Below are 104,878 nucleotides of genomic sequence, written 5' to 3'. Positions count from 1 at the left end.
CATAGTCTAGTTCTTTATTATTGAACTTAAAACCCATGAGCATTTAATACATTTTTTATCATAGATGTATAGGTGTGGCTACATTCATGCAACATGTCTCTAGATTTATAATCTATTTAATGAGAGATGGAAAGGGAAAGAGAGATGGGGGAGTAAAGAGAAGAGAGAGGATATCAGAGAGGGAGAGGTAGGAAAAATGATGAGGGAGAAAGGGAAAGAGAGAAGGAAGGGAAGAGAAAGAGGCAGAGGAGAGAAAGCTTTATTAAGGAAGGAAGAGGTATGTTGGTCTTAGGTGGGACATTCAGCAGTTAATACTGTCCACAGAATAAAAAGCAGACTGAAGGCACACAGCTGGATGAAGATGAAGAGATGTGGTAGTTGTCTGAGGATGTACTGTATTGACAGCCTCTATGGTATTTTTTATTATTAGATTTTTTATACAGTACATTTTGACCATATTTTTCTCTTTCCTCAATTGCTCCCAAATCTTCCCCATGTCCCTCTCCATGCAACATTAGGTTCTTTTTCTATCTCTCTTTTAAAAACAAACAAAAAAGAATCACACATTTAAAAAAATCACATACACAAAAATAGAAACAAAAAAATGCAGAGGCAAAAAATGAACAACCAAAAAAAAAATACCCAAGAAAAATGCCCAAATAAAAATGAGACAGAGATCTCTTTATGTTGTCCAGCTACTCCTGGATGCAGGACCTGACATGTAATGTGATTAATAGACTCCTATGGCATTCCATTGGAGAGAACTGACTTTTCCTTTACCGGTGGATGTCAACTGCAAAAGCCTCTTGGTTATAGGTAGGAGTTCACATCCATTTCTCCCTCTCAGTACTGGGACCCCATTTGTTTTGAACCTGTATGGGTCTTGTGTGTGCCTTATATTCTTAATATAAAATATATATTTTTAATATAAGCTTTGCCTAAACTTAAATCTTGCTTTCTAACTGTCACTCAAGTAGAAGGCATAATAAATAATAGAGACTAAAGTATTAACCTCTGTATAATTATATTAGGACAAAAATGAAAGCCATGATTTGAGTGGTGGAAAGAAAACCCAGCTCATTTGGACACGAAATACAGCTGAGTTCTACTTGGAGATAAGAGATCAGTACCAGAACCTCCCACTGTTATTAAATATTGCTGGGCGATGGTGGCGCACGCCTTTAATCCCAGCACTCAAGAGGCAGAGGCAGGCGGATCTCTGTGAGTTCGAGACCAGCCTGGTCTACAGAGAGAGTTCCAGGACAGGCTCCAAAGCCACAGAGAAACCCTGTCTCGAAAAACCAAAAAATAAAAAATAAAAAAAAATATTGAGGTAATTGTTCCTTTACCCACTTGTGAAATTTCATCAAGGAGCTGGTTGCCCTTCAGCACTTTGAAGAAGTCAATCCTGCATATAAATCTCAGCCATTCAAGAAACCAAGTTTGGTTTGAAGTATGCAATTGTTGTTAAGATGATTTTCACAAAAGCTAAGCATTCTCAAAATAAAGGAGGAAGAAAAGAAAGCTTTATGCCGTGAAATTTAAATCCAGGATTGAGAAATCACTGTGGGACACTGTCAGCTGATGCTGAACCACAAAATTTCCTCTGCAGTGGGGCCCAAAGTGAAGTAGGCTGGACCTTCTGCAGGAGGAAATAGTCTAAAGCCTGCCAAGTCTGGATCTCAAGCCTTGAGTCACATTGAATAGAGTGTTTGTTCTCAGTGCACAGCCATCTGTGACTTAAACAATTTCCGCCTTTCTGTTAGTATGTCTCCACTCACAGATAACGTATTTTCACAATTATTTTTCTCTTCCCTAGAAACTGCTCCTTGTGCAGATGCTAACCGTGGTGTGCCTTAGTTTCCTGTACCTACCTTCTGTATCCTTACTGAGAAGCACAGAATGTCTTGATCAGCTCTCTGACTCATCCATTTCCAGTTTTCCCTGATCAGGCTTGAGCTCAAACCGTGGCCTTCGTCATTCCCAAGCATTAATAAAGGTATCTAGCTTTGCCAAAAATGCTGAAAGAAACCAGTCATGGCCTTGAATCAAATTCCTTAAAGCATCTTGTAAACCCCATTGCTGAAGACAGAACCAAGTAGGGCAACCCCCTCCTCCCACTATTACCAGAAGGGTATGTAAATCCCCTTAGTCAATGCTCTGACTTGATCTTTGTGGAATCAGTGCATCTTCCTCTGACATCCCAACAAGCATCATTCTGCCACTTTTGGAGCAATTAATGTGGGTTTAACGGGGTGAAACACTAGATACTTTCTACATATCAATTTCATCTTTCCTTTGGACCATGAATGAACAGAACAAATTGCCCACTCATCTTCTGTCCTTTGGGAATTAAGAAATAGGTTTCGAGATTTACCTTTATTTAACCTATCATATGCAAATTGGGCTTCGGAGAGCTAATTTCCCCTGGATAACTACTCAGAGGGAAAGAAGCAGGTCAGCACAGATCAAGAATACCTATGGTAGGCAGAGAGAGGTCCAGAAACACTAGCCTTCGTGGTTTCTTATTCCCAGGTTGAAATCTCCTGCCTAGGCTTGGCTTGCTGTGACACATTCCATAACTATATACAATTTCCTTCAAGTACACTATACTTTCTGGTACTTGAAGCCAAAGAAAGTCAACTTCTTTTCTACCAAGAATATTAAATAATGAGAATAGATTGGTCAGAAGTACCTCAAGATACTGATGATTTTAAAGAGAAATCCCTGGGTGGCTCCTCAAAGTACTCATTCCTTGGGAGAGGATGGGGGTTAGTAAGAACAGAACCTGTGTGTTCAACTTCAGGGTGTGCTCTGTTTTCCTGCAAGATTTGGAGGGGCCCAGTTTTTCTCAATTTAATTTTATATTTATTACTTCAAATTTTATGGATAGAAACAATGGATTTGATCACACTCAGTTCCTCAACAGCTCCCAAACACATAGCTCTATTTTAAGTCCTGCCTTTTTAACCTACTTAGTCTTGTTAATGCTGCTCATAAGTAGAAGGATGTGGTATCATCCCCTGGAGCATGCGTAACCTACAATGAACTATATGCTAAAGAAAAGTCTATATACTATATACTAAAGAAAAATCACTCCTGCCCTGACAGTAGATACAGTGACCTCCAAATTAAACAATGTATAAGTATCTTGACCCCCCCGACAAAGTTTGTCCTCAGGGTTTGGGACATCATTTAGGGGTTGATTATAATTGGTATAAAGTTGGGGATTGGGGGAAATTTTATAGGCTCAGTGATGTTTTTTAAAAAGGGGGGAAATTGAATGGGATAATAGAATGGTATGAGCTTACTCACACTAATAATAATAGTAACAGAGTGAGTACTTGTGAGTTATTATTTATAGACAATCACATTGCTATAGATTCTTGTATATTGATACAAAGTTAAATAATATTGGATATTGTATACATGCATGCTTCTACCTCTGTATAAAACATTTTTTATATATTGATATATATTTACCATATTGCAATGTACATTTCTACCTCTGATCAAGATACTTATACATTGTTTACATTTGGAGGTCATTGTCCTCATTTATTGCACAGTTGTTTATTGTCTTAGTCTTTAAGTTATATAGGTATTAAGAATTATAGATCAATCGTCATCTATGTTTTTCATACTTATAGTTAGACTAATCAGGTTCTTTAATTACATAGAGAATATAGTCTGCATAGATAGATAATCTTCAATTACCTCAAAGAGCTGTAGGAAATGGCATTTAAAGAACTTAGAGTTCTGTTGAAGTGAGACCCAATTGTTTCTGGCAGCACCGATCTATTCCTGAGAGAATGTTGAGCACTGAAGACACTCCACCTGGAGCTTGTTGTCTTTGGACAAAGAAATGACCTGCATCAACCACTGACAAGATACATAGTATCCAGAAATGAAAAATCAGGACTGTCAAATCTTGGCAGGACAGGAAAGACAGTTATGAAAAGTTTCTCGCTCTTGAAAATAGTCTGTCAGTTATTTTAGGCCTTAGCCAAAGTTGGTTGCTTCAAATTTGCAAATGAGACTTTGGGTGATTGCCCAGGTAGACAGTTGTCTCTGTCATTTGTTACACATTTTGGAAGTTGCTTGATTGCACTTCCTGCTTACTCAAGTAATATAATTTTCCTTCTCAGATCTTCAATGGGGTTGAAGATTAGATTGCCGTTGTTACCTTCCTCATGATTTAGCCAATCTTATTTCCAATGCAAGATTTAGACTTCTTGAAATAGAATGTTTATTAAAACCTTTGTTATGTGTTCCTTGCTTAATCTTGTTTATATTGTTTGTAATTTTATACTTGGTATCTGTACCTATTGTATATAGTTGTATTGGGTTTGGATCAATCTTGTTTAGACAAAAGGGGGAGGTGAAGGGGAAGCTTTGTTAACCAATCACCTTTAAGAAGTAGAACCTAGGAATCTGAATGCAACCTGGAGGGTAGTAGTTCCTTTGTCTCCATTGCCTGCCTGCAGCAAGCAAGGAAGGCCCTTTGTTTGCGAGCTACCCAAGCAGCATGGAGATCCGATCTGGGCACCAGGAGAGCCATCAATGGGGAGTGCCATCACTGAGAAGGTACATCAGTGGGCAAGGAGACCTGATCCTGTAAAAGAAGATCCATAGGGGAGCATTCGGAGGAAGAGATGGGCAGGCGCCAATGCAAGAATTCACCCAACAATCTGAAAAACAACATGAAACCACCAGAACCCAGCGACCTCACATCAGGATGACATGAACACCTTAATCAAGAAGAAGTAGAAAAAATAGACTTTATGAAAGTGATAGAGGCCCTTAAACAGCATGTAAAAAAATGCCCTTATAGAAATGGATGAGAAGTATAACAGAAAGTTTGAAGAATTGAAAAAACCAGTGAATGATACCCTAGGAAACCAAAGAAAAACAAGCCGATAATGGAAACAGTTCAAGACTTGAAAACTGAAATGGAGGCAAAGAAGAAAACACAAACAGAGGGCCAGCTGGACATGGAAAATCTAGGTAAACAAATAGAGACTATAGAAACAAGCATAACCAGCAGAATACAAGAGATAGAAGAAAGAATCTCAGATTCTGAAGATAACATAGAGAAAATAAACGCACTGATCAAAGAAAACAGCAAGTCCAACAAACTCTCATCACAAACATTCAGGAAATATGGGACACAGTAAAAATACCAAACCTAAGAATAATTGGAGTAGAAGAAGGGGAAGAAGTGCAGCTCAATGGTCCAGAAAATATATTTAATAAAATTATACAAGAAAACTTTTCCAACCTAAAGAAAGATGTACCTATGAAGGTTCAAGAAGCATACAGAACATCGAATAGGCTGGATCAAAAAATAAAAAACATCCCCTCACCATATAATAATCAAAACACAAAGCATACAGAATAAAGAAAGAATATTAAGAGCCGCAAAGGAAAAAGGCCAAGTTACTTATAAAGGTAAACGTATCAGATTTACACCTGACTTCTCTATGGAAACCATGAAAGCCAGAAGGTCCTGGATAGATGTACTGCAAAAAGAAAGAGACCATGGATACAAGCCCAGACTACTATACCCAGCCAAGCTTTCATTCACTATAAATGGAGAAAATAAAATTTTCCAGGATAAAAACAAATTTAAACAATACGTAGCCACAAATCCAGCCTTACAGAAAGGAATAGAAGGAAAATCACTAACCAAGGAGTCCAACAATGACCACAATAACTCAAACATCTAGAGACCCTTCACCAACACAACGCAAAGAAGGGAAACACACAAACTCTACTACTAAAAAAGTGACCGGAGTTAACAACCACTGGTCATTAATATCACTTAATGTCAATGGGCTCAACTCACCTATAAAAAGGCACAGGCTAACAGATTGGATACGAAAACAGGATCCAACATTCTGCTGTTTACAAGAAACACACCTCAACGACAAAGACAGGCACCTGCTCAGAGTAAAGGGCTGGGAAAAGGCTTATCAAGCAAATGGACCTAAAAACAAGCAGGTGTGGCCATACTAATTTCTAACAAAGTTGACTTCAAACTTAAATCAATGAGAAGAGATGGATAGAAACATTTTATACTCATAACAAGAACAATTCATCAGGATGAAGTCTCATTCCTGAATATCTATGCCCCTAATATAAAAGCCCCCACTTACGTAAAAGAAACATTACTAAAACTCAAGGCAGCCATCAAACCGCACACACTAATAGTAGGATATTTCAACACTCCTCTCTCACCAATGGACAGGTCAATCAGACAGAAACCTAACAGAGAAATTAGAGAATTAATGGAGGTAATGAATCAATTGGACTTAACAGACATCTATAGAACATTCCACCCAAATAGGAAAGAATATACCTTATTCTCTGCAGCTCATGGAACCTTCTCAAAAATTGACCACATACTCGGTAACAAAGCAAACTTACACAGTTACAAAAAAATATTAGTAAACACCTGTGTCTTATCAGATCACCATGGATTAAAGTTAGAATTCAACAACAAGGCTACCCCTAGAAAGCCTACAAACTCATGGAAACTGAACAGTCAACTTCTGAACCATACCTGGATTAAGGAAGAAATAAAGAAAGAAATTAAAGTCTTCCTTGAATTCAATGAAAATAAAGAAACAACCTACTCAAACTTATGGGACACTATGAAAGCAGTCCTAAGAGGAAAGTTCATAACACTAAGTGCCCACTTAAAGAAAACAGAAAAAGCACACATTGGAGACTTAACAGCCCACCTGAAACCTCTAGGAAAAAAAAAGAAGCAGACTCACCTAGGAGGAGTAGAAGACTGGAAATAATCAAACTGAGGGCGGAAATCAACAAAATAGAAACACAGAATACAATCCAAAGAATCAATGAAACAAAAAGCTGGTTCCTGGAGAAAATCAACAAGATTGATAAACCCCTATCCAAACTAATCAAACAGCAAAGAGAGAATACGCAAATTAATAAGATCAGAAATGAAAAGGGGGACGTAACCACAGACACAGAGGAAATTCAGAGAATCATTAGATCTTACTACAAAAGCCTGTATGCCACAAAACTGGAAAATGTAAAAGAAATGGACACTTTTTAAGATAAATACCATATACCAAAGTTTAACCAGGACCAGGTGAACAATCTAAATAGACCTGTTAGTCGCGAAGAATTAGAAGCTGTTATCAAAAACCTCCCTACCAAAAAAAGCCCAGGACCAGATGATTTCAATGCGGAATTCTACCAGAACTTCTAAGAAGACCTAATACCTATACTCCTTAACGTATTTCACAATATAGAAACAGAAGAGTCATTGCCAAATGCCTTTTATGAAGCTACAGTTACTCTGACACCAAAACCACACAAAGACTCAACCAGGAAAGAAAATTACAGGCCAATTTCACTCATGAACATCGACGCAAAAATCCTCAACAAAATACTAGCAAACCGAATCCAAGAACACATTAGAAAAATTATCCATTACGATCAAGTAGGCTTCATCCCAGAGATGCAGGGCTGGTTCAACATATGAAAATCTATCAACGTAATCCATCATATAAATAAACTGAAAGAAAAAAACCATATGATCATTTCATTAGATGCTGAAAAAGCATATGACAAAGTTCAACATCCCTTTATGATAAAAGTATTGGAGAGATTAGGGATACAAGTGTCATACCTAAATATAATAAAAGCTATACACAGCAAGCTGACAGCTAACATCAAATTAAATGGAGCGAAACTCAAAGCCATCCCACTTAACTCAGGAACACGACAAGGCTGTCCACTCTCGCCATACCTCTTCAATACAGTGCTTGAAGTTCTAGCAATAGCAATAAGACAACATAATGATATCAAGGGGATTCGAATTGGAAAGGAAGAAGTGAAAGTTTTGTTCTTTGCAGATGATATAATAGTGTACATAAATGACCCCCAAAACTCCACCAAAGAACTTTTACAGCTGATAAACAGCCTTAGTAATGTGGCAGGATACAAGATCAACTCCAAAAAATCAGTCGCCCTCTTATACACAAAGGATATGGAAGCAGAGAGGGAAATCAGAGAAGCTTCACCTTTCACGATAGCCACAAACAGCATAAAATATCTTGGGGTAACTCTAACTAAGGAAGAGAAAGATCTATTTGACAAGAACTTTAAGGCAGTGAAGAAAGAAATTGAAGAGGATACCAGAAAATGGAAGGACCTCCCTTGCTCTCAGATTGGGAGGATCAACATAGGAAAATGGCAATTCTACCAAAGGCAATTTATAGATTCAATGCAATCCCCATCAAAATCCCATCAAAATTCTTCACAGATATTGAGAGGACAGTAATCAACTTTATATGGAAAAACAAAAAAACCCAGGATAGCCAAAACAATCCTATACAATAAAGGATCTGCTGGAGGCATTACCATCCCTGACTTCAAACTCTATTACAGAGCTACAGTAATGAAAACAGTGTGGTACTGGCATAAAAATAGAGAAGTAGACCAATGGAATCGTATAGAAGACCCGGATTTGAACCCACAATCCTATGAACACCTCATTTTCGATAAAGGAGCTAAAAGTATACAATGGAAGAAAGAAAGCATCTTCAACAAATGGTGCTGGCACAACCGGATGTCAACCTGTAGAAGAATGAAAATAGACCCATATCTATCACCATGCACAAAACTCAAGTCCAAATGGATTAAAGACCTCAATATCAGTCCAAACACACTGAACCTGATAGAAGAGAAAGTGGGAAGTACCCTACAACAGATGGGCACAGGAGATCGCTTCCTATGTATAACCCCAGAAGCACAGACATTAAGGGCAACATTGAATAAATGGGACCTACTAAAACTGAGAAGCTTCTGTAAAGCAAAGGACACTGTCACTAAGACAAAAAGGCATCCTACTGACTGGGAGAAGATCTTCACCAACTCCGCAACAGACAAAGGTCTGATCTCCAAAATATATAGAGAACTCAAGAAACTAGACTTTAAAATGCTAATTAACCCAATTAAAAAATGGGGCACTGAACTGAACAGAGAATTCTCAACAGAAGAAGTTCAAATGGCCAAAAGACACTTAAGGTCATGCTCAACCTCCTTAGCAATCAGGGAAATGCAAATCAAAACAACTTTGAGATATCATCTTACACCTGTCAGAAATGGCTAAAATCAAAAACACCAATGATAGCCTTTGCTGGAGAGGCTGTGGAGGAAGGGGTACCCTCATCCATTGCTGGTGGGAATGCAATCTTGTGCAACCACTTTGGAAATCTGTGTTTCTATTTCCCAGGAAATTCGGGATCAACCTACCCCTGGACCCAGCAATACCATTCCTGGGAATATACCCAAGAGATGCCCTATCATATGACAAAAGCATTTGTTCAGCTATGTTCATAGCTGTATTATTTGTAATAGCCAGAACCTGAAAACAACCTAGATGCCCTTCAATGGAAGAATGGATGAAGAAAGTGTGGAATATATACACATTAGAGTACTATGCTGCAGTAAAAAACAATGACTTCTCGAATTTTGCACGCAAATGGATGGAAATAGAAAACACTATCCTGAGTGAGGTATCCCAGACCCAAAAAGATGAACATGGGTTGTACTCACTCATAATTGGTTTCTAGCCATAAATAAGGGTCATGGAGTCTACAATTGGTGACCCTAAAGAAGCTAAGTAAGAAGGTGAACCCAAGGAAAAACATATAGTTATCCTCTTGACTATGGGAAGTAGACAAAATTGCCGGGGAGAAAACTGGGATCTTGGGGGTGGGGTGGGATGGGGGTTAGGGGAGATTGGGAGAGAAAAGTGAGAAGGGGAGGATGGGGGGAACTTAGGGAAACAGGATGATTGGGATAAAGGAAGGTTGGATAGGAGAGCAGGGAAGCACAATTCTTAGTTAAGGAAGTCACCTTAGGTTTGGCAAGAGACTTGAACCTAGAGTGGCTCCCAGTAGCTCAAAGCAATGTCCCCAGTTAGTTCCTTGGGCAGCTGAGGATAGGGAACCTGAAATGACCCTATCCTATAACAATACTGACGAATACCTTGCATATCACCATAGAACCTTCATCTGGTGATGGATGGAGATAGAGACAGAGGCCCACACTCGAGCACCGGACTGAGCTCCCAAGGTCCCAATGAGGAGTGGAAGGAGGGAGAAGATGAGCAAGGAAGTCAAGATCACGAGGGGCGCACCCACCCACTGAGACAGTGGGACCGATCTACTGGGAGCTCACCAAGGCCAGCAGGACTGTGACTGAAAAAGCACGGGATAAACCTGGACTCTCTGAGCATGGCGAAAAAATGAGGGCTGATGAGAAGCCAAGGACAATGGCTCGGGGTTTTGATCCTACTACATGTTATGGCTTTGTGGGAGCCTAGCCAGTTTGGATGTTCACCTTCCTAGACATGGACGGAGGGAGGAGGATCTTGGACTTTCCACAGGGCAGCACCCTGACTGCTCTTTGGACTGGAGAGGGAGGGGGAGAGGAGTGGGGGAAGGGGGAGAAGGGTGGGAGGAGGGGGAGGGAAATGGGAGGCTGGGGGGAGGTGGAAACTTTTTTTCTTTTTTTTTTTCCTTTTCTCAATAAAAAAAAACATGGATATAAAAAGAAGAAGAAGAAGAAGAAGAAGAAGAAGAAGAAGAAGAAGAAGAAGAAGAAGAAGAAGAAGAACCTAGTTAAGGCGTGGCAACTTGGAGCCCAGGAAGAAAAACTGGGATGGACCAGTTGTTTTCTCTCTCTGAGTGATTCCTGCAGAACACAGCAGAACTTGGACTTCCCATTCATATGGCGTGAATTTCCCCTAATAAAAAGTAAAAATATAATTGTTTATCTTTAACCTAGCCTGCTTATTTCCAGAATCTAGTTAACTTGTACATATTTCCTGTGCTATACTAACCTCCCCTATATACACACACACACACACACACACACACACACACGCAGAGGCACACACTTGCCCCTTGCTAGGTTTCTGACTTCTAAAAGTCGATACGTGGCTACTAATTTACAAAATACCTATAAGTCAAGAAGCTGTCATGTGCCTCACAGAGGCAGAAATAGCACAGTGAAAGGGACTGGTCAGTGTATGCTCTTTTCAAATCATGTTTTTTTGATTGTCGCTATTGTTCAGTCAAGTATTCATTAAAATAATATGTTACCAATGTGGTTAAAAATATGTAACAATTGTCTTTTCTGATTTCTTTACCAAAGGATAGGTCTTAACCTTCATTGTCAGTAAGTGTAATAGGCTCTGAGCCACTGGATGGTGATTTCAACCCCCCAAAGTAGCATGGATGGCGAAGCTAAGTTGACTTCTCCAAAGTAGTAACAAAGCTGGACATATAATCTGTAAGTATTATCTTAATTATTTGAGAAGGAAAAGCTGTAGATGATGTAAGTCCTATAGGAATTCCATTGTACTGGCTGAGGAAAATATTATTCTTTCTTTTCTATGCAATAGTTCACATTTATTATAGGCACAGATTTGTTTTCATGAAGAAAGTTTCTCTAGGAACATGTGTTAAATAAAGCCAACCTGTAAGGTTTGCCCATATTTGCAACTTTTAAGTTTGAGGAGGGCTAAAAATAAAAAACTTCTAAATTACACATTACATTTGAGCATAATTATCAATTATACATTTCCCCCACTCTATACAATGCTTTTTTGAAATTCTAAAGTGTCATCTGCAAGAGCTGTTGGTTTAATTACAGCTTCAGAGAAACAACAAAAATGTTTTGTTTTTAAAATACACAATCTGTTGTCAGCATTGTTATGGACAATAACAATAGCACAAATTATTCTTTCAATTACATCATGTTCAGGGCCAAGAAGGAGCAGCAAATATCATCTAAAATAAGCTAAAAAATAATAAATAAACCATCTTTTCCCTAGACATTGGACCTGAGATTGCACAGGACCGTGATCCACAGGAGAGAAAAAAAGAAGTATGTGATTCTTGTAATTGCCCTGGTTTATATCCTAGGTAAAGTTTTACAGAACTCAAGAAGAAAAAATCCAACCTGGAAGCTCCTAGAGCCAACAGGTAGGTGGCTGGAGATCCGAAGCAGTCTGGAGTTCACATGACTACACACTAGACAGAAAGAGTTAGGAAGGGCAATCTGCCAAGGCACACTCCTCCCATCCTCAGCTACATGCGCATCAGCTCACGTGTATGAGGAAACCCCAGATGGCCTTCCAAGGAAGCAACCAAAATAGTCAGAGGATAGTAATCAATTACTACCTATGATAAGTCTATTTCAATCCATAATTTTAAAGGGCTATTTAAAGTTGTACTTTAGTAAGCTTCTCTAATAGAATGGAAGAGAAAATATAAGCAATTTTATTCTGTAGACTTTATTACGTAACATCCCTTCACCAGGTGCTATGTTTTACTTAAACACTGGTTTAATTGGAAAAACTTGAAATTGAATTTATAAATATTTCTAAAATGGAGGTCGCCATCCTGACTGAAAACTTTAAGGTCTGTTGAGGAGTAAAGAGAATTTTCTTGGACTGAGAGTAAAGTAGACTGTAGATTAAATGCCAGGCCAAAGAAAAAGCAAGAGCCCTGAGTGAGAGATGGGAGGGGGGTGCATTGAGAGAGATGGGGGGAAGGAGGCAGACAGAAAAGAGAGAGAGATACACACGTTCACTACAACAGACATGCCATTTGTAGACAAAATCATCCAACATGGAGAGGCTGTAGAATGTCAGTCATTTGTTCATAATAACCTTCTCATTTCAGATTTCTGCATTAGGGTTTACATAACGACGTAACTCCTATTATGTGTTCCTTCCAAACTTGACACAAATTTTAAATATACACTAATTACTCAGAAAGAGCCTAATGGCACCTTTACAGAGACGATCTATTGATTAATCTCCTGTTCCTGATTCAGTTTCCTTGATAGCTATCTTCTAAAATGTTTTCAATGACCTCCAGATTGAACAAAATTCTCTTTGGACAAGAAGGCTAGTTATTGTATCATGAACAGAGTTAGGTGTTTAGGGGTGTTTGTTTGTTTCTTTGTTGTTCATCTGAACAATAGAGAAGACTTAGCTATTATTGCAGTATTTCATAATTTAAGAACATCAGAATAAATTATTAGTTGCCAGATTCTTTACATAAAATTTCTTCAGAGCTAGTACTTTAATATAAAGGTAAGGTTCATTTTCCCACTTCAAATCAGTTAAATATTTAGAGCAGATAAATTAACTATCTATGATCTTTTAAAATATTATTTTTTTAAATATTGTGCTCATGCTTAATATATATTTTCATTGTCTTCATGTATTTACAAATGGAGCTCTGAAAATGATCTTTTTATTTGCAATTTGAAACAGGAAAAACAGAATGCTGACTTGGGAAGATTTAGCGTACTGTTTCCAGCTACAGCATACCTAGTTTTTCAACCTGTCCATTGCCTCACTGAGTTTCTCTAAGCACTTGGATGCTCCTGCTGGTCACAAAATAATAATAGATAAGATGAACACAGAGTTTGGATTCAAACTCAGAATTACTAGATTTGAACCATAGCTTTACCTATTCTATTGAAGTGATTTCAGGCAAGTAGCAAAACTTCTCTGAATCTTAATTTCTTCAGAAATAATTCAGAGAAAATAGTATGATGAAATAACTGAGGGAATTAAATAGAATAATTTCATCCTAACTAGTCTAAACTAGATCTTTATTATGTCAAAAAGCTATTTGAACATGTGATATTTGTATATTATATTAAAAATTTTTTGGAACATAACATTTTTGCCCACTAGTTTGCATAATCTACTATATTAACTTCAATACAACAAAATTCAAACCCAACATTTCTCTTACAGCACTAAGGGCTGATAATGGCCAGACGCACATATAAGAGATGATCCATATCTTGTCCATTTGGGGCCAGCTAAGTGATTGATGGCCCTTAAAGAGGAGCTAATGTATTCGTTTCCTTTTCTGCTGCCAAAGGAAGTTAAGGAAGAGTTTATTTCAGCTTGCAGTTCCAGACGGATCAGAGTCTGGGATAGTGGAATAAGGGGCATGGCAACAGGAGGTCATGGTGACAGGAACAGAAGAAAGCTGAGAACTCAAAGAACATTCAGCATCAAGCAGAGAGAATGAATTGTATCTCCAGTGACACTCACCTCCAACCAAGCCAAACCTCCTAACCCAGTGGTTCTCACTCTTCCTAATGCCTTCCTCGTGGTACGATGACCCCTAACCATTAAATTATTTTCATTGCCACTTCATAGCTGTGATTTTGCTACCATTATGAACTGTAACATAAATAAATATCTCATATTCAGGCTATCTGATATGTGAGCCCTGCAAAAGAGTCAGTCAAACCTAAAAGGGTCACAACCCACGGACTGAGAACCAGTGTAAACTTTCTCAAACACCAACAACATCTGGGCACCAAGCATTTCCGTGTTTCAGCCCATGAGGGACATTGTCACTCAAACCATTCTGCTTATTGTATAGAGGATGGTGAGTATGCAATAAGCCAAGGGAAATGCCATGACCTTGAAAGCCTGCTCAGATGTGATGGTCAGAATACCCCGACCAGGCACAATATTCATTCCTCATTCCACAAAGTGAGCCTAAGAACAGGGAATATTTGTTTAACGGGGGCATAGTTTGACATACTACGGAAAGGCAAAGACACTGTCTTATTTTTTTCACCTCAGTGTCCCCATCCTAAATTAGCATAAATTAAACGTTTAAAGGCTGTTTTCTCAGAAGAGTCATGATCTCCTGACCCACGGGTAAATAGACAACCACTGCAGCAGAGGCATTAGAATTCATTCCATCCTTCCCAACAACTTCTTTAAACCTGAAATCTGAGACTTAAGATTTTATGTGGTCTGTGGCTGTACACTACCCAAACACAACCAATTCCATCTGGTCTCAGGAGATTCCGTAACGAATGCAAGGTTTTAGCTAGTGTCATGACAGACTGTGGTGGTGACTGGGTATCAGGTAGCATGACTTCAACCTCTACTCCTACCACCAGTACTCCCAGCTTGGGAAACGGGTGGAAGCAAAAACAATCCATTCTGTAATGCATAGCTATCTAAGCTTAACAACGCCTGGTTTCACTAACCTAAACCCACTCCCTCATTCCTATGCACTATGGATAATCATTCCTTGGTTAAAATCTGCTGTTAATAAGATGAGAATGACATGACTCCCTGCACAGATAGAGTTGGGTAAGTGTAACTTTCATCACCACTTAAAGAACCAAGGGCATCATGGTAAAATCCTATTGCTGAAGACATCACACATTTTTTTAAAGATTTATTTATTTATTATGTATACAACATTCTGCCTCGATGTATGCCCGCACTCCAGAGGAGGGCGCCAGATCTCAGTACAGATGGTTGTAAGCTACCATGTGGTTGCTGGGAATTGAACTCAGGACTTCTGGAAGAGCAACCAGTGCTCTTAACCTTTGAGCCATCTCTCCAGCCCCACACATTTTTTTTTTTTGGTCATAGAACTTGAAGCAATCAAGCTGGTACTGACTTGTACTCTTCATCCTTGATTTCATGGTGTTAGAGGGACCATGTGGGTTGCTTGGAGAGAAAAATCATCCATATACGTATCCAGCTGTAAACCTTGCAAGCTATAGTAACAACCGGCTAAGCAAGACATGTCCATTAATGGAACACTACAGCCATGCTAAAAGAGCAACCGCTTTCAGGCTGAATTTGAGGCCTACTCCAAGGTAGTGAGTACATGCCTGGTATGTAAACCTGACCACAAATCCTGGGCTAGGAGTAGAGGTGGGGAGTTATAGGCCCTAAAAGAGAACCTACGACTCTTGTTTTGCTGACTGGATAAAGTATTGAATTGCCCTCTAAATGCATTATCTCTATACATACAGATCAGGTCCATTCTCAGCACTCATCAGAGAAGATTCTGTTTGCGGTGGACAACAGTTATCTCAAAGATTCACAATTGTTCCAAGTGCAGAGAATGCAAGCGATTATGGAATTTTTGAGCCACACCCCTCCCCTCAAGACTCATGGAAGACCATAGGAGGAGGAGCCAGAAACAGAAGAGGACAGCTACGAAGCAATGCCTTCCGGACATGAGAGAGAGCCCCGGCATTCATCAGCTCACAACAGCCACGGCTTCCTGAAAAAGACTCGCACAAAACCAAGTCTTGCATAATATCAACAATCCTATATGGATGAAGGAAATACCCATGAGTCCCCATCATAGCCAAGGAGCTATCTGCAGCTGCTGGCTTGGAGGGAGAGAAAGTCAATTTTCTTCAAGAGTGTGACCCCATGGTAGGTTGCCAGTGCTCTACAATCACTTAGTAGCTCTATACCCAGGCACATCTGGGCAACATAATTGTAATCCCTGGGCCGTAAAAAACAAATACGACATAACTTGGGAAGGCAATGTGGGGTTGTGTGGGAAAAGTTGGAGGATGACAGTGGACGGGGTGGGTGTGAGCTAAATATATTATACACATGTGTGAGATTAACAAAAAAATTAAAAAACAAGCCCACACCAACATTTCTGTTTACTATATTAATATGTAATATGCTGGTCTTTCTTTGATTATTTCTTCTTAGAAATACATTGTTTAAAAGCTGTTACCCAGAAGGCAAGAAGGACATGACTGTGATTTTCTTAGCAGTCCTCTTGTGTGTTCATCACACTATCAGCTGAATTTCAGGCCAGGCTATTTGTGTAGAAACCAAATTAACTGGGATATACAATATGCATGGCTTTTATTCTATCTGAGTTCTAGCTCTCAAACAAAATATACTTTTTCTTTACATGCGAAAACCTCAGGCCATTAGCCGTGAATTAAACAGAAGGTATGATAGATTGCGTGCTGAAGACAGCGGGGCTGGGATAAGCAGCAAATCTGGCTAATCCCCAATGCTAGCATCTCATATGCTTGGCTGGAAGGGATGGCAGAGAGGTTATGGATGATGGTGGCTTCTCCTCTGGTCCTCAATATCTGATGTTTCTAATGCAAAGTGATTTATTATAGCTTGGAAAAGCAGAAGTTGGATAGTCTCTATGCATCTGTTTTATACATAACAGGAAATACAACAGGCTCGGTCTGCTATCTCCACTGCTTTCAAAAATCTGATTTTGATAATTATTTTAGAGTTGAAAAAATAGAACTAAATATTGTTGCGTTTTTTTTTCAAATCTTCAATTTCCTCCTTTAGAAAAGAAGAATCAATCTAAATCCGATCCACAGCCCAGGCAGCCTAGTGTTTTATTTGGCTTCTAAACATAAACGAAGTAACAAGGTTATTTGCAATTGATTTAAATAAAATTAGAAGATACCATCTCATCAGCATCAAATCCTTGGCTGATATCTGTCACTTCTGCATGGACTTACACTTTTGAGTCTGGTTTTTGTTGTTTTATGTCTAATGGTAAATTGTTTCATTGGTATTTGTCTCTGGAATGTAAAGATGTATTAGTTTGATCTATCCTGTTTTGTTTTATAAACTCAAACATCTTGTCATGATTTTAGTGTTCATCAACAAGTTTATCTCTTCCAAACCACCCTGGGGTTGCATCTAAGTACTAGAAATAGAAATCCAACCAAATTAGGTTAAATGCTCTAAGCCCGTGGTTCTCAGCCTTCCTAATGCTGCGACCCTTTAGTACAGTTCCTCATGCTGTGGAGATGTCCAGCCATAAGATTCTTTCCATTGCTACTTCATAACTGCAATTTTCCTATGAGTCAAAATGTACAGATCTGATACACAGGATATCTCATATACAACCCACAAAGGGGGTCGTGACCCACAGGTAGAGAACCACTACTTTAAGGGCTCTTTGTCCATGACAGATCAGCCTAGAGTCAGGGTTCTCAGGACTGGCTTCATGGCTCTACAGTGTCCCCAGACTCCTTCCAGAATTCTTTGGTTTATTTTTTTCCTTTTTGAGAGTATCATACATGAATATCATCATTACATAACTTCCAAACTCCCTTCTCCAATTCCTCCCATTATGCTTCTCAACTCCCTCTCCTCTTTAAAACCACTTCTTTAATAATTATTGTTACACACCTGCATGAGCACATGCACACACACACACACACAATGCCCTACTGAGTCCATTTCATGTTGCTTGTATATACTTGTGCTTAGGCGACTCACTTGGGACTTGATAACCTATCAGAAGGTTCATCCCCCAAGAAAATTGATTCTCCGGCTCTCAGATGGCACTGATTACCTGTACTTCTTTCACCTAGAGGCAGGACCTTGTAAAACATCAGCCCTATGCATAAGGCATGTCAACTCCTTCTAGAATTCTTCTGTAGAGTTAGTGAATGAGTTACCTCCAACTCATTTGTGAATCTGATATAGAATAGATTGCTTTAAGGTTGTCATTAAATTATTTCCTTATGAAGATATCTTAGGACACTATTGACTTGCACATATTAGCAAAAGGGTTTTGTTACACTAGTGTCCCCACCAAGAGTAACAAGAATGCCTGACTTCACTTCAAGAACATTATGCAGAAAGCATCAGTAAGGATGTGAAGGAACAAGACCTCAGAGACAGCAAAGTTAGAGACAAACCTCACCTGTGACCCAGATTTTAGCTAGCAAGCTTTCTTGATTTGTATGCAGTGCCCCAGAGGTTGAGACCACATCAAAACAGCCAAGAAATACAGAAAGTAAGAGGAAATGAGACCCAACAGACACAGGGGGATTTCCAACTGTGGGAAGAGGCAGAAATTCAGGGCTTGGCACAAAGGAGAGTCCTAGTAAACATTGCAGCAATCAGACCAATCAAAGCTTCAAACCTGCCTTGCAAAAGCCTAAGACTTAGCTCTACCACAACTATCTTCAGAAAAGTTGCTATCTCTCAATTCATATCAGGGTGCCAGTATAATCCCGACACCAAGGTAACAGGGAGTGATCATAAAAATATACAATAGCCCACTCTTTCTCATGAGCCAAAATACAAACCCCTTAACAAGACATAACACAAATTTGTAATTGTTGAGAAAGGTAATACAATCGCATTTGGTTTGCTTTGGGTCACCAAATTTGACATAAGAACAAAAGTCAACCAAAGTTACTGCCACATTATTAGGCAAGAGAGATGATATAACTGGTGGTGGAAGGTATCCAGTGGGAATCCTTACCATGTGTAAATCTTCCGAGTTTCTAAATAAGGCTTTAAAAACTGAATTCTTCACTAAAAACATCATTCTCAAAGAAAAAATAATTTCAAGGTCAACATAGCTGTACTGGCATATTGTATTAAAATTTTAAAGGAGAAATCATGTAGAAATTATACAAGTCTTTCATAAAACTAGATAAGGGGGCAGTGTTTCCAATTCATTCCATGAGGTCAGCCTTATCATACAGACAGCACGAGAAAATAAGATGTAAGAAAATAAATGAATAAATGAAAATAAAAAACATATGCAGACGCTGGAGCTGGAGAGATGGTTCAGCAGTTAAGAGCACTTGATGCTAGTTGTATCACAGTGTAGATATGATCTCTTCTTTCACAGCACTTGTAATTTTGCAAGAAACCAGGAAATAAGATGCAATAAATTATAATTCAAAAAAGCAGCCAGCCACTTCAGACAAGACAGCAAACTCTAGAATGAGGTAGTTTGAGTTTGGGAGTTGAATAGGAGGTGTGTGACAAAGTCACAGAGGTCTCTATAGTCTTGGTGTGGTTATTTCATCCCAAGACTTCTTGTGTTGAAAGTTTGGGGCCCAGTGTGGGGATGGTAAGGGGTGAAGGGACCTAGCAGAAGATAACAAGCTTGGCCACTCCCTGTGCTTTATCTCCTATCTATTTTGTGATATATCTCCTGATGTGATAACACACAATGGACAAGGGTCCGGTCTCTGGAGCCAGTACCATATCTGGACTTTAAATCTTCAAAAATAGCGAGCTAAACAAATCTCTTTTCTTTCTAATGATCCCACCTCAAATACGCCATTAGAGTGGCAGAAAATGATCTGGCCCAGGGGGTAATTCTTAACCTTGCAAAGGTGGACTTTCTTCATTTGCAGACAGAATAAATGTAGTCATTGTTACAATCGGGGGCGGGGGGGGGGGAGAAAGTTTGAGGAGGCCAGCCTTTTCTACAGAGCAAGTTCCAGGACAGGCTCCAAAATTACACAGAGAAACTCTGTCTCAAAAAACAGAGAGAGAGAAAGGTGGTGGGGAGAGAGAGAGGAACCTCAAAGGAAAATCTCAAACCCAGCAATTAGTATTATCCAAGTTTCTTCTGTTTGCAAATGAAGAACATCAACCTGCACAAGCTTAAGAAAGCTACCCATTGTGCTTGATCATTTTCTGCTTCTATGATGAAATGCTTGAGGCAGGCTACTTAGACAGGGGATTGTTTGTTTAGTAACTGTTTTCAAAGTCCAATTCCCACTCAGGATTCGTGTAGTCCTCTTGTGGCATTTCTTCTTGACTTTCTGTGTTTCAAAGCTCATCTAACTATCCACAGTAGTATTGGGATGGGACTTTTGGCCCACAGGCTGGCCCTTCACGCTTTGCTGGTTGCGTGGGATGCTTTGTCCCAGAAAGTCAGCAAACATTCTTAACAACCAACTGAGCCTTGCCATCTGGTCTCGTAGGTTTTAGAGTGACACTCATGATGAAAGCCAGGTTCTCTGTCACAACATTGGGTTTGGGCCCTTTCTCACCCCATCTGGTCACACAGAGCTTGTGAATATGACAAGGAAACATCACGTGGTGGATAAAGCCACTCTGGCTATTTCCGACAAGGCTGCTTGCTCGTTCTCAACCACGTCTTTCACACAGTCATTCTGAGCTCAGCCTTTTTCTATGCAAGTCTATAATCCTCTTGATTTTTATCTAGATAACGAGAGATTAATCTCTGGTTTGTTTTTGATTCTTCCAAATTTAGTTGGACACTTTGCTTTGTTCTAGGAAGTTAAACTGAAAGAAGGGTGAATTTAGGAACCTGTGAGGGTGAGTCAGCTTCCAACTCATAAAAGCTGACTACTAAAATTTGAGTAGTTTTATCAGACATCCGCGAAACACAGGCATTGTTTTAAATTCAGGAGCGTGGGGCTGTGTAAACGGCTGAGTCATTACAGTGTCTGCTGTGTAATCATAAGGACTTGAGTTCAAATTTCTCACAGTTGCATAAAAAAACAGGTGCCGTGGTACACACCTGCCATCCTAGCCCTGGAGACGCAGAAAGGGGGATTGCTGGAGCTCTCAGGCTAACTAGTCTTGTGAAATTGGTCAGCTCAAGGTTCACTCAGTAAGATCCCCTGTTTCCTGTTTCTTGTTTCCAAAGGTGAGGTGGAAAGAGAAAGAGGAAGACACCTGGCATCAGCATCTTACCCACGCCCCCATAACATTCATGCACACTTGCACAAACAGGTACACACATCCATACACTATATACCACATACACATTAAATCTTTTGTATGAACCACGAGGAGCTTAATTTGGATCACCAGCATCCACATAAAACCCAGGCACAGTGATGTGGGATTCCCCTCTGTATGCTGTGGATACCATTGGTAAATAAAGAAACTGGCTTGACCTGAGAGAGTAGAACAGAGCTAGGCAGGAAAAACTAAACTGAATGTTGGGAGGAAGAAGGCGGAGCAAAGATAAGCCACGTAGCCCTCGTCAGGGACAGACACTGGACGGAACTTTACCTGTTAAGTCACAACCATGTGTCAATACACATATTAATGGAGATGGGTTAAATTAACATATAAGGGTTAGAAAATAAGAAGCTAGAGCTGATGGGCCAAGCTGTGATTTAAGTAATATAGTTTCTGTGTGATTATTTTGGGTCTGAGCTACCGGGCAGCTGGGAAACAAACAAGTGGCCTCCCTACAACAGCATAACTGTGCCTGTTACCCAGCTCTGGAAGGGAGTGGAGATCAATGAAAGAAATCTTTAAATTCAATGGCAATCAGTTTAACCTAGTTAATGAGTTACAGGATCACTTAGAGATCTCGTCTCAAAAGCAAACAAAAAAAGGTAGAAAAACAATTGAGTAAGATACACAAAGTCAACTGTTAGTCTCCACACATACAGCTACAAATGATGTGTGCCCACGTGTGCGTGTACAAATACACATGAAGAACAAGTGCATACAACACACACATACCACACACCACCACACACATCTCTCTCTGTCTCTCTCTCTCTCTATCTCTCTCTCTCTCTCTCCCTCTCTCTCTCTCTCTCACACACACACTCACACACACCATTTCCCCTGGCTATACAGACATTAAAGGAAGGATCTGTGTACAGCAAGAATGTACCTTCTATGTGCTGTGTGTCTCAAGGCCTCTGTGCTGCATTTATTTAATTTATTTATTTATTTTTGACAAGAAAGCAAGACTCAGAATTTAATGAAGTTATGAACTACTTCAAATAAATAAATTTCTCACCTCCATCTCTCACATCCATGTACGTTGTTAGTAAACTGCACACAGAGATGTTCCAAGCTCAGGCATCCCTTTTGTATTTGCTTGTCTCTGCTGCCAGGAGTTATGGAGAGCCTTGCAGCACCTTCCCCAAAAAGGAAAATAAAAAAAAAACAACAAGCAGACAACAACAACAAAACAACAACAAACCTCCCCACAAAACCAAAGACCCTCTTGGCTCCCCTATCTTTATCATCTCTCCAACACCTCTTCATTCACCTTAATGTGAGCCGAGGTGTGTCACACAATATATACCCTTCTGTCCAAGCAGCTTTACTAGAAAATATTCATTGCAATGAGTCATTGGCTAGTTCAAGGCCACTTACTTCTGATATGCCATCATCATTGGACCCTCACCAAAACTTCTCTTGGACATTCTGAAGCCATGCAGAGTAATAGAAATCCTGTAGATATCACTCAACAGGGCCAGTCCCTTCGCATGCTCCAGCAGATTGTAGATGGGGTAAATGGCAGGGTGGGCCAACCCAAGGCCCTGAATGTGGGCCTAGGCGCTAGCTGAGGTAGTCAGTCCATGCCGCTGGGTCTGCCTCCCTCAGGTGCCTTGAAGGCCAGTTCTCCCATGCCCATGGTGAGGGATAGGGCCATCTCTCTCAAGTTTGGGGGGCCATGGGACATTGGGGCCAGCTCTCCAGCCACAAGGCCCTGTGAGGGGCAGGAAATGAATGTGCTGCTTTCTTCATGCTAGTGCCTCGGCAGCTCCCGTTGCTTGATCTTCTCTTAAAAGCCATGGCAAGCAGATAGAAATCCCTAAGAAAATGGACTGTGTCCTTGAAAATATCCTCTTCACCTCATTTTCCAGGAAATTTATCCTATTCCAATTCAGATAACAATTCTCAAGACAATAATCCGATTCCTCAGAAACCTTAAGAACTCTGCATTCCAAAAACATCCTACTCCCCTTCTGTGTGTCTTTACTTATCCCCAACTGTCCCTACTTTTCTTTACCAGGACCCGTAGTGATTTACTCTTGCTGATCTTGCATTGAGCCCAAATTCCTATGACCACTCTTTGGATCCCCACCCCCTTACAACCCTTTCTTCTGTTTTTTGGGGCGCTATACAAAGAACCCCACAAACCTAGATCAATTCCAAAATCTGTTAGAAAGGCCTCAGTGAGCTGACTAGGGCCACTTCAAGCCAAACAGCCAGCTAGCTTCACGTGCTGGATCTTCACTCTCAGGACGTTAATATACTGCAAGTTTTTCCAATGTTACCTTTGGGGACACCTCTTTGATACCCTAGCTGTCATTTATTCTTCTGCTTTCTATTCAAAATTCTGAAGACAAATTCTTGCTTGATTTAAGCTGAGAGAGAGGTGCACACAGTACTAACACAGAGAATGAAGCTCATATGAAAAGGATTAAATGACACAAAATAAACAGAACTAGCTGTTAAAGTAAACCATACCCCAGAAAGCAAATATGGATTAAAATAAGTGTTAGTAAAAAGTGATTTCTTCAAACCTTTTGCAAAGTTCCCAGAGGGTAAAATTGCTTAATGTGAGAAACTTGCTCCCCAACACTGGAAGAGAAAGGTCAAGAAAGCGTCAGTGTTAGGTTCTAGGCTCAGATTAGGCTCAAATGGTGTAATAATAAGTATATAGTTCTGATAATGTTCTCAACTTCCTTTAAGATTACAAGATTCTTGGGCTTGGGAGATGGATAGCCTCACACACATGAGGACCTGAGTTCAATCCTTAGAACCTACACAATAAGCCAGCCATGGTGACATGTACCTGTAATCCCAGAGCTGAAAAGACAGACAGGCAAATCCCTGAGTTTCATTCAATTTCAGAGAGGTGGGTCAAAGCTCCTGAAATGACACAAGCCTACATGTACAACACACAAAGAAAAAGAAGGATGGTGAGATTAGGAAATAGACATTGGGAAGTGTCATGTTAATTTCTCTTTTAGACTATGATCAGTTAGGACTTCCGATTCACATGTCCTTGTGGTACAACTGAGCATCCTTTGGATATATACTCAAAAATGGTATTACTGGGTCTTGAGGAAGGTTGTTTCCTACTTTTCTGAGAAATCACCATACAGCTATTTAAAGGGGCTGTACCAGCTTGCACTCCCACCAGCAATGCAACTGAATATGCCTTTAATCCCAGCATTCAGGAGGCAGGGGCAGGCAGATCTTTGTGAGTTTGAGGCTAGCCGTATCTACAAAGTGTGGTCCAGGACAGCCAGGGCTACACAGAGAAACCCTGTCTTTAAAAACAAAAACAAACCCTCCCCACAAAAAAAAAAAAAAAAAACTCAAAATAAACAAAACCCCACACAACAGCTGTATTTCTTAATTTAAATATCATAAATATAAAATAATACCACTTGATTAATAAAATGCTTGAATTCATTACATCTTAATATATTTCATGCATCTTTGGGGTTTTTTGGTATTTTACTAATGAAATAGAACCCACTATGACCTATGCCTTTGGAAGTACCTGTGTTGTGTTTAGTTTTCATGTTATCCACTCAATGACATTGCACTGATAGCTTGAAATTATCTAATAAATTACAGCACAGAAATCAGAAACACTGTTAACTGTTGAACATTTCCCAGCACATCTACAATCATGTGTCGGCACTTCTTTCCAGTGACCAAAGACCACTTTGATCTGCTGTGTTCTTCCTCTCTTCTCTCTTTCCCCATGGTGTTCTAACCATGTTATGGATGATTGTTTTATTTTTATTTCATGTTTGAAAAGACTTTTCCCCATCTTCCTCTTTACCTCAATTTAAAAGACAATGACAGCATTTGTTATTTATTAGTAAAGGAAGGCGGCAAAGAGCTGAGGGTATCTGAATTATTCTCAATGTTCAAACACTTCCTTGTCTTTTCAAACCTCGTAATCAATGTGAATAGAAGAATACATCCTAGCCAAGACTTCAAATCACACCCCAAACTTCAAATTAATGGAGCTGTGTTTGAGAGGATTTACAAAAGCATCAAGTGGCAATAGCTTGTTGGTCCTGAGCTCTGAGCAATTCACAATGGCAGCTGTGTCCCCATATTTTACTTCCTTGGCATTTACTCTCAACTCATCACAACCTTCATCTGAGAGATAATAAACCGTCTCGCTTTAATTGGTAATTAGTGAACATGAGTTATTGTGTCCCTTTAACATCTTCTGCAGCTGGACTCACTTCAAACATAAATAAAAAGGCAGCAAGTTTTCTAGCTGGTTTTCTTACTGGAAGAAGGGTTTTTTCTCTCTCTCTAAATGTTATGTGTGGGGTTTCCCTTAGTTAAAGACTCTAATCAAAGAATATTCAGCATTGATACCGTAATTTCTGTTTCCTCTTGAGAAAAATATGAAAGTCACTTGGGGAAATGGCTCCTGCGAAAAAGGGTTTGTTGGTGCAAGCTCTGCAAGCCTTGGTGGTGGCAGTCAAGTCCTCTTACCCAGGTATCCCCAGGTAGCCGCACTTAGAAGCTTTCATCTCAATCTGAGGAATTTTTTATTAAAAATGAAATATTTGGAAAAATTACTGAAATGACTTTTGATGCTGATAATGCTGTCATGTGCTTACTATACCCAAATGGTAATAGAATGACTGAGCAAAAAGATTAAATAAACTGTGTGTGCACACACAGATGAGGCTGCCTTGGTACGTCAGCGGAGTTGGAGGTGCTCTTGTTATTTGTCTTTCAGTCTTCCTTGAGGTCTTCTAAGATAGGATTGACCTTGGCTTTTGACCTTGACTAATGATTACGATTATTTTATCAATCCCTGAAAAGCAGCTCTTTATTACATCTTTGCTGTTGCATTTACCTCCTTCCGAAACACTCTAAAAACCATGACTGTCTACTTTGTTGCAGCAAGCTTTGGAGCGTCTTGTCTGAGTTCTTTCTTTTGCTCACTCATCCTTCCACTCGGGTTTAATATCCTTTGTGGGAAGAGTTTCTTCATCTTTGATGGAAAATGAGAGTTACAACTCCTTTCTAAATCGGAAGCGAACCTGGATTGCATCACATAGTCCAGTTCTCCTTTTTAACAGACCTTCGTTGATGCAAGGATGGTAGCAACAGTGTAAGCCACCACTGTTAACCCATTTTATACCAACAACTTTTATACCCCAAGTCCCTCGAAAGTTCATCATTAGCGTTGAAGGTGATCAGAAAGAGTGGTTAGAAAGGGAGCCTTTGACCTGTTTTACTGTTGAGGAAGCTAACCGCTAAAACATCTAGTTGATCTTTTCCAGGTCAAACAGTTACTGACTAGCCTGATCTCAATAGCAAGACCTCAGAGCTGGAGATGTATCTTAACTCTATAGCACTTAGCTAGAATGCAAAGTCCTGGGTTCAGTCCCCAACACCTTTCTGCCAATTAAAAAAAAAAAAAAAAAAAAAAACCTGGAAAACCCACATGGCTAGGCATGGTGGTACATGACTAGGCATGGTGGTACATGACTAGGCATGGTGGTACATGACTAGGCATGGTGGTACATGACTAGGCATGGTGGTTCATGACTAGGCATGGTGGTACATGCCTATAATCACAGTATTTGGGGAGCAGTGATCAGACGAACAGGATAGCATGGCTACAGAGTGGCAGGCTGGGCACACAGTGCCATCGTGTCTTTAAAGTCAACAAAATAAAACAAGAAAGTGAGTCAAACAAATCATACAGATAAACGGCTATAGGTCTTACAACTTTTAATGCAAAAACTACAAAATTATATCCAACAATTATGGAAATAATAAATTCCTCACTGAAAATGTGCAGAAAGAACAGGCGTCATGGTGGTCAAATGCACTAGGGTGGACTGCACCCCAGGCTTGAGCACATACTGAATTTCCTGAGGTGAACAGGCATGGCCCCTGACAGAGGATTTAATAATTTCATAACAGAGACAAATGCTAATCAAATAAACACAAAGCAAACACACAAGCTCACATTGTGGAAAGCGTGAATAGAGGCAGGCTGCTATGAATAGCATCTAATTAGTACAAACGGCAGCTGACGTGGATTTGTGCACATTAACTGAAGCTGAGAAACAGTACTACAGATTAACCTGGTTGAAGATGCTGAAGAAAAAGTTCATGAATGTTTTTTTTTTAAAAAAAAAATGTTTTCTTTCCCTTTCTGACTTAACAAATCTCTGCAAAACACAAGCTATGCTGCTAATTAGAAACGAGGGAAGGCGGTCGCTTTGTAAGACAACCTTGTCTGAGTTCTAATTTTGTCTGAAGAAACCTCTTGCCATAAATAACTCTACAAGCTGACGTTTAAAAGGCTATATTCAAGAGGAGGAGGAGGAAGAAGAGTTTAGCCGCAAAAAACATGAAGAAGTAAAAATCCATTATGGTAATACAAAATCAAAATACCTAGTGTTTTCCTTTTTTCGGGAACATTGTAGCCTTAGCCTACATTGGCGTGTAGATTCACAGAAAACAGCAGGTCCAGGCTTCCGAGTGTCTGCAAAGTCAGGAAAATAAGAATGAGAACAACCACTGGGGACTCAGACCGGAAGGGTACCCGAGAAAGGGACAGCAGTGTACCCAGACACCCCTCCATGCTTCCTAGTCAGAGGTTCCCTCCAAGGTTCTTAAGGTAAGTGTTAGAGAAAGCAGACAACTAAGAATTTTCGGGAATATCATATTTTCACTGATATTATTAATTATTAGTAGTAAAGGACTGGACACATGACAAGGACACCAGCGAATCTGGACTCCTCACAACCAAAATGAACTTTAAAACTATTATTGGTGTGTATTTACATAAAATAATAACTTAGGGATACATATCATAGTAGAATACTCATTGAGCATGCATGGGGCCCTGTGTTCACTTCCCAATACAAATATAAATAATAAGGTAAGATATATTTGATCAAAATACCAGAATTTATGAACAAATTTGAGACAAGAGCAGTAGATTAGCTGACATATACACACTGACTGTATAAAATAACTCTTCCTTTATATAGTGTCTTTTCCCACTGCGGTGATAAATTAGGCTGACAAAATCGATTTAAGAGAGAACACATTGTACCCCAGACATGGGACAGTTCTGCCCTGTGGGTGGGGTGCCCCTCTTAGATTAATGTAGGTGAGGACGTGTCCAAAGTCACACCTCCCAGGTGATTCCAGATTCTGACAAGTTAACAGTTAACGCCATCACAAGGGGCAAAGCAAAATAAGGAGACCTTGAACAACTGAAATTGGGCTGTTGTCAGTTTCAAAGCAGTTGACATAACCATAATCTACTGTTGAGGGGCTGATTGGAAGAGATGCAGTATTGGGAGTGATAAGCTCAGAAGAGTGCATTGAATTAATCAAAGACATCAAATCAGTCAGACAAAATTCAAGACGCTCTAAATCTCAGAAAAATAAACCACCCCTGGGCAAAGTGAAAAATATTAAAGCACATAAGGAAAGAGATACATTGCCTCCAAAGGAAAAACAACAAAATATAGCTGCATTTTCAAATGAAGCGTTAGGAGCCAGAAATAATGGCATGATGGTTTTGATGTCAAAAGTGATGAAGTGCTAAGCAAGGGGTTTATAAACCTCTAAAATATATTTGAAAGGAGTATTTTCAAATGAAGAAAAATGGAATTCCAGGCTATGGGCTATTATTAAATTAACCACTAAAAATGCTTGGCTAGACATAAGGAAAGAGATTCCAGAAAGAAGCACGAAAAGGCAAGATTGGATTGAAATGGTATTTAAATAGATACTAACTAGCTAAATCAGAAATGATAATAGTGTCTTTTCAGACTCAATGTATAATATATATATTATAAAATATATATTATTAGATAAAGGTAAAATAAAATATAACATATTTCCAGTGCTAAATTACCAGAAATAACGATAGTGTCTTCTCAGACTCAATGTATATAAAAGGTAAAATAAAATACAATATAGTAAAAATGCTAATTTATGTTAAATTAAGGGAAAGCCAAAGGGTATGTGGTGATTTCTTAGTGACCATTAAAAGAATAACAGAAAAACAATTATGAATTTAATAAAATATTAAAAATATTTGATTTTTTTCAAAGTGTTATTCTAAAAGAACATTTTTAAAAGGTATACAAAGAGTAAAATAGTATATAGAAACTAAAATAAAAATTATATTACCCCCCTGCAAAAAAAAAAAAACACTAATGGCATAGACAAGGAAGCCTTCAAAGAGAACTCCTGAAAAGAATAACGAGGATGGTGAACTGTGTCTCTCCACAGCTGATGGCTTCTGGGAGGGAAGGAGGAGGACTCAGCTCTATTTAAGGGGCCGACCACTGAGCATCTGACCATGCTCCAGTGGGTATATAGGCAGCACAAATTGGACTTGTTTTTTGTTTTTCCTTGTTTTCTATTCTTTTTTATTTTTACTTTTTAGGGGTGGGGGGGTTCAGAAGAGTTGGGAGAGGACATGGAAGAACTGGGAAGTGTGATCTGGATGCATGGTATCAAATTCCTAGAGAATCAATAAAAAATTATGTTAAAATGATTATATTAGATTATGTTATATGAAAAAGGCCCATTTGAATAAAAATGAACAGCTTTATGCTACTTTCAAAAAACATTAAAAAATCAAAATAAATGATATGATGTAAATGGGTGAAAGAAGATACTAGTTACTTAAAAAAAAAAAAAAGAACAATGATTCCTAGAAATACCTCTTGCTTGTGGTGGAAGAGCGTAAATTTCTCCATAACAGACTCCAAGTGGGCAAGCAGTGTTAGATCCTAAACGGCAAAAGTGGACCGAGAGCATTCCATAGACAGCAGGGAGGAGTTTGATACACTCCTCATGGACATTTTCCAATAGGCAACCGAATTCAAACAGATGCTAATACTCAAAGAACTCTACACAAAATTGAGGGAAACAAAAATCGATATGAAACTATGGCCCGAGCTCATCACCTATGCTGTGGCCAGACACAGTGTCACTGTTTAAAACTCCACAGCATATGGCTACACACATATTCTCAAATACCAGGGAGAGTTGCTATGTGTATTTATCCTCAAATGTGTGTAAACTATGCTTCAAAATTATGAATGAGTCTATGAGGGAAATTAGGACATATTTTAATTTAGATAAGAAATCAACACTTCAGATTCAACAATAGAGGTAAATCAATGGTTAGAGTAAATTTAAAGTATAATATATATGATAGTAAAAAGAAGACTAAAAACAAATGATATGAGTGTATAACATTTTAAAACTATTAATTTTAAGGTAAACTATAAGGAAATAAAACTAAGAGTAGAAATTAACAATGGAGGTAAATCAATGGTTAGAGTAAATTTAAAGTATAATATATATGATAGTAAAAAGAAGACTAAAAACAAATGATATGAGTGTATAACATTTTAAAACTATTAATTTTATGGTAAACTATAAGGAAATAAAACTAAGAGTAGAAATTTTTAAAGCAGGACAAAATACAAAAGGAAAAAAATCAGCAAAATATAAAGTTGGAGATTTTAAAATACTAACAAAATTGAGAATAAGAGACCAATTAGCAATAATTTAAAGTCAAATAATCATATGATCATATTCTGAATATGTATGAACAAAATAGCCTGAAAAGATAAATTCTTGATAAACTAAAATAAGTTAGTGAAAATGACACAAGAAATAGATTGTTTATGTGGTATTATTTCTGTTAGTTAGAACCTACATTTCACTAAGTCTTGAAACTTTTAGAAAAGGAAATTTAAAAACTTTTCTCTTAAAATAAAGCCACTGTAAGCTTATATGAAATGCTGGCAAATATATTTCAACAATAGAACATTATGGAACCAAGATTCCTAAATATACACTGAGATATTAAAGATAAATAGTACCAAACAGTTCTCATTCCCAAAATGTAACAGTTGTTTGAAATTCAAACTTCAATTGATATGATACTGTCAGACAAATCTAGAGCTAGTCTAAAAATATCTGACCTTTATTCTTCAAAATGTCAGGGCCTTGAATGAAGACAAAAATTCAGCACAACCCTCCACATGTTGAAGGACATAGAGCAACCTTTTATGGAAATGAAACATGTGACCCTGGGCTAACCCTGCACAGGACAGAAAAAAATCAATAAGAGATACTATTTCAATCATTAGTTCTAATAAAATATGAATTATACTCTAAGTATATATTGTTTCTAAATTTGTTCACTGTAGTTAGACAAAGAGTAGACTTTAAATTGTGAAGTTCCTACAGTATGACTTAACTTTACTGACTTTGATATATCTGTCAAAAAAAATACAGATTTAATTGTAGGTCTAATAGACTTTTCTTGATGGGTCTATAAAACCAAGTGAGTTCCCTATGGCTAACTGCAGAACGAGGGGAGGAGGCACTAGGAAAGGGACATGAAAACTCATTCCAGGTTACCTTTTGGTAAGGGCTCAAGCTGAAAGGTCTTCTTTGATACCTACATGGGGAGAGTGAGAACCCCTGTCTTCAGGAAATGGGTCAGTGATGAGTTGCTTTGTTTTGGAATCTGCTTCCACAAAGCTTCCGTGTGATTATTTGACTTTGAACAACTCAGTTTTGTGCGTTGTCTGTTGAGACCTTGTACAGCTCATTCCCAAACAAGGGCCACTAGGAGTGTTTGCCTGTGACTACCAAGCCTAAAAGAAAACACTGATTATATTAAAATAGGCTATTCACATTTACCTTCAAATTGGCAACTAGAAAATTGTGAGCCAAACTAATCACATGCAGAGACAAGTCAGGAGTATTCCATACTGCCAAGAAAAGGACTGTCTAGGCCTCCCTTCCTGTGTGGCAGGGCTATGAATACACTATGTCCAAACCATTTTGTGGATTTTGCATGGTGAGTTGGCTCTTGAGCTTTCCCACCCACCCAGCCTATTGTATAATTGTTTTTCCCCGTTGCTTTTCTCTTGAATTACTCCCAAAACAGAAGAGGCATTTTTATTCAGGGACATTTTCACTCAACCAGCCAGTCCTTGTAGAACAATGAAATCACAGTTCTGTGAATCTAATTCTCTTGTGTTTCCTTTGCTTTCCTGCCTCCTCTGACATATGCCTCCCAAGGGCCGAATGTGAGAATAGTACCTGCTAATCACTAAATGCCAGAGAGAGGAGAAACCGCAGAAACCAAAGCACTTGATTATTGCAGTAGTGCTGGAGACAAGTTCAGCTTCAGATAAATGTGTATTTTTGCCTCACAGGAGTGTAAAGTACAATATGTGTGTATGTATATATAATATGTATGTATCTTTGATCAAAATAGATTAGAAGACCTACTTTACAATAGAGGGCCAAAATAATTTGACCACGAGAAAGTAAGTGGCTTACGGTGAGAGAGGAAGCTAGGAGGCATATCTGCTTAAGTGGCTATTGTGAAGAGATTAAATTCATTCCCATGTAGTGGCTGTATGAATTTTTAGTTGATATGGTGGCTGAACACATGGGCTCATGTTCATCAGTCTCCCTTTACGACAGAATGGAAAAAAGTGCTACAGACCCAAAAGACAGAGCGAATAGAGGAAGTCTCCGTTGACAAATTCCTACAACTTTCAGAGAATAGAAAGCAAGGGGATGATGCTATGCGGTGCCTCAGGTATGAGAAGTTCTGTGTGAAAAGGTGAGTATTGAGGGAACGGTTTTCACCTGCTGGCTGCTGAGACAAAGGACTGGGTTTTCTGACGCAAACGGGATATTGCCTTCCCATCTTCTTCTAGGAGCAAATGCTAGACTTGGAAAATCAGATCTTACTCACAGAATGAAGACTACCTGAAACAATTTGAAAATAATCTATAAAAATAAATGATTGCTCTGGTTATTCTTTAACAAATACAGAAAATAGCTAACACCGACTTTTCGACCTTCATTATTTCCCTGAGGAGTCTCGCAATTATCTTTTCCTTAATCACCATCTTCCCACTGGGCGATGACAGGAACGGCTGGGGGAGACTGGCTCTCCACAGAACAGGTGTCATCCTTTTCTTTTTTTTTTTTATTGCGAAAAGAAGAAAAAAAATCATAAACAAAAAACAAGTTTCCACCTCCTCCCAGCCTCCCATTTCCCTTCCCCTCCTCCCACCCTTCTCCCCCTCCTCCCACCCTTCTCCCCCTCCCCCCACTCCTCTCCCCCTCCCTCTCCAGTCCACAGAGCAGTCCTGGTTCCCTGCCCTGTGTTAAGTCCTAGGTCCTCCCCCCTCCGTCCATATCTAGGAAGGTGAACATCCAAACTGGCTAGGCTCCCACAAAGCCAGCACATTAAGTAGGATCAAAACCCCCTGCCATTGTCCTTGGTGTCTCATCAGCCCTCATTGTTCGCCATGTTCAGAGAGTCCGGTTTTATCCCATGCTTTTTCAGTCACAGTCCAGCTGGCCTTGGTGAGCTCCCCGTAGATCAGCTCCACTGTCTCAGTGGGTGGATGCATGCCTCGTGGTCCCGAATTCTTTGCTCATGTTCTCCCTCCTTCTGCTCCTCCTTGGGACCTTGGGAGCTCAGTCCAGTGCTCCTGTGTGGGTCTCTGTCTCTATCTCTATCCATCACCAGATGAAGATTCTATGCTGATATGCAAGATATTCGTCAGTATTGCTCTAGGATAGGGTGATTTCAGGTTCCCAATCCTCAGCTGCCCAAGGAACTAACTGGGAACCTCATCTTGGGCACTAGGGAGCCCCTCTAGGGTCAAGTCTCTTGCCCACCCTAAAGTGGCTCCCTTAACTAAGAATTGTGGTTCCGTGCTCCCCTATCCACCTTTCCTTTATCCCAATTCATCTTGGGGGGTGGGTGGGATGGGGGTAAGGGGAGATGGGGAGAGAAAAGGTAGAAGGGAAGGAGGGGGGACCTGGGAAACATCCTTTTCATTTGTTATTGAATTCCTCCTCAGCTGAAGTCGCTTTTGATGTGCATTTAAATGGGTCACAGGTATCTTCACATCTTTGGCCTATTTGGAGAGATAGTGCACATCCTTCTTCCACAGTTTTCCAGTCATCCTCTTTCCAAGTCCCTGACCATGCAGCCAACCCATTGACTACAGCCCATGAATCAGGGAACAACTGCTCGTCTGGCCATTCCTCCTTCCAAATAGAATTATAACAATGAATACTGCCCAAAGTCCTGCCCACTATAAAGATTTCCCTTTGCCTTTTAGGACTATGGGGTCAAGGTATTATAATGCTGCAGCTGCCCACTTCTGGGCAGGGCCTGAAGAACATGCAGAGATAGCAATAAACCAGGCCCAAATCATCTCTTCCCCAGTCAGATGGTCATGGATAACACCCCATGACGCTATCGGTGTCTGCTTGGCAGCAGGCAGCATTTTAACTGGAGTTAAAACCATATGCATTTGGACAAATTCTTGCTTGTGACTTCAGGACCTGTTTGGGCCTGATCACAAACATACCACTTCCATTGGATAGTAGATTGCTGCTGTGCACATTATAACCTGATGGGTTTATCTACACCCAGCTCATGATTGGCAGTTCAGGTTGCATGGTTATCTTGGTGGTCCACCATCAAGCATTCGGTTTCCTCTAAGGCCCAGCAGCAGGCTAAGAGCTGTCTCTTAAAGAAACATTGGGTTTTTGCAGTTGATGGTCGAGCCTTGCTCCAAAATCCCAAAAAGTCCCGTTTGATTCACCGGTAGGAGCTTGCCAATGGTTCTAAACTGCATCCACATCTGCTATGAAAACCTTAAGCACCAACAGGTCTAGTTGGTCATATGGTCCAAGTGGTAGAGCAGCCTGGACAACAGCCTGGACCTGTTGAAGAACCTTCTCCTATTTCAGGCCCCATTAAAAGCTAGCAGCCTTCTGGGTTACTTAATGAAAAATATGCTGTCTCCAGAGTTAAATAGGCCCCCTAAATATTCTGCTTCTTTCTTGGACATACAAGGGGCCAGGTGCAATAACTTACCCTTCACCTTAGAAGGAATATCTTCATGTGCCCCACACCGCTAGACTCCTGAGAATTTCACTCAGGTAGAAGGTCTTGAGTTCTGCTGGTGTTTCTTTCCCATCCTCTGATATGTTTCTGTGGTACCAACAAGTCCAGAGTGGTTGCTGCCTCCTGCTCACCTGATCCACTCACCATTATGTCTTGCATAGAGTGGACCAATGTGACATTTTGTGAAAGATACAAATGAACAAGATCCCTTCCAACTAAATTATGACACAGAGCTGCAAACTTAACATATCCTCAAGGTAAAAGTGTAAAGATACACTGCTGGCCTTATCAACTGGAAACAAATTGCTTCTGGTGGGGTTCTTATGTCTAGATACCAAGAAAACGACATTTGCTAAACCAATAGCTGTATAGCTTGTACCAGGAGGTGTGTTCAGCAGCTGGAGTGAGGGCATTGCATCTGGTACAGCAGGTGCCATCAGAGTCACTACCTGACTGAATTTTTCAGTTGTCCACTGCTATCCTTCATGACCCATTTGTCCTCTTCAATGATCAAATAGGAGAGTTAAAGGGAGAAGTAGTGAGAACCACCATCCCTGCATCTTTCAAGTCTTTGATGATGGCACAAGTTTCTGCGTTCCTCCAGGGTTGCGGTACTTACTGTTTTTGATTCACTATTTGCCCTGGCAGAGGTAACTCTAACAGCCCCCATTTAACCTTTCCAACCATAGTAGCCCTCAATCCACAAATCAGGGAATCACTGTGTGAATCCTGCCAACTCATTCTACATATCCCAATTATACATTCTGGGACTTGGAAAATAGCCTCAGGACGAGACTGGGGATGCACTGGACCTACTGTGAGTCACACTTTAGCCAAAACTCCATTAATCACCTGACCTCCATATCTCTTACTTTAATTAGAGGGCCATGTGTTTTTGGTTTACCCAGAAATCAGTGTCAGTTCAGAACCAGTATCCAATAGACCCTGGAACGTCTGATGGTTATTTTTTTCCTTTCCCCAAGTGTACTGTTACCCTTGTTAAAGGCCTTAGGTCTCTCTGGGGAAAGACTGTAGAAAGGCTAACAGTAAAACTTAAATTTTTTAGCAAAGCCCTTCCTCGGGGGTACCTGAACTTCCCTCTATTTCAGGGCTTCTGGATGTGTAAACTGGGTCAAATCTGGACATTGGTTCACCAGCTGAGAGTCCCTGTCAGTGCAATCCACTGTGACCTTTCTTTCACGTGTTGGCGAATTTTACTGTTTACACAGATCAAACAAAAATTCAGTGGGCTTCCTATCTGTATCATGCCTGAAAACACTATGATTAATTAGCCAGTACCAAAGGTCCATACTAACCATGTTACCATAAAAACTACTCTGCCATTATGGACATTACTTTTTCTATGCTGCTTGTTACGATCCCTGTGACCACCTTGCCTTTGGTGATTCAGTGCTGCCACCTGGCCCCTGCTACTTAGGGGTCCAGTGAGGCCCATTTGTCCATCTGAGCAGCAGGGTCTCCAACCAGGGTCTGGTACCAGGAAGAGGGCAACAACAAAGCTCTCCAAATGTGTTGGCCCCCTTTCCCTAGTTTGGGTCTCAGAGAAAGAAAAGGGCATGCCTTCTGGGCCTTCCCATTGTGGAGAATTAGGTTTCAGACAGTGTAACCATTCTAGCCTTGTAATTTCCCTGAGCCTTAAAATCCCTTCATCAGCACTAAGCCAAGGGGTATCTGGCATCTCCATCTGCTTTTCGTAGGTCAGCTTTTGACAATCAGTTCATCCAACCATCCAAACAAACTTTTGACACATTTTCAACTGTGCTATCTTCCATAGGAAATCTAGAATGGCCACTCAGTGAACCCATATCAATAAACTCAGCCTGACTGATCCAGTTTTAAAAATCCATTCCCACACATCTTCCCCCAACTTCTCCTGGAATGAATTAGCAAGCTCTTTAAGCTCTTTAGTAGTCTAGCACCCTTCCTCGTGGACTACACTTCCTACCTCCTGTCTAGGAGCCTGCTTTGCCTTTAGTCTGATTATAGGTCTAGAAGCAAATATTGGTGGGCCCTGGGGGAATTCAGTATTATCTTTTCTGGTATTGCCTTCAGGAAAAATCACTTCTGGGTTAGCTAAGAATGGAGTATTAATTTTCTCAGTCACAAGCAGAAAAGGTAATATTTCAGGGACTGGGAGTGAGTACATCTTTCATTGAGAGTAGAGAGGAGAGGAGGGGTAGAGGGGAAGCAATGGTTGCAATCCATTCTCTTCTTTTGATAGTGTCAATGGGCACTAGCATCCTGAAACTGATAAATTACAAAGCAACAGAGAATGGGATAATTGTAAGTCTACAAAATAGGTGAAACATTCAAAAGAGAAAAAGAAAGACAGGAGGAAGGAGGGAGGGAAGTGAGGTGAAGATAAAATCACAGATAGTTAAGAAAAAGAATCAAGGAGGGGTAAAAGGAACTTCTTGGGTGTTCAAAGAAACGCAGACATTGTGTCACGTCTAGGAAACACAGTGGGTTAAGAAGAGGGTGCTTTGGTTGGCAATTTAAAGTGAGCAGAAGCCATTGAAAGAATGGCATAATCATATTGATAAGCTAGAGCAAAGTGTACAAGCCATATGTGGTGACATTAAGTTCAATTAATTTAAAGTCGATTTCTGGTTGTTTTAAAGTAACACCATAAAGGGGAAGCATGTGACAGCTGAAGTGCTTCCATTTCCTCCACGTGAGAGTTTTGATCTATGGTTTCCCAAGCACAGTGGCTCAGTTCACCACTCCACTTTATCTACCCCCATAGTGACCAGCAAATTACACTTGCTAGGCTTATGGAACAGTGTGATTACCATGTTCTCTGGTGCGAACTTACAGTATTTGTCTGCAATAGTGATCCATTGGTGTGTCGGTACATAACAGGCAGAAAGCCTAGTAGATAGGATCAGAATTTCCGCTGTTTGTTGCCTTATACTTGGGGTTTACTAGGCAGAAAGTGTCCTTTGGCTCTGAATCTGTCACCATTAGCAGAAAAATAACGGTTTGTAACTGAATTCATGTTCCCTTGGTGTGTGTGTGTGTGTCGGGGGGCGGGGGTGATTGTTTCATCTTAACTCTTAATTTCCTTTGCTACCGTTTTCTTCCTTTAAAATTACATGCTGTCTTACTAATCAGTTGCCAACAACTTTTCACATTGTAAAACTACAGGGAATGTTATCTGATCTGGATTCTTTGGATGCAGTCAACACTTTAAACACTCTGAAAAAGCTCAGCATGTTAGCTTCCTGGTACATTTGTCTTTCAGTAGCAAATAGCCAACTATGACTTACAGAGCACATATATCCTTTGCACGGCCAGAAGCAGATCAAAGCACAACTTCAGGCAAGTATTTGGTTCCCATCCCTAGAGTAATCCCTCACTCTACAGGACGAGTAGGACCACACCTACTTCCAAAGAAAAGTTTCTCCACAGCGTCGACGAGAGAGCTATTGCAGCAACCATGAATGAGGAAATCACTGAAAAAAATGCAGGACCTTGTATAATCTGCTATGCTTGGAGTTTCAGGGTTTCTGCCTTTTGAAGTAATTATTTCCAAAGTCAGCGTTTCAACACAATGTTTATTTTGATAACAGTCTAAGTCACTGTTAGAACTCTAGGGCTGCACTCTCTGCTGTCACCCAGCAGTTTGAAGAATGCCTTTCTGGGCCCTCACACAAACCCCTTTGCTTGTGCAGCCATTCACAGCTTAGGCTCCTGAACAGGACAAATCCATTTTAAGGTAAGTGATCTAATCATTTCATTTAATTGTAGATCGGGGTTTCCAAGAAACTCCCCACACCAAGACTGAAAGTATAGCCCTCAGATGACCACCATTTCTTTGTCTTTCTTTTGAACTAAGATGTAACTACTTTGCTTAAATCTCAAAAGAAGCAAATGCTCACATACTTTGAAGAAATGTCCTTTAAGGGGACATTTGATATTAAGTCACTTTATGAGTTAAAAGAAGAGCATACACACTCTTCAGCCAAGGTCAGCTTTGTGTCTGGACTCCCAAACTGCAATGAGCAGTGTAAGTGTCTCTTTTTGAGCCCCTGGGGCACACACGGGGCATGCCGGGGGGGGGGGGGGGGGAGGCGGGGAGGCAAGAAATAAGAGGTTCAAGAAGTCTGCAAGCAAATGAAAAAGAAAGAAAGCACAGCTGAGGTTAAACTATAGCGTCTGTTGAGATCTGCAAGGTCAGCGTCACTGAACTGCCCTCCAGATATGTTCTTAATGTGAGTAAAGTGTGCCCAAAGGTGACAGGGTATGATGAACTCCCTTCTTAACCAGGGTTCTCTAATGCTCACAAGCCTATCTTCAACAGTTCAGCCAGATTGTTGACTTTTGGAGAGGTCAAGAGGTGATAGCAATTACCAGAAAACTGCAGAGCGACTGCTCTTCTACCCTGACCTGGAGTGGAAGGAGTTTCCCAACTATATTCTCTCTCTCTCTCTCTCTCTCTCTCTCTCTCTCTCTCTCCCTCCCTCCCTCCTATCCCTACTGAGCATTTGTTAATTTGGTATTTCCATAAAAATGGATGTCCAAGTGAGTCTAATATTTGCATTGACTTTTAGTTACCCTTAAAGTGTTGATAGAAATTGAGAATGAAAAACATGGAACTATATATTTTCAGCTATGATAACAATAAATTAAAGAAATAGTTCTCTTTGTTTGAGTTGGAATTGTCCTTTTAACACACAGTCACCTTTATTTCTAGTTCATCTGTTTTAGTGCCCGATTCACACCCCGCATCTTGCACATGCATGCCAGGCAATGTAGGCAAATGCCGTGCCACTGACTGACACCCCAAACCCAGCAATTTTTCATCAAAACGAAAATGTTATCAAAGAAGATGCTGCCAGCCGGCTATGCCACTACCAGCTCATCAAATCAGTTTTTGGTATCACCAACTTTTTTTTTTCATTGCCATCCAAATTTCTCTCCAGAAAAATTATAATTAAATAACAAGTCAGAATATTCTCTATGAACCTTGTCCTGGGAGTTTTGATGATAATTGGCATGAAAACGCAGCCATGATCTTTCAAGTTTCTATAAATCAAGGCAGATAGCATTTGTTGAGAACAGGTCTGATAATGCCATGCAGTTCCACTTATCTCAATCATTTGCATGCTAATTACACAGAAAATTTAAGAACTTGTTTTCTTTTTACTATAAAGGGAAATTCTGAAAGGTGTATGTATGTCTCTGCCAAGAGCGACATTGCAGCATTTACTCTGATACTCACCCAGATTCTCTCTGTTGCCTGTCATCCCTGTGCTACTATGATGCTGGGAGTGCAGGGGAGGAAATACAAGTAGGGAAGTAGAGGAGTTTGTCAAGAAGACCCATTTTTATCATTCAAATAGGCTAGGGCTACAGCAGCTTAGGAATTGGATTAAAGGAGACAAAAGCATTGGTAGGATCTTCAGCATCCGCCTACCCTCTGCAGTCAGCGACAATGGCTGCTATTGATGCCCAGCAGCATCAGATATGCAAGAGCAGGTAGATCACCATTTACAATTAAGGGCATAGCCAGCATATGGCTGTGGATCTGGTTGCTGACGCCAACCCTTTCCTCTGATCTGGCAGAGAAGATAAAAGGGTTGAGCAACTTCTTAACAGGAAGTCCTCATTTCTGGAGAAACAACTCGGCCTTATCTATTGGCTTGAAATAAGATTTATTAAATAAGTAGTCCCATACTATTGTTCTTGACGTATCCTTTTATCACAACTAAGAAATAAAAGCTCATTACATTAAAATATAACCAGACACTAGCCCTCTGAGACAGTTAAAAGAACTATAATTCATTACATTAAAGTATAATCAGAAACTAACCCCCTGAGACAGTTAAAAGAACTATAATTCAGTAGGATAATTGGGCAAGATTAAAACTTGTATATTTAAAAATGGCTTGACAGAACAGTTCTGCTGCAAAGAACATACTTGCTATCTCCATGTATATACATCTGAAATAGGCTAACACCTAATTACAAAGTTACTGCAACTGCTTGTACTGAATCTCCACAGTGATTATAATGGTTCACTGCAATTAGTGTATCCATATGGCATAAAACTGCGCAGTCAACAGCGACAACAAAAAGAAAAATAGCTCGCACGGTGGCCCAAGTTGTAATAAGTATTATCTACCAGAAGTCTGAGGTAAGAGGTTCCTAAGTTCAAGTCCAGTCTGAGGTGCAGAGTTAAAAGGGTTCGAGGCTACAAAGAGTGACTTACTGAGACCTTGTCTCTAGATAACAAACAAAAGGAGTTCTGGAGACATAAAACATTAACGTTTGCTTAACACATATGAAGCCCTAGGTTCAATTTACAGATTCAGAAAACCAAACAAAAACAAGCAATATAAATCTCCCTATTAATCAGAAAGATCTTTAAAGTGTATAATTTCTTGAGAAAGCCAAGCAGTGTTGTAGCATTTCTTCCTCTATACATGTTTAGTGTGTGTGCATTCGTACATATATGTAAGTAGATACAGGGCAGAATTTTCTCTCTCCTGAACACTCGTAAAACAGAGGCATGGGGGTGGTGTTCTTCTTTGAGAATCTGGTAGAATTCTGCCCTGCATTCATGGGCCTAGACTTTTTGGAGTGAAATTTTTAGAATCTCTGCTTCAATATTATTAATTACTATAGTGCTACTTAAAGTATTTATTTCATCTAGATTTTAACTAGGTCATATGCATCTAAAATTTATCCATTTCTTCAAGATTTCCCAGTCTCATGGAACATACATTTTTAAGTTATGCCATCACGATTTTCTTGATTTCTTTAGTATTTATTGTAATGCCTCTCTTCTCATCTCTGATTTTATTAATTTGTATATTCTCTCTTGTTTGTTTATTTGGTTAGGAGTTTGTCAATCTGAAATATTCTTTCAAGAATTAATTTTAAGTTTGGTTGGTTCTTGTTTTCCCAATGTCTTTAATTACATTGTGAGGTTGCTTATTTGAGATTTTTCTAACTTTTTGTTTTAATGTAGGCACTTAGAACTACAAATTTCCCTGGTAGGACCTTTTATATTCTATCAAAGTAAGATAAATTTGTTTATGAAACAAATGCCTTAAAACTTATTTTAAATTTACTTAAAAATAATATACATGTTAGGACAGATTATATAAAAGAAGAATAAAGTGACACACAAATCGCTTTATTTAATATCAGAACACATTTTCAATCTTCCCATGCTGTGATTTGGAGAGGCCCTGATTCTGGAAAATATGTGTGACTAATAGCTGCTCAGTCTGCAGTGGTCTTAAAGCTGTCAATTTGATAATTTAATATTTGCTATGTGACGATTCTATGCTAAACATATTCTAAGCATTTTACATAAGCTTTGTACTGACATACAACATGAGTAAAACTATTATTCCTGTTTTACAGATAAATAAATTGAAACACAAAGGAATGTTCCTTTTTGTTTTGGATGAAAGTGGCTGTATTAACTGCAGGAGCTTTGTATGCATGTTGTATGTATTGCTAGAGCTGTTAATAGCAAATTGTGAATACCAGAGAACAGTGATGACTTTGTACACAACTCCCAGATACTCAAGGCCCCACAGCACACCAGTAGAGCATGCATGTCACGGCTTTTATTCTAACATTAGACTTGTAAAATCTCCTTGTGCTTAGGGTAGTATAACTCTGGAAATCTCAATGCTCCAGGAATCTGATAATCAGGGTTGCTAGAAAGTCAGCAAAAGGATGCACCGTATCCAAAAATCAAGGGTCATGGTTGAGTTCTTGTCATGCTAACTCAATTGTACAGCCTTGAAATTCATGGCTAATGATGCGGAGAAGTATGACCTGAAAGCTTCTTCCTCTTTGTTTCCGTTTTTTCTTTAATTTAAAAAATATTGTTTTCATACACTATATTCTGATTATTGTTTCTTCTTCCTCTACTCATCTCGATTCTCTCCACCTCCCCTCCTATTCAGATCCACACCCTTTCCAACTCTCCTCAGGAAAAAGTCATCTACAGAATAGGCTAGAATAAGTTAGAATAGGATAGGATAGATAAAAAACAAATCACAAGATGACAAAAACAGCAAAAAAGCCAAAGAGCCAAAAAGCACAAGACAAACTCTCTCTCTCTCTCTCTCTCTCTCTCTCTCTCTCTCTCTCTCTCTCACACACACACACACACACACACACACACATTTACACAATCAGAAATCCCATAAAACCCAAAACCAGAAGCCACGATATATATGCAAAAGATCTATAAGTTAGAAAGGAAAAAAAAAACTTTAACTTAACATTGTAAGACAAATAAACCCCGAAGATGATGCTGAGTTCATTTTGTGTTGGCCATTTCCTGTTGAGCATGAGATCTACTCCAAGGGGCTTGTTTGTTCCCCTGATGAGCCTTCCTTGGAGAAAATCAAATTTTTGTTTATCAGTTTGAGTTAGCTTTTGGGTTAGGGATGGAAGCATGTGTCCTCATCTCCTTTCAGCTCTAGGAACCCATCTGGGGCAAACCAGACAGGCCCTGTGCATGCTGCCTCAGTCTCTGAGTTCATATTGCTTGGTCCTGTTGACTTAGAGTCACTGTGGCCCTTAAACTCTTCCCCCATTCTCTTCTACAGAGTTCTTTGAATCCTTAGGGGAAGGATTTGATGGCAGCACCCCATTTGGTGTTTAGTGTTTCAAGGTTTGCAACTTCTTTGATTATTGCCTGGCTTGGGTCACTATATTTGCTCCCATCTGCCAAACAAGAGAAAGACTTGTATGACAAGCACTTTAAATCTTTGAAGAAAGAAATTGAAGACAACAGAAAGTGGAAAGAGGTCCTCAAAAGAACAATACTTAACTTCGTATGGAAAAGCAAAAAAAACCAGGATAGCCAAAACAATCCTGTACAATAAAAGAACTTCTGGAGGCATTGCAATCCCTGATTTCAAACTCTACTACAGAGCTATAACAGCCTGGTTTGGGCATAAAAACAGACAAGAGGACCAATGAGGCTAATTGAAAACCCAGATATTAATCCACACACTTATGAACACCTGATTTTTGACAAGGAAACAAAAAATATAAAATGTAAAAAAGAAAGCATATTTAACAAATGATGCTGGCATAACTGGATATCAACATGTAAAAGAATTAAAATTATATCCATATCTATCACCATGCACAAAACTCAAGTCAAATGGATCAAAGACCTCAACATAAAGCCAGCCACACTCAACCTCATAGAAGAGAAAGTGGGAAGTACACTTGAATGCATTGGCACAGGAGACCACTTTCTAAATATAACCCCAGTAGCACAGACACTGAGAGAAACAATAAATGGGACCTCTTGAAACTGAAAACCTTCTGTAAAGCAAAGAACATGGTCAACAAGACAAAACGACAGCCTACAAAATGGGAAAAGATCTTTACCAACCCCACATCAGACAGAGATCTGATCTCCAAAATATACAAAGAAATTAAGAAATTGGTCATCAAAAGAACAAATAATACAATAAAAATAGAGTATAGATCTAAACAGAGAACTCTCAGCAGAGGAATCTAAAATGGGTGAAAGACACATAAGGAAATGCTCAACATCCTTAGTCTTCAGAGAAAGGAAAATGAAAACAACTCTGAGATTCCATCTTACACCTGTAAGAATGGCCAAGATCAAAAACATGATGATAATTAATACTGGAGAGGTTGTCCGGTAAAGGGAACACTCTTGTATTGCTGGTGGGAGTGCAAGCTGGTACACCATACATAGCTGTATGGTGATTTCTCAGAAAAGTAGGAAACAACCTTCCTCAAGACCCAGTAATACCACTTTTGGATATATATCCAAAGGATCCTCAATTGTACCACAAGGACATATGTTCAACCATGTTCATAGCAGCTTTTTTTTATCATAGCCAGAACCTGGAAACAACCTAAATGCCCTTTGACCGAAGAATGGATAAAGAAAATGTGGCCCATTTACACAATGGAGTACTAGACAGCAGAAAAACAAATGACATCTTGAATTTTTCAGGCAAATACACAGAGCTAGAAAACATCATATTGAGTGAGGTAACCCAGACCCAGAAAGACAATTATCATATGTACTCACTCGTAAGTTGTTTTTAAACATGAAGCAAAGAAAACCAGCCCACAAATCACAACCCCAGAGAACCTGAACAACAATGAGGACCCTAAGAGAGACAAACATGGATCTAATCTACATGGGAAGTAGAAAAAGACAAGATCTCCTGAGTAAATTGGGAGCATGGGGACCATGGGAGAGGGTTGAAGGGGAGGGGAGAGGAAGGGAGGGGAGCAGAGAAAAAATTATATATCTCAATAAAATCAATTAAAAATATTTATGTATAGTTCAACAGCAAATGAATCCCTTTACACACAAAAAAATAATATTTTAATGAATTAAATGTCTTGCAAATACATATTACATAATTTGTCTTGTGCATTGTCACTAGTTACTGGACTATAATGGAGGTTACTGTTGGGAGCTTTAAACCGCCAGATCCTGAATTTCTTGTAAACAACTTGTTTTCCCCTGATCTGAGTGCCTACAGCTGCTCTGAGCAGAGACCTTGAGGAGTTCCTGATGGTAGGGGAATGGTTTCTGCTGCGTTTGGCTGGGGTGTGACTATCACTATATAAGCTGCCCCTGAACACAATAAAGGAGGCATTCTTTTTTTTTTTTTAATAAAGGAGGCATTCTTGAGGCTTCTGGCTTCAAGGATGATCTGTGTCTCTGTCTGTATGTCTTTGTGTGTTTCAATCTCCAGCCCCTTGCCCGGTTCACGAACTGTATGGTGGTGCATAGAGTGCAGATGGGCGCTGTGCGCCACAGGTTACAATTCTGTTCATCTTTATGCTAAAATCTTTCAAAATAACACTTAATATCTATTCACATATGAATTTGTGTACTATCTTACCGCATGAAAAGTAGAGAAAGAGAAGTGATTTCTATAATCAGATGAATCTGTAACTCAGCACTGCTTCTAAAGTTTTATCCCCTAAAGGCACTGAATATCTATGCTGTTCTATTTCAGGGCCTGGGAATTGTCAGGGCATGGCCAAACATCTCACCTTGAGCTTCATTTTACTAATCATACTGATTGACAAGAGCGAAGCCTGTTTTTGTGACCACTACCCATGGAGTCACTGGTCCAGCTGTTCTAAATCTTGCAATTCTGGAACCCAGAGGAGACAGCGGTGAGTATGAGATTAGTGCTTTGTGCTCTGCCATATCTCAAGGATGGAGTGGGTCCTATAAAATAGATCACCCTATGCAGTGAAGGACATTTAGATCTCAAATGGGAACTTGGGACTTGAGACAGAATTTCAGTTCTGTCCTACACAAGATTAAAATGAAGTCTACTTTTTTTTTCTTTTTGCAAAATTAAGGAATTTCAAAGAAACTTGATTCAGTTTCTTTTTAGTTAGTACATGCCTACAGTTAGTGAGTTAATCATAGACAATTTTATAGTCATTAAACAGAGAGTAACAAAACCTCAGCTGAGCAGCACTAATAGCCATTTGCTTGATTCTTGGCACTATCACGATGGCAATGAAACTGTGCTTACCTGCTAGAATTTAATACTTCGGTCCTTTCACGCTTCAGATTACTCGCCTATGCACCTTGCTTGTTTCTATTAATGTTCTGTACAATGGTAGTGCTCACATGACTTAAGGGAGAAAATTGTGTTTCACGTTTTCTTACTATTATAGCTCTTTTAGAGAAACATTTTAGAAAAGTATTTTTTGTGAATCTCATTACATTTACCAATTGACTTCCAATAAACAGTCCATGAAGTATGAGAAGAGACCCCACTGTTCAAGAGTTCTGTAGTTCTCCACTGACTGCCAAAGAGAGACCATCCCTTTCAGTCAAGCACAGTCAAGCTGCGCCCAGGATACCCAAGCTCTCTTTAGCCTCTAAGTTTTACTCTCCCTTCTTAGGTCCTTTGCTTTGCTACTTAGGGACTTTATCTGAGTTTTGTACATTTTTCTCCCTTATGCCAATATTCCAATCCAACCCAATCATTGTATTTATATACATTGGCATCTTTCAAGCACAGGATAATTCATGACCATCCTGCACAGTCAGACAGACCTGTACCCTTGGAAGGGTTTCTCACATGGGTTAATGATCTGCCATCCCTGTCAAAATTCTCTCCTTTGAACTCCCATACTCATCCCGGTGCTGTGCTCGGCTAAGCTGCACCATCTTATATATAAACCAACCTCCCTGGTTTCTTTATGAAAGGTTTTTCTTTTACTCTTGGTAGCTATTTTTTTCTAATTTGTAGTCAGATCAGTTTTGTTGCTGATTTGAAGGTGCTGTGAAAACGCAAACTCAGGGTAGCTTTTCTGATTCTTACAGGCGAATAGAAGTGAATGATTACTATCGGCAAAACTATTGTGACCAGCTTTGTACCAAGCAGGAGACCAGAGAGTGTAATGTGCAGACATGTCCCATCAACTGTGTCCTTGGAGACTACGGGCCATGGTCAGACTGCGACCCTTGCATTGAAAAGCAGGTATGTGAGCTACAAGCATACCCAGATAGTCTGAATCGCACATGAGTTCCAGTGACCATATCATACTTATCCACTCTCCATGCCTCCTGACACTTCTGAAAGCAAAAAGAAAGGCTAAGAAATTCAGTTTTCATGTAGTGCTTAAAAATAAACAGAATAAGGGAGATAAATCAAACCCCTGGCTCTGTGCTTTTCCCCTAAATTCTGTCTAACCATGGGAAAGGTCCACAGCTTGTTTATTTTCCCAGCTGCAATATTTACCGTGCTCATACTCTTTCCTGGAAGGGCCACATCATATGACCCATGTCAACATCAGTCAGAATCCTCTGTTCCCAACAACTGCACACCAGAGAGAAAAAAGAAACTGAAACTCATTTGTAGAGACCAATTTCCAAGAACCGTGCTGCGTCCCTGACATGAACCACACAAACTTCACATCCTAGTGCCTTTCTATATGTTTACAGAAGGATATGCTCCAGTTCCTTATGGGCTGAGTATTTCTAACAAGGATGTACCACTAATTAATAATTGAACTGTATTTTGAACTCAAGTTTTTCTGCAATTTAAGACAGCATTGGTTAAGCCTGTCATATTTCTAGTCTCTACTCCTCACCAAAATGTTCCAAAGTGTGGATATTACGTCAAGCCAGTTTCCATAGTGACTTTCTTATGCAAAGGAATCTCAAAATCCTTTCCGATTTATCGCTTCACCCTGCCTGGGATATAAAAGAGCTACTTCATGCATGCACAGAGGAGAGTCTCAGTAAAGTTTTCATTTGTTGTTGGTATAATTTATAATCCTGTGATTTCAGTGTAATGAAAAGCATTGGAAGCCCTTTTGCCCAGTTTCTCATTTTGCAGGTTGGGAAACAGAGGCATGCCAAGTGGTGACTTACACATTATAATGAAACTGGAGGAAAGTATCAGTACCATTCGGGAGTTGTCACCATAGGGATGATTATAACCATGGCGGGAAAAGCCATTCTTGGATGAATTTTCACTTTAACCTTGACCTTGCTTTGGAATTATTCCCCCTCCTCTACTTCTCTTTCAGGTTAAAGTTAGATCTATCCTGCGCCCAAGTCAGTTTGGGGGACAGCCATGCACAGAGCCCCTGGTGACCTTTAGACCATGTGTCCCATCCACGCTCTGCAAAATTGAAGAGACTGATTGCAAGAATAAATTCCTCTGTGACAGTGGTAAGATACTCCGCTAGGCTATTCAGTCTCCACTGAAACTACTGAGTGCCAGCCAAAGCTAGGAAGGAAAAGTCCCTCCCCACTATAAGCAAGGGGCAGGGGTGTTGTTATGCTACACATTACCAAGGCATTCAGGGGTGAAATTACAGCTTTCCAGACATAATCCTCTTGACCGGTTACCTGACACATTTGCTCAAGTAATAGTGTTCACATCCATGCTTTGTTATAGTGGTAGAGAGGAAGAAAGGGGGGCAAAGGAAAAGACACAAGCAGATAATTTAACAAATGGATAATAATAAACACATATCTATAATGAGAATAATTAAAAGGAAGCGGCAGGTTGGGGACCATAAAGACAGCCCAGTGAATAAAGATGCTTGTCACCCACACTGGCAGCATGAGTTCAACTCCTAGAACCACAAAGATAGAGAGAACTGACTGCTGATATTTGCTTTGGCTTCACATGAGTGCCCATCCTCAGGCACACACACACATGCACACACCCCAAATAGATAAATAAATATAAAAGCTTAGTTAAATAAGAAGTGACAGATGAAGCTGTATTTAAGACAAACTTTTAATGGTTTGTTAAAAAAAAACTATTGGGATATTATTATGTCAGATGAATCCTAAATAAGACAAATTTTCATGATTGGTTCCAAAGGTTGTCCTCACTCCACAATAATGAGATATCATATTGGTTTAAACATTAACAAGGTTCAAGTGTACTGCATGCTGAGATTTCTAAGAACTGATATTTAAGTTATATTAGAATTCTGTCAAATCTTGAATACTTTATTTATAGGTACTCATCTGTTAATTACTAGCTCATTAACTCCCACCACTTTGGATAATAAAAATCAAATTTTTATAAATGCTTTAGTGAACATCGAAATGACCAATATCAGCTTTACGATATGTGTGATTATCTTGTTGTTAAACTTCTCAATTGGCCTGGATCATTAATCCTCTTATATCAATATATGAGCATGATTGTGTTCCAGTAAAACTCTATTTACAAAAATGAATGCAGGTCAATTTTAGCATATAAACCATAGTTCATTGAACTCCCACATAAATATCCAACTTTCAGTTAGAAAAACAATAAATTTCAAAGAGATAAACCCCACATTGCTTCTGTGTACTCTGGGTATACAGAAAAGTAACTAGCCAATTTTAAATGACATAGATAATTGACTTAAGGCCTTGGAACTAAAATTTCTTCTTCCTTACACACTGCTTCCAACCTTCATGTTTGCCAATTTTTTCTAAATATAGATGGTAATGCTGATGTTAGGGTTTTCCTAACCCAGGAAAAGAGGGTAGGTGTTGGGTGGGGGGGGGGGGTATATCTTGTGCCTTAGTGACGAGGTCACATCACAAGTTAATGTAGGCAGGGAGATAATAAAAACCTTGATGGAGTGGCTGAGAATAATCCAGACTTGCACAGCATATCCAAAATCCTAAAATCCAAGTTTAAAACTGAAAGGCAGCTATTTCAGGCTTTCAGTGCAGTTACTATAGTGAACAACTGAGAGAGACTCGTTTCAACAGATGATAAACCTAGGAAATTAGTTATAGAAGAGGTTAGTGCAAATCAAGAATTCACAAGCCTACAAACATCTTAGATTCACATACTGATTGCTAGCATACAATGGCTAATTTCAGACAAGTCAGCAACTGCAGGCGCTGATTTCCAGGTCAACAGCGCTATGTCCACAGCCACTGTGTAAAAATTGGAAGGTCTAGATGCTTCAGTGGCCTGATGGCCAGAGTCCAGCCTCTGAGAATCACATGGCAGGGAGAAAGAAAATCAATTCATGCACATTGTCTCCTCACCTCATGTGCCCACCGTGGCTGATATGTCATCACACCTCCAACAAAAACTAATTAAACAGAATGTAATGAAATTAATAATTAAAACATCCCAATTGTTGCAATGTCTGTAATTGTTGGTAAGCTGATGTGAGCCCGAACTCTATGCTGCCCAAGCCACATTACCCTGAGCGTTCAATATCTCTATATTCCAGCTACCAGTTGATAAATCCCTGGCAATAATATGGTTGGCATCCTTTCGGAATGAGTGATGCACTGGCTTTTTTGGTTGTTAAATGTTCCGCTGAAAAGGATATGCTACTGTACTTTCAAAAATCACCTAATATGAACAGAGAAGTTGGATGGACATCATCTGATTTGAGGTGACACTCAGTCCCTTACTTAACAAAGAATTACTCATTATCCTGTCCTAAAAGGACAGAATACCTTGCAGGACAATACATGGCAGCCTTACCACGGCATTAGCTGCAATGCCAACGTATCTCCCAATCACTGAATAATATATTTATTTAGCCTTTCATAGTTTATAAAAATTATATACAATCAATATAACACATAAAGTCCGAGGAGAGAAGAAGGTATACAACTTCTGGGTGGCTATATGGCTCCAGCTAGCAATCCTCTTATCTATGATTTCACTTCGTGATTACAGCCACTCATGGTCAACACACATTTAACATATCAGTTAAATGAAAATTTCCAGAAATAAATGATTTTAACTTTTAAATTCCATGTCAGAGTGGAATGAGGAAACTGTGTGCCATCCCACTCCATCCTTTCCAGTGTATTTAGCACCTCTTCTTACAGCATATACATAACAGACACCACCTGCCCGTCATCTCAGTTATAAGATCAACACGCCAGTGAGCTGTAGCAGTACACCTGTTCACAAACCCTTATTTTTCTTATTAATGGTCACAGAGTACCAAGGTTGTAGCAGTGGTGATTCATGTGAGCCAAGGAGAAGCATAAAGTGCCAAGGCGAAAGTTCTCAACTTTAGGGAATCAAGGAAATCATCTGCGGAGGATACTCAGACCTAGGACAGTCGCTAACTCTTAAAGAAGGGGAAGTAAACTATCACTAGCTTTCCTGTCACATCTCAAACTGGAGTTTTGGACAAAGTTATGATAGGTGCTTAAGATAGGCAAGATATGAATTACAGGGTTTAGTGCTCCCTGTAGTCTTGGATGTGGGAGGGTCTTAAAACTTGTTCTTCACAGAAAAGGGGAATTACTGCATAGGTATGCGCTGACCTCAATAGATTATGCAACCTTCAAACTGCTCTTCACCTTTCTTTGCCCCACTTTGGTATGGGCTATATTAATGGTTTATAAAGTTGCATTCTTTCTACTTTTTATTCCATTGAGTCAATATTGTCTATAGTCATCCTCAGCTGTGTTCCAGCTTGCCTACTAAACTTCTCTCAAAAGGTGTCTTTCCTCTTTCATCTCAACACTTTTTGGCAGGTCCCTTCCAATGTCTAGAAGTATCAAAGCTTGGCAAAGAACCATGTGCTCCAAGAGTATCTGTACCACTATCTAGGAAAATAGAAAGGAAGCACTACCCAAAACTGGATTCTTCTTCAATCTGTTAGAACCAAGAACAGAATTTAAAAAAATAACCTAAATCAAGATTAAAAATATACAACAAACCCCTAGAGATATAGTTTTCTAAAAGTAACCTCCTCAAGGCTATATCTTAAATTTGAGAGAATCTACATCCATCTTTTAATTTTGTATGATTATGATGCTCATGGCCATGATTATAATAGCTGTCTGAACATAAAACAAAATCTTGAAAAATCTAAAGAATTATTTAGAATATACTTACCATCTAAAGGGAAGTTTTTAATTTATTTTTATTGAGCTCTACATTTTTCTCTGCTACCCCTTCTTGCCTCTCCCTACCCCTTCAACCCACCCCCAAGATCCCCACACTCCCAATTTACTCAGGAGATCTTGTCTTTTTCTACTTCTCATATAGATTAGATCTATGTATGTCTCTCTTAGTATCCTCATTGTTGTTTAAGTTCTCTGGGATTGTTATTTATACACTGGCTTTCTTTGCTTTATGTTTAAAACCCACTTATGAGTGAATACATGTGATAATTGTCTTTCTGAGTCTAGGTTACCTCATTCAATATGATGTTTTCTAGTTCTATCCATTTTCCTGCCAAATTCAAGATGTTGTTTTGTTTTTTGGGTTTTTTTTTCTGTGTAGTACTCCATTGTGTAAATGTACCACATTTTCCTTATCCATTCTTCAGTCAAGGGGCATTTAGGTTGTTTCCAGGTTCTGGCTATGACAAACAAAGCTGCTATGAACATAGTTGAGCTCATGTCCTTGTGGCATGATTGAGCATCCTTTGGATATATACCCAAAAGTGGTATTACTGGGTCTTGAGAAAGGTTGCTTCCTAGTTTTCTGAGAAATCACCACACTGACATCCAAAGGGGCTATATCAGCTTGCATTCCCATCAGCAATGCAGGAGTGTTCCCTAAAGGGGAATTTTTAACCAAAGGATGTGAAACTTTGTGTTTTCAGGAGTCTTTTGTAGCAATAAAAATTTTAATTCAGCAGATAACTCAAATCCCCCCCTGAAGCATTTATTTAGTCAAATCAGTTATAAATGATTGTACGTGCAGGAAGAAGTACGTGAGGTGACAGTTAAGTGTCTGGGTTCTCCCTGTCTACAACCTTTAGAGATTTGGAAATGTATTGTTTGCACAAGCAGATTGTTTGTGTGCACAAACTTTATAGGGGTTCTTAAACAAAAATAATCTAGACTCTGCCATAGAGATCAAAACAAAATTCTGAACCAACTACCAACTTTCCTCAAACCAATTACTATAATGTAATTTTAAATTCTCTTCTTCAAGCAGAAAAAGGCAGAGAAGAAAATTCTATTATTGAAAATAGCCCAACAGCAACTAAATTGTCCTATGGTGACTCCTAGACTCTCAAGCCCTAGAGGGGACATCAGTTTATCGCTTCGTTTAATGCATTCCTATACTTAACCCTCAACTTTCTCTTGATGTGTAAAGCGTTTGTGCTTCCCCTTTTGAATGCTTTCCTAGCTGATAACAGGTTGGTGACGCTGTGGTGCACTTTCTTGACCAGGGCGCTGCATTTCCACAAAGTTAGAATGCAATGGAGAAAACGACTGTGGGGACAATGCCGACGAGAGGCATTGTGGGAGAACAAAGACGGTATGCCCACGGAAGTACCTTCCCATTCCTGGCGCGCAGCTGATGGGCACTGGGTATGGAACACCATTTTTGTTTCCGTTTTGGAAAGGAAAAGTATTCCCGAGATAAGAGAAGTACAGCAACAACACATACGACCCAGACTCATGGCTAATAAACCCCACACTGCTGAATAACGTTTGAGTGACTGAGGAAATTGGTCAGGAAAAAGAGAACAGTGCTTATGGTTGTGTTGTGAGTCAAAATCCCATCAGGAAAATCCATCTTTTGGTGTGAGAGAGTAAGACAAAATAAGAGAGAGAGAAAAAGAAGGTGGGAGGGAGAGAGAGGGAAAGAAAGAGAGTTCCTCATCACCTTCAAATGTGAGAGTTGTTTTAGGAACAGCATTGGGCTCCCCCACCCCCTGTCACTTCATCCTCATCCATGCCAAGCCCTTGGCAGAGTTAGAGTTCCTGACTGGCCCTCTCCCACCTGGCATATTCTCTCTCTCTCTCTCTCTCTCTCTCTCTCTCTCTCTCTCTCTCTCTTTCTCTCCTAATGTCTGATGGCTTTTTTCCTTCTTTCCTTTTCTTTTTTTTTTTTTTTTGGTTTTTCGAGACAGGGTTTCTCTGTGGTTTTGGAGCCTCTCCTGGAACTAGCTCTTGTCTTGTGTCTTAAGGCAGAGAAAAAAAAATCCACTCCTTCTCCTCACTTTTTAATTGTTTTGTCTTTTTCTTTAATTCTGATAATAAAGTATTCAAAACAAAAACAAGAAGAAATAAGGGAGGGATGGAGGAAGGAAGAAGAGTTAAGCAGTCATAAAAAATACAGAAAAATTAGAAAAAAAAACAGAATAAAATGTGTGTCAGTGTGGCTAGAGATCCCATCCCATAGAAAATGTGATTTATGAGTAAATCTGTGATTAACCAACAGGCAGAAGGGCAACCTTGAGTTATCATCTGTTCTCACCTTAGTAATGAGAAACTGAACTTCAGAAAGTTTAATTAGGTCTGCCAAGCCATGAATGGTAGAACCAGAATTCAAGGTCACATTTCAAAACCAAATCTGTTTCTCTAACTCCATAGCAGCACCCTCTTAAATACTCAAAAACACCCAAGAGCATGCATCATTTGTTGACTGAGACTTAAAATCCTGATGTTTTTATTTCAGAAAGGCACTGGCAATTTAGCAAGGGGATCTAAATTTGTTATGCTATGTCTATGTTTCCAAATAGTTTAGAGAATATGAAAGAAGTCAAGGAGAATGGAACTAACATCAGTTTGAAATGTAAGAGAAATTGATAATCTCCTTTGTCCTCCGTTCCCATGATGAAGGACCCACCCTTTAATTTGGGGTCAGAAAGAAGCCAATTGGCTGTCAAGTTCTGTTGCTTCATGCTGGAATTTTAAAACATTTAGCTCTTGGGCGCGAGAGATGGCTCAGTGTGTTAAAGCAATGGCTGCCCAGTGTGGTCATCTGAGTTGGGATCCCCAGAACACACATAAGAAGGCTGGAATGGCAGTGCGTACCTGGAATCAAGCTCCTCTCCTGTGGTACTATGGTGCAGATAGGGGCAGGGGCCTCGGCTGGATACTCACAGGTCAGATACTTTGGAGTTCACAGTCGAGAATCAGAAACATTCGATATCCTATCTCAAAAGAAGTGGAAGGGCAGAACGAACTCTTCAATACTGACCTCTGACCTCGACATGTGTACCATCTCATGTACCTGTGGCACTCATGTGCCCCCACTGCACACACGCCCACACATGAATGCGAAAGGAAGTTTTGAGTTTTTTGAATTTAATTTTAGAAATGAAAACACCGTCACCGATGTTCTCAACGTCACAGGTGCATACTGTGGAACTCTGAAGTCTGAAGGACAAACGACTGACATGCAGTGTCATTTGATTTATAATAAAAACGAGTAGCCCCTGGGCCAGCCTCTATGATACTTGTAAAGTAGAGAAGACATTAGTCCAAAGTAGGGGACGTTGGATTCCACACATTTTTCTACGTTAACTACCACAGCCAAGTTGTTTATGGTCACATAGAGTCTCCCCGTGCGTATCTTGTATGACTACACACTGATCTGCCATTCTGCCCCAGACTTTCTAATTGCTTCTCTCGCCCATGACAGTGCTTTAACATCTTATTTTTTTATCAACGTGTAGAAATGGTTTCCCTGTTATCCTTTGCCTGCAAGAAAATCAAAGCCCCACATGCCCACTGATAACCACAATGTTTCAGATTTTCAAAAGTTTGCAATGTAGCCTTTGGGTCTAGTCTCTAGAGCTAAGATAAGGAGGACCGCATGCTATGTGGACTTTGGCAGACAAACTGTGGCTTCCTGACAGCCAGGGCTGTTGTCCCAAGGATTCTAAGAAATGAGCACAGGCTTGAGGACAGCCAGTCCTCTCTTTTCCTCCCCAGGGAGAGAGTCTTGAGATTTACTATAATTTCTTTCTAATCAACTGGTCCCAGCATCTCAGCCTCCTCTCCCTTTCCCTTCCAATATTTTTCTGCCCACAAAAGATATCTTCTAGGCGTCGGGCTGTTTTTAAAACTTACATCTTTCTGAGAAAAAAATTAACAATACTTATGCTTCCAACATCAATCACTAAGCCCCATACCTAAAACAAAAATCAAACAATATGAACATGTGGCTTGTTTTCTCATCAGGCTCAGCCAAAGCGTACATATAAATACATTTGGCCATGTGTATGTATGCATATGCATATCTTTTGGTTGATGTGTTTTTAACTAGCACAGGCCACTTGCCCAGCACAGAAAAAAAAAAAGATGAAATAAAGCAACACTTTAGAAAGCTAAAGCATACATTGCTTGTGTATATTTAAAACACAAAAATATGGGGGCAAATATATACATCTCAGAGACTGAAAATACAGGAACTAGAACCTTCTCCATAGTTGGTTTAGCTCTGACCAAGAAGCAACTTTGAGAAGAAAAGGTTTAATCTAGTTTATACATTAGAGTGATTCCATCACTGAGGGAATCCAGGACAGGAGCTAAAGGCAAGAACCTTGAACTGAAGTGGAAACCACAGAAGAGCACTGTTTGCGACTTGCACCTGCCAGTTCACTCAGCGACATTTCTCACACAGCCCAGGCTCGCCTTCCCAGGCATAGTGCTGCTCACAATGGGCTGTGCCCTCCTCTATCAGATAGAAATTAGGAAAATGCCTCCCAGCCAAGCCACAAGCCATCCTGACCTGGGAAATTCTTCCGTTGATGATCTGCCTTTCCAGGTGACTCTGAGTTTATGTCAAGCTGACAGATGGAGCTAGCCATGACAAGCTTCAAAAGATTCCTCAGGCCTGCTCTGATGAAGTGATCTTCGTAAAAATCCTGCCTTTAAACTCCACAAGCAGCTTCACAGATGCCTTGCGACCAGGGAGTTAGTTTTCTTTTCTCTAGCACCTCTCCCTGGCTACAGATACAGATCCATAGCAGGCGCCAGCTCTATGAGAAGCATTCTTTACTCCTCTGGCATCCTTCTTAACTTATGATATGCAAATGTAGGCATCACAGACACTGTACTTGTCCTGTTGAGTTCTTTAGGAAGCTCTTCACAGATCAACTTCCCATAATTCTCCACTCAAATACCCACTGATAGAAATTCAAGTGTGAATAAATGCAAATCTCAAGTTGTACTTGGAGCTGTTTGAGTGTGCTGTGCATCTTAGAGAACCCATAGAAACCATTCCTCCTCAAGATAACATTTAAGATATAGGATATGTTTCACTTCTACCATACAGTTCAGTCTTTGAAGCATACATACCAAAAGTTGAGAAAACACACACACACAAAAAAAAAAAAAAAAAACAAACAAATCCTGGGTTGCAGGGTGCCAGACTGGACTATACAGCATGGTTCTATTTTCAGACACTGCAAATCTGTAATCTCTTAGTATATCACAGATTTATATAGTCATCACCCGAATAAAATTTTAGAACATTTTATACTAATTTTTCAGAGTGACGGTAATGTTTTATGTTTTCATTGTTATGTTTGATTGAAAAATCAGTCTCATTTCAGTTTGTCTACACATTTTTATGGCGCAAACCTTTAATTACTACTCCGTGTTGGAAGCATGTTACTGAGGCAATCCTATTTTAAATATGGCAGTCACTTATTTCAAGTCATTAGTGGTACTTTCTGGCCTCTAAAAAATTATTTATTTATTCAGTATGTGTGTGCATGTGAATGCAAGTGTGTGTGCCTATATATGCACATGCTTGTGTGTGTGTGTGTGTGTGTGTGTGTGTGTGTGTGTGTGTGTGAGCATCCATGAACCACAGGCCACATGTAGACAACAGAAGACAACCTTTCTGGAGCTGGAAGACAAGGTTACCTGAGCAGGCATATATGGAAACAATGTATTTTTAAAGACTCTAGCATAATCTTTATAAATATAATTTTGGTCATCTACATAAATGCAACATTACCAAAGTTTTAATCAGAAACCTGTTTACTCAGATAATATGTATTACCCTCTCTAAGAAACTGGAAGACTATATGAGATAAATGAAAAATTTCCTCAAGCTGCTAATAATTTCTTGAGTACATGAATTTAGCTCAGCTAATCCTTAGTGCCTCAATTTCTTTATTTGTAAAATAAGTATAAATAATCCTATCTATAAAATATAGTCATTAAATATTAAATTGTTTAATGTTTGTAAACCACTTACTATTGCTTCTTTCACAGATTAATAAATAATACATAAACATTTGATAAATAAAATAATTTAAATGTAATTATGCCACAATGTAGAACTATTATTACAATACTATTGTTTCCATATACTATTTCATAATTTACTCTCTATCAATGTTCTTTTACTGTACCTTAGTATGCTTCCATTGTCTGTATCAACTTTATAAATGATAAAAACTGAAAGTTCAAATTTATTTCATGTTAAAAATCCCAGAACTTTTTGAGTTAATGGGGCTGAGTTTAGGATAGTCAGTACTTTACAAATGTCTCATCACAGAGAAGAAAAAGTGAGCCTTCCTTTGGAGTCATTTGTCAGAAGTCAAGAATGTCTAAGAAAAGGAATCTCTTTCATATAAGTAAGGTAAATTTTAAATATTGCTCTACATCTATTGAATTCTTGAAAATTGCTTTGTTTCCAGGTTTCATATTCTGGCAGGAGAGCCCAGAGGAGATGTCCTTGATAACTCTTTCAATGGAGGAATATGTAAAACTGTCAAAAGCATTCGGGCAAGTAATCCATACCGTGTTCCGGCCAATCTGGAAACTGTTAACTTCGAGGTATGGCGGTGTAGTGTGGTGGCTATGCCAACTTTACACACTATATGCTTCTATTTAATCCTTCCAAAACCCAGTGAAGCCAGGATTATTTTCATTGATTTACTGGAGGAATTAAAAAAAGGTAACCAATTTATCCAACATCAAATAAACATCTGTACTCCATGAACATATAACTTCAAAACATGTTCATACCCAAAAATGGATTATTTATTGAGAATATTCTCTTACCATAGATTTTTCACTCAGATAACCATGAGACAGATGTAAAAATAATCTCAAGTTCTTACCAAAAAACATGATAGTTCTGAATATAAAACACATTGGCTTATCTCCTGTCTATTTTACTAATTTGCTAGTTTTCCTGTATGGTAATGAGCACCACATGGCAGTGCTGGATAGTGACCTAGGAACCAAAAAGAAGGGAATATGGTGGTCTCAGTAAGAATGACCTTTCTAAGCTCATATACCTTAATGTTTGGTCACCAGGGAATGGAACTGTTTGGAAGGATTAGAAGGATTAGGAGGTGTGGCTTTGTTGAAGGAAATGTGTCATTAGGGGTGGACTTTGAGGTTTCAAAAGCCCAGGCCAGGCTCAATGTCTTGCAGACCAGGATGTAGCTCTCAGCTACTTCTCCAGCACCATGCCTGACTGACAATGGCTTAAACCTTTGAAACTGTAAGCAAACCCTTAATTAAATGCTTTCTTTTATAAGAGTTACCTTAGTCATTGTGTCTCTTTACAGCAATAGATCAGTAACTAAGACAGTAACCAATACCTTTTTTGATTTTTAATAAGAAAATGCAAAATACATGGTTTTAGTCATCACATTTTTCCTTGCAGATCTGACTGCTAAGGAGAATTTCAGAACCTAACAATTTGTGAGACTTTCTTCATGGTAGTAGGTACTCAGTAAGAAATATGTCAATACTGCTTTAAAAAGACCTCTTCAGTACCAACAGCAGCACTCATGGGTAAATGAGCTTGTTGCCAAAGTCCAAAGACTTAAATTCAACCCACAAAACATACACTGTGGAAGGAGAAAGCAGACTCCTGTAAATTGTCCTTTAATGTCTAAATATGCACTGTGGCATGAGCCTGCCCACATATATAGACACAGGATAAATGAACAAATGTTTGCACACATACATAAATGTGATGTTTTAAAATAAAAATGACATCTTTAAGCATCTAAATACAGGCACTTTCCAATCTAATAAACTCAATTTTAAAAATTGTATAATATACACTATGGGGTTTGGAAAGTGACTTAAGGACGAAGGCCACATTCTAATGATTCTGGAAGACAAATAACATTATTCTTAGGGTATACAATTTTGAAGAAGCTTTGAAGAAAAAAATATGCCTGTGATATTCTACTGGAAGGTGTGTTCTAATTCCCAAATAAGTGCTTACTCTTACTTATGCTTCCTCTTATGCTTCCTCTTAAATATAAAATTTTCAACAGCAGTCGTAGCCACAATAACCTCAGCAGAAATCCACTTCACACAGATTATAGAGTGGCATTCCCATGATCCTACATCCCATCTCTCTCTTCTTAATTCCCTACATTTATTTTTATAATGCGTGTTGATTTACCTCCTAAATATCTTTACAACACAATTGTCACGAAATACAAGTGTGATCAACCTTAAATATTTTATGCAGTCAGTCAATATTTATTAATAACTTATTATAAATGAAATGCTGCTTTTATGAATGGATACAAATACAAATATTTAAGCAAAATATATTATCAGACCTGATTCCAGTTTCTCAGTCTAATAGAATGTTTTGTCACTGCTCACTCATGAATCTGTCTCTTTCCACACGAATACATTTGGCGAAAATTTCTTTGAGTTTCTCTTCAGGATACCTAAACCCCCTCCTTGCCTGCTAACATCTGACTCTGTTTTTAGAATATGTTTTATTACCTCATTGTTTATTCATTGATTTTTATATGTGTGTATGTGCGCATGCGCACACACATGTGCATACCACAAGGTGCTCAAAGGATAACTTTTACAATTCCACCATGTGGGTCTTTGGAATTAAACCCTATCTTAGATGGTTTCCTATTTCCATAAAGAAACACCATGACCTCCTAAAGGAAAGCATTTAACTTTGGGTTGGCTTCCAGTTCAGAGGTTTAGTCCATTGACATCATGGCGGGAAGCTTGGCAGCATACAGACAAACATGATACTGGAGAGAAAGCTCCGAGTTCTACATCTGAACCAGCAGACAGCAGGATGAGAGAGAGAGTAAGTGGGGCTGGCTTGAGCATTTAGAATCACAAAGTCTACTCCCATTGACACATTTTTCCAACAAGGCTTTCCATACTCCAACAAGGCCATACCTCCTAAGTAGTCAAGTAGTACCATTTTCTAATGAACCAGCATTCAAATCTATGAATGGCCTATGGAGGCCATTTCTATTCAAATCACCACAGTCCCATTGAGCCATCCTGCTGGTCCCTAATATCTTATTCTTTAAGCTCATATAGTCTGAGTTTTAAAAGAACCTATAAAAAAATCTACACAGCTATATGGCATACCTTTAATAACATGCCCTTCTTGTTTCGCTGTTGACTGAGTAGTTCAATTTGTGAGCATTTTAGATTCTAACTAGTACATACTGTAGTATCTGAACACAACACCGAGATTTGATTATATTACCACTGAACAGTTGTCTTTTACAGCACGGTTAGGTTTCCTTCTTTTCTTGGCTTATTATCAAGCTGTTTAATGCAACATACAATTTGTCTCTCAGTAAATTTTAGTAGTTAATATTTAAAATAAGAAATATTTTCTCGATTGCTGACCAGACAAGATAGTTCTCATTCATTTTTGAGTATTTTAATCATCTGTTCTCCTTGCTGTCCTAACTATAGTTGAGGTTTGAGTTCTTGAGAAATAACCCTGTTTTTACCCTCAGCTCAAGTGTGTTTCAAAATTCCCTCCATCTCAGAGGCATGGTAAATAAATGGTAAGACAAAGAAGGTTTCTGTGAGATCAGCCTTCAGCAGCTGAGGAATTGAAGGGGAGCCACGCAGTCGGCAGACCAATCACACAATTGGCTTTTCTATCTGAGGGAGTACAACTTAATTCTCTGTGGCTGGCAAAAAGGGAAACACGCACACACACACACACACGTCCAACATGTCAGGCTCTGACCTAGGGTGTTGATGACTGGCAAGCCTTCTGCAGGTCAGAGACACTAAAGAGGAAATGCAGAGCGGGTGAACTACTGGACAAGCAGAACATGAGGACTTTTCTGAGGGCCAAAGCTTAGTTCTTCATTTTCTTATTCTTTCTTTCTGTTGCTTGTTCTACTCTCTCCTTTTTCTGTTCTGGTCTTTTACCCTCATGTTTCCCTTCTTTCTCTTTCCTGATGTTTTCCTTCTTCCTTCTTCATTTTTTCCCTTGCAGCTTGCATACCTTAGCAGAATCTTTCAAGCAACATAAAAATTGCAATATGGTTGCATTCTATTTTAAGTGGATGATTACAGCGAATACAACTAAAAAAAACCCAACATGTTTCCCACTTCCCTTACATGATGAAACATCTTACGTATTACAGGTGAAAAATAAATTATCCCCCAAGAACCCATATACAGTTAAACATTTCTCTTTTAGACTTCTCATAGATCAGCAGCCTTTCTGTTATAACCATTTACATAGGCAGTAGTTTATCTAATTGCCAGAAAAACTGGTTGCTAGTTAGCCTTTTCATATTTTAGAGTTCTGTCCAATTATCTTAACAAATCATCCAGTTTTTTGTTTTCTAGTTACGTGAAGTAAACTGTTTAAAACTTTTTTTTTAGCTATGATGTACACCAAAACCCAGGAACACATTTCCCAATATCAGAAAGAACTTGAGCTGATTCCTGGGACTCCGTTGTTTTCTTTAATCATTAACCTAAACCACAGTCTATACAGCTCATCAAGGGAAACTCAAAAGTCCTAGCTGTATGACATTTTCTAGTTTCTATTTTCTATCTCTGCAACCCTTGCTTTATCAGAGGCAAGGGCCACACCATTTCCTGCCATTACCTAAATTAATTTTCCGACTAAACTAACTTCTGTTATAATCCCTTACTACATTTGTTAAAATCCCTTAATCATCAAAATTCTATTTAAACTAAGACTATTGTTACATTAAATCATTACTTCAGCTAAACAGTACAGCTTAAAAGGAAATCACCTTCATAATAATCCACAGGTAAAAATGCCCAGTAGAATGGAATATTTCCATGAGATAATGACACCACATTAAAGGCAGTGGGAAATCTCCACACACCCATTCGCCATATGCCAGATACCAGAGAAAAATGGCAATGCCAAGAATATAAAGGCAAAAAGCAGCTCCAGACCCTAAAAGGTACAAGGATTTCAAACCCTCTACTACAATAAACTGAATACTGCCTTTAAAAAAAAAAGAACACTAAATGGTATTTTATCTTTAACAGGAAATGTGGGTACTTTTGATTACAATCAAGTTTATTAAAATAACAATTTTCACATACAAAATGATAAATAAAGAAATCAGAGGGAAATCTAAAAAACAAAAAAAAAGAAGAATGTAAAGATGTAAAGGCACCATACTAGCAAGAGACTTTCAGGTGCTGAAGCCCTCAGGTTTTGCCTATCCAAAATTTACCCATTAGTGTCTTACATTCTGGTGGGCCGAACTCCTGAAGCTCAATTGTCACCTGCTGTTCCTCTGACGTGGCCACAGTCAAAGAGAGTGGGGATAAGGTCATACAGAATCTCTCCCCACTTTCTTTTGCCTCAGTAGTGGCTCTCTGAAAAATACTTTAAATTAAATCCCACTAAATCACAGGCAGTCTTAAAACTCAGCCTCATCATTGACAATATCATAAAGAAACACTTTACTCTGTATAATGAAGATATGCAAAAATAGCCTTCTTGGGGGGCTGAAATAGTGGCTTGATGGTTCCGAGCACTTGCTGCTCCTGCAAGAAGTCGAGTTTGATTTCTAGCACTACGTGACAGATGGTGACCGATTTCTGCAGGCACCAAGCACATGAGCAGTGTGCAGGTATACACACATACAAAACACTCATACTCATAAAATTATAAAAATCTTGAGGTCCGGGGCACGTGTTGCTGCTGGAGATCATGAGGACGTCTGTGGTCTGTGCTGTCACCAGAAACCATGTGGAAGTCTATGATCTGTGACTGCGCTGACCGTAAAGGGCGAGGAAGCTACAGCTGCAGTGGTATTGATGACTGCAGACTCAAGGTTGAAAAAAAAAGGACATAGAAGATTTCTGTGACAACCCCTACAACTCGAACCCCCCAAAAGTAACCTCCTAGACAGGAAGACATCAAAGAGAACTATTAAAACCATGACAAGGATACTGTAGCGTAGCTCTCTCCAATTGATGGCTCCTAGAAGGACTGTGGTTGGGGAAAGATTCAGTTTTCTTTAAGGGGCTGGCCACCAAGAGTTTGACCATGCTCCATTGAGAATATGGACAACACAAATTGAACTCTTGTTTGTTTCTTCTTCCTCCTCTTCTTCTTTTTCCTCTTCTTCTTTTTCTTCTTCTTCAAGGGGGGGGGTGGTTATAAGGGTGGAGGGGTGGACTGACGAGGATTGGGAAATGAGTGTGAACAGGGTACATGATGTAAAATTCTTAAATAGCCAGTCAAAAATTATATATGTGTGTGTGTGTGTGTGTGTGTGTGTATACTTACATACATACATACACACACATACATACATATCTACTAGCTCTCACAGCTTATTGTCCTCAACTCTCAGGCTTTGTGTTCTTTCACTGATCAAGCTGCCTACAATACTGCCTCTCCAGACCTATGTTTATCCACGGCATCTCATTAGTGTTGCATCTACCAACCCGGATTCTCTCCCTAACTAATGCTTTATTTTATGTGTATTCTGCTGGCCAGGTACAAACTGTAGAAGATGACTTTAAAACAGATTTCTACAAAGATCTAGTCAATTTTGGAAGGAAGAAAGATAAAAAAGGTTCAATGTCAACTGAGAAGAAAGACTCTATCTTTGTGCCAATTTTTTTTTCCTCAAGTAAAAGTGACAGAACCCAACATAACTTCGCCATCAAGGAAGCCATTCAAGCCTCCCACAAAAAGGTAAGAAAGACACTTCTCCATCATGCATTCTTCCTTAGAATTAATGCCCATCCAAGCAACAAGAAGCTGAACATGTCTACACATGTGGGATTCCTAAGAGGTGCTTAAATAGACTCGCTTTTTGTAGCTGTCATTTTAGAACTGAAAGGGGTATTGCACCACAAACCTTCCCTTCTATGAACTGGGTTGTGAGAATTGGGTTTGTTTTATTTCCAGTTTTCTGTTCCATGTTGTGGTCAATGTGGATTTTTTTTCAATAAAGTTTAAGGCTCATTTTTATTTTTTTATTTGCATGTATGTATGTTTAAGTATATGCCACATGTATGTGGATACCCACAGAGGCCAGAAGAGGGTGTGGGAACCCCTTGAACTAGAATGACCAACAATTTTGATATAATAGATGTAGGTGCTGGAACCAAACTCAGGTCCTCTGGAAAAGCAGCCAGTTCTCTTCATTGCTAAGCCCTCTCTCTAGCCCCCTGAGAAAGCTATTTTTTTAAGCATCTAGAAATTATACAAAGTAAAGCTAGGCTGTGGTGGCTCACGCCTTTAATCCCAGCACTCAGGAGGCAGAGGCAGGCAGTTCTCTGGGAGTTCAAGGCCAGCCTGGCCTACAAGAGCTATTTCCAGCACAGGCTCCAAAGCTACAGAGAAACCCTGTCTTGAAAAACCAAAAACTAACTAAATATATAAATAAAATAAGTTATTTTAATAACTTATTTTAATAATAAATAAATAAAATAAGATTTTGTTTTATTATGATGTTGCCAATGGTGGGCTATTTTTTAGACTGCCTGTGATTTTTAATGTATTTTCTTCATTTTAAAAAACCTTTTGAGACTTTTATATATAAGTATTGTGTTTATATTATTTCCACCCTTCCTCCCTGCACCCAACTCCTCCCCTGCCACTCTACTCCCTCTTGAATTCAAGGCATTTTCTTCCTTATTTATTGTTACACACACACACACACATACTCACACACACACAGAATTTAACCTACTGAGTCCATTTAACGTTGCCCACATGCAGACATGTTTGGAGCTGATACTTTGAGATTTTATAACCTATGAGATATTCATTTCTGGAGAAAACTGATTCTCATTCTCTTAGCAGCCATACCTATAGATTATTGATTACCTATAGATCCTAATCGAGGGGGTATGGCCTTGTGAAATTTACCCCATTTACACTTGGGTGTGTTGATTGGTGTGTACATGATGCAAGTCTTGTTGTAATCATAATATTGAGATCTCATGGGCTGTAACTCTCCTGTTATGTTTAAAATACCTTTAAAAATTCTGCTTGAAATTGCTACTTTTCAACTATTCTGCCTTAAAATTGTCACCCTCATATGGCTCAGCCCAATATCATGACAGACATAGAAGATAGAGTCCATCTGAACAGAGCATGTCTTTATTCTAGTCTACCTAAGGAGAAAATGCTTCCTTAGTGCAAATCCTGAGACATGCCAGAAACTTGTCAATTGATCCAAGCCCTTCCCTTGAACCCAATGTGTGCTGTTGTTTTGTTTCATCAATTCCAGATCAGACTAAGCTTATTCCCTGGGCAGAGAATTGCTTCAGAGCCAAACAGTAATCAATTCCGTGAGGCTTGGTGATTATCTTCTTTACTGTACAAAACCACAAAATACAATCCAAGCCCAGCAAGAACTCACGAATTGATAAAATGTATTTCTATTGCTTACTACCCTGGAGTACTGTAACTTCTTGGTCTAAACTAGCCGGTTCCTGCCCTCACACAGTTATAGCGGGTCATTCCTGTGCTTCTGCTATGTTGAGCTACTAAAGCTGAGCATATGCTTCCCATGATTGGTTCCATAAAGAAAACTACAAATATGGAACCTCCAAAAGCTTACTTTACGATACTTGTCTCTTAGCAAAAGAACAGAGTTGCTCCAAGTTTGGGGGCCATTGGACAAAACTCAGTGTCAGTGTTCACAAATGGAGTTGATGGGCACACACTGAAACACAAGCTTACAAAGGAACAGTCATTCTCTGGCTCGATCGCTCCTGTAGCCAGTGCATCTGACATAACTGAACAGAAGCTAAAGTGAAGTCAAGAACACACGAAGAGAAGAGACTGGAGGGCGGGGAGAAAGAGTAAACGATAGCTTTCTTCTATCCTTGCAATGTTTTTGGTTGTTGCATTAGCATTTTTTGATGTCATAATTATAGCGTACAGTAAAAAGGCTATTTTATAATTAACAGTTGCAACAAAATCTCTTTGCTAAAATACGCTAGTTATTCTGTTACCATTGCTTACATAACATCATTTGTCAGACTCGAGCGATCAGATAAAATACATAATTTGTAAACACAGTGTCCCTGAACATGCTCATAAATGCCAATAGTTAGATGGGAGAATGTAAAGGAATGAGACCCCAACATAGAATCAACTGTTTAACCTCAAATTAACCTAGATAACAAGAAAAGAAGAAATAAGCAGAGGTGTTTGCAAAAAACAATTAAAAAACTCTTCCCTCTTCTGCATATGAGTGGCAGAAATAGAATATAAAGAATTAGTTTGATTTCACTACTTAGTGACAGAAAAGGTGGTGTTCTAGGGCAGGGTGTGAATTTGCATATTTTCTTCATCTGGCAATAGACAGCTAAAATGTAAAGACTTAATGCGTCTTTGTAGTTAGTGATTATCACCTACAACACTTCCAGTTGAATCTTTATGTAATCTTTTTTTTTATTATTTTCAACTATTAGCATTAAGGCACTCCAAATGGACTCTCACTGATGGTGCAGCTGTGTATAGACAGTCATAAAGACTAATGTTTCTGATCACTGATCTCTTCCTTGGTGGAGAGTGCGTGCCGAAGCCACATGGTAAACATTATTGAAATAGTCTCGTGTGATTAGTGCTTTGAACACGGCAGGCAAAGACACTGGAGGGCGGCTCGTATGTGAAAACATGCCGTAGAGGGAAATTATTTTCATCCTGTGATAGAAACGGAGCTAATGAAAAGACGCCGTTTAAAGAATAGATTCCTCACGTTTTCCGCATCTCTGTCTCTATTTCCTTAGTTTCATTTTTGTTCTTTTGCTTTCTGCCCCTTTTCCTTAGGATTCTAGCTTTGTTAGGATCCATAAAGTGACAAAAGTCTTAAATTTCACGATGAAAAGCACAGACCTGCAGCTTTCAGATGTCTTTCAGAAAGCCCTTCTCCATCTGCCTTTAGAATACAACTCAGCTTCCTACAGCAGGATATTCGATGACTTCGGGACACATTACTTCACCTCGGGCTCGCTGGGGGGCAAGTATGACCTTCTCTACCAATTCAGCAGTCAGGAGCTTCAGAACTCAGGTGTGTGGCCTTTTGTGTGTTTGGCTTGGCAATAGCATGGGATATGTCTTTTCTCCTACTTTTTCCTTCTAGTGACTCTGCCTTGATTTTATTTTAATCTTTTTTGTTGTTGCAAAAATTGAGATAATCAAAAGCAAATATAACCAAAAGCAAACATGCTGAAATAAAATAAAACAATAAATAATAATGATGATGGTGGAGGAAGAGGAGGAGGAGAAGGAGAAGGAGAAGGAGAAGGAGAAGGAGAAGAAGAAGAAGAAGAAGAAGAAGAAGAAGAAGAAGAAGAAGAAGAAATAACTATGTTTTACTTCATATGTATGAGGTTATGAAGTGTGGCCCAATATTAGTCATGGTCACTTAAAGGAGATGATTGTTAATACCTCAAGACACACAAAAAAAGCATAATTTACTTATTATAACATTTTATAGCAAATAACATATCACAACAATTTACAGCAAATTCAAAAGCAATTATTCTGTTAATGATTTTAAGTGAAGACCAATGGTGTAAGATAAAAGAATAATTAAGGACTTGACAAGAAACTAAGTAATTGTGTGCCAAATATTCATTGCTGTTGAAATTTACAAGTGCAAAGTACTTTATTTTAAGAAAGCTTTAAATTTTATGCTCTAAGGAACAGACTAAATGTTTTAGTTTACATAGAAAGCTGCAACATACACCAAGCATGTTAGTTTCTTGAGTATTATCTAAAACTTCAAATACTAATTATGATTATTATTATACATAAAAAATTTTAGGTTGTGTTGTTTTTAGACACCTGTGTAACTTTAAATAGTGCCCTTCTGATAATCTCTCATGTGTCCCTTGAGATAAAAATTGGGAAATAATGGTTACCAGAAAACAACTCATGAATTCCTCCCAATAAGTCAAAAATTAATGGTCACTATGTTTTTATACAAAACCATGTAGATGTTTATTTTGAAATACAGTAACAGATCAGCCCTGGAATCATTATTGCTAGTCCCCTATTCTTACATATCAATAGAGAAAATATTGATGTGTGATATGCCCTGCCCTGTGTCCTTCCGAACCATCAGAACCATTCCTGTTGAAGTGCTTCCCAATAAAGGTAATGAAACAAATAACAGTCAGGGGTTTCGGGGGAGGTTTTATAAATTGATCTGGTATATTGTCTAAAATCTCAAAAGACTTATACTGTGATGTACTGTACATAGTGCCCGCCCATTGTATTTCATTTCAGTCATTCTTTCTACTGAAGCAAGGCTTGCACGATGTACTTGATGTTTTCTACCACTGAAAACGGCACCAACATCATGACTGTGCACAGATAGTTAGAGGAGCTCCTAGCCCTTGAACCCCATCAGGCCTGCAGATGAAACTATTCTGTCACTACTGTTGGAGCCTAGGCAAAGGTTTCCTGTTCGATGAGTGTTCTTGTCATACATACAGAGCAAAGGTTCTTACTGCTCAGAGACTAGGTCAAAGAACAGCGTGAACCTTTAATCAACCACCCAATACTTCAGTAGTTAAAGACCTGTAACCGAAACAAAAGAGTGACAGGCTTTGCTCTCCAGCTAAAAATTCTTACCTTCAATCTCTTTCTTTATAAACAGAGATGGAGACTGACAGAGATACACCAAAGAACAAAGGTTGAGGTGTGAGAGGGAGCTAAAACTAAACCTTCATACATATTCCTATACATTAGATATACACAGACATTTTATATATATACATATATATATAGTATTTACAGAGTACATATTCGTGTGGCTGTATTCCATACATCCAATAACATTGTGTTCAATATTCTTATAATCTGAATATTTTTATGTTCAGAAAACTTTTGGGCTACAGTAATATTACCATCTTAATTATGATGAAAATGAATCACACTAGGACAGAGTAAATCCTATAAGAATGTAATTCTCCAAAGGGTGGGCATTCCTGCATTTTGCTCTGTAAGTGAACCTTTTCTTTTTCTCACTTTCTTAATCTAGAAATAAGATTAAAACTAGATTGTAGATTTAAGGTATTGTTAGGCTTTCTTCCACAGCAACTACACCTCCTTGGCTTTCGTTTTTTTCTAAAATAGCTTGGGTGTTCTACAGTGCTTTTCCTTCCACGAGAATGCAATTTAATTTTTTTAATTTATTTATTTATTACGGATTTCTGCCTCCTCCCCGCCACCGCCTCCCTATTCCCTCCCCCTCCCCCTGATCAAGTACCCCTCCCCCATCAGCTGGAAGAGCAATCAGGGTTCCCTGACCTGAGGGAAGCCCAAGGACCGCCCACCTCTATCCAGGTCTAGTAAGGTGAGCATCCAAACTGCCTAGGCTCCCACAAAGCCAGTATGTGCAGTAGGATCAAAAACCCCCTGCCATTGTTCTTGTGTTCTCAGTAGTCCTCATTGTCCGCTATGTTCAGCTAGTCCTGTTTTGTCCCATGCTTTTTCAGACCCAGGCCAGCTGGCCTTGGTGAGTTCCCGATAAAACATCCCCATTGTCTCAGTGTGTGGGTGCACCCCTCACGGTCCTGAATTCCTTGCTCGTGCTCCCTCTCCTTCTGCTCCTGATTTGGACCTTGAGATTTCTGTCTGGTGCTCCAATGTGGGTCTCTGTCTCTGTCTCCTTTCATCGCCTGATGAAGGTTAATATTCAGGAGGATGCCTATATGTTTGTCTTTGGATTTACCCTCTTATTTAGCTTCTCTAGGAACGTGAATTATAAGCTCAATGTCCTTTATTTATGGCTAGAAACCAAATATGAGTGAGTACATCCCATGTTCCTCTTTTTGGGTCTGGCTTACCTCACTCAGGATAGTGTTTTCTATCTCCGTCCATTTGTATGCAAAATTCAAGAATGCAATTTAATTGAACCGTGTTTTGTTTGCATTCCGCCACTGTCTCATTCCTCTGTTGTTCAGTGCCCCATCAGTATGCTAAAAACTTGAATAAAAGTTGACTACTTCAGCACACAAGGTGAAAGAATCTCACAAATACGGAGTGGGCTGTAAGTCATGGGGATACTCTGAACAAGAGGGTAATTTTAAAGACCTTTTGTGAGGATGTCATTTTCTGCTTTGAATTTGAGGAGAAAAAAATAATCACCTCGGTATTTCTCAGAATAATGTTTTCTAAATTATTTCTAAGCCTTTACTGTATATTGATAAAGCAAATCTTCAAGCACAGTATTTTGACTCAAGCTGCTGACTTGCTCATTCAGAAAAAAAAAAAACCGAGATGCTACAAAAACACTCATCCTTTTGCGACAGCATAAAGACAATCAGGTGTGACAAGTCAGGTACCAGAGCCCCAGGGAGACTCCCCCACTCAATACGTGCAAAGACCACATGTGTGCCACTAATAGGGACCAAAGAGCATGCACAGAAAGTCACCAGTGAGACCTTGATTCTTTATTCACTGTCTTGTTATCACCATGAAACAAGGTCATCCTTCATTTCTTTAAGGATTCATGTATGGTCGTCAAGTATATGAAATAAACTTTGCCCTTAGGTAAATCATTGTGTTATAATTAATTAGTCACATACATTTAATTCTAATTCATAAGCTTTAAAAAGAGAATGAAGGAATAAGAAAAAAGAATTGTAAGCTGTAGATGCTTCCAATTTTGACTTTAAAAAAAAAACCAGTGTTACCAGATATACATATTTATTCCTCAAGACTGGATGAAATAGCCATCTTCTGGGTTAGAGTTGAAAATGCAAATACAAGAGCTTCAAGCTAATTTTCACTCCTGACAAATAATATGTACCTTCAAATGTGTCCGACTTAACCCCTAAAAAGTAAAAGAACACTGAAGAAGGCCGACCTACTTCACATCTACGTACATCTTCTCTGAAATATCTGTGCACGCATGCCTTCCCTTTGACGTCAGGTCCAATCTGAGGTGTGCCTCAGGCTCTCACAATACTTGTCCCTGCGCATTGTAACCTGTAAGCGTATATGCCAGAATTTGAGAAAGCTGTCGCATTCAAAGTGGTTAAGAGCTGGTATTACAGCCTATCTCCCGTGCAGTCAGATGTCTTGGAATGCCAGGAAGAAAACAGAAAGTATCAATTTCCTTCACATTATCTCAGATAAGTAGTGCCCACTGTGCTTTTAGGTATGCTAGATCTATCTCTCTGTGCCATTTTGACCTCACAGGTAGAGTCTCATGTAAGTAGGCATAATTACGGGCACTATGGTGGAAGTGATTTGAGTATTCAAGTGTCAAATGCTTTAATAGCTGAGGGATGATAAGACATTGGCAAAGATTGGAGATTGATAAAGGTCTTCTAATGGAATGGTTTCAGCCTCGAAGCTTCAGAGTTTTTACATGATATATAAGACAGTAGAGAATCAGCCAATGAAATCAATACTGGGGATTTGGGAAGATGTTAATTCCAATTCCCAACCTGAAGAGACAGAAATTAGGTAGTACTGCTTCCCTCGACCCATCAGGGAAATGGCATCAAATATAGATTTATATTCAGATAAGAAGACAAAACAACCAATGAAGAGTCTGAAAAGTTCCCCAGTCCGGACATTAGAATTTCTACTAAAAGGTTTGAGGAAGAGGGATGAAAGGAGTAATCAACCATGGGAAAAAAGCCCAAATAAATATGAAAATGAGCAGTGGGTGATGGACATGTGGCAAAGAGTCATTCTTGAGACAGTGCACAAGTGAAGGGACAACAACGAGTCCAAAATGTGGGTCACATGGCGAGAAAGAGACTCAATGTTCAGGGCTACCCAGAAGCAGTGCACCACAGAAAAGACAGTCCTTGTATCCATTGTGTACTGTGGCCCAAAGACAGGCTGGGAGAGACAACAAGAGCCCCTTGGGATGGCCTACAGTGGCCTTACAAGTGCTGCCTGGGACCAGTAGCAAGGCTGAAGACGGTGGGAACTAATGGAATCTCTTCCACTTGGGATTTCCTTGGGACATGTGTGGGGCTGAATGTCAAGGCAAAACTGTCTATTAGAGCAGATCAGAAGAGAAGCTGATGACAGTATCCAGCCCCAACAGTTGCCAGAGTCACAGGGTCCCCTTCCCTGAATTCTAAATGGTGCATTCTCAGGGGTTTTGCTTGTATTTCATTTCCCAGGATTGACAGAAGAAGAAACCAAAAGGTGTGTCTGGCATGAAACAAAGAGACGTATTCTTCTCTTCTTCACATCTACAGTCAGGGAACACCAGTGCATCACAAATAAGCTGTCTGAAAAACATGAAGGTAACAGCAGTCCCTTGGAAGTTGGTCCAGTGTGTCGTTTGTCCAGGATGCCCATCATTTAACCATATTGCCCATGACTACTATGTCATTGCTATTATTTCTCTGCTCCAAAACACCGCGTGCCAAGAGGGAAGGTATAAATAAAATATCATTAGCACTACTTAAAAAAAAATTGAAAAGGAAACTGGGTGGTGGTGGTGGTGCACACCTTTAATCCCAGAACTCATAAATCAGTCACAAGCGGATCTCTGTGAGTTCACGGAGCAAGTTCCAGGACTACACAGAGAGAAACCCTGTCTAAAAAAAAAAAAAAAAAAAAAAAAAAAAAAAGTAGGAAAGGCTGAGGGTTTTTTTTTATTCAAAGTCTATTCAATTCAACAAACAGTATACTAAATTTTCCCACAGATAAAACTCTTTATCAGAGTTCTTATCAGGCATTGAAAAGTAAACATGAGTATAAACCAGACATTCCCCACTAAGAAACTTAGAAAGCAAAGATAGGTGGGCAACCAACCATTAAAATCATAGACGCGTTATCAGAATGCTGGAATTCTTGCCACCTGCCACCACAAAGGTACACCTGCAGAAACAGGGGCTGAATCTTTAAAATTTGGCTTATTCATACTTGAGACCTAAAAAGGCAAAAGACTAGCATATTTTGGAAAATACCTTATGACTCTGATCAGCAGAGTTTATAAGCATAAGGGAAATGGATACAGCAAGCACAAAAACTGTCCCCCATGCCAGAGTTCAGTCCCACCCCCCTGGTCATGCCATCCACATTTCTGAGACATGTCATGTATGTCTGCTGTTATCATTTCTTGCACGAGTCCCTTTTTCTCTGAATGTCTGGGCTCAGGCCCTTCTTGGAACACTGAGCTTAATTGCTGTATGCCTGAGTGAGGCAAGGATTCCAGCAGGGGTATCTGGGCTGAAAGGTAGGGTGGGGAGCTTAACTCAGAACACACCAATCATTAACAATGTAATATTAAAAACACGTGTGTACTGATTCCTTTTTATAACATTCCGTCTTACAGAAGCATCTCTATGACACCGAATATAAAAGTTCCCCTTGTGGTCTTGTTCCTCATTAACTCCCATTATCTCATATTTACAAGATCCTTAATGTATAATCATAGATAGCATTATGACACTGTGCAAACTGGCTGATTGTCCCCACAGCTCCTTAACAGTGAGGTAATCCTCCGGCATACTTGGGCATGTGGGAACACACACACACACTTATAACTTAATGTGAACAGTTTAAACACCCCTATGCCTGAAACAAATATTATAAACAGACTACAAATAGGAGCCAAGATTGAAGGCATTCAGTTAGTGTCGGGTAACCACATGTGAAAACCGTTTTCCCAAAACCTGTTTTTTTTTTTTTTGAAAGACTGTCACAAAAGATTCCATTCTTGTTTTTGGCTTTGAGAGAGGGTCTTACTATGAAGCTCAAGCTATCTTCTAACTCATTACCTTGCTGTTTCAACTTCCTGAGTGGGAAAAATACAGATTAGAATACTTATTTTGATTCTGGCTATTTCTACTCTTATATCTGAATTTTTCTGAAATCATTATTGATTCATCATTAGTGGTTTGATCATGATTAATTCTCATTGCCAAGGTGAACTATGTTCTGGTTTGTTTGATCTGATTCCTTGTTGGGGTATCTAGATTACATTTGTGACATAATGAAACAAATTAAATCACCTGTTCATTTAGTTAAACTATAAAGTTCTGTTTGTTTTAATTCTTTGGGTTTTTTTTAGAATTTCATACATGTATAATTTATTCACAATATTTCAACTCCTTCTTATACCCCCTCCAACTCCTCTCATGCCCCTCTTCTACACTCTCTCATATCTATGATCTCTTCTTCTGTAACTGTTAATACATATTTACACACATATATGTTTATTTGTGTGTGTGTGTATCTACACAAAACCTACTGAGTCCATATAGTGTTGCTCATAGAGACATACCTTTAGTGCTAACTACTTGGGATTGTATAACATAGGAGGATACTCATCCCTAAAGAAAACATTCTCCGCTCTCAGCAGCCACTGATTGCCTGTAGTTCTTCATCTAGAGGTGGAACCTTGTGAAATCTCCCAGCCACCTGGCATGTTGGCAAATACAGTCATTATAAGGTCTTGTTTCAGCAACCATACTGAGATTTTATGGGTCCAACTTCCCTGACATCTAGGACATGCTATACAGCGGCAGTGACTCTCAGTCTCTGGATTTTACAACCTTTCTGGCCCATCTTCCACAGTATCCCCTCAGCCCTAGTACAGGATTACATTAGATGTACTAGTTGGGACTGGTCACCCATGTCCATTTACTCTCTTCTTTTTTGGCCAATTGTAGATCTACCTAATAGCCTCTGTCCATTGCAAAAGGAAGCTTCTTGGATGAGGGATGACAGTCAGGTTTCTCTGTGGCTACAAGGATAACTATTTAAAGGGGATTGGATTGGATACAAACCAAAAGGTTATGTTGTTGTTGCTGTAGGACTTAGGCAGACTTAGTGGCTACTGGATTTTTAAAGGCTCTTTCTTATTAGTTTCTTCGTCTCACAGTTATTGTCTGAGAATTATACAGTACCCTACATTCTAATAAGAGTTGTCCAAGATAACAGAGACTCGAGTGACCTTCAACTGTGAGCCGTGTCATTGTATGAGGAACAAGTTAGAGGGAGAGAAAATACAGAGAAAGCCAAAATTCTTTCTATATCAACCTTAATTGGGGTTTGAGCTACAAAGGTCATTCCCTCTCTGTAGAACTCGGGGAGAAAGCAAAGGGCTGCTTTTTCTTTTCCAGAGGGGTGTAAGGAGAGTTAGACTCATTTTTCAGAACGTTCTCCCAAGAGGCTGTCACAAGGAATGAAGCCTGTGTCCCCATCCAGTCATAGTTCTGAAATAAATCAAACTGAACTGGCTGAAAAGAAATGTAGCCTTAAGAGGCCATAAAGACCTTAACCCAAAAGGGAGAGCAGAATAGGCCCGAGAGCATTTTGAAACCAGAGGCAAGGGTGCCATGGGCTCACCTGGACTTGAGGCTAAGACTTCGCCTCTTTCTCTGCAGAGCTAAACTTTTCCCATCATCTAAACAACTCGCGTTCTCTCCTATGCCTTAGAACTATAAATAACTTCTACTTTATATGAAATTCTTCATCTTCCTTGATTGATTGCTGCTCATTCTGCTCCAAACACACAGAAGTACAATCACAGAAACTCCCAGATCTGAACTTTGCAGTCTCATGAGGAATAAAGATGAGAAACAAATGCAAGTGGTTTTACTGTAATAATTAATAGACCATTTTAATTGTTATTTTAATCAGCACTAACCTGTGTGCCATGTTAGTTAAAAATATCCATTTATATGTCAGTACTAGAAACATATTAGATACAAGTTTTTTTCTAATTTCTCTTACACCAGCAAGCCCTGCAAAACTCAGCTCAAAGTAATAACACCCTCATTTTCCACTGTGGAATTTATCAAATCTAAATCCCCATTCATCCTGCTGCTCAAAACCTTTTTCTCTTTTTGGAAGGAAAATGGCCCAAGTCATTGAGTATTTTTTTCATTTTATAATTAATATTTTAATTTCCTCTTCTGAGTCACAGGAGGCTTGGGCTTTTGATATTTAAATTCAGACATTAAGAGCTGGACAATTACTTTTATCTCTCAGGAGACTGGTCCTACACAGTAAAAATTATGGCCTTCCAATCTATGATTACCCACCGGATTTATAAAAGTGCATTTGAGAGTTCAAAAGAAAAGGTTTGCCTCTTTTTCCTCTCTTCTCTGACCCGAGCTGTTCATATGCAAAGCCCATGATGCAGCTTGAAATGGGACAGGAATGGGGAGAATGGAGTTTAGGAACACAAGCAAAGTAATCATTTTCAGGAGCTTAACCCAGCGAGTGTGTATAGAACTCAAGATGGAAGACTCTGGCTCCAGCGAGGCGATGAGAGCAGAATCATTTAGTGCGTGAAAATACTGGGGAAAGGCAATGAGGAGCATTTCTGAATTTAAGTGTTTACTATGCTAACAATGTGATTTCTATTTTGAGGTCACCAAATCTTGAAATTGTAATTTTTGATAGGCAGTCTATGATGCCTTTCCCAGCTCCTCCCTGCATCATTATAATTAGGGACAGATGCCTTCCTATTGGTTCACTCGGCAAGCTATTCATATGACAGCATTCAGCATACTGTGTTGTAACTTCTTATTTTCTTCACTACCTCTTAAAAAAACCTAAAATGTTGTCATAGTCTCTATGTTCTCTTACGTTGGGCACTGCAAATGCTTAATAGAGCACTTTGGTAAACACATGAAGGGCAGAAAGAAAGAGAACGCGGGAGGAAAGGAAGGGAAGAAGAGTTAGGAATCAACATTGATCAAGTCCGTACTATAGCCCAGGCCCAATTTTCTTGTACGTGTGAACTGATCTTTCCCAGTGTCTAATCCCTATGGCTGGCCTGTGAGATAGATCTCATTAGGACCTCCAATTTGTAGATCAGGCAATGAAAGCACAGAGAGACAGAGAATGAATATACACAAACTAATAATAAACACGTCAATTTGACTTAAGCCTAAGTTTGTAATATAAAGATGACTTTTGAAAATAGCTTTGGTTGAAATTCAACAGTACTTTCATGCCCAGTTAAAATATTTGGATGCAATCCTAGTAAAGACTCATATTAACCCACTTACAATCAAGATGATGTCTATATGTGATGGGGGTAAGCACATCCCATCTTTAACCTTGAAAACTGTGACAAAGTGAAAGTTTTTTTCTGAGTTCTTTCTTTTTCTTTTTTGATGCAAAATTCTTAACATACAACCTTTTATCATTTTACATAGCTATCCCCCTTTCCCACTCTCTCTCCTCCTCCTTTGCCAGTCTCCCCCACCCCACTCCTCCATCCACTCCTCAGAAAGGGTAAGGCTTCCTGTGGGGAGTCAACAAGGTCTGACACATCACTTCGAAGCAGGACCAAGGCCTTCTATGTCTCAGCTAAACAAGGTGTCTCTCCAAAGATAATGGGCTCCAAGATGTCAGTTCAAGTACTAAGGATAAATCCTGGTCCCACTGCCAGTGGCTCCACAGACTGCCCAGATCCAAACTAGGCCCACTGAATGGAGATAGTTGTGAGGCTTCGGCAGTTGTTTCTGTGGGTATCACCATCATGGTCTTGACCCCTTTGCTCTTATTATCACTCCTCCCTCTCTTGGACTAGTCTCCAGAAAGCTCGGCCCAGGGCTTTGCTGAGGATCTCTGCATCTGCTTCCATCAATTGCTGGATGAAGATTCTATGTTGACCATTAAGGTAGTCATCAATTTGATTACTGGGAAGGCCAACTTAGGCATCCTCTCCACTATTGCTTAAAGTCTTAGCTGGGGTCATCCTTGAGGATTCCTGGGAATTTCCTTAGTGCCATGTTTCTGCTAGCCCCTTAATGGCTCCCTTTATTCAAGATATCTCTTTCCTTTCTCTCCCTCTCTGTCCTTCCCCATTCTTTAGCATCCTGTTCCCTCATGTTCTCCTCTTTCCTCCCCTCTCCCCTCCACCTCCCCTTCATCCTCCCTTCTCTCCCACACATACACTCCCAATTTTTCTCAGGAGGTCTTGTCTGTTCCTCCTTCCCAGAGGGATCCACATATGTCTTTCTTAGGGTTCTCTTTGTTTCCTAGCTTCTCTGGGATTGTTGACTATAGGCTGGTTATCCTTTGTTTTACATAATATCCACGTATGAGTGAGTACATACCATGTTTGTCTATCTGGGTCTTGTTTACCTCACTCAGGATGATTTTTTTTCCAGTTCCATCCATTTGCATGCAAATTTCACGATGTCGTTGTTTTTTTACCAATGAGTAATACTCCACTGTGTAAATGTACACATTTACACTTGAAAACTGTAACAAGGTTAAAGATTTTTTTCTGAGTTCTTGAAACTATAAAGAGATTCTGCATTTCCAGTAAGCTGTGCTTCCCGACCCCAAATAAACAAAGACACACATTACCAAAAAATTCATAGACTTAGTATTGGGCCTTACTGTCTGCAAGACAACAGAACAATGAGGGAATTAAAAAATAAAATCAGAGAAGTCAAAAGGATGCTTTTTTAGCTGTGGCATCCTGAGACATTGAATAACTTTCACCCTTGCAGAGCTCACTGACCAAATTCTAATTTTGGCCCCAACGTGGATTCACTATGTGACCAACGTCAAGAGCTTAATCTTTCCTTGTATAGGATTTCTCACACATAAAATGGAAATTATTATAGTATTTATTTTGTGTGTGTGTGTGTGTGTGTGTATCTTGAGAATCCCCATTATCTGAGAACAAAATTTACCCTATGTTAAACATTAAGTTTGTGTCAGCCAGTTTGATGCTGTAGTTGACCATGTGACATATAGTAAAAGGTTGATAGGAATATAACCTGGTGGTAGAATGCTTGCCTAGCGAGCAGAGGATCTTGGGGATAAGGAAATTGAGTTCTGAATTCTGTTAAAATCAGTTAATAGTATTATATTAATGATTTTCCCTTCTTAAGACCCCACACCCAGCATATATAACATCTACTGCAATCTGTTTGTGAAATATATGGCATCAATCCGAATATTAACTACATGACAAGTTATTGTCCTATCCATCAATACAACATCAACATAAGGTTGATAAACATACTGTTTTATCCTCTCTCCCCTACCCTGCTGTTCTATGGAAATAAATACAAAGCATCTAAGTATTTCTTATGTCCTCCCTTTTAAAATAATGAGATTTCTTTCTTCATGCAAGAGTACTTCTCCTGTTTGACACCACCTCACTTGAGACTTTCTGAACAGTAATGGCGTGGTTAAGCCTTACCAAAAGTTTAGAGTTAGTACCAAGGGATGGAGCTGATTCTCACCCAGTGATTCTGCTCAGTTTTGTCTCCTATTCACATCTGAGGTTGTAAATTTAAAGACATTCTATCGCTTATTTTTTTTTAACCTGCGTTTGAAAGTTTCAAACAGTCAGCAAAAGAACACGATTTATGTCATTCTATGGATCCCAGACTTAGAGGACTATAAATCCAAAGGTGGAAAGTTGGCTTCAAATAGTCAGGAGCAAAACAATTGGAGAATAGGGTGAATTTCCTTCCCACAGCTACCCGTTGCTAACTGTGTTTTTCAAACATATTGCTTGCAACTTCAGTATCTGCAGTGACAGACACAGTATCTACTTAGGACTGTCGAGAGAATTGTGTAAGATAACAAGTATGACGAGCCTGGAGTGTGCCCTCTGCTGACTAATGGCACCATTGGCACTGTTACTGTAATTGGTATTATTAGCCCCCTGTAGGGATAAGGGTGTTCTTTATTCTCTCTCTGAACTTACTCATTGTCACTACCTGGCTTGTCTTTAAAGTATGAATTTGCAATACAATTGCATGGATCATTTTCTTGACTATCTTGCAGGTTCCTTCTTGCAGGGAGCAGAAAAATCCATATCCCTGGTCCAGGGTGGGAGGAGTCGGCAAGCAGCAGCCTTGGCATGGGAGAAAGGGAGCTCTGGTCCTGAGGCGGAAGTCTACTCTGAGTGGTTAGAATCAGTGAAGGAAAACCCTGCTGTGATTGATTTTGAGGTGAGACTAAGAATATTAAAGGCAAGGGGGTACAGTAGTTCCCCCCCCCACTCTGGGCTGCATGCCACACAATTCTCTTTCTTTCCTTTTCAGATGATAAACAAATATGTATCGAAAAAATGCCTGTTTTTAACAGACAGGCACGATGAAACTTTTTTTAAAAAAATGTTAAATTGCACATCTATTGCTTTTAACTTTTAAATGAGCATTCTAGCACCGTATTTAAAATTGTAGCTGTGCATGACATACTGAGAAGGGGAATTAGTGAATAAGATTGCTCACACTTGCCCTGGAGTAGCGCGCTTTTTCTCTCTGTGAAACAGTGATTTCCATTTTTGTGATTTGTTTTGTGTGTGACTCTACTTTGTGAGCACATTAAGAGAATTTTAGATCCATTCAATTTCCATTTCCCATCACCATCGACTTGATTTTCCAGTCTTGTGTTTGTTGTGATTAGACCAAAAAAAAATGAGTTTTGTTGTTCATGGGATACTTTGCGTGATATTGTCATGTAGAGTCAGATTTGCCTATGGCATAACTACCTTCTAAAAGGCTCCCCCAAAGCTATTATGCTGGTTGACTTAAATAGAGATAGAACAGTTGAATCATTATAAACATGGGATCATTTACATGATGCAGAAAAAAAACACATGTGCTCCACAGATTTATGGTAGGAACAAAGTCAGCACTATACTAGATGGTTGTTTCTTTGGGCAATTAGAAAAGGTTATAGAGTAAGCACATTTTTTTTTTTGTTGACATTACCTGTGTTGTTACTATAATCCTCCCATTCATGTGAATGGCAAGTTCACCTCTCCTTTCCCAACCATTGGTGCATTTTCTCAACTGACTCCAACAAAAGCCAGTGTCCATCCTTAGCCAGCAATGAACACCCTCCTGGTCCTCTCCCGATCTCCCTGAATCAAAGTTAATGAGGTAACAACTGGGCCCCAATGAGCATCAGTCATTCTTGGTGCCCTATCTCAGCACTTCAGCTGCTTAGGTTTGATGCTTAATAAGTAACATGACATGAGCCCAAATAAGCAACATGTGGTTTCCTTCAGGGATGGTTAATTCTGCACAGTTTGCACCTGCCCTTAGGCACTGGGCTTTTTCTCTCCTGGCTCAATAGACAGATATCTATACTAGATCCGCTAAAAATCCCTTGGAAGTGGGAAGTTTACTGGTAAGCACTGATTCAAAGAGAGCTAGATAGTGGTGGCAAAATAATGTCCATGTGGAAGTGACTCCATCTCTCTCTGTTGTGTGTTCTTAGCTTGCCCCCATCACCGACTTGGTCAGAAACATCCCATGTGCAGTGACGAAAAGGAACAACCTCAGGAAAGCATTTCAAGAATATGCAGCCAAGTTTGACCCTTGCCAGTGTGCGCCATGTCCTAATAATGGCCGCCCCAGACTCTCAGGCACAGAATGTTTGTGTGTGTGCCAGAGTGGCACCTACGGCGAGAACTGTGAGAAGCGATCTCCGGATTACAAGTCTGGTGAGTGTCAGGGATTGATTGTGAGGTCGGTGCCTTTCCCACTCAGAAATATATTATAGGCTGGCGAATTTAAGCAAAATAAAACTCACTAGAAGCCTCCACCTTATAAACAAGCTTCCAAAAATAAGACTGCAAAAGGTAAACAACACTGGGCTCTGCTGTAACCTATGAGCTGCATGACACTGGGAAATTTGTGTAACCTGCCCAAGCTACAACGTCCTCATCCATAAGATGAGGCTAATTCCACTATTACTTGAAGGTCGAAGTGTGTGTGTGTGTTTAAACATTATAAAGAATTCATAGTATACTGCTTACAAGACATCATAAAATTAATACATGATATGGTATTTTTGTTACTCTTTTACCATTGTGACAAAATGCCATGAACAAGACAGCTGGTAGAAGAAAGGGTGTATCTGGGGTGTACAGCTCCAAAGGGTTAGGATGTTGGGGAGCACTGGCAGGATTGGGTGGCGGGTCTCTAGAGCAAGAGCTGAGACCTTACATCTAGAACCACAAACAGAAAGGGGAGAGAGAACACAGGAAACAGTACACAGCTTTTGAAACTTCAAAATCCAACCCCAACAAAACATTTTCTCCAGCAAGGCTACACCTCCTCAGCCTTCCCAAAACAGGGATAGCAACTAGGGATCAAATATTCAAATGTCAGAAACTATGGAGTGCATTTATCATTCAAACCACCACATACTGTTCCTGGAGAATTGTATTATTATGTGTATTATAATGTATAAGCAGGATGTTCATAAAGGAATAAATTAGGTCACAAGCAAGGTTTTCATACATGGCTAACTACATTAACTCAGATTTTCTTCAGAAAAGGGAGAGACCTAGGAGTGAGGACATGTTCTAATACTTATAAAGGTAAGACTGAGATATTGACTGGGTACTTATCATCAATATTAAGACTCAGAGTGGTTATTTGGGACCAGGCAATCAGAACAGGAAACGTCCACCTATAGAAAAGTAATCAAACAATGTATCAGACCCCTTCCATGAGCTACTTTTTGCAATCCTCATTATAAAGCTATAGCATCCCACAAAGCCTGTCACAGACAGATGTGAGGAAACTAGGCCGTCTCGTTTCAAAAGCCCAAACTTTTCACAGTAGGGTGGCAATGGGTCTTCCTCTGTTCCAGACGCAGTGGATGGAAACTGGAGCTGTTGGTCTTCCTGGAGCACGTGCAATGCTGCTTACACGAGATCAAGAACCCGGGAGTGTAATAACCCTGCCCCCCAGCGAGGAGGGCAACATTGCCAAGGCGAGCAGCAGCAAGAGGAAGACTGTACATTCTCCATAATGGAAAACGTGTAAGCCTGGGTGCCCGGGAACCAGGATCACTGGTTAGCGTCTGCTACTGTTGATAAAAAATCACTTAGAATTTTAGATGTGCCTACGCAATGGACGAGTGAAGCGCCAAATCTGCTGCTACCCTTAGTTCACTAAGCAGGGAGTCCTCTCTATTTACTCAGTATCTGAATATTATAAATATATCAATATCTATTTATAAATTGCTTTAATATATGCATGCCTGTGTATGTGCACACACACACACATTTATTTTTCCCTTTTAGTGGGCAACCATGCATCAGCGACAATGAAGACATGAAAGAGGTAGACCTTCCTGAGAGAGAAGCAGATACTGGATGTCCTCCACCAGCTCTCCCTGAAAATGGATTTATCTGGGTAAGTATCCTAACTGTAACTTTTGGCTTGAGGTTCAAAAGAAGAACTTGAAATGTATGAGCTTTCTTTTCATTAGAATTATTATTTTCCTACTTTAAGAATATGTTGTCTCAAAAGTATAAAGAGATATCCAAGAAATGCTGGAACACCCTATTGTCGTGATGTCCCTGGAGGTATCTTCATGCCTGCTTGTTAGTCAGGGAAGAGCCAGGTGATGTTGTCCGTACCACTCAGGTCATAAGAAGGTGGTAGACTGTGTGAGTAGAAAAGGGAGCTTCAGCACAGGGTAGGTTTGGATGGCTCCAACAGTCTGCAACTGAGACCTGTCTGTTGACTTCTACATCTGAGAAAAGTAACACCCATCATCTCAGGCAGATTCTCTGAGAGATAAAGGAGATCTGAATATAACTGCTGCAGGTATTGAGTCTGTATTGTCTTTTTAGGTTAGAGATCTGTAGAACCCTTGAGCAGTCAGTACAAGTCTATACACACACACACACACACACACACACACACACACACGGGAGGAGGGGCGCAGATTCCAAGACAGGGAGGCTGGTTCCGAGTCAGGGTTTCTCTGTATAGTCCTGACTCACTCTGTAGACTGGGTTAGCCTCAAATTCATGTAGATCCAACCACCTCTGTCTCCCAAGTGCTGGGACTAAAGATGTGTGCCACCACTGCCCTGCCCAATAGCATTTTAATTTTCATGTTTTTATCAAACCACAATATGTTTCCATGCTTTTTTTTAAAGAGCTGAGCACTCACTGTCACACAAGTCTGTGACTTTAGATATAAATCTTCCAACATGTATGTGCGTTTGTGTGTGTGTGTGTGTGTGCAATATCTTCAGATTGGTCACAAAAAGCATACTCTATCCATTTTACATTTTTAAACTGAATAAAACTTTTAAATTGATCTTTTGCCAATAGTATACTTATTATTAGAATTCAGTAACATTCAGATCTCGAAAAACACTCTCATATCAAGGGCCCACCGCCCGCATTGTATATTCTAATGTGCTGTGCCTAGTGGCCTTAAGAGAAGGAATTTTGGAAGGAGGTAATTGCAATCCGGCTTTATTCCAGGGCAGAGGTCCGTGTCTCACCAATGCAGAGGAGGGCATAAAACACAGAGCAGCCACTTCCTCTCCCACGGTTTCCAGATCACTAGCTCTCAAGTAAGACCCTGTCTTACTTAGGATTTCTATTGCTGTGAAGAGACGCGATGGCCATGGCAACTCGTATAAAGGAAAGCATTTAATGGTGGGCTGGCTTGCATTTCCAGAGGTTTAGACCAGTATTGTTATGGCAGGAAGCATGGCAGCAGGCGGGCACACAGAGCACTGGAGAAGCTGCTGAGAGTTCTACATCCTGATTGGAAGTAAGTAAACTGTGAGCCTTTAGGCCTAGCTTGAGCTTCTGAGGCCTCAAAACCCACCCTCCTAGTGACACACTTCCTCCAACAAAGCCCCAACAATTTCAACAATGCCACACCTCTTAACAGGGCCACTTCCTGTGAGACTATGGGGGGACATTTTCTTTCAAACCATCACAGGTACCAAAACACCAATATCCACAAACTCCCACATTGTGTTAATGCTTCTAGACTGGAACCATAAGATGGAGACCAATCCTTTAGAACTGGTGTCAGCAAACTACAGCCTAGAGGCTCAATCTAGTTTGTTACCTTAAAAAATTAAATTTGACAATATGGCCATATTTATTTACTTAGATACTGCATTTGACTGCTTCCAGGCAGTACTAGAAAACATGAATAGTTATGACAGATGCCCTATGACCAACAGCTGACTGATACACACCCTTTACAGAACAACATTTTCCTGTTCCTGCTTTAGAACATAGATGTCAAAATTATATATTGTCAAACCCAGCTGCTGAAATAATGTTTAACATATTTATACCAGCTGCATGCAAAAGCTGTTAAAATATTGTTATTTAATTTTAAAAATTCACTGAGGCTTTAAAAAGGAATTCATTATGCTTATGGATCCTCTGATAAAATTAGATTATGTCTCTTACTCTATTCCCTGCTGCTGTAACCAAGTCCCACAGACTAGAACAATATATGTATTAGAGAAAGAGTTTTTTTAAACCTGGTGCGGTGACGCACATCTTTAATTCCACCACTCAGGAAGCAAAGACAAGTGGATCTATGTGAGTTCGAAGCCTGCTTGGTCTACATAATGAGTTACAGGCTAGTCAGGGCTACTTAGTGAGACCCTGTTTCAAAAAAAAAACCAAAATCAAACAAACAAACAAAAAAACAGTTGTTTTGCAAACAGTTGGGTTTCAGAAATAAGTTCAATAATTACAACATATTTTTATAAGCCATTACTTCATTAGAGAAATGAAGACAAGTTCAAAGCAATAATTTATTTCGGGAGAAATGCATGGATAAAAATATGGCAAGAGGTGAGGACTGTAGCACAGGTTAGTTTAAACTAACAATTCAAATTAAGAAGTGCAAGACCCATTTTTATCTTGAAATTTTTAGGGAACCCGCATAAGGCAACACTTTATCCATTATCTGGGAAAAATTTAATGACTGATCAGTTGTTAGGAAATGAACGGTTGCTAACTGATTTCCAGTCCATTCATCTAAAAAACATGGCCCATGCTTTTAGTTGTACATTGAGCATGCCGTGTATAGCTAAAGCACTGAGAGTAGAAGCATTTTCTATTCTAGCAACACTAGGTATTTGTCACTTTTCTCATTGCTATGGCACATGTCAAGGAAAATATGTATATGGAGAAACATGAAAATGTTTAAATTTTTGAAAGGTTACATGACAGAAGTAACTAGGGGAGGAGGGATGTATTTTTGCTCACAGTTTCAGAGAGGAAAGTTGTGACTGGATAGGCAACAGCCAGTGTATAGTGATATTTCATTTGTGTTTTAATAAATAAAGCTTGCCTGAAGATCAGAGAGTAAAACAGCCGCCCTGGTCAGTCTTCCAGACCAGACAGTGGTGACACACACCTTTAATCCCAGCAGCCTTGTTAGTTTGCCATAGAAACCAGCTGGAGGCTTCTGTCCATGGTGAAAAGAGCATGAAGAAGCTTGCCCACCTCCTCACGGACTGGGAAGCACACAGAACTCAGGTAGAAAGTGTGAACTTGCTATAATCAATAAGACTGAACCCCGGGGATACACTGCCTTCCACTGGACTCCACTTCTTTAAGGTTTCAGAACCTCCTGTAACAGCATCGCCACCCAAGGGCCAAGTGTTCAAACATCCGTACCTGCAGGGAATATTTCATATTTAAACCATAACAGAAGGCATCACATATACAGTTCTGTTTGGCTCAGTGTGTGTGTGTGTGTGTGTGTGTGTGTGTGTGTGTGTGTGTTTTGTATGTCTGAGTGCATGTTTGTGTATTCATATATATCAGTGTGCATAGAGGGGAGAGGTCAACTTTAAGTGCCCTTCGCTACTGCTTTCCACTTTATTATTTTTGAGAGAAGATCTCCCACTCAATCAGCAGCTCATCAGTTGGCTAGGCTTGGTCACCAACAAGCTCCAGAGACCCTCTCCCATTTCTACCCACCACCGATGCAAGAGTGATAGATATGGGTCACCCCATCTGGGTTTCACATGGGTGTTGAAGATCCAAACTCAGGTCCCCGCACTGACACAACAAGCACTTTCCTGACTAATCCCCACCCCAAAGCAAGGTTTTTCATGTTTATTTTTGTTGTTGTCCATGGGGGCAGGAGCACAAGGAGAATTGCTCACATCTGCACAGACCCAGGAAACACACAGAGCTCAGGCAGAAAGCGCGACTGGGATATAGCCTCTAAGGCCTGCACACCAGGCCCACTAAGGAGTCCTGCCTGGATGTAAACTCACAGAGATCTAGTACCTCTGCCTCTCAAGTGCTGGATTAAAGGCATGTACCATCATGTCCCAAAGGAGCATGTTTTTTATGAGAAAAAAAAATAACTCAGAGAATGCACAGCTGAAAGTTATCTGTGAAAAAAAGATGTTGATGAAGAGGAGGAATGAAAAGAACAATGTTTTGGCTGTGTTTAGAAGTAGACTCTTAAGAAGACAGTGTGAGTGTATAAATCCCAAGAGTATGAAATGGGCAGAATCCAGGAAGGCCCTAAGATAGTCAGAGATGGACACCTGATCGCATTCATAATTTCTGCTTTCTGTTTTAAATCTAGAATGAAAAGAAACTGTACTCCGTTGGGGAGGAGGTTGAAATTTCATGTCTTACTGGCTTCAATGCTGTTGGATACCAGTACTTCAGATGCTTGCCAGACAGAACCTGGAGGCAAGGAGATGTCGAATGCCAACGTGAGAGAGGGGCAGGCATTTGCACGACTCCCCTGCAGAGTGAAAGGGTCCTATACAAATAGAGCAAAATCAGTTCATTTTACTGTTCTTCGGTTACTGTGGTAAAAAGACTTAGTGAAGCAGTAAATGGAGCTCTGTTGCTAAAGTGCTATTTCAAAACACCAGACTTCAGCTCTCCTGCCCTTGCATATTAGCCTCACGCACATAGTGCTGTAAAGTACACCTCTAGAGAAGAAATGCAAGGACCCAGAAAACTTATCTAACCACAGGAATCTGCCTTGGGTCTTGTAAAAACTAAAACAAATGTATAAATCCCAAAGAGATAATACTCAGATCTGGGATCTTGTATGAGTTGCCATTGTCTCTAAATCACTATTCTTAGGGCGGTGGTGCAATCACATCCTTTACTGGAAAAGACTAAATAACGTGTTTCCTGTGGCCACCCGTGCTGTAGGTAGAGACTGAGATTCAAATAAGACTCAAGAAGGGACCTCAAACACCTCATGGGACCACTTACCTAGAGTTGAGATCAGTGTCAATTAAAATGTCCTGCTCCTGCCACTCAACAGTGCTGTAATTCACCTTAAGAAAATACAATAAGAAAATGGTGGGATATTCTGGAAGGTAAGAGAACTTGCTACTCATGCAGAGGATTCCCATTGGATTCCAAGAACCCCATGGCAGCTCACAACCATCTGTCTGTACATACAGGATATCTGGTGCCCTCTTCTCACTTCTTAGTCATGGCATCAAGCATACATGTGGTGCACACACACACACAAACACTCACGCATGCAAACACACATCTACATAAAGTAAAAAGAAACAAATCTTTAGAGAGAAAGAAAAACTCAAGAGCTATAAGAGCAAATTAAAAATCTCTTGAAAGAAAATTATTCAAAAACTGTAACAGAAGTCGGATGTGTCTGGGGCTAATTACTCGGCAAATAGAGCTCAGCTGTAGAACAAAAGGGTTTTTAGTGGTGTTTCTGAGAGTTTGGGGATCCAAATTTCACTGATGAGAAAGAGGTACCACAGCCGAACACAGTAAAGCTCGCTAGTATGACCTCTTTGGTCACCTATGTCTGCCTACACTTGGTGATTCTTCTGCTCCGCTGAGCACATCTGAGATATTACTCTTCCTGCAGGGATCGAGTGCCTCAAGCCAATGGTTCAGGATGTCCTGACAATCTCCCCACTTCAAAGAGTGTATCAGATTGGTGAATCCATTGAGCTGGCATGTCCCAAAGGCTTTGTTGTTGTTGGGCCATCACGATACAGATGCGAGGGAGACTCCTGGACACCTCCCATTTCAGAATCATTGACCTGTGAAAAAGGTGAGCAGAGACTCTGGATATGGGCTTCTCATAAGGTTTGGCTGCACGGGATGGGTAATTCGTCATCTGCAACATTGTTGCTTCTGAAGTGGATTGTAGATTGAAAAGGAATGTGTAGTTTACCCTATGTCGATGACAAGGTAACTTGTTACTACCTGAGTGAATGTCTTTTTTAAAAATTTTTTGAAAACCGGAAAAAAAAAAACCTATCTTTTTTCATTTTACATGCCAATCCCAAGTTCCCAATCCCCCCTCCTCCCATTTCCTCCACCTTTCCCTACCCTACCCCCCATCCACTTCTCAGAAAGGGTAAGGCACATTGTATGAGGGAGGACCAAAGCCCTCCCTACTATATCTTGGCTGAGCAAGGTATCCCTCCAAAGAGAATGGGTTCCAGGAAGGCAGTACAAGCAGTAGGAATAAATCCTGGTGCCACTAACAGTGGCCTGCAGTCTTCCCCAGCCATACAGCTGTCGCCCACCAAAAAACAAAAAACAAAAAAACAAAAACAACAGTTCCTTTGCCATATAGTAGCCAAAATGCAAACCATACAGAATAAAGAAAGAATATTAAGAGCTGCAGAGGGAAAAGGCCAAGTAACATATAAAGGCAGATCTATGAGAATTATACCCAACTCCTCAATGGAAACCATGAAAGCCAGAAGGTCCTGGGAAGATGTGCTGTAGACACTAAGAGACCACCATAGAAAAAACTTTCTCAACCAAAAGAAGGATATCCCTGTGAAGGTACAAGAAGCTTACAGAACAGCAAATAGACTGAAAAAAATAAACCACACCAAAAACCAAAACCAAAAAAACAGTGGGTGCTGGGGATCCAAACATCAGGTCCTTGTGCTTGTGTGGCAGGCGCTCTACCAACTGAGCATGTCCTCAGCCTTAAGTTTTTAAGCTCTCCTTAAATTGACATTTTCAGTTTATAGCCGAAATAATGGCTTTCATTATGATCTCATCATTTATGTACACCGTTGTTTCTGGCTCATATGTGTCCCCACTTCCCTATCACACCCCCGAGCTCGCTCTCCTCTCTGCCTCTTGATGGTCACCTTCCTTTTCCTGTGTATTCTTCATTCTACTTCCAAGTCACGTATGTAATATATATATATGTATATATATATATATACATATATATATATATATATCCATAGATGTGGATAAATCAAAACACGAGAGAACATACATTATTATTTGCTTTTCCTCTGGTCACTACCCTCTTTTGTACCCTTCCTCTTAGATCTCCTCCTACGATAGAAAGCATGTGATATTGACACTTTTGAGTAATGTCTCACTTTTAATCAGAATTCTTGAGGATGCATCTGAGATTAGATATTAAGCTAATTTCGCTGTTGGAAAGAGCAGAAACACACAGAGGGGAAATTAGACCAAGCTTATGCATCAGCTCTCCTAACTCCCTGTGCTCCTTGCTGTCCTGCCCCTTTGTTCTCTTCTGAGCTTTCACAGTAGTTGAGGGAAGGGGAGAGAGTTAACCTTTCCACTAACCTTAAGTAGATAGGCCCTATGGGAGCTGGGGAGAAGAGCAGGTGAATGTTGTATCTTGTATCACAGACTCCTGAGCATAATAATGATAAGTAATATGACTATCAGAGGAAGAGATATGCTTGGACATTTCAGGTTTCCAAAGTTAAAATGTCCTGAGTAGTATTTTATTCATAAGAGCAGGTACTATACACACACATACACACATACATACATGCATGCATACATATATACATATGTGCACATCCAACTCTGTCTTTGTAAATTTAAATTATAAGCAAGCAAAGAGACATGAGATTTCTTACATCTAGATAAAGGAAATAAAATATCCTATATACTTTGTCTTCCATGGCAATAATACAAAGACCATAGTCAAAGAAAGAAAAAAAATTAAACATATCAAAGTGAGGTGAAGACACTTCAGGCTGTCATTTGGCCAAAAACAGACTCCTGGCTCTTTCCATGTAAAAGGGTGCTTTCACCGTGATGAAACGAGATGATTGCCACTACTTTCCTCCAGAGTTGCTGTCTTCCTTCCTTTGAGGAGCAGCTCTTTAGACAACACCTCAGAAAGTCCTCCTCCTCTCAGCATTTCAAAGATTAAGATGCGTCTCCCTTACATTGCTCCCGAGTTGGGCCTTCTGGGCTGCTCAGTTCCAGCACCAGCTTCCTCCTGAAGAATCAGAGGCCAGAGACGATGACAAGCCCCTGTGTGGTCACTGAGCGCTTCAACTGACAGAGACAAGGTGGTGCTCCATCCACACCACTTGAAAGTGGCTGTCTGAACAAATGCTTTTGTCATATGATAGGGCATCTCTTGGGTATATTCCTAAGAGTGGTATTGCTGGGTCCAGGGGTAGGTTGATCCCGAATTTCCTGAGAAACCTAAACACTGATTTCCAAAGTAGCTGCACAAGTTTGCATTTCCACCAGCAATGGATGAGTGTACCCCTTACTCCACAGCCTCTCCAGCAAAGACTATCATTGGTGTTTTTGATTTTAGCCATTCTGACAGGTGTAAGATGGTATCTCAAAGTTGTTTTAATTTGCATTTCCCTGATCACCAAAAAGGATGAGCATGACCTTAAGTGTCTTCAGGGCAGGGAATCTGGACTGCTCTTCATTCTCAAGAGGGAGGGGGAATGGAGTGGGGGGGAGGGGGCGAGGGGTAGGGGAGTGGGGGAGGGGGCGATGTGTGCAAGGAGGGGGAGGGAAATGGGAAACGGGGAGGAGGCGGAATTTTTTTTTGCAACAACTAAAAAAAATTAAAATAAACAAAAAAAAAAGAAAGTGGCTGTCTGACCTCAAACAGTGGAGGCTCTGGGCCTTGCTGTAGCCTGTGCGAGAAGGACGTACATAGAAGAACAACTGTATAAGAAATAATGGCAACCTCTTCGTGTCTGCGTAAGTCTGCCCAGCTGCAGCCCACCTTACTCATCTCTTCTGGCACCCGTGCTATGTATTACTCTAGAGCTACAATCCTCCAAGTTTGTCTAGGTTCTTGGCCATATTTCACCACATGGAATGAAGGCTCCAAAAGAAGATAATGGTAGAAAACGGAAATAGCAGCAAAAAAGGAACCCCACGGTTGTTTTCAGTATCCAGTTGGGTCTCTAACAAAAACTTGATGTTATCAAAGCTTGTGCACAACAGGCTAAGTGAGAATCTGAGAGCCAGATCCCCTATTCTGCTGTAATTTAATCAATATCAGCTTGCGGCTGTTAGCTCACATCATAACAGTTAACTCGTTCACAAAGGCGCGCTAGTCCTGGAGTGCTGATGACTCAGATCTAGCTCAGAGAAGTCGGGCTCATCCAACATGGTTGGGATGTCAGCTTTACGTCTAATGCAGCTATTCTAAACATTCCTCTGGGATGTTTCCAGGCTTCTCTGGAAACAAAGATAAAGGTTTTTCCTTACAGAGAATATACCCTGAGTATCAACTGCCCACATTAGTCCCCTTCCTTCATGTAGGCAATATTCAATTCTTCATCTTAATTCAAGCATATTTATTTTTGGAATCTTTCCTTACTTTTCCCAGTTGAGATCAGTATGGTATACAGTCTCCTGAATCCATGCTGCCTGTTTAAAAATTTTCCCCTACTTTCATCTAAAAACCCATTGATATACTATTTTATACACCTGAGACAAATGTCTTGAATGTATATTCATCTTTCCGATACTATGTCTGGTACCTTGGTCCAAATTGCTGCCCCCTTTCTCCTGAGTTAATAACACCTCCTTTAAATTCATCAAAGAACCACTGTTGTTTCCTTCCTCTGTCTTCATTGAAAACTCTCCTCCCCCACCACCCACCTCCGGTCACTCTCTTCCTCCTTCCCTTCCTTCTTTCCTTTTCAGTTAATCATAGAAGCCTAGTACTTAGAATATATAAAAGAATTAACCACTATATTCATCTTGTATAAAAAATTGGACTTTTAAGCCATTAAACCCACACACATACCAAATTGCAAGATTCTCATAATTAATACCCGTAATGCTTGATCTCATGGATGTTGTGTTTGTTCTTGTCCTCTTTGACCTCCCAGCAGGTTTCAACTGTGTTGGCTTTCTCCCCATTAGCTCCTTCCTCTCTCGCTGTTGCCTTGTCTTTCACAGGTTCCTGCCTATGCAAGAACATTAAACATAAATCTATTTAGACTAAGATTGGCTTCACCACCTCCTGGTGCACCCTTGTGCTGGGGAATCCTACTCGTATCTGCAGACTTAACGATTCCTTCATGGACTTAATGAATTGAATCCTTAACACAGATTTCTCTCCTGAGTTCTAAACAGAAATATCCAAATTCCTCCAAGTCTCCTTTGTCTACGCGTGCTAAGGAACCACAACCTCAACACGGGCAGAAAGAGGACCAGTTCATCATCCTTCCCTGACTGAAATGATCCATCCTCTAATGATTCCCCTTTCAGAAAAGACCCAGTGCCTCTTCTCTTATGTACACACAAAGAATTAAGGTTGCCTGCCATCATAGCTTAGCACAAGATTGGAAGAATGTATTTTAACACACACACATGGTTTATCTGCTTCATTCTAGTTTGCCACATACACACATATAATTTATCTACTCCTCTCTTCTTTCACATCCTAACCCTTGTTCTAAATTACAATCCTTTTTGTGCCTGAATCTTTATAACAACACCACAAATTATGTACCACATTCCTCTTCTCTATACCTAGACCTCTCCCAAACTATTTTTCCACTAAAGTCAGAACCTATCTCTTTTTCAAAATCCAAACCTGTTATTGTCACATGCTTCCTTGCTTAAAAACCATCAGAATTGTACTGCTAAGGAAATAAAGGGAGATTAACCATTTTTAGACACCTAATTCCCATCATATACCAATTCTGGGGCTACATCTTGTTGCATGCTTTTGTATTTCTGCACTCAGCCACACTGGCTTTCTCTCACTTCCAGGAAAGTCACATGCTGTCTCGTTTTGAAATTTTTCACATGTGATGTACTCTCTGCTTCTGACACTCTCCACATCCTCTCCCTGACATACACTCTTCACTGTTCCTAACCTTCCAAGTAACATCAATTTTTCTGATTGCATGCTCTCTCTTTAATATCACAGATATTGTTAGCAATTCTCTATGTATTATTGTGCTGGTTTGATCAGCATCTCTCCACCCCCACAAGGTATAGAAAGTGAGACATAATTTGCCTAGTCCAGTCTCAGAACCTAAGAGAGTATTCAGGACATCATAAATGATCCATGAATATCTGAAAGGCAAATGAACAAAATCCTCACCACTTCCTCTTTTTGTTCATTTTGTTTTAGTTTTCTGAGCTCAACAACAATTTTAGGTTGGAAAATAGCAAAGGAAGTGAGCTGGAAAGGACATTTCCGATGGAATATTTCATGACAGCTTACTTAGGGAGGCCACCGTGTATGGTTTAATTCAAGAGCTAAATAAAAATCCTTCACCACAGCCTGCTCTTCTGAATCCAAGCTTACCACTTGAAACCCTCGAGGACACGGTTCTCTCTTCTCTCTCTTTTCTTTTGTTTCAGATATGCTGACAAAGTCAAGGGGCCTTTGTCAACCAGGACAGAAACAATCAGGACCCGAGTGTGTTTGTATGTCTCCAGAAGAAGACTGCAGGTAGGAAGCACTCTGAAGTGTGCTTGCAAATCAAGGAAACCAACCTAGGGTAGTCAGGTTGATGGAGAAGCTGACCTTGACACACAAAAGCAAAACATTAATATTCACATAACTGAAACGCCTACGTTCAGATGGGTTCATCTTTTCCTACTGGGGAGCAAGCTCTTTTAAATTATTTCTCTTATTTTTGATATTAAGATACAATTATGCCATTTCCCTCTTCACTTTCCTACCTCCAATAACCCTCCCGGAAGCAAGTTTTTTAAGTTATGTCTTAGTCTGACTCCTGACGTTTGTGTTGCTTTTGTATATTTAGGCAGTCTAATTTTTGTGTTAAAAATTACTCTTGTCCATTTAAAAGTTTCAAACTCATTCTGGAGCACCTGCCTATGTGTCGCCATGCTCCCCCTCCATGATGATAATGGACTAAACCTCAGAAACTGTAAGCAAGGCCCCAATTAAATGCTTTCATTATGGTCATGGTGTCTCTTCACAGCAATAGAGCAGTGATTAAGACTGTAAGTTCTTTAATTTTGTACAAAAGACACATGCTTTTCTCAACTAGTATTAAAGAAAAATATTGAAAAAATTCAGAAGATAAAATCTGGACAAACATTTGTAAGTACTCAGTCCCCATTATCTGGGAGAACAGAGTAGGTCTTTTTCTCTATAATCCCACCAGTTTACATGAGCCCAAAGGTGGCCCAGTTTGTGCTCCTCAGCTTTTTCCACAAATAACTTCTTCCTTTTGGAGTCCTGTCACCAGAAGATGCTTTTTGGAAACTACTCGAAATATTCATGTTGTCCTTTTAACAAAGGAAGTTTCCTTCTGTGTCTGCGTACACCAAATCTTAAGCATATGATCTACGCCTGAGCTACACCTTTTAGTCCTTCCTCTACCCATCATTTCTCCTCCTATGGAGTGAAGATGGTGAGAATGGCTAGTCCATGTCTTATTTCTTCTGAACAGAGAAAGTAGCCTTTTGTTCTAGGGCATAAACTCTACTTTCTGGAAATAACTTTACATATGGGGACACTGACTGTTCACTCTAAAGCAGACACCACAGAAAGAACTCAGATTTGGAGTGATCCGAGAGATCTGTGCCCTCAGCCATGAGAAGAACTGATCACGTATTATACATTTACATTAGCAGGGTGCACCCGCTTCTCTGGAGTTGCAGAGAGTCAGCCAAGGAATGGCTTAAAGCCTCCTGCTCTAAAGCTGAGCCCAAACACATTTACAACGTGAGATAGTGATGTAGATACTGTACGGCAGCAATTGAGTAGATATTTAGAGTTCCAAGGAGATACAGAAGATCCTGGGCTACATTGATCAGGGTAAGCCAAGACTGTGCTTGATGTCAGCAAAGAAAGAATGCAAAGCTGGGGGGTGCTAGCAAGGACACAATCTCAAGAGTTTGCATATTTGATTGATGTAATTGCCAGGCATTAGAGGGACTTGGGAGATGGGGAAATAAAACAGGACAGTTGGTTGGAGTTAAATCATAGAAAATTTTGGCTACTCAAGTGTTCAGACTTAAACATGAATTCACTTGCAAGCAATGCCAAGATTAGGACTGGAAACCAAAAATATGAGTCTCAGAAACAATACAAGATGGAATGGGGTAGGGCTGGAAGGAGAGAAAGCGACAGTGAGAAAACCTAGTGAGGAAACTTGAGTGGCTAGTTATGAAATTGGCTCTATGCCATGTGTGTGTGTGTGTGTGTGTCTGTGTCTGTGTGTGTGTGTGCATTCCTGCCCTCACATGTAACACTGGCTTTCGTTCCATGCACAGTAATTATTCAGAAGACCTTTGTGTATTTGATGTGGAATCCAGTCAATACTTCACTTCATCTGCTTGCAAATTTTTGGCTGAAAAATGTTTAAACAACAACCGGTTCCATTTTGTACACGCTGGTTCTTGCCGAGAAGGCCCCCAGCTGGAATGGGGTCTTGAGAGGCTAAGACTCGCACTGAATAGCACCAAGAGAGTGTCCTGTGGCTATGACACCTGCTATGACTGGGAACAATGCTCAGGTGAGCTACTGGGGTACTTACATGCTGGAAACATGCTTAGTTGAGTTCTACTCAGATGGTGTGGTATATTCCCTCCTCATTTATACATCATATTTCTAGAATAACCCAACTTTAATCAAAAATTGTTTTTTAATAAAGTTTTAGTAATCTAAACAGAAAAGGCCAAAGATAATCAACCACAAATTAATTCAGGTAAGCATCTTGCCAGCCTTTTCCTGTGCTCACTTAGTCAGTGCCCTCCTTAGATTCGAATAAGGGGAACAGTTTCCTGCTCTCCAGGTTCAGGCAGCTCCTGCCGTACTCCAGTTGAAGAGTCGTCCTGAGAATTACCTAATTTCCCCCATTCGTTCGGACTCAGTTGAGCCAACTTTCCTATCTAGATGAGATTGGGTTTAAGTGTGGATACTGGTTGCTGAAACCTTTTCCTTAAATTTCTTTAATCCCTCTACTAGTGACCGGGGTTGTACATGACTGGCCGTTTTATTTAATCAGACAATCTGAGCCCAAGCTCACGGTTGCACTGGGCTCGAGCACTCTTTTTCCCTATGGAACAATCTTTGATCCTCTACTGCTTTTCTTTGTCACCTGACCTATAAGGCCAACCAGATCTCCACAAAAAGCGCCATGACCCACATGTACAATATTGTTTCTGTTCCAGGGGTAGATTCTAATTCTCAGAGCACAGCCTAGCAAGTAAGTAATTCTGAAAGGACTATTTGCTCAAAATTGCTTGAAATTGGACTACCAATACTGTACTGACATTCTCATTTGGATCACTAGCTATAAAGATAGACAAATCGATTAAAAAATTGTCCCTGGTGCCTGTCTCACACATCTCAGGGGTTGCCCTGCATACAATACACATACACAAACGATAAAATGAGAGTATATTATATAGGATATTTTATAAATTTATAGATTCATTTAATATAACATGATATAAATATAACTTTATCCCATGCCCTGATATTATTGTCACATAATTTTTAATATCTACAAAAGTCTGCAAATATTAACTATGATTAATATAATATTAACTATCCAATGTTTGTTTTGTTGGGTTTTTGTTTATTTGTTTTTTTTGTTTTTTTTTTTGTTTTTCGAGACAGGGTTTCTCTGTAGCTTTGGAGCCTGTTCTGGGACTAGCTCTTGTAGACCAGGTTGACCTTGAACTCACAGAGATCCACCTGTCTCTGCCTCCTGAATGCTGGGATTAAAGGCATGCACCACCACTGTCCGGCGCAGTGTTTAATTAGTTTAACTTTCCCCTGATATGTTGATATTATAAACAGTGCTAAAACAGAAAAATTTGTCACAAATGACTCTCAAATTATTTCTTTAACATATGCCTTAGAAAGTGAAACTTATGGTAAATAATAATTAATGATGTTTTTATTCATACATTGATAATTCCCTACAATATACTTTTACCATATTCTTCCTCTTGCCTCAAATTCCTCCCAGATTCTGTCCCTAAATATTATTTTTAAAGTATAAAATGTTCATTGATACAATGCATTAACCTACTTTCTAGAAATATTCTTATGATATCTTCCTCTTTATCACATACGCTACTCACCTGCTGACACCCTCACCAAGCCTTGAGGTTGTTACTCCATTAGAAGTTGCCAATTTTCATGACGGTGAGGCATTGTGCTCCCATTCTGCTTAAGTGGATCACAATTGCCATCACTTGTGTGAACCAAAAGGAAGCGGAGACTTCATGGCAGTGCATCTGCTCCGAGATAACACCTGCCCGTGAAATGGGAAGTTTCATATAATTTACAAAATATGGCTAGAGATTAGGATTTAATGTAACATGAGCATCTAGATGCCCCTTATGACGCATTTTCAAGAGTTGTCTCTGAAATCTGGAAAAGAAGCACACAGTAGAAACCTGTGGAGTTGTTCCATGTAAATCACCTGATGTTCGCAAGCATCCCCTTTCATTCATCTGAGAGAAGAAGAAAATGCCTGACTCAAGTCCACACTACTTCTGATCAGTTTAAAACTGATAACCAAAGTCATCTCCTTCAGCAGACCACAAGGTGTGACTGTAACAGAGGGAAGATGTGACTTCACATAGCACAGAGCAGCTGATTTAGCCCTCACTCAGGAGAATAAAATACCCAAATCTTTCAGTCAGCATCACATCTGAACAGGTCAATTCCACATAAGAGAGGGCCTGATTCAGACACCACCCAATGCTAGATACTATAAAATCTCTTGTAGATAAAACTTCTGGTATGCGTATTTTAGCTGTTTGGCCAACAGCGTTAATCATCTGACATCTCACTCCGAAACAGGATTTTGTAGTAGATAGGAGCTGCAAATATTAGGCAGAATGCTTTTTACATACAACCATTTTCACAGAGAATTGTAATACATGGATATTATTGTCAGAAGTAAAGAAAGAGCCAGGCAGGGCAGTTCCAACGTGCAATCCTAGGACATGAAAGGCTGATGCAGGAGAACTGATGAGTTCAAAGCCGGGCAGGACTACGTGGTGATTTCCAGGCCAGGCTGGGTTACAGCATGAGATTCTGTCTCACTAGCCCTTCTACAAAAAAATAAAAGGGATTTGGACAGATGGATGATTTAAAAAAAAAATGGCCTCTGACTTTACTGTCCAGGTCGGAATTTAGGGAGATGTTTAATGTTATCTCACTTTCTTCCATGCGGTCAGCAAGGCATTTACGGAACTCTTCCTTTAGAGAGATTTTGTTTTACTATTTTATTAGAAATTCCTTTCAAACCTATGTGACATGAAAATAATTGCTACAATATGACTTCACTGAAATATTTGCTTTACTAAATGTCCCTTCACAAAATAATCTGCTTTATTAAGTGCCCACAGATTCTACTAACACAAGTTCATTTTTAAAAGAAGTACTAAAAAGTTTGAACATTTAATTAGTATATCTCAAATTAGTAGAATGTTTAGTAGTAATAAAGTTAATGTATAAGCATTTCTGAATAAAAAGATTTGCTTATTTAATTAAAAGAATAATTTTGGTTCTGTACATAGTTAAGCAACAAAAGAATCTTTTTCTAAGGTAATAATCAGGCTCAGACAGAATTATTTTTTTAAACAGCTGCTTTTTGTTTTATCCAATGACCTTTTTTTAAAAAAAGATTTATTTATTAATTATGTATACCGTGTTTTCCGTACATATATGCTGCAGACCAGAAGAGGGCACCAGATCTCATTACAGATGGTTGTGAGCCACCATGTGGTTGCTGGGAATTGAACTCGGGACCTCTGGAAGAGCAGTCAGTGCTCTTAACCTCTGAGCCATCTCTCCAGGCCATAGAATTATTTTCTATTTTTATTTATTTATTCTTTGATAATTTTGTACAGGTTATACAGTGTCTCCACCTCCCTTGGCCATACTTCAGGTATTTCCCTCTTCTGCCTCCAAGTCCCCTTCTCCTCCTCATCAGCCTCCCTAACCCACTGAGTACAGTACTGCATGGTTGTGGGGCCGTCCTCCTGAGCATGGACAGTCTACCAACAGCCACACCCAAGAAGAAAAGTGATTCCCTTTCTCCCAGCAAGCATCAATTACCAATAGCTCTTTATCTCATGAACCTCCCTTCTTTTTAACTGGCTTGTTTTGGCTCCAATTACCAATAGCTCCTTATTTCATGAGGCCCCCTCCCTTTTGTATGGCTTGTTTCATGCAGGTCTTATGCAGTTACCTGCCCTGGATTCATGAATGCAAAGGGCACATTGTTTTCTGAAGGCAGCATTTCACAGCATTCTCCCCATTCTCCAGCTCGTACATCCTTCCACCCTCTCATTTTCGATGTTCCTTGAGCCTTCTGGGTGGAGCTAGAGTAATATAAATGTCCTATTTAGAGTTGAGAATGCAACAGTTTCTTATGCTCTGCCCTTAACCAGCTATTAGTCTTCGAGTTGGCTGACTGCCCATGGCATAAGAGGCTTCTCAGATCAACATTGAGAACAGCTTGACAATATGTCCGCTTAACAAAACAACATCAGGGGCATCACACACACACACACACACACACACACTGTTCTAGAGCCTCTGACCTTTCCAGCTAAGGGAGTGAATAACATTGGGAATAGCACCATATAATAATACAAACTAATCTACTTACAAAGAAAGAATTTAGAAATGTATTTTATAGCAAACCCACAAATTGCAGTCCTAGTAATGTTAAATTGAATTGAATTCCATCTTTCTTCAACTATGTTCAAGATTACAGTGAGCTCTTTACAACTCTTTTCCTTCCTTATTTAAAATGTAATTATTAAAAAAAATTAAAGAGTCAAAAGTGGAATATCAAAGTAGCAAGATGTTCTCTTTTCAAAACTTAGAAAAGAAATGGCTCCCTTAGGGGACCTATTTTTATGGATATTAAATGTTCTTTTTGAATTACAAGAATATTCACTACCAACAAACCAGCCAACAGGAAGAGGAAATTCATTCAGCAAAAGCCCATTTAGCATCCCACCTATGGAAGTTCCTGTGCAGTCTGGTGAGGGGGCTGAACATAAAGGACGCTTTGTTCCCCTCAGACTGTTCACAGTACTCAGGGAACCAATATTAAACAGCTCTTGCATGACTCACTTTAATGCAAAGGGATGTGATAAGAACTGTAAGAGAGAGATGAGTCTTCGGACCTGGATTTCATAAGCATGGAAGGGGGAGGACTGAGTGTTGAAGGATTCCTTGCTAGACATGGTGGGAATGGCCCTTAGGTGCTGAAAATAAACAGGCTTGGTGCATGGAAGTCACAATGAAACACACACACAAAAAGAATGATGACAGCATCTTCCCAAGACCTGAGACGACTGGTTTTCTTAAGCAAGGTGGAACAGTCCCTTGGCCTTCTCCAGTTCCATCTCTCTGACAATAAATGAGATTTTCCCACTACCCTTACCTCCTTCAGTTGGCTATGTACTGGCTAAAATGGGCAAGTTCCAAGTTCAACAAGACACTCTGCCTCTGTATGATAAGGTAGAGAGCAATCCAGGAAGATAGCTGATGGCAACCTGTGTCCTACATACACACACGCAAACACACACACACTAAAAAGGAAAATTATTGCATAAACACAATATTTACATGAATTATGCAGTGATTAGGTGCCCCCAAAACTGGCTCTCATAGGGCAATCATCCAAATTAACTACTTATTAAAAATACAGACCACAGGTGCGACCAAATAATATCCTAGTATGGAATGAGTAACTATGACACAGTTATATAAACATGTTGAAGCTTGTGGGTCATTTATTAAAATATCTGCCCCTACCATTTACTAACTGCTTGATCACAGGCAAACTTTTGAGATCAGTTTGTTCATCTGTAGAACTGGCATAAAATAAGTGTGTCATAACAGACTTATGGTCATAACAGACTTGCAAGGATTCAGCAAAGCGTGTAATGTGCTCGGCACAATGTATTGGTTCAGAGTTCATATCCAATAAATAATGACTATAATGTTAATAAGAAATGCCCAGAGTAAATGACAGGACACATCACAGATCTTGTCTTCGTGGTTTAATAGAGTGAATGAGAGAAATAGCTCAACTCCTGATTGGATGTCAGCCATGAGGCATGGAAGGGGTCAGCAATGGCCCTTTTCTAGAACCTTACTAGCTTAAGAAAGTATTCTCCTGTCTAAGATTCTCATCACACCATCCAACAACTGTTGGGTCCTTTAGAATGTCACTGTAATTCAATTTTCTCTTCCTTGCCACCAAGGATCTCGGTAAAAGGATTAAGTAAAACCAAGCCACAAAGGACTGTCTGAGATGACTCACGCTGTCTCTTCCATTGCAGCCCACACTTCCAACTGTGTCTGCCTGTTGCCCCCACAGTGCCCCAAGGATGGGAACCAACTCTACTGTGTCAAACTGGGATCGTCCACACGCGGGAGAACAGTAGACATCTGTACAGTGGGAGCTGTAAGGTGTGCAAACAGAAAGATGGAGATACTGAACCCTGGGAGGTGTCCGGATTAGCACAGTCACTGAGACATGAATTTACTCATCCAAAAGCAAGGATGGGCACGAGGACAGGAAGCTGGGAAAGCCAATGGATGGGAACAAAGTGTAATGACATGTTTGTGATAAAATCCATTACTTTGTATGATAGCCTTAGAAAAACAATTTTCAAAAGCATTATATGAAAAGAAAACTGCCATGGTCATAAATTACTGGAAAAAAAATTTTGTGTGGTCTTTATATCATTCCCTTCCCATCAACTCACCATTCGATCACCTCCTATCTAATGTTGTCCCTGTGTCATATTTCTGAGATGAAACGTTCGTATCGATCCGGTAAATTATCTTACACTGCACAAAATACATTGGGGCTTCTGAGGACATTGGCCGCCTGTACTCACAATTAGAAACAATAAAACCTGTAACATTTTTCAATAGATCAATAAATGGAAAGCTTCAGAGTCCATAATACACGTTACAAACACCCAATCTTTATGTTTTCATTTCACCAATAATTTCTCAGTTTCCATAATGTAGAAAGTACTGTCCTGTGTCCTTGGTGGTACTGTGGCAATCATTGGGGATAGCATTTCAAAAACACCTAGTTTTGAGATGAATCATAACA

The 104,878-nt window shown here is 39.7% G+C and overlaps 1 protein-coding gene across 2 annotated transcripts; it reads left to right on the top strand.

Moving 5' to 3' along the window:
• Positions 1 to 38,992: 38,992 nt before the first annotated feature.
• C6 (complement C6) lies at positions 38,993 to 104,469 on the top strand. 2 transcript variants are annotated; one of them, XM_041631223.1, is made up of 18 exons: positions 38,993 to 39,096; positions 46,382 to 46,544; positions 47,716 to 47,872; positions 48,927 to 49,071; positions 54,030 to 54,171; positions 59,250 to 59,388; positions 65,324 to 65,524; positions 68,621 to 68,861; positions 73,951 to 74,076; positions 81,557 to 81,723; positions 83,000 to 83,225; positions 84,383 to 84,554; positions 84,819 to 84,930; positions 89,125 to 89,257; positions 90,406 to 90,594; positions 96,147 to 96,237; positions 98,034 to 98,275; positions 104,091 to 104,469. In XM_041631223.1, exons 2-18 carry the CDS (start codon positions 46,402 to 46,404, stop codon positions 104,270 to 104,272), a joined length of 2,808 nt encoding a protein of 935 aa, XP_041487157.1. In that variant the 5' UTR covers positions 38,993 to 39,096; positions 46,382 to 46,401; the 3' UTR covers positions 104,273 to 104,469. The 2 variants fall into 2 exon arrangements, with proteins under 2 accessions (XP_041487157.1, XP_041487158.1); XM_041631224.1 differs by lacking the exon at positions 73,951 to 74,076.
• The last annotated feature ends 409 nt before the right edge of the window (positions 104,470 to 104,878 follow it).

The sequence above is a fragment of the Microtus oregoni genome, unplaced genomic scaffold (assembly GCF_018167655.1).
Source record: "Microtus oregoni isolate MIOR12 unplaced genomic scaffold, Mior012 000036F_ref0000092, whole genome shotgun sequence".
In the NCBI taxonomy this organism is placed as follows: Eukaryota; Metazoa; Chordata; class Mammalia; order Rodentia; family Cricetidae; genus Microtus; species Microtus oregoni.
Note: the sequence above shows the minus strand (reverse complement) of the source record. Positions and strands in the feature narration are given on the sequence as shown.

Excerpts from the sequence above, each read along its gene's own strand:
- C6 (XM_041631223.1), top strand. The coding sequence starts at position 46,402 with ATGGCCAAACATCTCACCTTGAGCTTCATTTTACTAATCATACTGATT. Across the intron at positions 90,595-96,146 it reads ATCATTGACCTGTGAAAAAG|ATATGCTGACAAAGTCAAGG; the intron begins GTGAGCAGAGAC and ends CTTTTGTTTCAG. Across the intron at positions 98,276-104,090 it reads TGACTGGGAACAATGCTCAG|CCCACACTTCCAACTGTGTC; the intron begins GTGAGCTACTGG and ends CTTCCATTGCAG.